Source organism: Alligator mississippiensis, chromosome 5 (genome assembly GCF_030867095.1).
Source record: "Alligator mississippiensis isolate rAllMis1 chromosome 5, rAllMis1, whole genome shotgun sequence".
In the NCBI taxonomy this organism is placed as follows: Eukaryota; Metazoa; Chordata; order Crocodylia; family Alligatoridae; genus Alligator; species Alligator mississippiensis.
In genome coordinates this window covers 161,137,744-161,281,922 of record NC_081828.1, presented here as the reverse complement: position 1 = coordinate 161,281,922, position 144,179 = coordinate 161,137,744, and the positions used below count along the sequence as shown (strand labels likewise).

General features: G+C 42.8%; 1 protein-coding gene and 1 long non-coding RNA gene across 4 annotated transcripts; one reads left to right on the top strand and one right to left on the bottom strand.

Annotated features, from left to right (window-relative positions):
- The first annotated feature begins 52,336 nt into the window (after positions 1 to 52,336).
- Positions 52,337 to 132,985, top strand: LOC109285815 (uncharacterized). Its single transcript, XR_002093674.2, has 3 exons — positions 52,337 to 52,446; positions 99,112 to 99,163; positions 129,664 to 132,985. It is a non-coding gene; the product is annotated as an uncharacterized LOC109285815 (long non-coding RNA).
- On the bottom strand, positions 71,971 to 135,709 carry MACC1 (MET transcriptional regulator MACC1). 3 transcript variants are annotated; one of them, XM_019497955.2, is made up of 6 exons: positions 135,625 to 135,706; positions 107,971 to 108,117; positions 106,667 to 106,789; positions 98,209 to 100,253; positions 92,524 to 92,712; positions 71,971 to 79,043 (listed from the first exon to the last, which is right to left on the bottom strand). In XM_019497955.2, exons 3-6 carry the CDS (start codon positions 106,779 to 106,781, stop codon positions 78,828 to 78,830), a joined length of 2,565 nt encoding a protein of 854 aa, XP_019353500.2. In that variant the 5' UTR covers positions 106,782 to 106,789; positions 107,971 to 108,117; positions 135,625 to 135,706; the 3' UTR covers positions 71,971 to 78,827. The 3 variants fall into 3 exon arrangements, with proteins under 3 accessions (XP_019353500.2, XP_019353501.2, XP_019353502.2); XM_019497956.2 differs by lacking the exon at positions 107,971 to 108,117 and having other exon boundaries at positions 135,625 to 135,709; XM_019497957.2 differs by lacking the exons at positions 106,667 to 106,789; positions 107,971 to 108,117 and having other exon boundaries at positions 135,625 to 135,702.
- Positions 135,710 to 144,179: the final 8,470 nt, after the last annotated feature.

Sequence of the window (144,179 nt, the reverse complement as noted above, 5' to 3'; positions counted from 1 at the left end):
AAAGAGGGATTAATCCCACGTTCAAAAGCAAAGCACTGTGATTGTCTTTGAGTAGGCTGCCTGCATGTCAGTGCACCTAGGGAAGTATGCCTGCACCTTCCCACACTCCATAGCACATACATGAAAGCTAAGTACAATCTGTCCTTAAAATATTCTCTAGAATCTCTCATTTTTTATAGCTGGATTCCCTTGTTTTCATTTTCCTATCTAATACTGCCAGAAATATCACAACTGCTTACAACAGTCTATTAATACCAGTACTGAAGATTTTGGAAATGCCATACATAATAAACCTAAAATTATATTAGAAAAAGAAAACCCAGAAGTTAGACCAGATGGGGTTTTTTTTTTCCTGCTTCAGTTTGCTACACTTTTTAAACCCAGTAGCAACATTTTATAGATGCAATTTACTCATATGGTATTTCTGTGTCTGGCCTCCTGGAGTTCCACAAACCATCAAAAATGTGTTGTCTATTATATTCAGTAATAGATCCTTTAAAATGGAAAGCAATTCACATAAAGCATACAAGGGAGAGAGACCTCAAGTGCTGTTACATACCCATTTTTAATGGACACAAACATTGAAAGTGAATGCACGCAAAATCATTCAGAAAACTAGCTTGCCAGCAAATTAAGCAAAACTTTTAAAAGGCTTCCCTCCCTTATTCATTCAGTGGTTGAAATTGTACAGGGCTAAAGACTTTCAGTATTAGATTTCTAGTACCTGTATTCCTATTTCAGATATTAGCCTACTCGGTGGGTCGGTCTGCATCGCTGTACAGCACACTACAGAGACATTGTGATCATGTGGATCTATGCGTGATCACCAGCAACGTTGCTGAAGCCACAGTCCCCCAATATAGCTCGCTGCTGTGGTGACTTAGCTAGGAAGTTTACCCGTGCGCTGTGTGCATGGTGCAAGAACAGCCCATACTGTGCTGTGCTTTAGTACTTCCAAAAGGAAGTACTGAAGCATGTTGCAGTAGCAACATCACCGTATGGCGATGTGTAGATGTGTCCAGTATGTTGCAATAAGAGATTATGTGTACTGCATATTTGGGCCAGATCCTTATCTGGTGTGAATACATACAACTTCATTGGAGACAAATGGAAGTGCATCCTATACCAGAGGGGTCTTGTAGTGTGTAAACTGGCAGATGTACTAGCATTCAATCAAGCTTAGTCCAGCAGTAGTAACTTTTTATGCAAGTTATCACCACTCGCACAAGTAATTTCCATGAAGCCAGTTCAATATTCCTATAGGTAACAGTTACCGAGTCCCTACCAGCTGGTATGGGATTCACCCCAAGTGTGGAGATTCTGGTTGAGGGGCTCCTGAGGAGCAGCATGGCAAAGTTTAAAAAACAAAACAAAAAAAACGCTGAGTGGATGGGTGTTGGAAAATATCAGCTTGCATAATATTTTGTTCTTCCTTTCAACAGAATTCCATTTATGTCATTACTAATGAAAGGAAGATAAGTGTAATCCCCTGGGGCTTTTTCATTTGTTTTTGTCTCTCGCGAATGTTTCCTTTCATGGGCAGCAAAGGGTTTGTGTTGAGTTCCACCTCAGACAATGACTTCAGGACAGAAACTGCGCTGGAAGCTTTCCAATTGTGACTTTTGTTTTGGATCACATTGCAAAATTTGACCCCAGTTGCCATGAAAAATACCCAATGAAGGCTGGAAAAAGTCAGCACATACTTTTTGAACCAATCAGCCGCATGACTTCCTCAGAGGGGAGTTAAAGGCTGAGAAAATGCTCTCACAGTGCAGCACTGCTTTATCTGTAGTTCTCAGCTAACCTTCTCTAAGCATAGAGAAAATATCAAGGCCAGGGCAAAGATGGGAGAAGAAATTATTTGGAAGGTTTTCCCTTCTGATAAGCTAGGTCCATTCGCCTAGCTAGGGATACAGATATAATTGGACCTGGGTTAGTAGCAGAACTGGAGTGGGTGACTGAAGCACTAGCCCTGGGTGCCAACCTAGAGGTGACACCCCCAGGTTCCATACATTTGCAGTCACCAATTGTTCCTTTGTATACAAAGGTGTAACTAGATATAGCAGGGCACTGTGGTGCCTTGCCAGGGGGTGTGGGGAGCTGTTTGCAGGCTCACCTGACTGCAAGAAGGTCAGGCTGGGGCTAGATAAGTCCAGTGCTTGAGGCAGTCAGGAAGCTTAGCCCTAAGAGCCTGAAGAGAAGAGGTCTCTGCATCAGGGCCTAAGAGGACCTAAGAAAGTAGGGGAAGCAGAAAGACGGCAAGCCTAGGAACTAGAGAATATTACGTGGGGCAGAGAAGAAAAGGTTTTATGCAGGCAAGGGGCCTTTGCTTTATGTTGATAATATTGTTTGAGTTGCAAGCCTTGAGCCCTGCAGGAGATGGGCTCAAAGCCTATAGAGAATTCCCCAAACCAGACAAGGGGATAGTGCCTACCAGCCTGGAGAAGGGAGCTGAGCTTGGCACAGAGTGTTCCCCATCCCAGAGGAGTGTTGGACAAGGGAGCAGAACCCATCAGCCCAAAGAAGGGGCTGAGTGGTGGTAGAGGGCAAGGGGATAGTGCCTACTAGCCCAGAAAAGGAAGATGACCAGGGCACAGAGGGTTCCCCAGCCCTGAGACAGGTTTGAGCAATGAAGCAGAGCCCACCAGTCCAGACAAAGGGCTGAGTTGGGCACAGAGGGTTCCCCAGCCTACAGAGTGACTGCAGGAGGGACTAGGGGTATGAGGACAGTATTAGGAAGAACTTCTTCACAGTTCGAGTGGCCAAGGTCTGGAATGGGCTCCCAAGGGAGGTGGTGCTCTCCCTTACCCTGGGGGTCTTCAAGAGGAGGTTGGATATGCATCTAGGTGGGGTCATCTGAACCCAGCACTCTTTCCTGCCTATGCAGGGGGTCAGACTCGATGATCTATTGAGGTCCCTTCTGACCCTAACATCTATGAATCTATGACCCAGAGATAGAAGGCAGAGAGGGTTCCCAGATGGTCTGAGAGTCCTGAGAGGGGCTAAGGAAAGCAAACAGTGGAAGTGATAACACCTGTGAGGCTTGAGTAGTGGTTTAGGGGAGGAATGGAGGCACACAACTTGCCCTTCAAGCTGTAGGTGCCCTGCAGGGGTACTGCCAGGCTGAGAGGTCCTATTCAGCACATAGACTGATTGAGACTAATGGGGTGCAGGAGGGACCTGTGGAAGAGTTGATTGGACTCAGGCTCTCTCTCTAGGGCTCATTTGCAGGCTCTCTCAACCTCAGTAACAACAAGGCATAGTGGGTGAGCAATTAAGGGAGGGAAACCATAGAGACAGAGCCACAGCCAGGCAGGAGTCATACAGCCACTAGGGAGCATCACAGCTGCCCCTATAGCTCCAACCTGCTACACTGCACAAAGGTGCAACTAGTAAGGTTTGTGCCCCAGCACATCCCCCCACCCTTTTACATTCTCTCCATGTTCCTCTGCCTCTGAGTTCCTCCCTTCACAGCCCTCCCCGCTTGCCCCTTCCTGAAGTTGCCACCTTCATCTGCTGAGGCAGTCCTCTATCTCTGCTTTGGTCTGCTTCTGAACTGCAGCCACTGTAACAGTCCATCCCTTTTCTCTCCATGCTCTTTTGGGGTTGGACAAGAGATGAACATGTCTCCTCACTGTTGAATTTGCCCCTACATCAGTTGATAGGGATCAGAATAGGTGGCTGCAGCACAAAGGGGTGGAGGCATAAGAGCACTGCCTTTGACATGGAACAGGAAGCACAGGGGTGGCAGGAGGTGGCTTGCACACTCCAAAGAAATGGGCAAGGGGAGAAAGGAATGCACAGGGTAGGGCAGGGAAGGTTGGGGGTGGGAGTGCTAGCACAGGCCTCACTAGCATGGATCCTTATATATGGCAGCTGGAACAATCATCCAATGAATAGCTGGTGTAAAAGGGGCTGCAAAGGGAAATGAACAATCATAGGAACATGTCTGAGGAACAGGGAGTGTGGAAGAAGTACTTGTGCTTCAGCTACTTTCAGTTGTTGTGATAGCCTACTGGGGCCCACATTGCAGCTCACCGTAAATTAATTTATAACAGAGACTGCACCAATATTTGGACCCCTGAATCTAGACAGCTTAAAAAGATGTCACCTAATCATTTTAGGCCTCACCAAGCTGAGCTGAACTCACAACTCAGAATTGGGACCCAGTTTCTTGTATATTATCACATAATGGCTTGGTCCTGGCCTATGTTCATCTACCTTCATGTGTTGTGCAAAGAGACCTAAGAGCTGGTGGATCAATACTAATTGGTTGCTAGGGGTCCTTAGCTATTAAGAGCTTCTGCCTCCCTACCCATGCCCAATTGGAAGTCTACATCTGTTCAGGGGGGATGTATTCAATGTGAGTGATTTCTGGGAAGGGTTGCATGTGTGGAGTAAGACTAAGTTAGTACTAATGTAGCAGGCTTACCTTTTTGGAGCTTGGGTTGAGTCCCAGGCTTGGGATTCTGCTGCTTTGATTGATGGAGCCCATCCACCAATCAGGAGGCAGCCAAAGGAGGGAAGCTGCACCCTTTTTCTAAAGGGAGGAGGAGAGGAGCTCCACAAACTTGATTGTAGACTGCAACACTGTCAGGTCCAGAAGACTTCAGCGAGGGAGCCCTGAAGAGTATATAAAGAGCAGTGTGCCCAGCACAAGACGGGATGCAATGGGGGAGCTGAAGATGGAAGATTGGAGTGAGAAAAACTGGGGACAAGCTGGCCCAGGGGGAATAGCCCTGAGCTTCTGAAGATCCCTGGGAGGATGCAAGACCCTCAGGCTCAACATGGTGCACATTTCAGCACACGGAGCTCAGGCTCTGGGAGCCGGGAATGGTGGCTCAAGCCTGCAACCCCAGGGGGCCACACTGTGTGGGGCAGCATGTGGGGCAAGGGCCTTGGGAGCCACCGTGAGGTGGCTCAGGCCCCATCTCCTGGCAAGTGGCTGGGTCTCGCGGTGCGCGCAGGGTGGTGCATGAGGGAGCAGAGCCAGGGAGCAGCAGAGGCTGCTCAGGTTAGCCACCTGGAGTAAGATCAGATGCCCGGAGCCTGAAGGGCCTGGCCTTTGCTTAAAAGAGCCCTCAGTGCCAAGAGCCAGGGCATGGGGAAATAGTAGTACTGTGGCATAAGGCCCACTGCCCAGGAGCCAGCAGTGGCGACACAGCAGCTGAGAGGAACTGAGCCCTCAGTGCCCAGAGCAGGGTACAGGGTGGGGAAGAGCCCAGCAGCATGGGGAAGGCCTGGAGGGGCACTCCAGCAGCAGCACGGAGGAGACCCCAGCGAGCTGTGCCTTGACCACTGCCACCTGAAGAAGCGCGAGTCATTGGGCCCTTGTGTCCCACAGGAGAAAGACATTTGGGATGGGCAGACCCAGAGAAGGGGCTGGGTGAGTGGCCCCTTGCCCAGTCAAGGCCCTAAGGGGAGGGGCCCCTGGTGCTTCCTGGACACACTTCCCCCGGGACCACACTGGAAGGAGGACTATCCCTTGCTATGGGTCATGGACTATATTAAGGAATAGATGTTATTAAGATTGTTTATGATTGTGCCTTATATTGAAATGTTGTATTGTGTGATGCTGTTAAAACTGTTTATTTGTGATGGGTAAATAGTGCTATCCTAGGACACAGTAATTTCTGAAAAATGCCCTGTTGGTTTTTCTTGAATGTTAGGTCCCCTAACTGGGTAGGGGCCCATCTAATGTCTATCGTTCTGCATTAAAGAAAGAGGGAACTATTCCTCTGTAGGGGTAAAATCACATTTCCGCTGTTATATTTACATGAACCCTAACTGAGTACAGGTTCCCTGCTGTGGGGATCATTGTGGATATATATTGGTTTCCCTGGGGGTTGTGGTTGGGAGTGATTCTCCCGCAGTGTTATTTAGGGTCTGACCTTGGTTATTGATTAATATCCTTTATGTCAATAGATGTCTATGATATTTAGTTTTATATTTGTATATATTATGTTAATAAATACTGTAAATAGTTAAGAGCCTGTCTCAAGTCTAATTCTATAGAGGTAGGAGGGAACCATGACTCAGTTGTGGTGACCCCTCCCACAGCACCCTCACCTCTCACCACTCCCTTGTGACTGGGATCAGGGCATATCCTTCAGTGTACCCAAGATACACTAATTTATTTTTATAGTTTCCTATTTTCATTTTCTTGTGCCTATTTAACTTAATATCAGCTGTTTGGGACAGATTTTTTATCATCTGTGTGGAGTGCAGCTCCCTGTTGCCCAAGGAAATGGGGCATAACTAATGCTAAAAGAACTCCAGCTGGTACAAAGCCCAGGAGTCTGTCCAATACATCAGAGCAGGGCTCACTCTACATCAAATGATGCGTCTTTTCCAAGATCTTTCTTGATACTCAGAACCTTCTTGATTTGCTCAAACTGTGTTAAAGACGACTTCTCCCTCCTTAGCTATGATCTTGCACAATGGGTGCAGTCAGCTGAAACTGCCACTATATGAGAATAGGTTAGAGAATGCCTGAAGACAGAACTTCTACTAGAGTAGAATCTAGACAATGGAACTCACTGCCAGGAAAGTGGAGAATAGCTATAGGCTCCACCGTGTTCAGAACTAAATGCAAAACTTGTTTCTTCAAACTAGCTGTCTCTCATTAAGTTTTATGCACAGGCACATCCAAACTAATTAAACTATTTCTTCTACAAAATTGGAAGGGGGGCAGGAATTATGTGGAGAATATCAATTGTGCTTTTAAATATTTGAAATGTTGAGAAACTAGGGACTGCTAACATATCCCCTTGCATGCATTTCTTGAGTACCAGAATTCAATTTCTGAAAAAGACTGCTGTTCTTTATTGGTCTTTGGGCATAGCTACTCTGGCCATAGCATAGGAAGTATGCTCAGTTCTGTGTGCTGTTTGAATAGTTTCTGACTTCAGAGAAAGCTAAGAGCACCTCTCATCTAGTATTTAACAGCTTTCAGTATTGATCATAGAGATCCATGCTCTTATAGACTGCTTCAATGTTCTCTTGGCTTTGTTGTCACCGGTGGCGAGGCTGTAGTTGAAGCTTCAAAGTTAAGAGTGATAAAAGAGGTTTATACTCTTAAAGTAGGAATTCAAACTCTGTATTATACATGAGAAACAGTAGTTTCCCCAAAATTACAGCAGTTACTTTCATGAATAGAAAGCTAATGGACTGGGATATTTGTTTCCCTTAACTTAAACGTACTTTAGGGGAAGATAATACACAACTGAAGAATATAAAAAGGGGAAATCAGTTTCCTAATATACTCCCTGAATCTTACTTTCTCTGACAGAGGGGGCATCAGAGGTTCTACCTTGAACAACTGCCAAGTATGGTGGCCATTTTGGTTGCATTTATTAGTAAAATTGGTTGCATTTTGTTAATAAGATTCTTATTTCCTTTGTTTATGGGTGGGCTTCTTTTGATGGAGACTTGTAATTGATACAATACTGAATGGCATAATAAGCTTTTTAAAGAGAACCACAACTGTTAGAATGACATGTGTGCTAGTCATTTTCCGAATTTTTCTAAATTAATCGTATACTCTGTTCTTCCGCAAAGTGGTAATGCATCAAAAATAAGCAGGAGAGAAACCAATGAAAAAAAAATATTTTCCACTTTTTCTGGGTAAATTATTTAAGTTCACTGTAGTAAAAAGAGAGAAGATTTGCATATTGTCAAGATGAAGGTTGAATGAGAGAATCATTATGTATAAGTTCAGAATTGTACTATTAAATTTGTATTAAAATGCAAATTATGGAGTCATAAAAAATAAGGGTCATCTAGTCCAACCCCCTACTCAAAGCAGGACTATCCCCAGTATATCATCCCAGCTAAGGCTTTGTCTCTCTGGTTCCAAGGATGGAGATTCCACAAGTTCTCCGAGTAGCCTGTTTCAGGGCTTTACTACCCTCCCTATGGGAGAGTTTTTCCTAATACAGTATCTAACCCAAACTTCCCTTGCTGCAACTTGAAACCATTGCTCCTTGTTCCGTCATCTACCACAACTGAGAACAGACTGGCTCCATCTTCTTTCGACCCCCGCCCCTCCTTTCAGGTAGTTGAAGGCTGCTATTAGATCCCCCTTTCAGTCTTCTCCAGACTAAACAAGCCCAGTTCTTTCAGTTTTTCCTCAGAAGTCATGTACCCCAGCCCCTGAACCATTTTCGCTGCCCTTTACTGGGTTCTCTCCAATTTGTCTACATCTTTTCCGTAGTGGGGGACCCAAAACTGGACCCAGGACTCCAGATGTGGTCTCACCAGTGCCAAATCAAGAGGAAGAATCACTTCACTCTGTCTGCTGGCAACACTCCTAATAATACAGCTCTGTATGCCATTGGCTTTGTTCACAATAAAGGCATGGTGTCGGCTCATGTTCAGCTTATTGTCTACTGTAATACCCAGGTCCTTTTTTGCAGAGCTGTTACTAAGCCAGTCAGTCCCTTGCCTATACTGGTGCATGCAATTGTTCCATCCTAAGTACAGGACATATCACTCTTTATTGAACATCATGAGATTTCTTTTGGTTCAATCCACAAATTTATCTAGGTTTTTATGATCCAACCCCTACCCTCCAGCATATCTACTACTCCCCTTGGCTTGGTGCCATCTACAAACTAGCGAAGGGTGCACTCCCTTTCATCTTCCAGGTTGCTGATGAAGCTATTGAATAAAGCCCACCCCAGGACTGACCTCTGGGGCACTCTACTTGATACTGGCTGCCAACTAGACATTGAGCCATTGTTTACTACCCTTTGAGCTGCTGCTTCCCAGGTTGCCACTCATTTCTACATTCCCTACCATTGGTATCTTGTTTGTGAGCAGCAGGTAAAGAAGAACAAAAGCTTCCTGGATTTCCTGTGCACTGCTGTATTGCTTTCCCAGCAGATGTCAGGGTGATTTGAAGTTGCATGAGAACCAGGGCTTGTGATCGGGAAAGTTCCCCTCACTGTTTGAGAAAATCCTCATCCACCTCATCCTCCTGGTTTGGTGGTCTATAGCAGACATCCACCATGACATCATCTTGCTGTCTTCTCTGACCCTAACCCAGAGAGAACCAACAGGCCTGTCTCCAGTTTCATACTGGATCTCTTACTAATCACACAGCTCTTTCACATAAAACACAACTCCTCCTCCTTTTCTCCGCTGCGTGTCCTTCCTGAGCAATTTATATCCATCCTTGACAGTTCTGCAGTCATGCAGGCTATCCCACTAAGTATGTTTGTCCAATCATGTCATAGTTAAGTGACTGTGACGATTTCCAGTTCTTCCTGCTCATTTCCAAGGCACTGTGCATTTGTGTATAGACACTTGGGGTAACTAGCCAATTGCCCTACTTTCTCAGAAAGAATGAGAAGGGCTCCCCTGTTGCTCCTTCCTGCTTGTGCTTCTTCCAGGTCATCTACTTCCACACTTACTTCAGGTCTTTGGTCTCCATTCCATGGCAAATCTAGTTTAAAGCCCTCCTCACTAGGTTAGCGAGTCTGTCTGCAAAGATGCTTTTCCCTCTCTTTGTCAGGTGGATCCTATCTCTTGCTCGTAATCCCTCTTCTTAGAAGAACATCCCATGATTGAAGAAGCCAAAGTCCTGCTGGTAATACCATCTCTGCAGCCATGCATTGATTTACAGGATGCTTCTGCTCCTGCCTGGGCCCTTCCCTTTGACTGGAAGGATCAAGAACACCACCTGAGCCCCTGACCCTTTCACCTTTGTACCCAGAGCCTTGTAGTCGATTTTGATCTGCTCAGGATCATTCCTGGCACCATCATTGGTGCCCGCATGGGACAGTAGTTAGAGGGTCAGATGAATTTTAGTTATCCCTCCATGACATCTTGCATCTGGGCTCCAGCAAGCAGCATAGCTCCCAAGACAACAGGTCAGGCCAGCAGATGGATGCCTCCTTCCCCCATAGAAGGGAGTCTCTAACCCCCACCATCCATCACTTCCTCTTGGTGGCAGTGGTCTCAGTCCTTCCAACTTTGGGGATGCCTGGCCTGGCCTCCTCCATCAATGGAACATGCTCCTTCTACTCTGTTGTTATGGCTCCATGTCTGTTCTCCAAACAAACTGCTGTGAGTGGAAATGAAGACTTCTGCTTGCTGCCAAATTTCACCTTCCTGGAAGTCCACGTCTTCTTCCACCTGTAACAGTGCCTCTCGCAGTCCTTCCTCTGAAGTCCTAGAGGTCTCCTTCAGCATGGAATCAACAAAGTAGTCCTGGCAAAGGATGCTTCGAACCTCTGCACCTCCTCCTGTAGCTCTCTTGCCCACTCCCTGAGGAATACCACCAGGAGGCAGTGCTCACATTGCAGGCACTCCCCCACCTGACTGTCACTGGAAGCAACCTGCAGTCTCCACACCAGGACCTGGGTGGAAGCCTCTACAGTGAGCGGGTCTGCCTGGACAGACACCTCACAGGTACAAGCAGAGCATGAGCTGGTAGTAGCAATAGCTTTGGCATTGTGATATCCTCCAGCTATTTCTATTGGTCTCTTAATCCACTGCCTCTCTCTTCCTGTCCCTCTTTCCAAGCAGACTTGGCAAACTCTACTGTAAGCTTGCCTGTTTACTACTCTTTGTTTCAAAAGGTTCCCTTTTTCCTGTTAACCTGCTTCCTCTTACCAACATTGCAGTGAAGGAAGGTGAGAGAGAGTTTCTGGGTAAAACTTACTCTGGACTCTGTTTAAACAAAGGGGCTAAGTATTGGTCTAACTGCCTAATACCACAGAGTAGCTATTCATTGTACGGGGCATAGGCATCTGTTCTTTTTTTTCTAGCTTTTTGTAGCAAAGAGAATAATGAATCTGACTGTTCTTCACTATATAATGGTATTTGCATAAGCAACTCCACTCTTATAAATTTATCAGATTGTGCAAAAGCAGCTGAAATGGTACAAAAATGTGCATGACAGATTATGTGCCTTATGGTCATCTGCTTCTGGTCTTTTGGCTGAGTCATTTTATCCTGGGATAAATTGAAGTCATTCAACATTCCATGTCCATTGTCCTGGGACAAATCCTAAAAGGGATCATGGGATAAGTGCTGATAGTTTCTCTCAGAATATTGTGAAGTGCATCCGAATGGTTGGCCTGAGGTTGCATCACTGAGTCAGTGGCAGAAAAGCGGCATTCAGAGACTCACTAGACCTTGATTGGAAGGTGTACGCACCCCATGGATGTCACTACAGGGTTTGTACCTTTTAGAGAGGCTTCCCAGTGCCTTACCCTCTGTCCTCTCCTTCCTTTCAGTGTTCTCACCTTCTATGTCTTGATGGAAACTCAATAGGGGAGGCTGTCTGGAGGGTAAGATGCACTTAAAGGAATGGGCCTGTCTGGGCTGGAGGTCCTGTCCCATTTTTACTTTAGTGGAGTCCTCTAGCTTCAGACTCCATATTCAGGACCTTCAACTTTGGTCACACTTCATGATCCCTGGGTTCTAAAATTCATGATATTCACCACATTACATGGTAGTAATTCCAAATCATACCCCAGTCTTTGTGCTCTGCCTACTTGGCTGACCTTCATTTTCAAGGCATCCCCATTAACTTTCTTTCTATGGCATCTGCTTCCCCTTTGGCCACAATCCGGTCCTTTGGGGAACAGAATGAAAATCACCCAAATCCCAACACCTGTCCTTGGGCACAGCAGTATCCCACAGGGTTTCACCTCACCCCTGTGTGGCACATTCCACATAGAAAGCAAATGAAACAGAAAAGTTTGCAGAGTACTCTGCTCACTTTCCATGCAGGTCTGTAGCCTCTCTTCACTTGGTCTTCCTTCTAAGTTCCCCCTGCCACAGTCTGTGCTTCTGTCTTTGTGCCTTCCAGGGCAGCTTCTCTCTTCAGCAGCTACCCCAGCCAGACTGACCCTTTTTGAACTAAGGCTTGGGCTTATGTACCAGGCTCTGGGTCACCTGACCCTTCATTTCCCCCTCTGGGGTCATCAGGCTCTGTCTGCACCTGGACTCAGTAGCCAATCCCACCTGTCTACCAGCCCCCACACTCCTTGTCTGGCCTATGGGGATGGGTGGTTTTTTAATACCTCTTCATTAATTAGTCCAACTAGCAAAGTTCATTTAGGAGTTGGTTTCTGAGATTACTTCTGCTGTCAAGGACTACCTACTCCTCTAAAATGCTGTCAGGAGATGACATGTCCACATGGTCTGGGTGTTCCTTGTCCTGATTATCTCAGCCTAGTGTAGTTGTTGCTGACACCCTGACAAACAAAATGGCAGAGCATACCCCCTTTATCTCTCTCCTGTATGGGATTTATGGGTGTAGATGGGGCCACATGGCATAATAACTTCATGACTCACTGAGACGTGCCCCTTGACATGCTATTGTTACCATTGTTTCCTATCAAAGAGGTGCAAAACATCATCTGTATGAGGCAGTGGTAGCTTCTGAGACCACAGATCATACTGCTGTTTGTTTGTTTGTTTCATTTTGCTTTGCTTTAGTCCTTTTGGACTTCTGCAAATCCCCAGCAACTCTGACATTAACGTCTACAGGCCTTGGTATATATCACACTGGAACTGCACAGATTATGTTAGTGCTAGCTCGAGTTAGGAGTAGTCACACATTCAGGCCAGCAGAGGACTTAAGGACTGAAAGGTAAGAATCCCACCCCCATGCCAAACTTCTCCCCTGCCCTCTGGGGCTTCCCCTTGCCCTTCCTGCTTACTTCTGGCTGCTCATGCTATCTGTCTCAGGGAAGTAGTTTAATCCTTGCCTGCCTGTTTGCCCAACCACCATTGCCACTGTTGCTCTTCTCCAGGCTGAGCCTGCCCAGACAGCAAAAGTGACGATGGTGGTGGCCAGGAAGGCAGGTGAACACTTTCCTTGCCTGTTCCCCTGGGACAGACAGCGTGGGCCAGCATAAGTAAGTGGGGAGGGGCTTAGGTGGGTGGGGAGACAGTGGGCCCAATCCAGGCCAGCAGGGGAGGCAGGGTGGGTGTGGTGTTTACATCAAGGTTTAGCCTACAGTGACTACACTTGAGTTTAACGTGAGCTGGGTGATACAGGTCAGGGACAATCATGCCCTTGAGTGGCATAACTTTAAGCCTTCTAATGAGTGCTTAAAATCAGTTTCAGATGTTAACATTTGGACAGTCCATATGTTGAGCTCCAGGAGGCATACAAAATTATTCTGTAACATGGCCCTTACAGTGTGGATATTCTTGTTTTAGTTTTCTGTTGATCAAAATGTTAGCAAGTGAAAACTCATTCTCCATTGGCACTGTTCCATAATTTAACTGCTAAATACATATCAGAGTTGAGCTCAGTGGTCCTTCTGTCTCATATATCTATTTTCTTTTTATCATTTCAGGTTTTCTATCATGCCTACAAATTCAGAGCACTGTCAGCCCTCCACAAATTCATTTTTGGACCGAGTCAATTCCTTTGCTTGGTAAATTCTAATGTCTTTGGGGATTGACCTTAGGTCTTCTATCAGTTGGTCTCTCCCTCTCCCTCTTGAGTTTTTGTTCCATATTCTAATAAGGATATGGTCTCTCATCAGTTAACTCTCCCCCAAACTGCAAGATTTGTTCTTTAGCCTCTTGTATGGCAAAAATTATTCTCTATGTCTATGCATGAAAGGTGGTACTCCTTAAATGTCTATATCATAGTAAGCCCTCTCTCCCTTAGTTAACTGAACACTTTTTAACACATGAAATATTTAAGAATGAAGTGTTGTCAAAAATAAAGGTAACCTATGACACCTTCCCTTTTACAGCATGTCTGCACTGTGTCCTACCCCTGCAGGGGTGGCTGTTTCAAAATACACCTTAACCTTGCATTTGCCAAACCTGAAAATGCAATAGTGAAGCCACTTTCGGTATGCCCTCTTCTGATGGCCTGTCTGAAGTTTCAAGAGTGACCAGATAGGTAAGGTAGTCATCCTGGGGACAACCTTATGTCCAGGTTTGGTTCACATGAGTGAGAACAGTTGGGCAGGGAACACCTAGGAGTGGGCTTCCTTGGTAGTGCCAAAGATAGATATTGTGTTATCTCTATCCTTAGTTGATACATATCACTTGTAGATAGCATGTGAAATACTAGTTGAAATTCTGTCAGTTGTTTTTCAAGTTTCAGTTCTGATGCTTTTAACTGGTCCAGCTTTCTACTCAGAGTATTTTTACTTCTTGTACCATGTGCTGTTTCATGAGCATTTGATGCTTGCACGATCCTTCAATGACTGACTTCTTCTAAATGAGCACAACTAACAAGTACTTCACAGTACCTTGACTAGAATTTCTGTCTGAAAAGCTCAGTTTTTCAAACCAGTAGTTCCCAACACCACATTTTATGCCCACCTGTCCTTTCAGAAAGGGATGTGGACAATTTTGAAAGATTTACCATTATTTTTGTTATGTTTGTGTTAGATTTAAAAGCCTACAAGAAGGTGGATAGCTGCTTCTTCAACTACTGGATGAAGGCGAAAGTTTAGAAGGGAAAATAAATAACTGTGCAGAGGGCTCTGACAGTCACGTAAAATAAAGTCTAGCAGCTAGGCATAACAAAGTTTCCCTGTTTCTCGGGTTTGGCTTCATTAACAGAGAATGCAAACATATTAGATCAAAGTTGAGATCAAGTCATTTCTTGAGACTTGAAACTTTTTACCCCAGGCTTTCTTGGTCTGTAGCACTCTAGAGAACCATTCCTACCCCCCCTATATCCAGTTGAAGTAATGAGCCACCAGTAATGAATCTAGTTGAAGTAATGAACCACTGCCTCAGTGAATCAGCAGAACACACTTAACCTTCTCCCAGTAGGACCAACAGCTGATGAAAGGGATAGATGTTTTAGGCAAGCCTTGCTGCCCTGTTACATTCATGTTTAAAACATTCGTTTCTAAAATATGCAAAAGTGAGCATTATTTTTAGGAAAGTTTTGATTAGGAAAAGAATAGGGATATAGAGGTTACATTCTGTCTGCAGGTAGCTCTGGAAATGGTACAGACAAACCAAAAGAAGGTTACTAATAGAGCATTAAATGAGGTATAAAAGGTCTTGTATAAGGATCTGGGAAGGTAATGGGATAAGGCCTAGTGTTGGTTAAGGACAGTAGGACATTAGGTTAAATGCGAACTGTCCACTGCTCATATTCTCTCTGTTTTGTGGCTGGGAACTATGCGTTTCTTGCTTTCCTGGTGCCTTGAAGCTGCCCTAAATTCAAAATATTTTCATTCTTTTTTTTTTTTTTTTTAATGGGTAGCAAAGATTTCAGAGAAACCTGGTCATTAATTGAATTTCTGAGCTACACGGATACATTTAATTAAAATATTGTAATTAGGAAAATAAGCCAATAGGAGACATCCTTTTGATTTCCTGGGAAATCTTTTTAAAGGGAGAAGGAATGCAAACTGTCACTCTAGTTCCAGCTGCAGTGAAATATTCTTCACAGCTCAATCATAAAGTCTCCTAGAACAAACATATACAATGATTAAAGCGGCAATAGTGTTTCTTGATTTTTCTGGACCTCTAAAGCTAAATTATATAAATTTCTAAGGTCAAAGAAAACAAGTGAAGAGTTCAGATATGTGCCTGCCTCCTTGAATAGCATCCATAGTTTGAGTTACCCAAAGCTCTCATTGCCCCAGTGAATTTTCTTTTTAAGTGTTCAGCACCTTCTGCCGACTATTTTGTGATTTCACTAACTATGCTAATGCATCATCTACCCTTCTTCTGTGGGATTCTGAACATGACATAACTGTTTTCTAAAGCATTAACTGTGAAGCTGGAAGGTGTTTAAGGATGTTTTTGTTTTTTGTTTAGTAGAACGTGCATCAAGAGCAGGAGTGAGTGAACTGTAGCCAGATAGACCATGATTGCTTAGGATACAAAAACTGAAAATCAGTTGAAATACTACCCCCCCCCCCCCCCCCCCCGCTCCACTGCCAACTAATGGGCTATACCACTAATCTTTTAAATTATGACTGTTTTTCTTTTCTTCTCCTAATTTCTGGTTTGGTTTCCATGGAGTTTGGTGGTACTTTGTTCTTGATTACTCTTGTAATGGTCTCTGTGCAGAGTCTAGAGAACCTTGAGAGTGTGGGGGGAAAAGTGCTTTACAAATAATATTAGTATCATATTAGTCACTAGTCAGTAACATCACATAAACCTGTAGATCCTTTTCATATATTAAGTGAAGTGATTCTAATAAAAATGAGAAAAATATGATTATACAGTTTCTTTGGAATGAACCAGCAGAAGTGGGAGTGGATATTATTTAAATCAGTATCTCACCAGTGCAAGTTATATTTTATTCAACAAAATCTCTTTGGATATCATTGAAGTGTCCTTTGTGTGTTTTCCTTCGATGCTGTTGGCTATTTGATTCCCTGATTCATTTACTATGGTGCAGACAGAAGTGCTCCAAAGCAGAGTGCCTTCATTAACTTCTGTCTTTGTCAATGAAGCGGGGGATAGGGTGGGAGCAGAGGAAGCTTGTTCTGGAGTTTGCTCAGGTGGCACAGGAGGGTGAGGCAGGTGCCCCAAAGTGTGGGAGGACTCTAATCCCCCCAGGGTGGGCAGACTTCAATCCATGCCTCCCCACTCCAGTGTGGCTGGGGAAACCCTAGAACAGACTTCCCTCCCATGCCTTCTCCCCCTCCAACCCTGAGACAGTAGAAGCTGCGGGTGGTGGGGCAGACACGCATCCTCTCACCCTGGATCAGCTCCTAATTAGAACTCAATCTCCTACCCTCCCAACCCAAAAGCTAACTTCCGTTGGGTTGGGAGGATTGGTATAACTCATGGCACTTTCTGTGAAGCTCCATGATTTAGACCCAAGAGCTGCACATCTGTCTGTGCCTTAAAGTCCTGAAAACACATGCTTAAATTGAATCATGTAAACATTGATTTTTGATGGCACTACCCACTTGCATAAAGATAGGCATATACTTAGGTACCTTGTTAAATTAATGTCTTTGTGTGTAAGTCTGACAAATGTTTGTATTTTCTCATATGTCTAGTAAATTTTAAGCTTCTGAAGAATGCAGGATAGACCCCCGCGGGATGCCAGATCTTTCACATGAATAGTGAATGGTACAAGTGACAGTTGAGCAGGCTCTGTGCCACCCTCAGTACGTTCCTGACAATAAAATGGTAGCTCACTGTTCTGTCCCACAAACCCCTTTACCACAACTGAACATTGCAAACAAGAGGTAGTTGTAGCCATAATTATTAATGTTACCAGTAATGTTAATGCTGCTACCTCAAGAATTAGATACTGACTCTCATCTCACTTATGGTGGGGTAAATCTAGGGTAATTCTAATAGGGTTATGCTGGTAGAAAACCACTGTAAACAACAAGAGATTCAGGTCCATAACTTTACTTGTAGAGGATATGTATCTTAAAAGTTAGCTTCAGTGGAACATATGAGGTACTTAGATTTATGAAGTAATTAAATAACTAGTTTTGTTAGGCTCTTGTCCAACTTGCAAATTAAGTTCAATGAGAATCTTATCAACTTCAGAAGGAGTCGGATTGGGCCTTAAGGGAATTTCTTTAAATAATGGCAAATTAAAGTTGAAACCTTGTTTTGTTAGTCTTTGGATTAAAGCAGTACTATATGATTAAGGAAATAATTAGCTTCCTTGGAGCATCATTGGGCTGGTAATCAAAGATTGAGAATACTCTAAAAATAAGAGCTAAACTTAAAATAGAACTAAGATCATTGTGAGGTATAGATAGCTATTGTTTATGTAGTTCTGAACCTGGCCTCTATTCTTAATTTACATGAGTAAGAAACTGGTCTTTAGACATATATATTCCCAGGATCTGTTGTGTTAAAGTGAGCAATAAAATACCCTCCTTAAAATAGCCCTATACAAATCTTCGGCCAAAAGCCATGAACATGTCATGTTAGTATGTATGCAGTATAAATCTAGTCAGAGCTCGCAACATCTCCTGTGTATGGCCAGAAAAACGTTACCCTCTGTTTTCCTTGCAGTGCTAAATAAAATCATCATTCTTTACACTGAGCATTTGAAATGCACTTGAAGAGCAGCAACTAAAATCAGTACAACTTGATCATAAATGCCTTAATAAACATCTCCATTTTACATCATTCAGAACCCATGTGGCATATTTATCCCCAAACAGTTGCCTATCCCTGCCTCTGCAGATCAAAACTGCTGTTTTAATTACCTGATTGAAAAAAATAAATAAACAGAAACTTAACAGAGGAACATAATGAGCACAAATTAATAGCACCACAGCAAAAACAGTGTTAGTTTCAACAGACAGCTGCAAGAGCAAATGAGTCCATTTGTTTTGAAATTCTTCCTGAACATTGTGAGTCATCTTCCTGATCTATTTCAGGTGCTATAGGATGCATGTTTCTGTCTGAGGTCAAGTGAGTAACTAATCCGTGTGAGTGAAGCCATGTGGGTTGTCTAATGTAATAGACCATTCTGTAGATTCATCATGTAAAAGTAGCTCTTCCAGGGCTGTCATAAAATGAGGCAAACAACAATCTTGTTGGACAACAATCAATAGAATGTTTTTATTCCAAACTAAAAACAGTTCCAACCTACTGATCTAGATCACCTTAAATCTCCCCTGCTATATCACTCCATCTCCTGGTGAGGAAGTTGAGGAAGGTGGAAGAAAAAGAGCACAGCAAGCTCAGCAGATAACTACATTTTCTGGCATGAAATAGATTGTAATGAGAATTATAAACAGTTTGAGGTAGGGAAACTTTGAGGTAGCACTTGAGGTATCCCTAAGAGCTTAAATCCATGACTGTGCAGTATCTAAAAATTCAGGTCATGAGTCAGGAGAGTGCCCCTATTGAGAAAAGCAGTTAAGTACATACTAAAGAGTTTTTCCTGAATAGGGACACATTGAATTGGGTGTTTGGGTCATTTTCAGAATGAGGCCACAGTATTGCTGCTGCATGCATGCAAACAAAAGGCAAAGAGGCAAAGTGCTAGTATACATTTTGTCATCTAGGCAGAGAAACTTTTTACATGGGTCATTCAGGGAAGATGCTGAGTCTCTTCTGACAGGTACTCAGTAAAACTTTCAGCTGATCAACCTTTCTGAAATGAGCACCAATACTGAGGTGGAAGATTGAAGTGGATTATTCTAATGTTATAAAAGCCTACGTCTGTCTGTCTGTAATGCTTTATTTGCACTCTGACTGGCTGATGGAAACAGCCAATCAGAGTGCTCCAAGTGTAGGGGAGCGCCACCATGATTCTGAAGCCACTCTGAGGACCGGAGAGAGGGTGGGAGAGCTCGGGTGGGACAGCATGGGGCGTTAGGTGGTGGCACTCCATCCCCTCCCTCCACCCCCATCATTCTTGATGGGCAATTGGCTAGTACATGCATAAAATCCATTTTTAGGATTATCATTTGCTACTCCTGCCAATGAAGGATAGGGGCTTACTTAGACATGTGCACACACCCTAAGTGTATGGGACCCAATCTATGATCACATGGTTTGCTTTACCTCAGGAGAACTAAGAAAGATTGGGCCAGCCATTTTCTACCCCACTTAACCTCACTGAACATATGTACATATTGGTACTTAGATCAACTTAACCCTAGTTAGGTTGATCTAAGTATAACATCTGCACATACTGTGAAAGAAACTGAGGTAGCCATGTTGGCTAGCCACTATCGGAGAATGTGTCCACTGTTCTTAATAAGAGAACAGCATCTCCGGGCAGATGTCCCAGATGTGAAGCCCATTATATAGGTTCAGAGCATCTCCGGGCAGATGTCCCAGAAGTGAAGCCCATTATATAGGTTCAGAGTTCTTTCAGGGTTTAGAATACCCCAAATACACTTATTTATGTAACTGAGGAAACCATGATATTTTGGTCCCAATTGAATGAGATATTCTGAGACAGCCTTTTTTGAACTAGTCTCCCCCTCTAAAAGAAATCTTGTTGCTCTGCAGCTGTTGGGTGTTATGTAGCCAAATGCTACTTCTTTCTAACCTAGTTATTACTAGTGATTGGTGACTTTTAAAGAGTTGAAAATCTGAATAAATACACAGAAGTTTTAGATACTAATTCAAAGCATAACCTAATGATCTTGGGCTCAGCCAGTTCACTTGGAAATCTCATTATTCCAATGCTTCCTTTCTGGCTAGGAATGTTATAAAAAGATTGAAAAGAAAACCTTTTTTGTGTGAAGTCAGTTTAGAGGCTTGTGATTCCAGACAAACAAGGAAAGCAGAGAGGTGCAAAAATAAAACAGTAGTCCAAAGACGAGTAACTTACTTGATTTCTCCCTCTTCCCCCACCCCAAACAAATCAAATGTAAGGAGGTGGGGTTGTTTCAGTTGTCATTGTTGTTGTAACAACAAACTAGGGTGACTGTGATCAGCTAAGTGTCCTTATGAAAGGAAGCGTGTTCTTATGGTTAGTACTGATACCCTGGAGTTGAGAGTTGAGCCTTGTTACAGATTGCCACTTTTTCAACTTACCTTGGTTGCATAATGAGGATGATCATACTTCAAGACTGTAGATATCCCATTTATTGGTACACATGCACAGGAGTTTGGAACAGATGCACTTATAAAAGTGATCAGAGCATCCTTTGACCTGTTTTCCCCTGTGTCTGCATTGGGGGAATCATCTTCAAACCTGACATTGGGTTTTTTTTAGGGCAGTGGTTCTCAACCTTTTTTGTACCAGGACCCATTTGTAAACATACATGGCCAATCCTGACACACTGCCCCTCACTCCCAACCTGCTGGCCCCAGGCTTCAGCCCCCAGTGTACGGGGCATGCAGGTCCCCAGGCAGCCCCTAGCAGGCTGGTACTCTGCAAGCCTGCAAGGGAAAACCCACATTTCCCCTCATTTTTCTCCATTTTTAATGTTTGATCCGTTTTTAAAGTTCGTTTGCAACCCTTTCGTATATTCTTGCAACCTACTTTTGGGTCACCACCCACAGGTTGAGAAACACTGTTTTAGGGTCCCTTTATACCAATCTGGCTCTCTTACTTGCTAGAAAATAGAAAGGTTAGAGCTTTCACCCCAACACAAGTTTTAAAGCTATTTCTTGATATAAGTTTTTTCCTAAGTAGTAGTAAAATGTGAGCTATTTTCCTGCAAAGTGCCTGATCTCTATAGGTTTGACTTAGAAGAAATATTAACTTTTTAAATAGAAGTCTTATGGTATTTGATGTTTAGCTTACTGCCCAGTCTCCTGGAGATGGGCCATTCTGTGGAAAAGTTATATTTTAGATTATAGATTGAGTCTCTAGTGTTCCTGGCTACAGATAAAAGCTTGAAAATGTGACCTGAGTTTACTGGGGGAGGAGGTTTGAGAGAGAGCTCAAACCTGAAGGTAAATAAGGGGTAATGGCATAAGAACATAAGAATTGGCATTCACTGTGTCATACCATAGGTCCGTCTTCCCTAGTATGCTGTGGCAGAGAGTGGATTCTGAAAGAGTGAACTGGGACTGGGTATAGCCAGAGTTGTTTTTTTTTTTCATTGTTCCTGTCTCACTTGCAGCCTCCAACATTTAAAGTCTAGGATGTTCTAATTCAGTGTTTGTGGGCAACTAAACACATGCTCCGGGGTGGTGGTGGCGGGGTGCTCTAATTTTTAAGGGGTTGCTTCACAGGGGGTGCCTCCAGCATCCCATGTATTCAGTATCTCATGCTTCAAAATGACAGCAGTAGGACTTGAACTAAAGCTTATTTGAGCTTTAGTTAATACGTCCTTGTCAGCAATTTGAAGCACAGGGACGCTGAATAGATGTGACACAGAGGCTGCTGGAGCACGTTTATTAACACCCTCCAGCAGACTGAATTAATCAAGTCTGCTCCAACATGAGACGATTAGCACACATCAGAGCAGACATCCAGCACATGTATAGGTGCCCTGTATCCCTAACTCCAGTGCTCAATAGCTATTGCTGCCCCTTTCCTCCAAGAATTTGTCCAATCTGTTTTTTGGCAGTGTTTGTTGAAGTTGAAGTCAAAACTATGTTGAAGTTGGTCTCATGATGTTTGGGGATGAGACACATTTTTAGCTACTTTGCTTCTCTCATACCAGAGGCCTAACAGATGGCAGTGCAGAATGTTTTAGCTAACTGAATGGGGAAACAAATTAGCCGGTAGCTGGCATATTTTGATTACTATTGGTCCAATGATTTTTAGACCAGATAAATCAAATTCCTTGTTCACTGAGTGCAATGGAAATTCTCATGAATTGGCCAGAATGGCCAAAGATACCCTGCCTATACTATTATCAACGGTCTTCTGTAGTTTGCGTGTCTCAAGATAAGCAAAAAGAAATAGAGAAGGATATTAAGACCGACAAAAAAGTTAAGCAAATATCAGCATTTTTTCCTAAATCATTCCACTTGGGATGAGATTTGTCAATATAAAGCCAGTGAGTTCATACCTCGAAACCCAGAGGTCTGGTGTCTTATTCCACTCAGAAAGACTGACTGACAGTTTGTAATAAGGTCACTGTTTTGCTCCAAGGAAAATAGATTTTGTAAGTTACTACTTGGCATTATTGCAATAGTGTGACATGTCTTATGCAGTAGTATATATACTCACAGGATATTTTAACTTTAGGTACATCTGCCCTTTTTTAGGCACTAACTGTGAACACCGTAGATGGCCATCTGCAGCTTTCTTGGGTAGAAACAAGCATGGCCCTGACCTTTTTAGGGTATTGTTACATGTTTCATTTATCATGTGCTAACTGAATTTATAACATTAGTATCTGAGCAAGCATCCCATCCCCACATTCATCTCACTGCACTGGAGCCTTACCAGTTCAAGGGTCCATTGTAGTAAGTAAAGAGGCTGGTAGGCCAACAAGCAGCTTTGTTGGTGCTCCTTCCCCTCTCCCCGCAACACCCAATGGAGCCTTGCCAGTTTAAGTCTCTGGTGCAGTATGGGGGCTAGCAGTGACGCTGGCATAACATGTATTGGCACTGAAGTTATGACCCAGACACCATACTGTCTACATTCTGTCCTGTCAGCATAATCCTTTGTTTCACAAACCCATCACATGCACAAATCCTAATTTGGGCTTTACTGGTTCTCCTCTTAATTTGGTCAGTTCCCCCAAAACTAGAAAGCCCAAGGGCCCTGCACTTGGGCACTGTGACCTGGTGCCACTTGACCTCATGTTATGGAACAGTGTGGTACATGCCTTCAGTTTCCCAGCCTGAGTGTCTGCTCACTGCTTGCCTGTCAGACACAGTGGGCCTTGGAGAAAACTCTCATCACAAACAGGCTTTTTAGAAATCAATTAACACTTGCTGTTTCCCTGGACCATTGTTCTAATGCATACGTAATTTACCTATAAGCCAATTTCGAAAAGCAAACCTCTAAATACCATTTTCTAGACATCAGCATGCAGCTGGTTCCAGCCTCCCTGTACCAGAGCCAGTTCACAGGCTGGAACTGGCTCCTATACCATGCCAGTGTTGGTCCCAGCCCCCATGTCCCATATGAGCCTCAAACTGGATCCCAGGTGGTGTGGGGCTGTGCCTATGTTGCTCCCAATCCCATGCACAAGCACTGGGGCCTTAATTTTTTATGCCCTGAAATTGTACCAGAGCTAGTTCAAGGCTTCAGTGCTGTACTATGATCTACATTTAGATCATAGTAAGCATTAATATATGATTGCTCAGGCAGCTTTCTAAGTCATATTATTGCTTACTGTGATCTGAAGATAACACATGTTAAGTGTAATGTGTAACAATACCCTTAGTGTGAAAAAGGAGCAATCTATTGTACCACCTATAGAATCTTTTATTTATTTTAATGAGATTATCACTTCATTTACAAGGAAGGATTCACATGTCAAAAAGCCTGGTGTTCCTAAACATGACTAGTGCAATAATGTGAACACATATGCTACCCCTCATTTGGTTTTACTGAAGACAAAATCTTTGGTCCTTTGTCTTGGGATAACAAATCAAATATACACCAGAGAAACTAGTCAGTAAATAGCTATTTGCTAGATCAGGAGTGGTGAACTCCCAACACCATGTCATCTGGCCCATGGAGTTCCCCCCTGAGTCCATGGGGAGACCAGCGGACAATGGTCCTGCATGTTAGATTGGGAATGCTGGGGTGGCATGGGGCTCTGAGGCCTGATCATGGTGTGTTGGTGCAACGCAGCCCACAGAATGGCCCTGCACAATTCACCTGGCCCACAGAGCCAAAACGGTCAGCACCTCTGTGCTAGATGAAATACTCTGTTGGCAACTCACCGCCCATGATGGATGATTATAATTAACGACAATTAAGCTCTTCACTAGAAATAATGTATTCTGTTGTTCTGTATTGCATTTAGCACCTCTGATATGGGAAAGGAACTATAGGACTCCATAGGGCTTAATTTGTTAATAAATTGAAAATACTGTAGGCTGCCTACCTAGGAAATTTAGTTATAATTATGTGAATGTAGAGAGACAAAAGAAAACAAATTTGTGGAAGGACAGCTCATTTGGAATCACCTGCTTACTACTCTTACTAAGCTAATCAAAAAGGAGTAAGGGTGATTTAAGACTTAAAAGGGTTATTTGTCAAGTGCTTCAGCAATTGTTGTAGATAGCTGAGAAACTTTGCCTCAGTATTTGCAGCATTCTAGGTATTCTCTGTGGGAAAGCTGAGGTAATAGCGAGGTAACAATATATAATTATCTAAGACAAATAAGTCAATAATTGTGTTACCACTGGATAGCTGACATTTTTGTACGGATTATACTATTTGTCTATGATATGAACAAAACAGGTGACAGTCTATAAGCCAAGAAACTGTAGAGTTCATTTTATTTAAGGCAACATCAACTTTCCCACAATTTGCCTTCCAGCCATAGTGATAGGGTACCATACTGTATAGTGAGATTATATAAATATTACTGCCAATGCTATCATGCTGCCCTAGCACTGAGCAACTGGTCCTTTCCTGGGAGAAACTACTGTCTAAATAAATGAGACAAAGGGTAGGAGGGAAACAGATACCAAAGTGAAGAAGAGACTTGGAAAAGGTCACACAGTAGGTCTATGATGGAGACAAGAGTAGAATCACGGTCTGAAGAGAATTAATCTAATATCCTAGCCATCCACATAATGCAACTTTTCCTGGAGAAACTGTCCAGGATTGGCCTAAGGTCTCAAATTTCAGCTAATCCAAATTTTATTAAACTTCAGGGGGATTTGGTCCAGGATTCTGGTTTAGGCTCATCATCTGTCTATTATATTCAATGCTGTGTGTGAATAAAGACTTGATGCGAAGCCCAATCTTTCCATAGACTTCAGTAGACTTAGATTCACAACTTTACCTTAATTTATAATCCTATACTTTTCTGGTAGTGCAATACATTTATATTTATTTAATTTCTATTTAACTTACTTTGGTGTAACTTGTGCTCTTAATTGCAATTTCTAAAGACCAATGATGAATGCTTTAATCATGCTGGAGAATGAAAGAGTTAAAAAAAAAAAAAAGTGGGACAAGATCTTGAATCCATGGAGTGTTCTGATTTTTAGTATCCTTTCCCCAGCCATTCAGTTCTTGTTCCATAGAACTGGAATGAACCACTTTGGTCATGAGATGCTGCCTCATCTGGTTGCAGATGGCCATGGGTTTGTACGAGTTTTGGCAGCCTGTTGGGGAGGCACTGTAACTCTGGTGCTTTACACAAAGTATCATGAGTTAGAGTACCATTGATCATTCGCCTGTTGGGTGGGGTGGGTGTGAGGGCACTCCAGCAGCCTCCCAGGAGGCTGCCAGCCTGCCCCTCTCCCCAGCACCCCCCCCAACCCCCTTGCTGCTGGCAACTGTCAGCAGAAGCTGGGGGTGGGAGGGAAGGAATGGGGGGATGGAATCCCCCCATCACATCTCCTATGTCAATCAAAAGTTAAATTTGAATGGGATCAGCCATTTTAAAAGTGTTCTTCAGCTGTGAATGTTTGATGTGTTATGGCTACAGAGCACTTTCAGGGTCCTCATCATGCAAAAAGTTTAACTTTTGTACACACTATGTGTCATAGTCAATTAAGTCAAAAGGAATTCATAAGGATATCCATTCTTCCATGCACATATACTCTGATGCAGCACAAGGCTATACCTCCCCCCACAATAGCTTAAAAGTCACCCCACTATTATTTAGTACATACAGATACAAAAGATATTTGGGAAATTATAACCTTAAAAATGGTAGTTGAAGCAGGAAGAAAACAGACAATAGTAATGACTTGGGCATTTCCAAGGGTAGGAAATTTGTTAAATGAAGAATGTCCAGATAAGCCCAGGACATTGAGTTACCATGGAATAACTAAGATTTTCAAAGGGCTTATAGCCCCACATCAAAAAAAGACAAAAGGAACCTAAGAGCTTTTGCCAATTAGTAACAGAATAATAGAAAATGAGGGTTAGAAAAGACCTCAGAAGGTCATCTATTCCAATCCCCTGCTCAAACCAGGACCATCCCCAACTAAATCAATTTGGCTAATCTGGGGAATTACTCCCATGCTCCATGTTTTGTGATTGATTTGACACTAATCATGCAAGTAAGACACAACTGAGTGTACTGGCACACTCTGTTCAATCTCCTATCACTTAGCTGTATCTAGTTTCTGGTGGTTCCACAAAATGGGGTTGGTTTTCAGGGTTTGGAAAAGAGAAGCCAAGTTACGCATACCAGGTGGGAAGAATTTCTTCTTGGCCTCTGCAGCCAATCAGCTGAAGCCCTGAAGCACAAGATCAATTCATTTAAATGCAGCATAACTAAATACTTTATAAAATCCAGTGCAGCAGGTACCACAAGCAGGTCAAAAAAGCTCAGGAGGAAGGAGAATGCCATTATGTACTTTTTCCTACACTGAATCTTTTTTCTTATCTAACATTCTCTCTTTCTTATCTTTCCCCCTTTTTCTTTGCTCACTTCCCTCTCTGTGGTGAATCAAGCTTGGAATCAAGATTGTCTAATAAGAATTATACTTATAATCAGATGCTGTAGCAGAGCTCAGCTTGGGTCTTGGGAAATGTGCTTACTCATTCAAGTAAAGAAACTGGCCAAGAACTAAAAGACCACCTGGAATTAGAAGATAATTACATACTAATAGTCACAACTAGAAGTAATAATGCTTGCTTGAACAGCACCCAGGAGTATGCATGTCTTTTGAAACACTAGCACAGGTACTAACACACCAGTTGAAAAAGAGTCTCTGAAAAAACCAGGTAGGCAGAAGAAAATTGAAATTTTATATCTAGGGATACTGACCTTAGGGGGGAAATATTTTGTAAGTGAGAAAGTACATGGGAAGATTGTGTATCAATGGGAGTGTAATTCAGTGGGCGAGGATGAGCTCATGTGTGTCATCAGAGCTCTATTCCTCCCTAAGGGGAGAGCACAAATGACTGGCCTCAGTTATCACTGTCACTCATGCAAGCTGAAATCATACCCCTAAGGTTTGCCTGTTAGTGGCTATTTCCAAGGCATCCAGCTAGGGAGTCAGGGGTCATCTTCTCTTTTTCTTTTCCATTTTTCTCTTGCCACACCATTAATTTCAATGTAAAGCAACCAACTTATGGAGAGGAAAATCTGAAACATTGCCCTGGACGCTCCAGAGACCATGGAACCAAAAGTAGTCTACATTTCTGTTTCTTGTTTGAGTAGCTGTATTATTGGGCAGCTGTACCTGAGCTAATTAGCTCCATTGTTCAGCAGGTTGCTGCCTAGTGCTGCTGGAATATCAATGGAGATAGACCAATTTGGGACCAGTTTTCCAAATTCAACACAAAACTCCCATTTTGAGCACTTTGAGAGCACTAGGGCACAGCTCTGAAATTTTGGAGAACTCCAGAAGAGTTGAGATGCAAGTTCACTTTATTTTAATGGTGTAGGAAGGAAAATGGAGAGGGCTGAAAATGGGCCTATGCCCATTTCACAATGATTTGGAGTTGGAATTCCAGAGTCATGTAACCTTAGTTTTTCCCTCTAATGAAGTGGTGCTAATTCTAGCCAACCTTGAAGACAGGTATAAGTAGGTTTCTTGGTTGAGAACATTAACATTATGTTTTTGTTATTTGGTAAGGAGAGGTAGGCTGAACCAGAAGAAACATGTTTCCTTTACGTGGCCAGATACACAAATATCACCCTTAACATCCATGCACACATCCATTCACATATACATGAGCACATATACTTTGCTACTGAAAGTGACTTGCAGGGCCTGAGTCACATTTTTACTGTTTCTCCATCATTTGAAATGAGTTAGTAGTAGGTCTGATTATGGAAAAAGTTTTCCAGTAGTTTATAGAGTTCATGCCTATCTGCTAAAGTCAGATCCACCATGACAGGAATAACTGATATCTGTGGTTCACAAAAACATGACAAGCAAAAATGCCTTAGCAGAATGATAGATATCTGTTTATATCTCCATTTATGGAGAAGAGCTTACTCTTCTCAATGCTATCTGTTTATATCTCCATTTATGGAGAAGAGCTTACTCTTCTCAATGCTTCTATCCAAACTGAAAAATTACCATATTCAGCATCTGTAACCAAAATTCTGAATCAGTTACCCCAGTGTTAATTCACTGTATTTCTAATTAGGACAGTGGAAGGGTAGTTGCATAAATTTGCAGGAAGATAATTATGTCCTTGAAGAAGATATCTAACTGTATGATGTATGCATGGGTGCTAAAAAAATATGATCTATGTTTTAACTGTTTTCCTAGAAGACAATAGAATTGATGCCAAAATGTGGCTCTATCACTGCACTTTAAATGTATGCCAAGACATGCTGGTGCCTAGGGCCCAACCATAGTGCACTCTGCAGAGCTTCCTGAGAATGAAGTCCTGACAACTTGCTTCAGCTCTGCACAAGCCAGAGGCTGGCAGTTAGGTAGTATAGATGGCTTAACGCAGCTTTAAGTATGTTCTCTAATGCTGCTCATCTGTCTTCTCTCCTTAGGATTGCTCTAAACCAGCCATACTGCCTAATTGTAGGATTAGGGATATACAGTGTTAGTTGGCATGGCTTGATTTTGGTGACAGATTGAACCTCATCAGTAAATCCTTAGGCAGGTGTTTAAAGGGTTTGAGGTAAGCCTGTATAAAAAACTTCATTCTGAAATAATAAAAACTTCCAGGAAGAACCTTAAAGTGAAGGTGACTAAAATGCAAAAAGTGTCCATGAGGACAGGAAAAGAGAACAGCCCAAGACAGACCCTCAGGCAATGCCACAGCTGCCAACAAAGCTGCCATTAAAACATGTTGAGAGAGAGAGTCACCAGGGAGATAATTATGCAGAGTTTGGAATCCAAAAGCTTTAGATTATTATACAAAGCAGAGGAGGGGAATGGGGCTGAAGGTAACTAGCACCTCAGCATGGCATGCATTATTTTGGAAGTACACCCCTTTTCCCCTTCCTGTTCCTCTTAGAAATTAATTCCAGAACTGTGTAAAATGCAAAAATCAGTGAAAATTCTTAACTGGTACCAATGTTGGACTTTTCAGTAGTCTTACATGAATAAATATACTTTTTAACTTAAAGCAAAGATCATTATACGAGGGCAAAGAGATGTTTATAGCTGTAAACCAGAGTTCTAACTTTGTACTTTGAGATGGTTTGTGTTGTATCTACATAGAATATTTTGTTGCTGTTATCTGCAATATACTGTAAATCCCCATGTTTTCAAATGACTACTTCACAGTATAAACAATCACTCTAAGAGTAAAAACTTGGCATGCAGAGTGTCACTCAGCAGCAGCTGTATCTGGATTCTATTAAGCTGTTGACTCCATTGTTCATGACCTATACTTCCATCAGAGGCTGTCCTTATGCCTCATCCTTTTGTTTGCACAATTTCATTTCAGTTGAGTTCCAGCCATGTAATGTATGCAACCAGGCACTGGAGACCAGATCAAAAATGACACTGAAATAAACTGGGAATAATTCCATGGAGTTATACTGGCTTTTAAACCTCAATGACAGAACACTTGTAGGCTGCCAGAATACCGACTAACATACTAAGTGGAACCTCATTGCCAAGAAGGGGCTTCCTCCTCACTCTCAAACCTCAGGGTGTATCATACCTTTTGGCAATTAAAAATGACAAATAACAGTCGTATCAATATCAATAACAGTCTTATCAAGACCTGTTATTTAAAAAAAATTCTAGAAACTAAAAAGTGTTTGTGACCATGATATTAACTGGTGTAGATTAAATTAGGCTTACAGAAAATTCCAGTGTTAAAGAGCAGCATCCATGAAAGAGTTGCATTAAAAACCAAAATGTCCCAGAAGCAGACAAGGTTCTTTGGGTAAATCCGATATACCCAAAGAACTTTGTCTGCCTACGTCCTTAGATGAGCATAACTACAACCTACACCCCTGAAACAATATCCCAGATTTCCTTTACAAGAGAGTTAAATTGGTATCGTTGGTCAAGCGGGGTACTTACTCAAGCAGAGTGAGTTAATTTAGCAGCCCCGTCATGTGGCATCTGATATCACAAATGAAAGGCCCAGTGGGTGTGTCTACACATTAAATTAATTTGACACAATAAACTCCAGAGCAGTTTGCATCAGAGTTTATTGTGTAAATGTTGTAACTGGGAACATGTGCCTGGGACCACAGCACGTTGAGCCAGGGCAGAGTAGCCCTGGCTGGCAGGGCATGCCAGGGGTCAGCCTGCCAGTCCAGAGCTGCTTCGCCCTGGCTCAACATGCTGTGGAGGGGCTGACTGGGGTAAGAGAATGCTACAGTGTGAGGCTAGCTGGCAGGTAGCCCTGTACTGTAGCACCCTCATGCCCCAGCCAGCTCTGGTCACTGTCTACATATGCATTGTGGTGGAGTAAATAAATCCACCATAGAATTGTACTTGTTTTGGGCAGTACTATCCTACAGTGGAGTTAATCAGTTTACTCTGGCCTAATTGTACTGCACATGTAGATGCTGACATTTTACTGTGGAGCTAGTTGGTCAGCTCCTCACTAAATAATTTGTGTAGATGCTCCCACTAAGCAGCAAGTCTGTTTCTGAAGCATTGCAGCTAAAGCTGATAGTTTTATATTGTCCCATAAATATATCTCCTTTGCTCAGCAACACTTTGGAAAATTCATGTATCAGTAGACGGAAAGTTTGAAAGCTTGGTTAAACCAAAAAAATATGTTTTACCTAAAAACTGTGTTTCCAGGCATTTTTTGGGATGGGGGTGAAGAAGGGTCAGATTTTATTCTCTTTGGATATATGTCTATTAATAAACATTTATATTATGAGAGTGTCAAAGTGCCCCTGTGATGTATGGGGCTCCCTTTTTCTGAGCTCTGAACAAATATGGACATTACAAAGCTATATGTATAATGATGTTACACAAACCATTTAAACTTAACAATGGAGCAAATGGAGATTTTCCCTAATCAGTATAGTCCAAGCTATTGGTTTATGAAGAAGGTATGCTGATTCTTGCAATATGTATAAATGGAAAGAGAGGAAGGAAAATGAGAAACTTTTACTTTCATTGTATTGCAAATTTAGTTCAGAATACCTCAGTCCAAAAGAAATATAGACTTTTAGCAGCTCTAAAGATATAATAGGCATATCAATTTAAACTTTTTATATAGCATCTTTCAAGTCATTTTCATTTTATCTTTCATCACAAAACACTGTGATTCATATATACTCTTTTAAGCCAGACTAGACCATTATGATCCCCTCTTCCTCAATAATGTAAACCTTAGAATTTCAACTTGTGATTCTTGCACTGAGCCAAATAACTCATGGCCACTATCATGAATCTCATAAGACTGCTGTGACACAAGTAATATCAGCTGCATTTTGCAAAGGTACATGGAAGCACAGAATTTTCTGATTTGCTCAAAGCATACACAGCAAGGCAGTGGAAGAGCCAGGAAATATGCTATATGAAGCAGCAGTGTAACGAGCAGTTTCTGTACCCTGGGCGTGTCTATGCAAGACATTAACTGCACAGTAGCCTAATAATACTGTGCAGTAGCACATCACAGCACAAACTGTGCTAATATACCACTGCATAGTATTATTAGGCTATAGCGCAATAGTGTCACTAAAAAGTCATTTGCTAGTGCTACTGCACAGTAACTCCAGTTACTGTGTATTTATTTAGTACTTGATTATACAAGTAATAAATGCATAGTAACCACTGCTCAGTAGCATCTCATCTAGATGTTCCCCCTGGGCAGCAGTGACAGCTGGGGAAGTGACTGTAGCCAGGCTGCCAGGGGCAGTGGTCACTATTCTTTATCCTGTCAAAATCAGCAACCAGGCCATGTGGCTTTGTTGCCCACCCCTAGATATGCTACTGATTGGTTTAACCCAGGGAAATTATTTTGTTTTTTTAACTAGAGTGTAATGACTTATAATTTGCTTTTTTGGGGACTCAAGATGTTTTGGGTCACTGACAATTTGGCAGTGTAAATGGCTTAAAGCATTCCTAAATGTGTGGCGTAGTGCCAGTCACCTGTCTCTTCTCTCCTCGGGACTCATCTAAGCCATCCATACCCCACCTAATTGTGGGGTTAGGGGTGAACAGAGTGAGTAGGCATGGCTTGATTCTTGGTGCCAGTGTGAACATGGCTGATACATTTTGAGGTAAGGAGGAGGAATGCATTTTCTTAAATGTCCTTGGTGTATGTTCATGTACAATGAGGCTACTGGAATCAGAGGCACTCTCTTTCTATTGTGGGTCCACCTTTTATTTTTATGACCATTTTGAAGACTTGTAAGTCAAATTGTCATCTGAATGCAATACTCCTAGACAGCTAAATGTCCTCTGAAAGAAAAAACAGAAGGGTGAATTTGTGTTATGTTTGCCTTTGCAAATTGAGCGTGCTAAGGAATTGTGAAGTGAGAAGAATGGTGAATGATGCAGTTAAACTGAAACATTTAAAGCTCATTGTGGCTTAACCAACAGTTAATATTCTGTTCTTCTGATTTATTAATCCTAATCTGCTCAGAAGTTTCAGTTGTCCAACCTACGTGTGGCTAAAAAGCTATTAATAGAGAATATGAGCCTCTAGGTTAAACATTAGATTTATTTTTTTTTGCAGTGATTGTCTGTTATTGTGATGTGACTCGTGCTGCTCAATGTAAACTGCTTCTAGTATAACTGAAACATGCTCCCACTTCTTCTGCAGGGTAAGGTGAATTCAAGTACTATGTATTAGCTGAGTAACACTAAATATATTTAATTGATTCAAGCTATACTTGCAAGAGTAGGTTTTTGTGGCCATGACTACTGGCTATATAGAACATGCAGGTTCCTGAATTATACCATATTCTTACAGCGAGGATTCATCTGACAAAAATCTGGATATCCTTTTTAGAATTCAGTGTTGGTTTTTTTTCTTTTATAAAATGCTCCCTCTGTCTTTTGCCATTACCACTATGTGCAAACATAAAAAAATCCAACTGCAGAAAAACTTATGAATGAATCAGAAAAGTTACTCTGCTGTAAAGGCTCTAACAAAATTAAAAGAACTATGACATGCTAGGCCATTTAGTTAAGCAGAGTAACATGGGGGAAACAAATTTTGCTCTTTGAGGGCAAGACGGATTCTGGATACTATTTAAGTTGGTAAAAAAAAAAACTCCCATTAACTTTTGGCCCTTGAATCAGGCACAGAATACAGTGATATATCTGCATCCCATTCACAAACTTCTTGCCACACAAAGCTTAGCAGATGACACTATATAAGACTCCACTACTCATTTAGCTACTCAAAAACTGCCACCAGCTATATTGTAGGGGTCAGCAAAGTTGTACTGGTAATGAGATGAATCACAATTCTCTAGAAAAAAAAAACCAAAACCAAATAGAGAAAAACAGAAATTTAAATTCCAGGGACTTGTTTATTTTTTTGCTTTTCATTGCTAGTCAGTTAAGACTGCTGAATCTTTAGCAATACTAGTGTAGAGTTACTGTGTCATCCACCATAATTAAAGCGTTTTGAATTGTTCATGTTTGCTGGCTGGATTTATAAATAATGTTTATTCTACCAAAAGTTCAAGTAGTTATCTGTAAAGAATATTTTATACTATTTTTCAAACTCAAGTATAACTTCACTGAGAGAGAGAGAGAGAGAGAGAGAGATTATAATATACAAAGGTATCCCTGTAACACACTGGTGTCAGGATACAATGGAAGGAATGCAACTTTTTCTGATTTATGTCAGAGGTTAAGTGTTCAAATCTTGCTTAGCTGGAAGGGAATCGATCTCAGCTGCTAAGTGATCTGTAATTATGACCTTTTCTTTAATGACTTGAAGGTGAATGGGGGGAGGGAATATGACCTACCTTGCAATGGTCATTCTTTTTTCCACTAGTGCAGTGGTTTTCAAACTTCCAGAGGTTATGGAATGCTTTCATATCATTATTCTGCCATACTTCCAGTCTTTTTGTGAAGCCCCTGATGACCTATCGCAGAACCTCAGGGTTCCATGGACACAGGTTGAAAACCCCTGTTCTAGTGACATGTAAATGTGCATGATTTGGCTTCTCTCATAGTTTTAGGGGCAAAGTGTTTGCTTCAAGAGTTGGACTTTATCCTCAGGTAAAACACTGCACAGAAAAGTGACCACAAGCCATCCAGGGATTCCTGAGTTACAGACCAACAAACTATCAAGTTTACATTCAGTGCAAACCTAGCTGAAGTCAAGGGGATCAGTTTCTCAGTACCTCTGAAAATCAAGCTCTAAATGATTTATTCAGAAAGCACTTATCCATAGTACAGCCAGGATGAAAGGGAAGGATTGGTTTTATGCATGTTTTTGTGGTTTATTACTGTACTAAAAAGACTATGTTATATTGCAGAAGATGGACAGAATGACAGGATCAACATTTGGTGTAGTTTTAAGAAGGGTTAGAGTAGCAGATCTTTGCTGTTCATTGGAACCCATGATAACAGCAAACTGCTCTGCACACAGGGGTCTTAGACTCAAATCAGTAGTCGGGACATGTTCCCTGACAGTAGCCAAGACGTTGATATCACTGCTCCCCAACTTCCACTGATTTTCATCATTAGCAGTGATTTTTAAATGATAAATTTAACATAATATAAAGAGGAGAGGAGACGCATTAACTCCCAGAGTGCTAGCAAACAATATGGGCTACCAGCTGATTTGAATTCCTGAAAATTTTGGACTTGAGAACTGGCTCTGCTTCTTCTGCTAGCTACTCAAGAGGAGACGCACTTCACTGCAGCTAGCTCAGCCCCGACCATGGCAAGAAGCCCTGTGGGCCAGAAGATATACCTTTGTGGGACACATCCAATTCATGAGTTAGATGTTTGACACCACTGCTCTACAGAGGGCACATCTACATGTGATATTAATGCACCACAATAAACTCCAGAGAGTTCATGCCAGAGTTTATTGCTCCTGGTCACAGTACTTACACATGCACTCAGGACCACAGGAAGTTGAGCCAGGGTGAGGCAGCCCTGGCTGGTAGGGTGCACTGTGTCAGCCTGCTAGCCTGGAGCTGCTCTGTCTTGGCTCAGTGTGCTGCAGAGGGGCTGGCTGGGGCTAGCTGGCAGGCAGCCCTGCCCTGTAGCACCCTCATGCCCTGGCCATCTCATCACCACCTGTATGTGTGTTATAGTGAAGTAAATAATTCCACCGTAGAATAGTACTTGGGTTGGGCAGTACTGTCCTACGGCAGAGTTAATTAGTCTACTCTGGTCTAATAGCACCACTGGTATAGATGGTGACACCTTACTGTGGAGCTAATTAAGCAACTCCACAGTAAATGTCTCATGTAGATGCATCCACAGTAACTTTGGGAGTCTGGCGGAAAACAGGAAAACCTTGAGTAGGTAGAAAGTCTGAAATTGGACTGGAAATGTAGCACTGGCAGACACAAGAGAGCTGCAGTCATAAGGTTTGATTATGTGCTAGAAGCATTTAGTTGTTCTGGAGGGAATGTGCCTTTACTTCATAGCTTAGTCTGGATGAAGAAACAGTCCTATAAAACTTTCAGACTTCAAAAAAAATGTCCTGTTCTGCACTGGGATAAACCCAAAAAAGGTTTTTCTGTTTTTTATAAAAACAAGAGTTGAACCTTCATTATATCCTGGCCAAGGGTGCCTGGGGTGTGGTGGGGCCAGTGTATAATTTGACTTTGGATTGCCACATCTCAGATGAGTCTCCTGACTACACGGCTGTTTGGCATTCTAAAGTACAAGTCTGTTTCCAATATTGGTTGGTTTGTTTGTTTACCAGAAATTCCCCTCCTGGACTTCAAAAGGTTTTCATAATGAAAAAGGAAAATCCCATTAAAAGTTTGTTTTATTGATCTGGCATTCTCAGATGACATATCAAGAAGAAGGATTTTTTTATGTTCCAAGAAGGAGGATTGCTGGGAAGATATGGGATCCACCTGACGAACAAAGGGAAGAGCATCTTTGCAGACAGGCTTGCAAATCTAATGAGAAGGGCTTTAAACTAAGTTAATCAGAGGATGAAGACCAAGCCCAGAGGTAAGTGGGGATGTGGGAGAGCAGGAGGGGGCAACAGGGGAGGTATTCTCATACTTCCTGAGACATCAGGGCAATCCACTAGTTACCTCAGGTGCCTGTACACAAATGCACGGAGCCTGGGAAACAAGCAGGAAGAATTGGAAGTCCTTGCACAGCCACAGAACTGGGACACGATTGAAATAACGGAGACTTGGTGACAGAAAACAGACTTTGACTCGCATAGGGAACTCCTGGGCAGGATCCGCTGGGAAGCCAGTCTGAGGGAAAGAAGAGTCCAGGACACCAGGCTATTGCTTAAAGAAGCCTTACTGAGGGTGCAGGAACAAACCATCCTGATGCGCAGGAAAACTAGCAAGTGTGGCAGAAGACCAGCTTGGCTTAGCAGGGAACTCTTCAGTTAACTAAGTCACCAAAAATAAGCTTATAAGAAGTGGAAACTTGGACAAATAAATAGGGAGGAGAATAAGAGCATTGCTTGGTTATGCTGGGATGAAGCCAGGAAGGCCAAAGCACAACTGATATCTTAAAACAGGCAGTGAGAAAGCTTTGTGTCCTGCTCTGAGCACTGCTCTTTATTGCAGAGAATTCCAGTATCACAAAAAAATATATTATTATGCCTAAGTAGTAGATAATACTTTAGATATTCTTGGTCCAAGCCACTGTGTGCATTGAAGATAAAAGACCAAAATTATGAACTTGATTTGATGTTCTGTGGAGGTAGAAAATAGGTTTAATGTGCTTGAGGTTGTCTGCAGTAGGATGTGGTTCAACTTTCTGCACTGGTTGAAGTTTCCTAGTTGCTGAATGCTTCAATTCCTGGTATATTTTAGTTGAGGAAAGAGGTGATAAATGCATAAATAACCGAGCCTTGGTTGTCCTGCAGCAGAAGAGTCTCTTTGCCAAATGGAGATGATAGAAAGCATTACTCATAGATACAGTTATGTGGGAGCTGAGCATCAGCAAGGAAGCTGAGATTGCTGTAGAAATTCCAGTGTCAGCTGCAATCCAAGCCATAACATTCTTGTGATGTACTCTGACTGAAAAGATGTCACTTTTATTCATAGCGCTATGTAAGGTTGGGGGGGGGGGGGGTCATGGAACAAAAATTAAACCAATTTAAAAGCTGAAATGGATCATCTTGCTTAATCACTGAGTACCTCACTAAGGCCCATGTTTAGCTTTTGCCTGTTATTATTAATTGTACCTTGGAACCTCTTCATAGTTGGTTCGTAGGGTCAGAAGGGACCTGAGCAGATCATCAAGTCCGACCCCCTGCCATGGGCAGGAAAGAATGCTGGGGTCAAACAACCCCAGTGAGGTGTCTATCTAGCCTCCTTTTAAAGATCCCCAGGGTAGGAGCGAGCACCACTGCCCTTGGAAGTTAGTTCTAGATCCTAGCTGCCTGACTGTGAAGCAGTGCCTCCTGATGTCTAGCCTGAATCTACTCTCAGTCAACTTGTGGCCATTATTCCTTGTTACTCCCAGTAGTGCTCGGGGGAACAGGGACTCTCCCATTGCTTGCTGGTCTCCCTTGGCAAGTTTACAGACAGCCACCAGATCCCCTCTCAGCCTTCTCTTGTGGAGGCTGAACAGGTTCAGGCCTCATAGCCTCTCCTTGTAGGGCCTGCCCTGCGGTCCCCAGATCATGCGAGTGGCCCTCCTCTGGACCCTCTTGATGTTGTCCACATCCCTCCTGAAGTGCGGCGCCCAGAACTGGATGCAGTACTCCAACTGTGGCCTGACCAATGTCATATAGAGGGGGAGGATCACCTCCTTGGACCAGCTTGAGATGCATCTGTGGATGCATGACAAAGTGCGGTTGGCCTTCCTGATTGCGTCCCCACATTGGTGGCCCATGTTCATCTTGAAGTCTGCCTCTGTGCTGACTAGAAGGGAGTTCCCCAGCCTGTAAGTATGCTGCTCTGTTGTGAACAAAGACCCCCCATTGTTTTAGGTGCTATAAACAGAACAAAAAGATGGTCCTGTTACTACGAGCTTAGTATAAAATGAGATGATAGATGGACACATAGGCAGATTTACACACAGGTCAGCAGTGCCCAGGCCCAAGGGCCCCTGACAATCAGCCCCCCACCAATGTAAGGGTTGCAGCTTGGCACTGCTGTAAGCTAGATGCAGGGGGCGGGGGGGCACGTGGATTAGCCCTTCCCTGGGGTTGCTCTGCCCAGGCAGGTGCTGATGTGCCTTTACAACTGGGCAGAGCAAAATGAGGAGCCTCAGGGCAGCCCCGGAGACAGCAACTGGGATGCAGAGAAGGTACCACTGCCTCTGGAAACCCCAGTGCAGGGAGCAGAACCGGCCACCACAGGTGTCTAACAGGCACTCACCGGCAGCGGCAGCAAAACCTCCATCCTACTTGCCCAGGGCCCCAATAAATCTTAATTCACCTCTGGATGGATACATGCAGACAGAGGAGTACAAGAAAATGAGACAATAATTCCTATACTGCATTGAGATACAAGACAGCATGCCAGCAGAGAAAGGATGGTATAAAGCAATTTCTAGAAGAATAAGCTCTTGCAAGTTCAAAATAAAAATTGCTTTAAATTATCATTAAAAACCCCAGCAATTTGGGGTGGGCAGGGGGGTGAGGCGGGGGGAGAAAAAACCCTAATGGTCCATCCTTTGGGAAAGTGGTTTGTGTTTTATAAAATTTTCTACAGTCACAGTTTAAACTTTTTAACTGCAGTCTGTGGAAGGAGCCAAAGCAGTTTTTCCAAATTATTTAATCTTGTATGTAATCATGACTGTGGAAAACCAAACCTGATACCTATATATTTTGCTCAAAGTCAGATGGATGCTGGTTGCATTAGCTCGGTTTTAAATTGTGCCTATATTGAGTATACGTTCAGGGATTCAAGAGACAGCCAAAGCAAGTTCCATGTCTTATTCACCAAGTAGATAGAGACAATGCTGTTGATGCTGATGCTCTGCCCTAAGCATTCTGGTCTGATCCTATCATGGTAAAGTAATCAAAGGGTATGTACAGAAGTGTTCTGTGCATGTTTTACAGTGCTGTAATTTGAGCACTTTTTATAGCACTATAAAGTTGCAGAGCTCTTAAACATGACAGAAGTGCAGTGTTTCACAGGGGGAGAGGGTGTTGCTGAGCCTCCCTGAACTTTCTAGGCTAGGAAACATGGGGTGCTGCACAGCTTTCTGGGGCTTCTCCACTGGACAGAAATTTAACCAGCATACAGAAGTTATTTAAAGCACTGTAGGTTACTAAAATACTGTAAAATACAGTGGTTCAAATTTAATACTTCATTTAACAAGGGTTAATTTAAAGCACTGCACCCATTTTTCATGCACTGTAAAGCCATGCACTTCTGTTAAGTCACAGCAATAAAGTACTTTAAATGGTGAAAAAAGCAACTTCTGTACACACCCAAATATACTACATTATAACAATACTACACACTTACTAGTAGGTGCTGTATTAACTTAAATTCTCAGCACTTCCCAGGAAGAAATTTAATATTATCCCTGTTTTAGAGAGAGGGTAATTAAAATAGGAAGATTAAATATCCATTATTACACACATCAATTTGAGATGTTCAATTTGGTGGCTAATCTGAAAATTAAAAAATAAAATTCAAGTCAAACTATTCCCACCCCCCACTCCCCAGCAAAATACTGCTACTATCATCCCCACGCCTACCCCAACAACCACAACTAAAATAATTTCAGATTGATCCAAAAACCTTTAGTTTTCAGATTATTTAACCCCTTTTTGCTTATTTAGGTTAGCTTTGAAATGAAGAATGACATTCCGTTTATTTTCCTGCCAAAACAATTATCTTGACCCATGCTGATGAACCATTTTACTGTCCATCCAGAAACTCTTTCCCGCAGTAAATTTACTAATTGACAATAATTTTTCCCAGCTATAGTTCTGAGAGTACAGGGGAAATTATTGTCAAACCTGAAATTAAAAATCATGAATCTTGGACTCTTGTACTGCACTTGGATCTTTGCCGCCACATGTGTCTATGGCTTCCATCAATATGTTATGGGGAAACTTGAATTTGCCAGTTTTTGCTATAGGATCTTTGTCAAATAGCATCATTATAGAGTTCTGGGTGGGGTTCAGCAGCTTGGATGGGTTTTAGTTAGTTCCAGTATATACAAGTAGGCAGAAAGATTCTCGTGCTTTAAGATCACACTTGATATCTCTATGAGAGGGACAGACAGAATAGGGAGTTCTTAGTTCATTAATCGGCATGTGCGATGGAAGTATGGAATCAAGGATATGCAAAACAAATGTTGGGGTAGAAAGAAAACTCTCTCTTGAAGTAGGTGCCTGACATTGTCAAGATTCAGGATTTCTGCTGAGTTATCTTTAGGTGCCAGAAAGGATTTGAACCCCTGTTCCCCCACATATGCAAACACACACATACTTCCATGAATGCTACTGGTTTTTGTGTTTGACTTTTATTTTCCCCTCTGACCTTACCTTTCTATGAAACATTGGACACTGGCCACAACTGAGGCTGGGAGTCATTGACTGGAATTTGTTGATCCTTCTGCCACTACTTAGAAAACTCATTCCAGCTCAGGTCACACCAATCACTATATTGGGGGGCAGGAAGGAATTTTCACCTTGGGTCATATTGACAAGACATTTTGGCTGTGTCCAGATGTGGGTAGACATTTGGTTCCCTGGGCACCTTGCGCCACAACCACTTGTCCCCAGGGAACACCCATGCCACTCGTGCTTTGGCACACGGCAGGTTGCCCCGGGTGCGATAGGGGAGGCTCGAGCCAGCACTGGGCTGGCCCCAGCAGCTTTATTTGGGGTCCTGGGGGCCTCCTGGGGCTGCAGCCACAGTGATTCTGCCACGTGGAGCCTGGCCAGCATCTGCAGTGCAGCTCCAAGGGGCCTGGCTCCACTTTTCATCAGCATATGCTGGCCTAGTGTGCATTGTACCAGGCTTTTTTTCCATGTTTTGTTTTGTTTTTTGTTACCCCTGGATATCCAGGGGTAAAAAAAACGTGCGGAGAACACCAAACTGTACAATATATGGTGCTGCAGATGTGTTTGCAGCGCCACATACTGCATGACCACACTCGTCTGGATGAGCTCTTTGGGGTTATTTTTGCTTTCTTCTGTAGTAGATGGCATGGTCTCCTAAACCATGTACTAACTGGTTACTTTTCTGTTGTCTTTCTGTCATGTGTTTTCCCCAACATTATATGGTAGGGTGTTCCTAATGTTTTTGGTTTTGTGCCTCTTAGCTGGTTATGACGGTTTGAAGTGGCAACTTGTGAAGTCCTTGTGTAAATGGTAACCTGCAAATGTAGGGGACTGAAGCTGATGACCAAGGACACTCCTTCTAGTCCTATGTTTCTGTGTTAATTTAGTTTCTCTGTAGTCACAGATAATGCACAAGTCTAAACCAGAAGAGCTCTGTGTTTTTAGGTTTCTGCTGCTTTTATTAACAGTGAAATGAGTAACTTTAATTACATTCTTCATGACCTTGCAAGTAAAATTAATGTTTTCATTGTTTGTTCACCAGCCATATGTTCTCCTAAGCAAACTATGTTTGGACAAATAGTTTCTCCGATCTTAAATATCACAGATAACAGGTGATTTTTTTTCAGAAGCTTTGATGCTGATTCCATCTTTTGATATATACGTTGTAATATTTAAAAGCTGACAGCTTAATGGAACATACTATGTTGACAGCTAGTGGTTTTTATTAGCTAAAATTGTTTTTACATAATGTCAAGTGCTTTGTTGAATCCCAGCCTAAATCTTCAGAATTGCTGTTACTTGGTGCAGTATTCTAGCCATTTCTCAGGGGAAGAGAGAGAGCAGAAGAAAGGTGAAGTCACTTATCTAAAACCACAAGCTTTATCAATAGCATACAGAAACTTTTATTTCCCACTTTGGTTTATCTTTTGGCCTTTGCTACCATTCCAGAATGGTGGACTAGAAAGATCTATAGGGAAGAACTGCAAGGGAAATGTCATTTGATGCTGTTTAGAAATGAAAAACTAAATTACAATTGAAAAGCAGACCTCTACTCCATCCAATGACAATCATTGGAATAGCAGGGCAAGATCTGCTCATCTTTTACCAATGGCATAATACTGATAGAAACAGCATGTGGCAGAGCAGGAGTATGAGCCAGTGGTCTAGGTGACTAGGGCAAATCAAGTCATTCAGGTCTCTATCTATAAAGTGGAGATAACAGCACTTCCTATCTCATAAGATATATACATATGCTAAAGATTATAAAGTAATCATATACTGGTCAAAATATTACTTGGGAATCTAAAGTGTCAGCAGTATTTATGGTTTCAATGTGAATAAACTAATCTCTAGAAAGTTTGAATTAAGAACTGACTGTTAAAAAAAGAAACCTGTCAAAGCAACCACGTATGATAGATTTGTACCAGCTGTTTGAGCAAAAATAAATGGCTACCAGTCCAACATTACCTGAGGACCCAAATTCTTGAGGCCAAGAAGAGTGATTTTGTGTGGGCGTGTCCAAAGTTATAGATAACCTAATGAAAAACTATGAAGAGAGTGACTTTTAAAATTCTTGGTGAATGCCTGGTACGCTATGTCTATGCATTGGGTTTTCCTGGTGCCTCTTCCCACAGCACACAATGCTCATAGATTTTTTCTCATTCAAACTGCTACGTAATACCAAAGACCATTCTGGGGACAATTTTCTCTTGAGAGGAAACTGCTGTTACAATGATAAGGTCTGAAAAATGAGTTCATAATAGAAGGATTGGTGGGTGTTATCTTTTCACTGTTAAACAAGATCCAATGACTGAGATGATTCTTGGTCAACAAAATATGCGGCATAATATTTCCTATTACTTTACATAAATGGTTCTCAAATTGCTTGAACCAGTGGAAACCTGTCAGCCTTCAAATTTCTTGCAGACAACATAGTGGTCTTATCCAAATTTTAGTTGAAATGAAAATAAACTTCTGGGGCCCATGAAAAAAAGCGTCACCCTATCTCTAATACAACCCCACCTGTTTCAAAATCCCTCCTTACATGCCTTCCCAAAGGACGGAAAGATGTGCCACACAAACAGCCCACCAGAAAAGGCAGTGTCCCCCAGTCGCATGCAGGAGATGCCTGCCACCTCTAAAGAAAGGGTCTCATTCATCTTTATAGAAATACACTTGGCTCAAGAAAGGAGCCTATTTCAGTACTATACCACTTAAGAGATGCAACTGTGTCAAGATCCCAAGCCTTTGCCAGGTAGATGATTGGGTCCCCCCTGGGTAAAAGATGGGTAATTCACTAATTGGACAGCCTGGCTATCACAATGAGTAATGAATAAGACTTAAAGTTCTATATAGCTCCTGTAGTAACACTTTCATGGATGTATGTGTGTGAAAGAATAAAGATTTGCTAATATGAACTGCCCCCCTTTTAATGATTGTTATTGGAAATACTTCCACTCATCAATTGTACAGTTTTATATGCTGGTAAGATAAGGTACAGGAAACTCATGTGACTAGTGTGGAAGTATGTGTAGGGAGCCGAGTTTTCCGTTTCTCACAGAAAAATGGAGAAAAACGTGGATTTCCCTCTTTACCCTAGGAAAATGTGATTTTTCATTTTAACTCATTTTAACGGAGAAATCCATGGCTTTTGCACTTTTGCAAACAGCTTTCTGCAGGCTGGCAGAGTTCCAGCCTGCAAGGGGCTGGGGGTAGAGGAAGGAGGGTGGTCAGGCAGGGGGCACCGTGTGCATGTATATATGCACATGGCTGCCAGGCAGCCTAGTGAGCAGCTCCTGCAAGTAAGTCTGCAGCAGGGCAGAGTAGGGCCAGGTGGGGAAGTTCATTGCTGCTGAGAGCTCCATGTTGCCCTGGCAAGGTATCCCCTGCTGCTGCGGCAGCAGCGCAGGCAGGGGAAGCCTTGCCAGGGCAGTGCAGAGCTCACAGCAGCAACAAGCTTCCCAGTGCCGTCCTGCTCTGTCTTGCCGTGCCAGGTTGCACCAGGCTGTGGAGGGCCCAGAGGAGGGCAGCAGGGCAGGGAGCCTGAGCCCACATAGCCCACCCCCACCCCATGCACAGATCTGGGGGGCATGGGTCCCCCCTTTCCCACCTGGGAGTGTGCACAGTGGTGGGGAGCCAGCCCTACCCACTACCCAAGCCCACAGCAGGCAGGCAGCAGGGGACGGGGAACCAGGCTCCACTCCACTGCAACAGCTGATGTCTCCTGCGGACAGCAGCTGGGGCTTGGGCACTGCTGCAGGAGACAAGGGGCTGTGGACCTAGGACCCTGGCCCCATAGCCCTGGCAGCTGGGGGCCCCTTCCAGCAGGGCTGGGGGGGGGGTGCAGAGGCCTGTGGGTGGGGGCAAGGGGCACTGGCTGGGCTGGAGGGCTGTGGGAGGAGAGCAAGGGGCACCAGCAAGGCTGGGAGGTGTGGTGGGGGGGGAGTGAAGGGCACCGACAGGGCTGGGGGCTGTGGCCTGGGAGTGAGGGACCACTGTGTTCTGTGAGCTAAGAGAGCAGGGGGCTCTGATTTCCCATAAAAAAAACAAAATCAAATACCAAAATGTATAAGTATTTAGAATGTATTTTATTATAGTGATTGAGACACTGGTAGGCTTCCAAATTGCTTAAAATTTTAATAAATCAAGAAAAGTTTATGTTCAACTGATACCTATAGCTAGATATAGATGAATATAGATATATATGTGTATGTGTGTGTGTGTATAAGTGGCCTTTCATTTTAATCATGGATTTTATGATTTTAATCAGAGAATTTGCATTTTTTTTTTACCAGCGAAAGCTAGGATCCTTGGCTATGTGTATTGCAGCAGGGGTGGGTTGTTCCAGTGAGATCAGATAGGGAACAACAGTGACAGCCAACGTAATTGTACAAACAAAAGGGCTTTGAATTTCTTACAATAACTTCTAGTAACTTCACTTCCAAATATTGCTGTTCATTCAACAAATACAGTATTTTGGTTGGGCACCCTTTTTTAGACAACAGAGAAATGAGTACAACACTTCCAATCTTATCATGAATACTGTAAATTAACACTTTTTTAGTACTTCTAAATAAAATCACAGTTTAGCTTTTAATCTTTGTTTTCTTAAATACTAGGCATCATTTTAGTTACATTAAAGCAGAGTTTTGCTAAAGCTTGATTGAAAATTTGCTGTGATATTCTTCAAAGAAAAAAATACACTGATTCCTAATTAATTTAGCCACTTTTGACAATTCCACTCCAGGTACGTACATATGCATTTAGAAACCTAAGTTAGGCTCCTATTTTTGGACTAGATGTATCATTAGCAATATAATTAATCATTCTCTTTGCAGTCTCTAATCTCTTTAAGCAAAGTACAGATATTATTATCAAGGTTAATTTATTAAAATCTAATCTTTCAGTTAAAACTTTCTCTTCTGCTTCATTAACTGAAATATTCCAGTAATGTTGTACTGCAGGCTAATACATATTTCTGTGTAGCTGTCGTCATAGGTGTTTTGTGAGATCTGTGGTTCTCAACTTTTTTTAGACAAAAGGTGCCCCTTGGAAAATGCCAGCTCTTTTTTCACTTATGTTTTGACTACAGAAAGATAATTGAGCAATTCTTCTGTTGCAAAGAACTCAGAAAGATCACAAATCAGAACGTATTTGACACTGTAGATTCTACTTCGAAATCTCTGGGTTTATTTCATGAATCGTGCACACACCTAACAATGCTAGCATTGGGTGGCACCCTTGAAGAGATCTTAAGGCACTCCAGGTTGCTGTGGCACCCTGGTTAGGAAGTAAATATCAGTTTTTCAAATACCTTCCAATTTATCAGACAATGTTCTTATGCTTTCCAAAGATTCTTTGCATTTTTTTGTGGTTTCTTCTCAGACAGATGCAGTTTTCTGTGATCATCAACATAGGCATTGTCTTTCATCACCAGTTTTTTTTTAAAGTATATAAAATTTTATCTGAACTATTTCAATACAGCACGTTATGGCTTCCTGAACTGCTTTATTGCAGTAACAGAAAACGCATTTTTGAGGTTTTCTGCATTTTTGTAACAGAAATGCGGAATCTGTAGTGCATCCTTCTCATTGGGACAAGCTATTGCCAAACCCAACGTACACACAGCATCATTCTCTTCTAACTAATCATATAATATAATTGCTAGCTACATAATATCTTCAGGTAGAGACTGAGAACTAATAGTCTACTAAGACTGTAGCAACTTTAACTTTGGTAACCAGCAGCTAGTATTTGTTTTGGATTCAGATTTGGCCTATTTGGGGGACAGAGATTTGATTCGGTGATTCGAATCACTGTCCTGAATCGATTTGGCCAAATCTGATTCTGTGCCATGAGAAGCCCCAAGGCCATTGCAGCAGCCAGTGAATGGCGGCATTTTTTTTTGTTTGTTTTTTTTTAAGGAACTGGGAGCTAGGCCTGGTGGGGCAGCCTTTATTGGGGGGGGAGGGGGGGGCTAGACAATGGGCAGGGGTCAGGAGGCTCATGGCAGAGCCTCCCACATGGTGTGGGGCAGTGGGGAGCAGTGGGGATTGCCCTCCCCAATCTGGCAGCAGCCGGTGAATAGGGGCTTTTTTTAAAAGAGCCGGGAGCTTGGGCTGGGACACTGGGCAGGAGTTGGGGGGTACTCAGCGGGACAGGGGGAGCAGGCAGAGGATCGTCCCTTCCCCTCTGCTCCTGCCTCCCCTGCCCCTGCCCCCTACTTACCAGCACGGAGTCCAGGCCTAGCTCCCTGCAGCAGTGAGCAGGGGCTGCCTGAATCTCTCTGAATCTTTTCCAAATCAATTTGGACCTTTTAATTGGTCTCCTGATTTGATTGGGATTCAGAGATTTGGCTGCCAAATTGGACTGAATTGAATCAGCACCCAAAGCTTCACACAGCCCTACCACATATTATCATGCCCATCTTACTCTTTCCTTGGTTGACATACTCCCTGCCCTTCTGTCTTTGCCTCCATCCAGACATCACTGTGTTGAGACATCTCAAATTGCACCCTCCCACCTTTGTCTGGCAGCATAGAAGAGAGAGCAGGAACCCGGTGTAGGAAACGGTAGGATTCTGCATAGAAGAATTCTTTAGGTGGACTCTCCAGCTAGCTTAAGGTCAAAATACAAGGTGTAAAATAAATTTAGTAGAGAATCTAGCCCTACATTCCCATTAACTAGAAATGCATGGCAGCCTTTTGATAAGGCCTCGGTTGGGCCCACAGGCTGGGTGTGGGAATCATTTGGGGAGGTGAGGGACAGGGAATGGGGAAATGTTAAGGATTTTAAAAAAAGAAAGAAAAGGTTTGTTAAAAAATAAAGCCTTGCTGTGCTATTACGTGCTTGGAACACCTATGGTTTGTAGGTTAAAAGCATCTCCTTTTTTCAGTATTGCCTTGGTTTTCATTTGAAATGCTTCCATCACTTTAAGTAACAGTCAGCTGCCATAGAAACACACTTGAGTTCATTCTTTGTTTCTAGCATGGTCCATGTAGGTGGTCCACTGCCCCAGCCTATACTCATATTTTCAGCTACTTCTTATGGATCATAGATTAAGAACAATACTGTTTCTTATTAACTAAAATTTGCATGCATTAAATAAATATCAGCGCATGAATTAATTTAAATGTCATTGGGTATCTACACCTGGGCAGTAAGATTGCAGGATTGCAAGTTGTGTGGTAAATGGTTCGTATTTCCAATGTACAGATTTTTATAGAATGTTTCTCAGTGGTGTAACAAGCAGAATTGGCACCTGGAGCAAAACCTGTAGGAGAGCTGGGGGGAAGGGAAGAGTGTACAGTTCTAAGGGTGGAACAGGAGTGGAGGCCATTAGTTTTACCCATGTTAGCAACTCCTAAACAGTCCCTACCTGTGCTACTTCTGCCAGTACCATATGCTCTGCCTACTCCAGCTGTTGTTTTTAGCTCAGCAGCATCCAGGGTCTGATATGGAGTTCCCAGCATGGGAATGCTGCTGTGGTGCAGACTCTGGCAGTGACGGGATGATTCCAGCATCCCTCCTAACTTGGCACCCAGTGGCAGTGCCCCTCTCACCCACCCCTGTTTAAGCTACTGTTTTTTTCTAAACTGAAGACCTTCCTTATAAAATCAATCAATAAATAAAAGGATAACAAACTGAAGTGAATAGTGGTTCACCATTGGATTGGTATACAGGAGGATTGAGTTCTGTTCTTGCTTGCTTTGCCACCTGCATGTTGGAAAGCCATGGGTGAGATACTTCACATTGTTCTGTTTCACTTTCCCCATTTGTAAGTGGAAAAATGATACATGCTTTGGAAATACATTTGAGATAGATGGATGCAAAGCACTACAGAAAAAGCCAATGTTATTATTAAGTAGAAATGCTGTTCCCTGAAAAGCACTACTGTTCCCTGAAAAGTACTACTGGGGACATTAACTCATAAATAGGGGTCTTCTCAAATTGAGGAAGCAAAAGGCCGATTTTGCAAGCAGAAAATGACAGCTGCCATTTTCATGGTCTGTGAGCCCTGGCCAGCCAACTTGCCCACAGACTGGCCACTTGGATGCTGGTGCCACAGTGAGTGGAGCATGAGGCTGCCACAAGCACGTTCAGCATTCACGGAGTTCATTGGAATGGTGAGTCAACATTTGGCGAGGGTGTATAGATGCTGAAACCAGCCACAGGCAGAGTCCCAAAACAGAGACACAGGCATCTGGCACTCTGACAAAGTTCACATACGCACCACATTCCTTGTCATGATCTTTCTGCCATCCAGGAACTGATTTCAGAAGCTGAGGGTCACAATTCAGAACAGGCACCTGTTGGGATCCCAAATGCTTACAGCACTAAGGAAGGAGGTGGTCAGTTGCTGAACTGTGGTGCCAATGAAGGGTCATACATGTAGCACTGGTTCAGCTTCACAGCTATTGCTTGGAACAGGTCCCTTCTCCTCTAGCTTTCATGAGGACAGCTTGACAGTTCTTCTGATACTATGTCTTTGACCCAACTTATTAAATCCATCAGCTTGTTGTATGCATGGTGGATCACAGCCTGCTGGCCTTCAAACCATGTTAGAAGCTCCATGAACCAGGTGGCATTTTCCACCACAACTTCACTGTATCTTGAATGTTTCCCTGTTCTGGGAAATCATGAAGCTTAAGCATGCACTGTGTGCTGGATGTGATTTCCAGCTCCTCACTCACAGACTGCTAGTAGTACTGGATATGCTTGGTGTAGTAACGAACCACACTGACCCACAAATGCCACCTTGTGAGCACAGGCTCTGGTGGCAGTGACATAGTGGCATGTGAGTCCCCACTTTGACTGATGAGGGACTTCCTATACTGGACCTTACAGTCTGGACAGTGCTTGAAAGCTTTCTTGAAGGGCAACACCAAACTATCGACATCAGGGAACTGCATGCACCAGATATCATTACTAAAGACAGAATGTGTGCATTGCAGGTGACATGAACTGCATTGGGCAGCATTTTTTGGAGCACATCAGAGAAAGCTTTGCACATGTACATGTCATTTTCAGTCAGAAATGCTGAGGACTTGTTAAATTCTAAGCCATAGTTGACAATTGTCTTCCCCATAGCCTGAGACATGGTAGAAAACTTGACAGATGTGAGGTGGACCAGCTCTGTTTGAAAAGTATGCAGGTCCCAGTCTGTCCAGCTCCCAGGTACAAATAAAATGGGCAGCAGATAGTTATCTTGAGGGTTGGTGGCTTCATCAGCCACAATGGAGCAAGATGCATAGTTTGCCAATGTAGACTTTGTGGACTGTACATGTGAAGCAATCGCTGCAGGGAGATAGTTTGGTGAAGCTTGTTGGCACATGGAAAACTACCAGCATTTGGCACATTTTGGTTCAGGTAGTTCCTTAACTTCAGGTGATCAAGTTTCTCCAGCGAGATGTTCACCACTGCAAAAGCCTCTACGAGGGAAAATACCACCTCTTGCTTTGCCAAGTTGTTTTCCATGGTCCTTTCAAAGAGCAAAAAAACAGTTGTTTGTTTCTTGCTCTGAACGTCAGCCTCTGCAACAGTCTTTCACTTCATGTGCACCTTGGACTCGAAGGGTCAATCTGTGCTGGTCTTCCTTAACACATCCAGAGTCACAACGTAGGTAGTACAGAACAATCTGCATCCATCTGCATGCAAGGTCCCTGAAGGATACTACTTTACGTGGTCCAGAGCTGAAACGTATTGGGCTGTCTTACAGGATTTCTTCTCAGTGTTCATCCGTGCTCAATCCTCCTCAGGCTGCATCATTCTGCAGTAGCATGATGGCACCTGCTTAAAAGATGGCACCAAAATCCTCTTGCTTCCCTGACTGGTCCTGGACTGGATCCTCTACTGAGCCTACGTCACAGACTCAGCCTCTGATTTGCTCCCTCTCCCCTACTTCTTCCCTCCTATTCTTTAAGACTGCAGGGCTTCCCACCATTTTCTCTGCTTGCCAGTAAGCTTTTTTTTTTTCCTTCAGTGAGCCCACCAAAATTGCAGAGCCCACCATTTTTCACGGAAAATGTCTGATTTTGCATTTTCCATGAAAAAGATGAAATTGTGATTTGATAGGTCTCTAACCTTAAGTTCTGAAGCCTCATTAGAGCATTGCTCCATGGCATATAGATGAAAATCCTTTCCTATGACTTCCCATTTCACTTTTCTGATAAAGTGGATAGTTTTTTACCTTAGATAGATGCAGTTACACAATATATATTCTGTTGAGTATTCCACATCACTGTACATTGAAATATATCTTCATTTGGGGGTTTCACATTGTATCTGGTTAAGCTAAAGCAACATGAACCTGTATTCATGAGCTCCAAGATTTGACACAACCTCTTTTGGGATGAGAAAAATGTAGCCTTTCGTTTCAAATGATCTTTTCTATTGCCTTTTCCTTAAAGGGGGCTCATAAAGCATTTACAACCCAGAACATTTCTTAGCTCATGACTTTATTTTGAATTTATTCTATATCACAGAAGGATGAAAGATCACTTGGATTTTCTTGGCAAAGGAAGTGGGGTTTACAGTTACATTTGTGCTTTGCTTTCAGATAAAAAATCATGATTGCTAGGCCAAAAACTTGCAATATTACCTACATTACCAGCAAGACCTATTAATTCAGCATGTCTGGCAACATGCCACAAAATATGATTGCAAATCTTGGTGAGGATGGAAAAATGTGGTTTATATTCTGCATTGTCAGATAGACTGGCAGCAAAACAAAAAATTGCGGACAACTCAATTCAGAATTCTGAACAGATAAGCAAGTCCCTGAATAAAGTACCATCTAATGAAATAATATACAAGTCCAGCAGTCCTAAAATGCAATATAAATACACTTCAGAGAGCACTGATTCTCTCACTTCATCTCTCCAGGGAATACTGTGTGTATCATAAAACCATTACACACATTTTCATACACTATTAGTGGTCTCTGCTGAGACTAGACTCTGTTCATGCTGAAGTTTTTTTTTAATGTATCTCCCTGCCAGAGGTGAGAACGAGTGTTCCTGTCAAATTAGAAATTGATAAAAGATTGTTATTTATATCCATGCTTAGCATCAGTGAGGGGAATTTAAAAAGGATCTAAAATAATGAAAACAAATCAGAGGCTAAATTAATCACTCATCAGCCTCAACTGAACTAACAGTGGAATTATCTTCAATGGCATTATGCCAGAGATGGACTGGAATCAGCATATCTAATTTACTTCAATCTTGAAATACAACTAGATGTATATTCTTGTAGCTAAACATTAATCTGGTTATCTTTTTAAAGTAGGTTAATGATGAATATACTATATCCATATTGTCCATCAATATTTATGCTATAATATTATTTTCTGTTCTTCCAATAGTTTTAAATGAGGTCTAAGAGTTCTTGGTAAGACTACATCATTCAATACCATCCATTTTTACTTAGTGTGATCAACTGATGCGTGAAGAAATTATCTACTTAAGTGAAATTTTTAAGTAAGTAACATTTATACTTAACTGTGTCGGGGTGGGGAAAGGGTGGTTATTTCTTTAGGTGGTTGGTTGTGAATAAACATAATGATGTAAAGTATTCTGACTGCTAAAACTAAAACGATTGTAAAATATTTTAAAGTGTTGGGTAAGTTGAGAGGGCACTGTTCACAGAATAATATAGCAAGCATGTGAATCTCATAACTAGGTATTTAAAAAAAATCATTCAGCAGTATTGTGTTTATTTACTGCACTTGTGACTATCTGAATTACTGTTCAAATTTGCATTTTTTTCCCTCTTCTCCATAAACAAATAGACTACAGTTTTAGTTACAATGATCTTCATTTTACTATGTCTATGAGCAGTGAGTTGCTAATATTCAGTTTTGGAGGTTTGGACTGTTTTGACTGGACTCTGTTAATTTGCATTGATTCTGTTCCTTGTTTGGAAATCTTTAAAGCCTAGAATAAGCCTGACAACTAATCCATTCACGATCATGAATTTGAATTAAGAAATATGTTCTGCAATATTTGCTTTAAAATAAGCAAGTTTCGTAGGGCTGTGTGAAAGGGCACCGTTTTGTTTTGACTTCTGCTTTGACGTTTCAATGGGACAGTGTTTTGTTTTGAGTTCCATTTAGTTTCGAAGCACTGTTCCGTTTTGTTTCATCAAAACTGTTTTGCTGTTTCAATGCCGTTTCGGCGTTTCGCCCATAGGCTATAGTGGGGAAGCATGAAACTGCCCATAACTTTGTCATTTCTTGGCAGATCTGGATCAAAATAGTAGTGATGGTAGCCCCTTCTCAGGGCATGAAGCCTGCCAGGTTTCAAGGACATAGGTGCAGGGGTTTCTGGGAAACTGTACCTCAAGCTGCTGACAAGCAAAACTTGTGATGTGTGACTTTGTGTGTATGTGTGTTACAGAGCAGAGGGATGAAAACTGCAGGGATGGTAGCCCCTTCTGAGGCCATGAAGCCTGCCAAGTATCAAGGAGATGGGAGCAGTGGTTTCTGGGAAGCTGCACCTCAAACTGTTCAGAGCAAAATTAATGGGGGGGGTGTGTGTGTGTGTGTGTGTGTGTGTGTGTTAAGGCACAACCGTTTTTCCATCTCTCCCCCAGCCAGGGACTGTGACCTCACGGAAGGATCACAGTCACTGGCCAGCTACACAGTCGATGTCAGAGCAGTCCTTCCCCTCTCTTTTCCCTCCTTCTCCTTAGTTTCTGTTTTCCTGCAAGCAAGCCCAGCTTCGAAACTTGAAACGTTTAAAAACTTTCAAAACATTTCGACTGCCCGCGCTTTGCTTTAAGGCTGTTTCAAAGCCTTTTGTTTCATTTCAATTTTGCTGTTTCGAGCTCGAAATGAGTCAAAACAGCATCAAAATGAAACACCCAGCAAAATTTCGCATAGCCCTAGTGTTTTGGCAAACCTAATTGTCATTAAACCTCTTGCTTTCAGCCAGAATTCTAGCCAAAACAAGCAAGATGCAAACCCAGACAAAATTAATTTGTTTAAAAATTCCACAACACTCAGACTACTTTACTGTAGTATTCAACTTGCCCCAATAATTAATAACATACTTTAATTGACAAGGGAAATATTAGAGACATATCAAGCAGAATAGTTTTTAGATTCAGCACTGAATGTTACTTCATAGGTGGACAGATTGGAAAAAACCCCCATGGTTTAATTTATTATCTTACCCTCAGAAATGGGAAGATTGGGATTCAGAAGGTGAACAAAGGTTAAAGACATCTAAGTCTGATCATAGATTGCACTTAACATAGGGAAGATTGGGAACATCTCAGGGAAGGAGAAGAAAGGGATAGAGTGGATTTTGTGTATGGAGTGTTATGTAACTGTTCATAGGATCATAGAAAATTAGGATTCATAGATTCAAAATGCTAGGGTCAGAAGGGACCTCAACAGATTACCAAGTCCCACCCCCTGCCTAGGCAGGAAAGAGTGCTGGGGTCAGATGCCTATCCAGCCATCTCTTAAAGACCTCAAAGGTAGGGGAGAGCACCACCTCCCTTGGAAGCCCATTCCAAATTTTGGCTACCCTTACTGTGAAGAAATGTTTCCTGATATCTAGCCTAAATCTCCTCTCTGTCATTTTGTGACCATTGTTCCTTGTTACTCCTAGTGAACAGAGCATTGGAAGTGACCAGAGGTTGAAAGGGGCCTCAGGAAGCTATCTAGTCCAACTCCCTGCTCAAAGCAGGACCATCCCCAACTAGATTGTGCCAGCCAAGGCTTTGTCTAGCCAGGTCTTAAAAACATCCAAGGATAGAGATTCCACAACTTCTCTGGGTAACCTGTTCCAGTGTTTTATTACCCTCCCAGTGAGAGAGTTTCTCATCCTATCTAACTTAAACTTTCTTTGCTGCAACTTGATCATAGGAAAGCAGGGTGGAAGGGACATAATCTAATCTAGACCCTGTTCAAGTCAAGATCATCCCAGTCATGTGTCTGTCTAACCTGCTCTTGAGAGTTTCTGGGGACAGAGATCTCATAACCTGTATAGGTAGCCTGTTCCAATGCTTAACCACCCTCATAATAAGAGAGTCCTTCCTAATCCCTAACTTAAATTTCTTCTGATGTAATTTGAGGCCACTGCTCCTCTCCCTTTTGGCCAAAGAGAACAATATATTTCCATCCTCTTTAAACTTGTCCTTGTGAATTTGAAGACTGTTATTGAATTCCCTCTTAGTCTTCTCTTTTCCAGTAAGAACATAAGAAGCATTACATTGGGTCAGAGTAATGGTCCATCCATACTAATATCCTGTCTTTGACAGTGGCAGGAGTGGATACCTGAGAGAGAGCATTGAACCAGGTATATCTAGAGTGATCCATCCCATTCATTATTCTTCCTGGCATCCACTGTCATTGATTTAGAGCTGCCAGAGGAAACATCTTCAACTGTTCTGTTTAATAGGTATTAATAGATCTATCATCCATGAATTTGTCTAGTTGCTTTTTGATTCTGACTATACTGTCTACCTCTATAGTCTCTCCTGGCAATAAGTTCCACAAGGTAACAATGTGCTGCATAAAATAGTTCTTTCTCTTGTTAGTTTTAAACCTGTTTCCTGCTAATTTCAGTGCGTGCCCCCTAGTTCTAGTGGTTCTGGGACTTGGTATACGAGTCTCCTATTCATTTCGTCTCCACCCTTCATGCTTTTATTGATCTCTATCATAAACCCGTTCAGCTGCCTTCTTTCCAAACTGAAGAGTCCTAGCCTTTTTAGTCTCTCCTGATCTGGCAGCTGCTTCTTACCCCCAGTCATTTTGGTTGCAAAACTAGGCACAGTATTCCACATGAGGCCTCACCAGTGGGAATGAGAAGAATTGCTTCCCTTGATTTGCAAGTGAAACTGCTGTCAATACAACCCACTATTATGCCGTTGGCCTTTTTTTTGGATACAAGAGCACACTGGTAACTCGTATTCAGCTTATGATCTACTGTCATTCCCAGGTCCTTCATTGTAGTACTAGTCGATCATTCTTTGGTCTGTATTTGTACATCCAATTATTGCATCCTAAGTGCAGGATTTTGCACTTGTCCTGGTTGAATATTATCTCATTGATTTGGCTATTTCTCTAGTTTATCCAATCATTCTGGATCCTCACTCAACTTACCTATCTGTTAGTTTTTAGCCAGTCACAGAGTCCCTGAGTATAAGTTAAAGCAGTGTCCTAGCTGTTCTAAAAGCATCCCTCAGCTCCCATGGATCCAGTGCAACAATTTAAAAACAGCCACAGTACAGAGACATCCCAGCCACAAGCCATTTCTTCAAACAATGCACCTCATATTAGAAGCCAGGAGCTAGGGGAGGAGGATGGATGCAGAGTCAATATGACAGCTGTCTGTCTCATACACATAGGTTGCCCATTATGGAATTGACGTGTAGATGGCTAGGCTGAATTATTTGCTTCCTTCCCCTGATGGAGCGAGGACTAGGATCTGACCCAATGCAAGAAATCCCCACAAGCACAGAGGTAGTTCCTGTAGAGTTAAGTGTAGCTTCAGTTAAACTAGGTCAAAGAACTTGAAGTCCTTTCTAGAGATACTGGTAGCAGTCAGGTGTGTCTCTTGCTCCTGACTCACTGCCAGAATTGAAGGTAAGCCATTCTTAGTCATGAAACTCAGCTAATTATTTTGGTCCCATTAGGAAGCTTATGGCATTTAGTGGAAAATGTCAATGGTCTCTCTCTTTTTTTTAAATCTGAGATTCCTGCAGTATTGCCTAAAGAAGAAATACATCATTTAAAATGTTCTACTCTAGTTAAAATATGACTAAATCTAGTATGTGAAAATCTATTTGGATATGCTCATTGTTTAATGATATAAGCAGAGAAAGCAACCTTAGATGCTTTGACAGTCTTAGCATCTAACATTAACTGGAGTAGCTGGGAATTTCATAATGTATTCTCATCAAGCTTTGTGAGACTTACACTACACATCTACATGTGCGCTTTATTGTGGAATTGATTAATTAGCTGCACAGTAAAGCTTTACTATCTGCATGTATGCCCATATTAGTGTGTGGTAAATTAATTAACTCCACTATAGGATAGTACTGTCCAGGACAAGTACTATCCTAGGGTGAAGTAATTTAGACCACCACAACAGGTGTAGACAGTAACCAGGGCTGTCAGGATGCTACAGTGCAGGGGCTGCCTGCCAGCTAGCCCTGAACTGGTAACACTCTTGTACCCTGGCCAGCCCCTCCGCTGCCCGATGCTACCAGCCAGAGCTCAGAACTGACCCCCCAGGCCACCTACCAGCTAGAGGATGCTCTACCCTGCCTTAAATTGCTGTGAACCTGAGCACATGTGTAAACTCTACGCTTGGGAGCAGCTGACTGGTGCAAACTGAGCTGAAGTTTATTGTGTCGGGGTACTTGCGCATGTAGATGCACCCACTGAGCATCAGATTTAGCTTCAGAGATCAAAAGCAATTAAAAAGATTTCTTAATCGTCTTTTCACACTTCCTGTCCTGGGGCAAGTGTAGTTCAATTTGGCCAGAGAACCTGATGTGAAGGGAAAATGGGAGCAGATGCTTGTTGGGACTGAGGATTCAGTTGCGTTGGCTAGAATGAGGGCCAGAGCTGGTTGAAGCATGACGTTGATTTTACTGGAAGATGCTGAAGGGGAAGGGATGGTGTGTGTGTGTGTGTGTGTGGAGAGTATAGTTCTCAGGTTAATCATTCTCACAAAACTGGAGCTAATGCCTATCTAGTTGTGTCTCTATTATTGCCTTTTTGTCAAGCTATCTTTCTATTTCACTTATATTTTTAATATCTTTTTGTTTTGTTTGGGATTTTCTCTGTTTTATATCCTAGGTCACATAAACTGTGCATTGATCTAAGATATCTGGGATTTTCTATTAAGTGGTTAGTGACAAAAAGTTCTGTCAAGTAGCCAAGAGAGCGCAAGCTTGATTCCTGTTTCTTAAGGAGACTGGGAGGACCTGAGCCCCAGTCATAAAAAAAAAAAAAAAAAAAAAAAAAAAAAAGTGCAGATCCTTCATCAAAGCACTTTGGGAAATCTGGATGAGGTCAGCATAGACACAACCACACAAAACTGGCAGGGAGGGAAGCGGACTTACTCAGCTGGGAATTTCTAAACAGTCCCAGCTGAGCTGCCCTCTGCTTGCTCTGCCCATTCTGGCTCTATTGCTCTTAGAGTAACAACAATCAGGGCCTGTTTTGGAGTTTGCAGCCTGGCAGTGCTGGAGCACAGACTCCAGGAGGGTCAATTCCTGATCCTCTCTTAACTTGGTGCCCAACCCAGGTGCCTGTCTCACCCACCCTTAGCTAACACTACAGACCTACAACAGGCAGAAACTTCAGCTGTAGCCTCTCTCCTGCCCAGAAGGAGGCAGAGCAGTCTGCCTCCTTGCAGCTGCTCCTGCAGGTAGGGAAGTGTGCTAAAGCTGCATTAGGCAACAGCAGACCTCCATTGCTCCTATTTATTGCCTTCAGCCAGTTGAAAGCTAAGGGGATTGTGGAATCCCCTGATCTTAGTGGATTAGTAATAGGAGAATGGGTATGAGGATTCATGAGTTCTTAGTTCTGCCAATGTAGTGCTGCGAGACCTTAGGCAAGTCACTTAGTTCTTTGAAACCCTTGGAGGAAAGATGCAATGCAATTAAAAAATAGGAGGTGTTAAAAATGAATGAGAAGTATTTTCACACACTTTGACTTGGCATTTTTAACAGTTTAGCCAGTGTTATGCATAGGACCTGATCCTGTTCTCACCTCATCAGGTTTTGACAGCTGTTAAGCCTTTGGCCTTGAACCTTAGAGTTATTTATAACCTTGCAAAGTGGGTATAAAATGCTACTGCTCTCAGCTGGTAGCATATTTCATCCAGGTTGCACAGGTATAAATGCTTACAGAACATGCTGAGCAATGTAGAATGTAGCTCACTGACATCAGTTGATTTGCGTCTGGTTTTTGTGTGTATAAATGAGGGAATAATTGGTCTACCTGGCCAAATTCTCTATAGGCAGAGGAAAATGCCATTGATGTCACTGGGCCCATCCACGTCAGCAGAGAATTTAGCCTGATATGTTTCAACAATTTCTGCTCTCTATCCACGCAGGTTTGAATCCCCACCTAGCACAGACTATGCAATAGATGAACTATGCCTTTCATTTTAATTGTACTGGAGATTTTTACCCAAGGCCATATGGCTGGGTGCACAGTTTGGCATCCTTCAGCTGCCTTTAGACAGAACAACTGTTACTGTAATGGTGTGAAACTAAACTATAATTAAATGACCAAAAAGGTTATGCAACACCCCCTCTAAATTAAGAACATGAAAAGCATTTTTAACACTGCTCTTCATTCCTCATAAGTCAGTGGTAGGCACATTTTCCTAAATACCTGCAAGTCATTCCTACTTTCATCTAATACCTGTTAAATGTTAATGTAGAGTGAGGTAATAAGAGCTTAAACCTAAATATAGTACTAAAGTACATACCAAGGAAGATATACATAGCTGTGACTCCATCCCAGTACAGGCTGTCCGAGCACAGGCATAGGCACTAACTAAGTCCCAAATAGGCTTTAAGTAGTTGCCTATGGGCATGTGTAGATGAAACAAGGGCCCCACATTGAAGCAATAGGTTTTTAAAAACACCACTTCAATTTAGGGCCGATTGAACCTCCGTGTTGTGCACGCACCCTGTTGACTTACCTGCCTCTCCGGTGGGGAGGGGAGGGTGAGCTGCCAGCAGGCAGAGTGGTCCCTGGACTGGGGGGAAGGGGGGGGGTGGGGCTGGTGCTTCCCTCTGCAACAGCGGCATCCTCTCTCCCCTCCCCTCCTTCCCCACCCCCGGCAGCACCCGCCTACAGGCACCCGGCTTGGATGATCCTGGGGGGCACCACAGCTGTGGAGGGAAGCACTGAGCCCCCACGCAGCTCCAGGAGGTAGGCAGGCTCCAAGGAGGGGAAAAAAAAAAAAGATCAGGCTTGCCGCATTTCTTCGGCAGAGCCTGCTTTCCCCGGCTGCTGCCAGGCTCCCTGCAGGGCTTCCTGCAGTGCACAGAGCTGCACATGGCTGTAGGGGCAGCAAACTAAAACTCCTTGAAGGAGTCCCAAGTCATTTAAGGCACATTACGCCATCAAATTTCCTATAGTGCCTGGAATTAATGCGCAATATGCTGCCAAGGCACGCAAACACCAACACCATTAAAGCTGTGCAAAAGCATTTAACCCGCTTTAAAGTATCATGCACACACGCTTCTCATTTCGACACATTAATTAAGCACCTTTACTTTTCATAAATATGGCCTTAAATATGGTCCAAATTAATTTAAACCTATACAAGGTTCCTGGAATCTCTGGAAAGTATTTTAACAATACTTACAGAAGCAGTATGTTGGCCACCGTGGTGCCCCTTTTTCCCCTGAGGCAAGTTAGGCTGTTATGTCTTCTGTTGCGTCAAGCTTGACTGTGTCATTTTGCTAAGAGGTTAGACCAGGGGTAGGCAATCCTTGGCATACGTGCCAGAGCATGGCATGCAAAGGTATTTTGCTTGGCATGCTAGTCCCTGGGGAGGATAGCAGGGGAGCCATGAGGGGCCCAATCCTTGTTGTGGCAGTGAAGCTCCAGCCCCTTTCCTGTCATCTGCTTCAAGCAGCGTGTGCATCTGCCTCTGGCAACGAGCCTGGCTGGGGCTCCAAACCACCTGTATGAGCAGCCCAGACTCCATGGTGGGCACATGTGCCTCAGGGAAGATGGTGATAAAGGGGCCAGGGCTGTGCTGCCACAACAAGGATTGGGTCCCTTGCAGCTCCCCAACTATCTGCTCATGGAATGCTAGTATCTTAGAAGTCGAGGTTGCAGCTTTTTTTGGCACCCTGCCCAAAAATATTGCCCACTCCCAGGTTAGACAATGGATTTGTAAGGGAGATTTTAGATGGGGATGATTCCGACTTGGACAGGTTTGACTAACTTATGGAAGTTTCTTCCAGCCCCGCTTCTCTATGTTTTTATGTTTCTATTAGGGAACTTAAAACAAATAAGAAAGATACAATTTGTCAAAAGACATTCTCTGGGATTATCCTGGGATTTTTTTATTTTTTTTTGGGGGGGGGGGGGGGAGTTGGTGGGAAGGAAGGAAGGAGTTAATAATAAAACAAACAGAATATTACTGAAAAATAATAAATGAAGATGTTGTGAGCGCTGCACTTGGGTGTATTATTTTATATTGTATTTTAAGTTCATTACACTCCTGGCATTCTGCTGCTGACTATCAAATGGACAGGTTACCTAGGTTGTGTCAGAGATATAGGAATCTTAGAGGAATCTAACCTTATAAAATCAGTTTAAGCAAACCAATAAGCCATTTATAATACTTCTCAGAGTACCTGCTGAGCTTTTCAATAAAATTACAATGATAGTCTCCACTTCCTTAACTGTGTGGCAGAATGCACTTCTGATTTAGGAGATGCAGTAGACTGATCATTCTGTTCATAAACTGATTGAAATAGAAGCATGATTTTAAAGTTTTATATATAAATAAAACTTTACATGCACATGCACACACACACTTTTACAGGTTTATATATATAGATAGAGTGCTTTAAAAAAAAAGAAAACTTGGGCCCAATCTTCAGCTGGTGTAAATTAGCCCACCCCATTGACATCCATACAGTGAAAACATTTTACCCTGTCTGTGGATCTGGCCCAAGTATTCAGTCTTCCAAATAGGCTTGTGAATTGTAAATTGTGAATTGTAAATAAACAGTGCAGATGTAGTTAGGGATCTTCTGGATGGGCTAGACATTTTTAAATCTTCAGGTCCAGATGGCCTCCACCCAAAGGTGTTGAGGGAGCTGGCAGGGGTCATTGCGGAGCCCTTGGCTCGACTGTATGAGCATTTGTGGTCATCTGGCCAGGTGCCGGGGGATTGGAAACTGGCTAATGTGGTCCCAATTTTCAAGAAAGGGAGGAAGGAGGACCCAAGTAACTATAGGTCTGTAAACCTCACCTTGGTGCTCAGGAAGATCTTGGAGAGAATCATCAAGGAGCACATCTGTGGGGGGCCTGCAGGGGAGATCATGCTCAGGGGCAATCAGCATGGGTTCACCAAAGGCAGGTCCTACCAGACCAACCTGATTGCCTTTTATGACCAAGTAACTAAATCCTTGGATGATGGTGTTGCCGTGCACATAGTCTTTCTAGACTTTAAGAAGGCCTTTGACACTGTCTCTCACCCCATCCTCATCAATAAATTAAGCGACTGTGGCATTGATGCTTACACAGTTGGATGGGTAAAAAATTGGGTAAAAAATGAGTAGTGGTGGATGGGTTGTACTCAACCTGGCGAGATGTGAGCAGTGGGGTACCCTAGGGCTCAGTCCTTGGGCCCACACTGTTTAACATCTTCATCAGTGACTTGGACGAGGGGGTGGAAAGCACGCTGTCCAAGTTTGCTGATGACACTAATATGTGGGGTGAGGCTGACACACTTGAAGGGAGAGAGAGGCTGCAACTAGATTTAGACAGACTACAAAAGTGGGCAGATGAGAATAGGATGGGGTTCAACGTAGACAAATGCAAGGTGCTGCATCTTGGGAGAAGGAATCCACAGCATACATACAGGCTGGGGAGTTCCCCTCTTGAAAGCACAGAGGTGGAAAGGGATCTCGGATTCATTATTGACTCCAAGATGAACATGAGTCTCTAGTCTCTTTTTATGACCAGGTTACGAAAAACCTGGACACAGGAGGAGGGGTGGATGTCGTATACTTAGACTTCAGGAAGGCCTTCGATATGGTATCCCACCCCAAACTGGTGAACAAGTTAAGAGGCTGTGACTTGGATGACTACACAGTCCGGTGGGTGGTGAATTGGCTGGAAGGTCGCACCCAGAGAGTTGTGGTGGATGGGTTGGTTTCGACCTGGAAGGGTGTGGGCAGTGGGGTCCCGCAGGGCTCGGTCCTTGGACCGATACTTTTTAATGTCTTCATCAGTGACTTGGATGAGGGAGTAAAATGTACTCTGTCCAAGTTTGCAGATGACACAAAGCTATGGGGAGAAGTAGACACGCCGGAGGGCAGGGAACAGCTGCAGGCAGACCTGGACAGGTTGGACAAGTGGGCAGAAAACAACAGAATGCAGTTCAACAAGGAGAAATGCAAAGTGTTGCACCTAGGGAGGAAAAATGTCCAGCACACCTACTGCCTAGGAAATGACCTGCTGGGTGGCACAGAGGTGGAAAGGGATCTTGGAGTCCTAGTGGACTCCAAGATGAACATGAGCCGGCAGTGTGACGAAGCCATCAAAAAAGCCAATGGCACTTTATCGTGCATCAGCAGATGCATGACGAATAGGTCCAGGGAGGTGATACTTCCCCTCTATTGGGCGCTGGTCAGACCGCAATTGCGTGCAATTCTGGGCGCCACACTTCAAGAGGGATGCGGATAACCTGGAGAGGGTCCAGAGAAGGGCCACTCGTATGGTCAAGGGCCTGCAGACCAAGCCCTACGAGGAGATACTAGAGAAACTGGACCTTTTCAGCCTCCACAAGAGAAGGTTGAGAGACGACCTTGTGGCTGCCTATAAGTTCATCACAGGGGCACAGAAGGGAATTGGTGAGTATTTATTCACCAAGGCGCCCCCGGGGGTTACAAGAAACAATGGCCACAAGCTAGCAGAGAGCAGATTTAGATTGGACATTAGGAAGAACTTCTTCACAGTTAGAGTGGCCAAGGTCTGGAACGGGTTCCCAAGGGAGGTGGTGCTCTCCCCTACCCTGGGGGTCTTCAAGAGGAGGATAGATAAGTATCTAGCTGGGGTCATCTAGACCCAGCACTCTTTCCTGCTTATGCAGGGGGTCGGACTTGATGATCTATTGAGGTCCCTTCCGACCCTAACATCTATGAATCTATGAGCCGCCAATGCCAGACCGCAGCCAGCAAGGCCAGCCATACCTTGTCATGAATCCAAAGATGCATCTCAAGCCAGTCCAGAGAGGTGATACTCCCCCTCTATGTGACTTTGGTCAGGCCGCAGTTGGAGTACTGAGTCCAGTACTGGGTGCCGCACTTCAAAAGGGATGTGGCCAGCCTGGAGAGGGTTCAGAGGAGGGCCACCCACTTGGTGAGAGGGCAGCAGGACAGGCCCTATGAGGAGAGACTGAAGGACCTGAACCTGTTCATCCTCAGCAAGAGGAGGCCAAGGGGGGACCTGCCTACAAACTCATCTGGGGAGATCAACAGCAAATATGTAGAGCCTTTTCTCCCCAGCACCACCTGGGGTGACACAGAACAATGGTCATAAGCTGATGGAGAATAGGTTTAGGTTAGAGATCAGAAGGCAATATTTTACAGTTAGGGTGGCCAAAATCTGGAACCAACTTCCCAGGGAAGTGGTCCTCGCCCCTACCTTGGGCAAATTCAAGAGGAGGTTGGAGGATCACCTGTCTGGCATCTTATGAACCCAGCATTCATTCCTGCCTGTGGCAGGGGGTCAGGCTAGATGATCTGTTCGGGTCCCTCCTGACCCTAGCTACTATGAAACTATAATTATTGTCATGGGTGACTGGTGCCACTTTAGCCAGGGGGGGTATGTGCCTGCCCCCCCAATTATCAGTCAGTGACTGGGGGGGAGGGTCCCCCCACGGCCAATCTTGCTCACCAGTGGGGTGGAAGGAGAGAGGGATTGGCAGCTGTTTCTGGAAGTGGCTGTGGCCACTTCCAGGAGCGCTACTCCCCAGCTGGCACTTGCAGGGGCAGGCACCAGCACTCCTGCCTGCCCCCCTGCCCATCACCTAAGAAGCGAGCACAGCCGGTCAGGGGGTGTATGTGCATGCATTGCCACTGATTATTGTTGTTGTACAGGTAGAGACTCTAACTGCAGTTTTAAAGTGTTTTGAATACAGTTGTTGAGTGCCATACTTTAGATACACAGGCCAACAGTTCCCAATTGGATACCTAAAATTAGTTACCTCAGTGCATATATTGACACCTAAACCCAGTCAGGTTTTGGGTTTTTTTCTTATAAGTATTGGGTACCTACAGCCCCTGTTGATTACAGTGGAAGTTGTACAAGCTTGATATCTACATTCTGAGCAACTGGGCCACATTGTTAAGTCTGCTAATATCCAAAATGAGGTAGTGGTGTCAATCTGGCACCTAAAACTAGTGAATATTTTTGTAAAATCTTAGGTTTCTTGCTCTCAGCCAAAGACGAAAGTGACTATGGAACTGGAATTAGAACTAAAAAATTCCAGATTTCTCATCCCTTACCACTAGACTTCTGCTCTGAATCATATTATTTATATACACACACAGGTGCTCCTTCCTAGTCTAAATGAAATTACAATGAGATTACACTGTTGTAGAATCACATGACTAACAGCAATAAAATAATAAAGTAATGTCATAAAGTAATATGACAGCTGTAAATTAATGTACAGCTGTGACCTTTTCCACATAACCAGTCGAACAGAAACTGCAATAATTCCTAATGGCCTTCACTATGAATCCTGAACCATTTGCTTCATAAGGTTCTTTCCAACTGGATTTTATTTTAACCTGAATTTTCAGTATTAAGCACTCTGAGGCCTCAGTTGTGATTGAGGTTTCTGTTGACCACTCAGTACTAATAACAGTTTGTAATAATACAGTCCTTTCAGATTTTGGTTGGAATTATCTTTTGACCTTTCCAGATTCTGGTTCCATCTGCATAGGGCTATCAGAGAGTCTAATGATCCACTGGTGTTTAAAACAGGATCAAAGGGGCACTTACTTTTTCCTTTGATTTCAGTTAGTTTGGTACTGTAGCCTGTATAATTACACTGCCTTGAGATATCTTGGCATAAAGCATTACAAAAGTTGAGAGTAATGCTTGAGTGAGCGCCCCCCACCACTGGTATAATCAATTCCTTTCATGGAATTTGCACTAATGGAATCTAGCCTTTAACATTGGAGCATGATCATTTACGAAAGCCACCATACTCTTGTCTTAAAAATGTATGGGTGAATGACATTTGCAGTATTTAAAGGAATTGTCCCACAATTGCACACAAAAATGGCTATTGCATGTGTCTATACTGATCTTAGAAAAGATGTTGAATTTGTTTTACAGCAGTCCCCACATATTCTAGAACATAGGGTGCCTTTCAGTGTGACAAAAGAGGGGGGAAGGTATCTCCATAATGATGAAGAGCCACTCTGGTTCTTATTAACTTGTGATTTCTAGGAGAGAATGGCTAATATCCTTGTAGGTCTGATAACCCATAACTAAACAGAATGATCTGGGAATTCAGTAACTACCTTCTGTGTATATTTCACTGCTTGTTACCATGTAGTAACAACACTGCACTATACTGGTTTCTTTTAAGCATTTGTGTATTATATCCTCAGTGACGTGCTGCCAGCATTTCAACAATGCGCTTCCACAAAAATATTCCCAATAAGTCTGTAATAAATTCTGTGTCCCACTGGTGCACAACAGAGGAGAGGAAAATGGAGGAGAGGAACTGGGGGATATTAAGTTCCTTAATTTATTTCTCTCTCTCTCTTTTTTTTAGTGTTTTGAATTTTAACCTAGGAGATTTTTACATGTTAGGTTTTTAAAGAATTTAATATTGTGTTAGCAGGCCTGGGATTTTTTTCTTAAAGCACAACTACATACTGTAGTTCCTAAGCTTGATGATCATATTTAAATAACTTGGTGACAGAAAGGAAGTAGACTACAGGACAATGAATTGCTTGAGATATTTTAATAGATACAGTGAAGCCTCTCGTTACGTTGTTCTCTGGGATAATTCAGGGACAGGGCAGCCTTGGCTTGCACACACTTCATCTAATGAGTTCACCCTACACTTGATGAGGGAGTGAGAAGCATTATTCTAAGTTAATGACCATCCCTGAGGACAGAAATAATTGGAGTTGAGGAAAACCTGTTTGAATTGCCAGGACCATGTTTTAAGGCAGGTGGGCTCGTATGCAGTGAGAGTATCACATCTCTTATTCTGTTTAACCACATGGGGAAACAGTATTTAGCATGCCTGATAATGTTCATTTTGGAAGTGACCATCTGTTGGAAACGGCACCTTTTAAATAGGCCTAACAATGCAGGAATGCCTAAATAGAAAGTGAAACATCCCTTAGTCGGGTGCTTAATAAGAAATAACCAAAACTCTGCTTGTCATATGTGCTAGGGATTCCTTTTATTCAGAGATGAAACAACACAGACATGACACACAGGGTAGCAGCAGCAACTATTTTTGCCTTCCTGCCCCTGAAAACTAGCACCGGAGGCTCCTGCCTCAGTTCAGTTACACTACTGCTCTTATCTTTAATTAGGTAGCTATTTGTTTCCCTGTAGACAAACTTGCTGATTGCCTAATTAAATCTTGGGTGCACTTCTCAATATCCCACACTCTATCCGAAGACACTCCCCACTTTCTTTGAGGAAAACTAAATGTCTTATTTCAGGTGACTGTAAAACACAGGTACCTAACAAGTTAGGTTTCTAACTAATGCCCCTCAAGCAGGAAGCTACTGATCACTAGATGTAGTAATAGTAAGCAAGATAACCACAGAGGAAACATTCCTGAGTGGATAGGAACCTAGACTGAGTTTTGCTAGATCTTGGTTTTTATCCTTACTCAGCCATTGATTGTTTGTGTGCCCATGACTAAGTTACTTCTAGGGCTGTACGAAGCTTCGGTCTCTGATTCAATTAAGTGGAGATTTGGCCTGATTCGGTGGCCGAATCTTCGAATCCAAATTCATAGGTATATAGATGTTAGGGTTGGGACCACAGTAGGTCATCAAGTTTGGCCCCCTGCCATGGGCAGGAAAGAGTGCTGGGGTCAAATGACCCCAGCCAGGTGCTTGTCCAATCTCCTCTTGAAGATCCCCAGGGTAGGGGAGTGCACCACTTCCCTTGGAAGTCCATTCCAGATTCTGGCAACCCTTACTGTGAAGAAGTTCTTTCTAATGTCCAACCTAAATCTGCTCTCTATCAATTTGTGGCCATTGTTCCTAGTTCCTCCAGGGGGTGCCCTAGTATAAAGAGCATCTCTTATTCCCTGCTACCCTCCCTTGATGAATTTATAGGCAGCTGCAAGTTCATCTCTCAGCTTTCTCTTGCAGAGGCTGAAGCGATCTAGGTACCTCAGTCTCTCCTTGTAGGGCCTTGACCACAGGCCTCTGATCATATGAGTGGCCATCCTCTGAACCCTCTCAAGATTCTCCACATCCCTCTTGATGTGTGGCATCCAAAACTGGACGCAGTACTCCAACTGTGGCCTGACCAGTGCCACATAGAGGGGAAGCATCACCTCCCTGCACCTGTTTGTCATGCATCTGCTAATGCATGATAAAGTGTGGCTAGCCTTATTGATCACTTCCTCACATTGACAACTCATGTTCATCTTGGAGTCAACTGTGACTCCAAGATCCCTTTCTGCTGCTGTGCTGCTGAGAAGGTCATCCCCCAGCCTGTAAGTGTGTTGGTGGTTCTTTTTGCCCAGGTGCAGCACTTTCCACTTGTCTTTGTTGAACTGCATCCTATTTCATTCTGCCCATTTTTCCACCTGTCCAGATCCACCTGGATCCATTCCCAACCCTCAGGTGTGTTAACTTTGCCCCATAATTTGGTATGATCTGCAAACTAGGACAGGGTGCTCTCCAGGCCCTCGTCCAAGTCACTGATAAAGACATTGAACAGCACCAGTCCAAGGACCAAGCCTTACAGGACTCCACTGCCCACATCTTTCCAGGTCGATATAGACCGATCTACCACCACTCTCTGGGTGCAACTCTTAAGCCAATTTGCCACCCGCCTGACTGTGTAATCATCTACAGCACAGCCTGTCAGTTTATTTACAAGAACAGAATGAGATACCCTGAATTGAATCAGGAAACCCTTTAATCTCTCTGAATCAAATTAGAACCCTCCAAATCGATTTGGAGGGTTTCAGAAAGATTCGATGATTCGGCCATAGACACAGCTTTAAAAGTTTTTTCTACATACCTCAAGGTACCAGGTGGCTTGTGATTGCTAAGATGGTGGGGCAGATAGAGCATCCCACAGGAGTGTGGAGGGGTCCCCAGCATGCTTGGCAGCAGAACTGGAAGTGGACCAAAAGCATTTCCAGTCCACTTCTGGGTCCACTGGAAAGTACGCTGTCCACCCCACCCCACGCCGCTGCAGCTCCCCAGCTTGGCAACTGGTGCCTCCTGGGCCTGGGGAGTCACCCAGGGTCCCTCTGTGGCCAATCACTGAGCCAGAGGGGAGCACTCGGCAGTAGATGTGGAAGTGGACCAGAAGTACTTCCAGTCTACTTCCAGGTTTGCTGCCGAGTAGGCGGGGGGCCTCCCCATGCTCCTATGGGATACTTCATCTGCCCCGCCATCTCAGCATTTATGAGCCACACCTGGTACCTTGAGGTATGTATAAAAAAACATTTAAACCTGTGTCTGTGACTGAACAGCTGATTCTCTGAATCAGCATTGAATCTTCAGATTTGGATTCAGCCAAATCAAATCAGGACAGTGATCCGAATCAACTAATCGAATCACTGTCCCTGATTTGAGCCAAATCTGAATCGAATATATCCTGTTTTGCAAATCCCTCGTTACTTCAGTTTCTTATGCCTTTGTTTCCCCTTCCATCTTTTGACTGTTTTGTCAGTTTTAGATTGCAACTTCTTTGGTAGAGGGACTATCTCTTAGCATGCGTCTGCAACTCACCCAGCACAATGGGGCCCTGAATTTTAAATCAGGTTTCTGTGTGTTAACATAGGACAAATAGTTAATAATAATCATCCAAGATATATTCTTCCTCTACTCATTTTCAGCCAGAGAAAAAGACAGTGAAGATGGCTTGAAGCTTCGTGGTTTTCTGTCATAGGAGAAATGGCACTACAAGACTTTATGTACTTCATTCTACATTTCATTACCAAAGAAAGGAAGCATCACACTATCTGTATGTTTAATAGGAATATGTGGGCATGCCTACACATTGCCCTATGTGACAACAATGCACTATGATGACGTAGTGATCACGTGGATCTACATGTGATCAGCAGTTACATCACTGTAGTGGCACACTCCCCCATTTTATTGCACCACTACAGTGACATAGCAGCAAAATCTAATCATGCACTGCATGCGCAGCACAGCACAGGCTGTTACTGCACCATGCTTTAGTACAACCAAAAGGAAGTCCTAAAGCACAGCACCGTAGCAACATTGCCATACAGCAACTTGTAGATGCACACTGTTAATCTCTGATCATGCTTAGCAACATGATTCCTACACTCTAACATTGTAGGTTTCTGTGCCAACAGTGCTTGCTATGTGCAAGCTAACCCTCAAAATATAATCCAAGCTGTAAAGACCTCTCCCAAAAGAACAAAAACCCTCTTAGCTTAAGTGCACTGTCAAAAATCAAGAGACTGGTCAAAATGAATGTATATTTATAGTCTACAAAGATACTACCCAGCAAATTATTTTAAAAATGAACAAAATAGTATCTGAAAATTGTGAGATAAACAGCTGCCTTTTCCAGTCAACACTACAACAAAGTCCAGTTGAAACTCAGGGGTCCAGAGCCCCACTGAAATTGAAAGAGGTCCAGACAGGTACAGGTTGACTGCATTAGCACATTTCAGGAACAGGTGCATGGGATGCAGAGATCTGCTACACATAGTACAAGGCAGGATCATTTGCTGATGAACACAGACATATAAATAATTTGTTTTTCAGTTGCTGTGAGATGATCCCGTGGTGTCACAACTAAGGCTAGTAATTTATATAGAAAAGCGTCCTAGATCTCTCCTCCTTTGTGACATCATCTTTTTGTAGCGTAGGTCTTTTCATATTTGATAATCCTATTTAACTGTGCTGCAAGTATGGCCCAAGGGAGATCTTTCCAGTTACACATAATTAGTTTTATAGGCAGCATTATTAAACCATCCATTACAAGGTTTATGTTGGGTTTTTTTTTAACTCCTTTATTAACAGCAATATAGGCTTTTGTATGTACAATAGAGGAAAGTATTATAAAATGGCTTTAGACTCTCTAATGAAATAGTCAACTAATGAGTAAAATTGTTTAAGAAATCAGCATTCTCAAGCTGGATTTCTTTTCTGATTTAATCAGAATAGATCCCATAGGCAATACTCAAAACTGCCAAAGTATGGATGTTTCATCTTTGACTTTTCCACTTTAAATTTCTGTAGCAGGACAGGCTCCGAGGGCAGCTGTGATACCTCATGGTGCCCACCATAGTCCTGCCCTGCTCTCACTCTAGCCTCTTGGGATCTCACCCTGCTACCTCACCTCATGGAAAAAGTTAAGAGTGGAGGCTGCCGTCTGAGGCTGGTAAACTCTGGGTGCTCTTCCTGTACTCTGTCCTCCTTGGGTTCCACATGGCCCACTTGATTTGGGGTTCTGACCCCTCCCAACCTCCGCCTCCGCCTTCAACCCCCGCTGCCCAAAGTCTCCTGGCCTGGAGCTCTGACCCCTGCTAACCTTCAGTCACCCCTCTTTGTGGGGCTCAGATCCCTCTGGCCTTAATTGCTCTGAGGGCTGAAATCATGGCCTCTGTCCCTGAGCTGTAGCCACTGCCTTCTCCTTTGCTACTCTTTAACCCTTAACAGATTTCTCTGGCTGCTGCTTTACTCTGCAGCTGACTCTTGCTTGCAACTTTTTGCTGGCTTCCTACCCTTCAAGTAGCAGGGATTAGGCGTCCCTGCTGCTACACTTCCATCCTGAGAAGAGGTGGTCACATGCCACAGATCATTTAAATTTACAGAAAAAAGGTTTAAAATGAATACCTAACTGATTACTGAAATTGGTACAGGAGTGCCTCTCTTGTTAAATTGTTCACCACACTTTGGGACTGGGCTCAGATTACCTTGCTTAATACTTCTATTAAAAGGATTCGTAGCAACTGGTCCACTGATGACTTTGTTTCTTAGTTGAACCATTGAGATGCGGTTGCTTCCTGCTGTTTGCAGACTCAAGAAGACTACAGTATACAGTGTTATTTTCCCTTGTTTATTATGTTTAAAAATATATACTGTAAGGTTTTAAAAAAGTTCAGGTAAAAAATAAACAAATATACTGGTAACAAATAAATTCACAATTTTTCTGTACTAAGTGTAATCTGCAGAGGGCCTTATATTTGTAACTGGTACTTATTTTCAGACCTGTACTGACAGCAACAGAAATAGTACATGAAACAGGTTATCACTTGCATCTGAGTAACGTTTGTTTTAGGTATCTAGAAAGGTTGAGAAAATCCCTGACTTGAATAGCCTGTTTCTGCACTCATACTAGTATAAACTGGCAGGAAATTCACGTAAATTCATGAAGTTAAACTGGTGTGAAAGGAAGAAAAGAGGCCCAGAGTGTGCGTCATACACTCATTGACCTTTCATAGAAATTTGCATTTATGTAAAGTGACTACAAAATGCAAACTAGAATGGCAAAGCTTTATCCACCTACTTGGTTCAGGTGGCAGTGAGAACCTATGCAAGGACAATAAACAATCTGGGATTTGTTCAGAACAGGATACTTACAGGTTATAACTCTCAACAACAATATTTCTAGCATGGATGGTCTTGCCTGACCTGAGAGCCTACTAGAAGAAACTCAGAAATATTTCTTAGTTGCTTAAGCCTTCATATTAGCATAGAAGCTTGCATTGTGCAAAGCCCAAACCCCTTGGTAAATCACCAGAGAGGTATGCACAAAACCCCAACCTCTTTCTTTTTCTCAGTGGAAAGAAAAACAAACATCAGAACACAAGAGGTGCCAGAGTGGGTCTGATCAACCATCCATCTAGCTCTGTATCCTGTCTCTGACAGTTGCACAAGTGGGTGCATTAGACAGAAAGCATATGAGCACAGTATATAGAGTGATTCATTCCCTGTCATAGCTTCCCTGGAATCCACCGTGTCCATGCTTTCCTACAGTGTTTCCAGACAGAAGGAAGGAAGGTGACTATGCCCCTAAATTTCAAAATGTTGCCTCCCCATTCCCCTAGCTGCCATTCTATTACTGCTGATGTCTTCTAAGAAGTTGGTTGTGGACCAGCCCTCCTGCTTATGCTTTCTTCATGGGGCAATCTTTTGTCCATTCCCAAATCTTCTGCTTTCAGAGGAACCATGAAGAAAGCATTTCTTCCCCTTTCAGTTCATGGATAGAGATTTGTAGAAGCAAATAATTTCTCTCTTTACCCCTTTCCTAGATTAGGATTAGAATAAGGATTCTGTCCTGCTGAATTGGCCCACTGAAGTGGACTGAGGGAAATAGATTCCATAATCAAAGGAAAAACCTGCACTCTAGGTGGGCGACTGAGGTGGAGTTGCTCTTTACCCTTTGTCCTTTGGATGTGACTGCTCTATGAAGAGCCATTGCAGGAGTGCAAGAAGTGTTCCCCAACATTATAGGCGTAGGCCGGCTGCACACCTTAATAAGACCCTTCCCACTGGAAGTAGGGGTGGGATATTGAACCTTTTTGCTGGACTCTTCAGAGATGAAAAGGGTTGAATACATCCCTTTTTTCCACAGAAGAATGTGGAGAAGAAGGAATTTTGTCCAATGTTTCCGTCTCCACAAGACAGCAACGAAAATGACAAATGGGGAAACCTGGAAATGTCAAGGAAAAAGATGCATTGTATTGTGGGTGGTTATAAGGTAGATATTTTTCCTTGTCCTCTCCCAAGGGTATGGCTAAAGTCACAGGGGGATTTGCTACTATACCCCTTCTCATGAAGACTAAGGAAGATAAATATGTAAGCTCATGGGACAGTAGGTCTTTGCTCCTACATCCTGTCAAAAGGGGCTAAGAGTAGAGTGTTTACCAAGGCCATGTTCTCCAAGCTCAGTGCTGCTGCAGAGAACAGCTGTATTTGATCTCAGCAGCTGCTCAGAACTGGCATTTTGTGGTTTTAAATATGTAAGCAATCAATAAAATATGGGTTTTAATACCTTTTTTTTTTTTTTACATTCAGTGTAGGCTGCTAAAGTAAACAATATTGCATGAGTGCTTATTTCATTCACATGAGGAGAAATGTAAAACAAAACTTAGTATGGAATTAGCTAATAAAGACCAGAACTCAAGAACCTAGAGCCTTGCATAATTGCATTAGCTATAAATATCCTCCTTAAAACAAATAAACATCAAGGACTGATCACATAATATTGCATATTAAGGAGCTTACTGACTCACTAAGCCAAATATTTTGCTAAATATACTGGGCCAAATTCAGGTTTTGTTCAATAGGATGCAAGATCACTGCCGATTCAGGTCTTAAGTCAGAGGAGATAGTATGATAATAGGCACAACATGAAAGCAACCCCTGCTCCTTTGCGATTCCTTGATTGATATAATTTCTCTCTGGTGCAAGGCTTGTCAAAATCCCCTTTCAAGTATGGGTTGGCCTTTAAATTTGAAAAAAATAAGCATCTGCAAACCTAATGGAGGCATTTTGCAACTGAAAGTTTCTGGCAGCATTCTCTCTCTCTCTCTCTCTCAGCTGGGAAGTGCCCGTTATGTTGTGCTGTTCTGATTGCTTGAGGCAATTACACACCAGCATATATACTAGTAGTAAGCAGTGCAAAAATTGGCACAAAAGGAATAGGGTATGCTGCATCAAAAGTGGTAGTGAATAATAACTGACCTGATGGTTTTTGCAAAGGGTATAAAAGAGGTGGTGAACAGGGCTTGACTTCAAGTAAAGGGATGTGGCCAACTGGGGTACATTCAACCATGAGAGCAAGACTGTATTGTGAAGTGGAAAGCACAATGTAACAGGTCTGCCCGCATTCTTGGGAATGTAAGGAGCAGCAAAATTCCTACTGCAGCTGCCAACGAAGACATTGAGCATAGCCTAGCTGGGTACTGCACTGTAACACTTCCTGCACTATGATATGTCTGGCAGTAGAAAATATTCTGGAAGGCATAACTACAAGTCTTCCCGGTAGTCCCAGGCTGCTTATAATGTAGCATAATTCTTCTCTTTAAGAAGAAACTTTATGCATTTTCACATGCTTTGGCAATACAAGGGAAAGGAAAACTTGTGCAATAATGCTTTCTTCCAGCTCTGTTTGCAAATGGTTCATTGCCATCTCTAGTGTTATCATGACACAATGACTGGCTGCTGCAAAGAAGTTCAAAGCAGTAGGGAAGTTTAGTTGCACCTTCTTTCCCCAGTTCCTTGAAGAATCACCGCAGGGCAGGCATTATGTGCATGTGAATGCCTCGGAACACAGAGGGCCACAACATGTAACTTTTAAACTCAAACTCTGATTTTTTTTATTTCCTTGTCAAAGAAAGAAGATGTTATTTTCATTAGTGCTCTGTAAGACTGATTCTCAGTTCACTAGCATTGGTACAAATCAGGATGTGTGCACTCAAGCCAACTGAATTATGAAATGCCAATTCAATGGAAGTATCAGGCCTTGAATGACGGGTAGAGAACTTTTCATGAGTACATGAGAAGTTCTCTAATAAATCAAGATCTCTTCAGTGCACCTGCCTCCCTTCCCATGTTCTGCGTAACTAGGGAATGTTTAATGAAAGTCAAAATAATGCCGGGGAAAGAAAATGATCTTGTAAATATGCTCTTTTGTTCTGTGCTCATAGAATCATAAAAAATGAAGGTAGAAACGGACCTCAAGAGGTCATCTAGTCCAACTCCCCATCTCTATTATCCTAGCCAAGGCTCTGTTGTGCCTGATCTTAAAAACCTCCAAGGATGGAGATTCCATAGCCTTTCTTGGTAACCTGTTCCAGTGTTTTACCACCCTCCTAGTGATCATCTACCACCACTCAGAAAAATCTAACTCCATCCTCTTTATAACCATCCTTCAGGTAGTTGAAGGCTACTATTAAATCCCCCACCAGTCTTTTCTTCTCCAGATTAATAAAAGTCTCCCTTCTTTGTGTCAGTCACACTGAAATAAAACTGCAGTGCGAGTGTATGAGATTCATGCAAGGTTCAAAGGGTAGAAATTTTTTTTTTGTTCTAAGGCTAGGTACAGACAGTCAAAAAACCTGAGGCAGTCTTTGCAGATTAGTCTAAACTGCCCAGAAAATTGAAACAGAAGTGACCACATTTATCTTTGATACATGAAATGCAGCCACATGCCGGCAGTGGCTCAGGCCAGGGTTGTGTGTTCACTTCCTCTTCCTGCTGCCCCTGAGGTCTTTGGGATTTGCAGTCCTGAATTAAAGCAACAGGACTCTGCCAGGTTGCTCATCATTTCCTCTTCCTGCTTCAGGATGCCTCTGGGATTTGTAATCCACAGTCACAGCCAGCAGCAAATGTGAGCGGGGGAAGGGGTGTTTAATTTCCCTCCCTGGCCCCAAACCCCGGCTGGGGTCCCCCCCTCTCCCCTCCCTTGTAGACTGAGCTTTATCCCCAGGTGGGCTTGACCCCCATCCCCTTGTCAGCCACCCCTCACTGCTCCAGCTAGGGAGCCCTGCTCTCTAGAACAGACAGCACAGCCCAGCCCAGGGATGGAAAGCTTGCTGGAATGCTGTGGAACTCTGATTTAACTTGAACCAGGAAGGGGTCTGGGACAGACATTGAATAAACCGGTTTGACCCAAATCAGTTAAATCTTATACTACATTCAACCAGGTTTATTTTAAATCAGTTTCAACCATTTTGAAACTGCTTTATGTGCACTGAGCTGATTCTGTTCTGTTACAGGTTTAAACCAGGTTCTGATTACTTAAGACAGTTTATGTGCAACTTCTGTCCCTAGCCTAAATGTTGGCCACTGTCTGGTTTCCCTTTACAAGCCGACTTTGCAAATGGACCTTGAGATCTACCTGTGACAGAGCTGTTCTTTCCTGTTTGAGTTCTAAAATGTTTTGCTCTGGTTCCTGGAGCTATCATTTAGCCATCAAAAGTTTGCTTGTTTTTAAAAATTCTCTTGAGTTGAACAGCTAACAATAATAAGGGATTATTTGGTCAGACAGGAGCTATCACCCAAGCCTATGTTATCTGTGTGTGGGCGCTGCATTTATTACAAGCTTCTTCACACTGGTAAGATTTCTATTGAAAAGGATCTATACAGATTTATTTTAGTGCATGCAATCAGTAGGAATCAGGCAAGTGTGAATTGCTGTATAAACAAATCATAAATGGTCCTAAAATATTTTCCTTTCTTTTAGCTGTAGGATTAACACTTGTATCTTTTTGACAATATACTAGCTGACTTGCCTGCAATAATGGCACAAATGAGAATTAGATACAATAAAGGTTCATGCATTCTGGATCTATTTCTGTGCCTGCTAAGCTACTCTCTTTGAAAACAGCAATATGAGAGGTAGTGGATTACCCAGAAGGTCATAGATTGTGACTGGCATTCTGATAACAGCTTTGTATAGATCTCCTTTTTCATCTAACTGTAGTTCGTCAGGGGAACATGCAGATTAAAGTACCACTTAAAGTGAGACAAACTACAGAATTTCTGATGCATATTAAATGTATAGACTTGGTTGTGTAAAAATAGCCCCAAAACAGCAAACTCTTTCTACAAAGCTAAGAACCCTTTTCAGAAGTTCCCACTACTTTTCATTAGCCTCTGTTTTTTTAAGTTCCCAATTGAAAATATGTAAACTGGTTTTTAGAGGTACTGAAACCCCATATAACACTGGTCAGAAAAATTCCAGCAAAATATTTTTGTTAGAATTTGCTGATTCATCCTAACATTTTGCAGAAGTAGTCTGGCTTTGAATTCTCAATGGGACTCCCACTGGTTTTCATGCCGTCTTGCACTCCTAACTGTCTGGCTTCTACTGGGGAGCCTAGTTTTTCAGGGTCTTCATTTCTGAGGTGGCCCATCAAGTAGTGAGCTGAGATGAAAAGAAGCTAATTTCATTTTGTAAGTATGGGCAACCCTCACTTAGCACTCTTAATTGGTTCCCAAAAAACCAAGCATTAAGCAAAACTGAAAGGCTTGATAAACCAAGATGGCGACCATGAGTGTTATAACGAAACTCACTGAGTGCTAAGTGAACCTTGGGTATCAATATAAAAGAGCATTATAGCGAAATAGCGATAAGTGAAACAGCGTTAAATGGTGGTTGTACTGTGTTTTGGTGTTTCTATAATGAACTACTGTGAGATTTTAGTTGCATGGAATTTCTTCTGTTTTTGATTTTCATTCAAAATTGGAATGGAAAAAAATCTGAATTCTGAGAATTTTTGAAGAACTGATATTCTGTTTCCTAACCAGCTCAGATCCTAGTGGTAAAGACTAAGCACATCTGAAAATTAAGCTTGAGGTGTCTTCTTCTGGGCACTCAAATAATTTACAAACTGAAAATTAGTCTCCCAATCCTCCAACTGACTCTATGTGTGATAGGACTCCACTGGTGTGACACTATTGAGTCCACTGGGGCTCCATACAGGTTCAATAGTCTGTCTAAAAATTATAACTTTCAGGATTTCAACATAAAAATCATTTTTGTAAATGTCAAGTGCCTGAAGGCCCTCCGAGAATATGTATGTGCCTGTAGGGAACTGATTTCAAACTAAAACACAGCGATATAAATCACAATGTTTCTCATAATCTATATTTGTAGTCTTCTCGCTTTTTTCTGTTGTGAATTGGTTCATTTAATTAAAATCATTTCAATGACCCATTTCACTTAGTAATCCCAATGTCATTGTGGTTCTCATAATATTTTACAACTTTCAGTAAGGGCCCTTCAGACCTTTCCCTTCTGGCCCTGGGCAGTTGAGGTTTCTGTATAGAAAAAAGTTAAACTAAAAGGACTCGTTCCATTTTCTTTCGTAAAATCAGAGATTTAAAAAAATTAATTAAAGAGTATAAAACCCAGCAGGATAATTCTCCAAAAGATCTTCCTGGAGAGGATTCAGGGTTCCTCTTCTATCTTTGAGAAAGCACTTGCCCTGAGGACTTTTATGCAGTTTACTAGGATCAAAGCTCCAGTTAACGCTCGCCAATCTTTAGTCACAGGGTTTTTCATTTTGTCCAAAGCCAGTTGCAGGTCTTGTAATACATCTCTGTAGCTCTCACCATAGTGGGCACCCCATGTGTATAGAAAATCATATGCAGGTTTCCACATCATCTGCAACGAAAAAAAAAGATTAAGTATTTGGAGAAAACGAAGCAACAAGGGAATAACAATTCATTATAAGGTAATAGCAATGAATGTCCTAGAAGAGGAAACACATTAACTTTTGCTCCTTGAGCACAATGTGTTTTCATATAGAGCATGTCCAGGTAAAACTACAATTTCTGTCCGTTTAGTCAGCTTCCTACAGTCGTTCCATTTTTACTGAAATATGTAGCAGTGAGAAGCTGAATCTTCATTTAATGGGATGCTATTAGATAAAAATCTATATTTCTGCCTAAAAAGTATACCCAGGGTAGTTACAAGTAAAGGCAATGATCAATAAAATGGAAAAGTGGGTGACAGTGAAAAATGTTTAGTTTTTTTCATCCATCTGTTCATCAGCAGTCACATATATTGAAGTTTACAGTTCTGTTGATAGCTGTACTGTCTCATGAATCAGCATTAGCATTCTTTATGCACTGTTCAGATAGGAGTTAACTGATGTGCACATCACCTTCCTTTGCAAGAAGGTATTTATTAGCAACAGTCACAGGAAGGCTGAAACTCCCTAAAAAGCCTTTACAAAGCTCCAGCAAAGCAGCAGAAAATCCTTGATAAAAACATGTTTGTTTGCTTTTTTTTTTAATTATGAATTGGGCTATACCATTTCAAGAGTAGTTGTTGAAATACTTTTATAAATTAATTAAAAAACAATCAAATTGACAGTATCCTTTTTGGAAGTATTCCAAACTGTGCATTCCATGATGGATCTTCAGCTGTGGTCAATTGTTATAACTCCAGTGATAGTAATGAGATTATGACGGTACACAGCAGATGCCGACCTGTACTTAAATCTTTTAAAGTACTGAGGGATTTCCATATCAATTTTGCTTAGTTTACAAATAAAAATTGTGGTTCCTCAGCTGCTGCAGATTTGACTTAAACTGTAAGGGCGCATCTGCACATGTTATTAATGCAACACAATAAACTCCAACGCAATCCACACCAGAGTCTATTGCCCCCGGGACCACAGCATTTTGAGCTGGGTCAGAGCAGCCCTGGCTGGGCCTGCTCCAACCCAGCTCAGCATGCTGCAGAGGGGCTGGCTGGGGCACAAGGATGCTAGAGCTTTCCACACTTTTCTGTTTTGGTAAGTCTTCTCCCTCCCCCCACTCATTGCCAATTTCATGCCTTTTCACAGTCCTCATGCTTTTTTGTGAGGACCAGGCTTTTTCATGGAAACCGAGTGAATTTTCTGTTTGTGCAAAAATGGCAAAACACAAATTTGGTAGATCATAATGTATAGGCACCCAAAATATGTCCATACTTATCAAGTTATATAAATTCCATACAATTACTAGACCAGTCTCGCTCTTCCTATAAAAAATATACTATACCATATGTTGCTATTTTTATAGACACTGTCTCTTTATAGCAGCTAGTATCACTTTGTGGTAAAAAATTGTACAAATAGAAACATTAAAAGAAACAGGTGAGACAGTGCAGCCTGGTTGTTTTTGGGATGGTTTCTTCCTTGATAGACAAGGACAGTGTACTCGGGTACATGGCTTAAGAGTGGGAGCCCAGCCACAGGGGGTTAATGACTTGGGAACAGCTGACAGGGGTGATTGCCTGTCCCCAGAGAGAGTTAAAAGCTCCCAGGGAGGGAGCTGAGGAGAGTGGTATGGTTGCAGTGCTGTGAAGGCACAACAGAGTTGGGGTTGCCCTCTCCAGGTCCTAGGTAGGACCACAGGTTTTGAGTTAACCCTTTGTTGTTTGTATATTTGTTTGTTTTAGTATTGATGTTGATTCCTGTGGGCTCAAGCTTGCCCCAGAGAAAATAAAAGCTGAGTCACAGTCTGCTGCATGTGGTAGAGAATGCAGGTACTTGAAAAAATGTCAGCCATGGAGACCTGAATCCTGCCAGAATAGCTGGAGGGGCTGCAGCAAGAACAGCGTTTTTTAGCATCAATAAAACCAACAACAGCAGTTCCAGAGAGAGCAGCAGCAGCAACTGCAGGTCTTCCTGAAACAGCAGTTGGTTGCGAAATGGGCCCCCACCCACACTGGTGAGTCACTAGGTTCCCTAAGGTTAGAAGGTGGAGTCCTTGCCAAGATGGGACATGCAGATGAACCACAGGCTTTCCTTGAAACTCTTGAGTGGGTGACAGAGACCTATCAGTGGCCATAGGATACACTGGCTGTGACGGTGGCTCCTCTGTTACCTGGAGAAGTACAGGCTGCTTGCCAGGTCCTGGGAGCAGATTCAGCTTGGAATTACAAAACCCTTAAAGTGGCCATGCTGGACTAGTTGGGTCTCAGGCAGGAGGCCTGTTGCCTCAAGTTTTGAGTGGAGATGCAGGACCTAATTCAGAGCCCTATGCCATGGCCCAGAAGCTAAAGGACTTAGATTTGGGGAGATGGGATCCCAGGAAGGGTGGCTGTGCCTTAAGGAAATGATCCTTCAGGCACAGAGGGAGACAATCCTAATGTGGGGGGAAAGGGCCAAGAGGCTTCCCTGGCTGACCAGAGAAATCCTGAGCAACCTAAGGGCAAAAAGGGGGGGGGGGGCATATAAGCAGTGGAAACAGGGAGAGATTACTAAAGAGGGAGTATACCTCCTCAGCTCGCAGTTGTAGGCAGGCAGTTAGAAAAGCCAAAGCTACCGTGGAGCTGAGGATGGCATCCCAAGTTAAGGATCAAAAAAACTTGTTTTTCAGATATATAGGGAGTAAAAGAGAGGCCCAGGGTGGAATAGGACTGCTATTGAATAGGCAAAAGCAATTGGTGACAGACAGGGGGGGACAGGGCTGAACTCCTCAATGAGTTCTTTGCGTCAGTGTTCCTAAATGAGGGGCAAGACAAATCTCACAATAGGATTGTAGAGAGACAACAGCAGGGTGCCAGACTACCAAGCGTTGGCCCCGAGATATTGCAGAGTCACTTGGAAGAACTGGATGTGTTTAAGTTGGCAGGCATCGATGAGCTCCATCTGAGGGTACTGAAGGCACTGGCTGATGTCATTGCACAGCTACTGGCAAGAATATTTGAACACTCGTGGCGCATGGGCCAGGTCCCAGAGGACTGGAAAAGGGCCAATGTGGTCCCTATTTTCAAGAAGGGGAGGAAGGAGGATCCAGGCAACTGTAGGCCAGTCAGTCTCACCTCCATCCTTGGCAAAATCTTTGAAAAGATTATTAAGGCTCATATATGCAAGAGCCCAGCAGGAAAAATTATGCTGAGGGGAAACTAGCACGGGTTCGTAGCAGGTAGATCATGCCTGACTAATCTAGTCTCTTTTTATGACCAGGTTACGAAACAGCTGGACGCAGGAATAGGGGTTGATATCGTCTACTTAGACTTCAGGAAGGCCTTTGATATGGTATCCCACCCCATACTGGTGAACAAGTTAAGAGGCTATGATTTGGATGATTACACAGTCCGGTGGGTGGCAAATTGGCTAGAGGGTCGTACCCAGAGAGTGGTAGTGGATGGGTTGGTATCGACCTGGAAGGACGTGGGCAGTGGGGTCCCGCAGGTCTTGGTCCTTGGACCGATACTCTTCAATGTCCTCATCAGTGACTTGGACGAGGGAGTGAAGTGTACTCTGTCCAAGTTTGTGGATGATACAAAACTGTGGGGAGAAGTGGACACACCGGAGGGCAGGGAACAACTACAGGCAGACCTGGACAGGTTGGACAAATGGGCAGAAAACCATAGAAAGCAATTCAACAAGGAGAAATGTAAAGTGCTGCACCTAGGGAGGAAAAATGTCCAGCACACCTACTGCCTAGGAAATGACCTGCTCGGTAGCACAGAAGCGTAAAGGGATCTTGGAGTCCTAGTGGACTCCAAGATGAACATGAATTGTCAATGTGATGAGGTCATCAGAAAAGCTAACTGCACTTTATCATGCATGAGCAAATGCATGACAAACAGAGCCAAGGAGGTGATACTGCCCCTCTATCGGGCACTGGTCAGACCGCAGTTGGAATACTGCATGCAGTTTTGGGCGCCACACTTCAAGAGGGATGTGGATAACCTGGAGAGGGTCCAGAGAAGGGCCACTTGTATGGTTAGGGGCTTGCAGGCCAAGCCCTACAAGGAGAGACTAGGGCACCTGGACCTCTTCAGCCTCCGCAAGAGAAGGTTGAGAGGTGACCTTGTGGTTGCCTATAAATTCATCATGGGGGTGCAGAGGGGAATTGGTGAGGCTCTACTCACCAAGTTACCCCTGGGGGTAACAAGAAATAATGGCCATAAGCTAGCAGAGAGCAGATTTAGACTGGACATTAGGAGGAACTTCTTCACAGTTAGAGTGGCCAAAATCTGGAATGGGCTCCCAAGGGAGGTGCTGCTCTCCCCTACCCTGGGGGACTTCAAGAGGAGGTTGGATGGGCATCTGGCTGGGGTCATCTGAACCCAGCACTCTTTCCTGCCTATGCAGGGGGTTGGACTCGATGATCTATTGGGGTCCCTTCCGACCCTAACATCTATGAATCTTTTCTGACTGGGTAAATCCAGACTCCTGATTGGCTATGGAGATTGTGGAACTAGTGACTTTAGAACAGTTCTCTGTCATCCTCCCAGTAAAAGCCCAGAGATGGGTGTAGCACCATTGGGTGGCCAGCCTGGAGGAAGCCACATGGAAAGTAGAGGACTTCATGGAGCAGAATTAGACTGCTAGGATCCCTGGGAAAGCCAGCAGCTTCCTTGCCCAAGGAAAGTAGGGCTACAGGCAAGCAGGCCAGGTCTCTAGGGACATCCTGGTAGGGGCATTACCTCCATCTCCTCCTCTTGCCTAGGGCCCTGGAGAGCCCTTGAATAGGCCCCCCAGAGAAGAAAGCCACTTGGGGCATATTTTGAGAGGCTCAAGTGACACGTTTCCAATGTGGGGAGAAAGAGCACCGATATTGGGACTGTCTGTCTGGAGATAGATTCTCATGCCTTTGTCTCAGAAGTGAGGCAGGAGAGCCCAGACCTGAGGGGTTACGTGGCCTTTTTAAAAATCAGGGATATCCGTGTAGTAGGGCTCATAGGTTCAGGCTCTGCCCAGATGTTTCTACATGAGTGGTTTGTGAGTCCAGCAAACATCCTGATAACAAATGTGCATATGTCACCTGCATTCATGGGGATACCCAACCCTACCCCATAATTCACCTGAGCCTGACCATTAGGGGACAGGAAGGACATGTAAGAGCAGCAGTAGCCAGCCATCAAGCCTACCTTTTGGTACTGGGGTGATATTTGAGCTTGATGGCCAAGTTGATATGATTGGCCTGGAGAATGAATAAAATCCAGGCTAACCCTAATCTAACAGAACCAGAACTAGGGGAGATATTTCCCTTTTTGAACCCTTAGCTTTCTGGACTTTGACCCAGGTCATAGCAAGAGCAGTGGCAGGTCAAGTGTGAGGCCCTTACCAGCCAAAGGAAAAGCTCAGGAAAAGGGATCAGGATTCAATGCAATCTGGACCTCCTGTCCAAAGGAACCAGAAGATCAAGGAACCTTAGGTGCTCATCAGGAAGGTGGACTGAATCAAGTGGGGGAAGGCCAAGATTTCATCTATGATCAAAGGGAGGATCCAGTATATTCTCCTTCGTATGGACAGTTAGGATGGGCTATTGGAGCCATAATGGATGCAAGCTTGGAAGTCCAGGATCTCTGTTTTGAGTTGCAGAGTGACCTCCTGGTGAGAGTGATCCAAAGACAAGGTCATAGGGGCATAATTTTTGGACCTGAAATAGTATTGTGGCCAGGTTTTGAATAGTATTGCGGCCATCATTTGGCTCATGATGTATTATGGGGATGGAAAAAACCCAGGATAGAGTAATGGTGAGGGGTTTTTTGGCCTGGAGTATACCAGGAAATCAAAAATTATTGTGCATCCTGCTCCAAGTGCCAGCCTCTTGTACCCTGGCTCACTTGTAAGGCCCCACTGGTGCCTATCCTATTGGCTGGCATACCCTTTTGTAGGTTGGGGTGGACTTGGTGGGACCGCCGGAGCCCAGTTCAAGGGGATCCGAGTTCATTCTGGTCCTGGCTGACAATGCCACTTGCTACTCCAAGGCTGTGGCAATCTACTTGGCTTCACCACAAAAGGTGGCCTCTGAGCTAGTACAGATTTTCTCCCAAGTGGGCATTCCTAGAGAGGTTTATATGGGCCAGGCATAGCCTTCACGTCCTGGTTACTACAGGAGGTATAAGGCTTACTGAAGGTCCATTCAATAAGGAAGTTTGTCTCAGAGGAGCTGCAAAATTGGGATCAGGTATTGCCCTACTTGTTCACCATATGAGAGTTTCCACAGTCTTCCATGGCCTTTTGCCCATTGAGTTACTGTATGGGAGGCAGCCCTGGGGCATGTTAGACCTCCTGCAAGAGTCCTGGCAGGCCCAGGGGACATTGAACTACATTTTGCATGGTTGTGTTTTGAAGGTATGGGAAAGATTAGACCTGGTGGGAGCCCTCACAAAGAAAAAAATCTCAAAGTGGCCCAATAGGAGCAAGATCCACAATACAATACAAATGCTCAGCTCTGGGTCTACCAGTCAGGGGATCAAGTTCTACTATGGCCCCCTTCCTCCTCGAGTAAGTTACTGGTGAAGTGGCTAGGCCCTTTTGAGGTTCTGTAGAGGGTAGGACAGGTAAGTTGTGAAGTTACCCAGTGGGGAAATGGCAGGGTTCACAGATATACAACATTAACCTGCTAAAGCCCTGAAAGGCCTGAGTGGCTTGTCTGGTCTCTGTGTTTTCTGGAAGGTGGCCTGGGGATTCCAAATCCCCTCCCAGATCCAATAGCTGGCCTGGAGGCCTCATGCTAGGGGAAACTTTGGCCCTGACTCAACAGGCTGAAATAAAAAGCCTTCTAGAAGAATTTAAAGAGGTGTTTACAGTGAGTCTGGGCCAGACTACATTAATCAAACACTGAGTTATCCTCAAGCCAGGCTGCACAGTTCAGAAGGAACACTAGAGAATTCTAGCATGACTGATGTAAATGGTAAAACAAGAAGCTAAGAAGATGTTAGACATAGGGGTGATGGAATAATTATCCAGTGTGTGCAGTAGCCCAATTATGTTGGTGCCAAAGCCTGGCCACATTATCCAGTTTTGCATTGACTTCTGTGAAGTCAACACAGTTTCAAAATGTGATGCATATCCCATGCCCAGAAAAGATGAAATAGTGAAGGGAATAGCTACTGCAAAGTACATAAACACCCTGGACTTGACCAAAAGATAATGGCAAATTCCTTTGGATCCAATGTTTGGGGAAATCACAGCCTTTACAACACCCTGTGATCACTACCACTTCAAGACTTCACCTTTCAATCTACATGGAGCCCTGGCAACCTTCCAATGTTTAATGGCAAACTACTCTGCCCACACTGGGCATATGTGGCCGCCTATCTGGACAATATGTCAATATTTACCAACATGTGGGCAGACCACCTCCAGCATGTGAAAGAAGTGTTGCAGTTAATATGAGTGGCTGATATCATGGCTAACCCTGTTAAATGTCACCTGGGGTACATAGAGACTAAATACCTGGATATGTATTGGGCAATGGTAAAATCATGCCCCTAGTCAAAAAAGTAAAGGCTTTGGTAGAAGCACCAGTGCCAACAACCAAAATGCTGGTAAAGTAATTTCTGGGCTTGGCAAGCTACCACTGGCAAGTCATCCCACAATTTACAGCCATCACAGCCCCACTGACTGACCTCCCACAGAAGGGAGGTACCACAAAGGATTCAGTAGTCACCCAAATGTCAGACCCCATTTAGGGCAGTAAAACAGCTGCTATGCATTGCACCAGTCCTGTGCAGCCTGGACTTATCAAACATATATACTGCAAACAGATGCCTCAGAGAAAGGCCTGGGAGCAGTTCTCTTCCAAGTTTGAGGATGGAGAATGCCCCATTCTGTATCTCAGTAAGAAACTACTTCCCCAGGAATAGAAGTATGGTCTCACAGAAAAGGAATGCCAAGCAAGTAAGTGGGCAGTTGAAGCCCTCTGCTACTACCTCCCAGGGGCCTGGTTTTGTTTGGTCACTGGCCAGGCCCCTTTAACATGACTTAATTCCATGTGGGAAGCCAGTCACTGGTTGACAAGCTGGTACCTGTCCCTGAAGCCTTTTGATTTGTTGATACATCACCACCCTGGGTCAGCACACACAAATGCAGACTTATTCTTTGGGTGCGGGGAGGATTGAAAAAAAGGAAGTGTGTATCCAGGGCTTTACTCTTGAGAAGGGGGGTGTATAACTGAGTGCACGGCCAGGGCAAAAGCCCAGCTGCAGGGGTCTAATGAGTGAGCTGGTCTCCTCAGGTGTACAGGCCCAGCTGACAGGGATGATTGCCTGGCTCCACAGGATGTTAAAAGCTCCCAGAAAGGAAGCTGAGGAGAGAAGAAAGGTTACAATGCTGGAGGCAGCACAGATTTGGGATTGCCCTCTCCAGGTTTGAGAAATACCTCAGGTTTTGAGTTAACACTTCGTTGTATGGGGAGGGGTATTATTGATATTGTTTTCTGTGGGGATAAGCTTGCCCCACGGAATATAAAAGCTAAATGACAACCTGCTACAGACAGCTATTTGGTTGCAGCAGCTATTTTATCTGATGTTTCATAGTGACAGTTTAATATTATCTTGTTCACTTTTGAGGGCTCCATATCAAAATGTTTGGCTTCTTTCTTTACAAAAAGTGTCACTATAGCCAAAGTGAGGATAAGAGCATTGTGTAATTTTTTGTATATGGCAGGCTGTGAGCAAAATGTAACTTTCCATGTAAAGTTTGAAATGTGTCTTATCACTGTCCTCCAGTGTATAAGTGCAACAGCAACACAAATGAGAGCAACATCATAAATCTGAAAATCCAAAAGGCATTCTTAAACTTTTGATGGGTACAAGGTAACTATTACATTTTCCCTAAGTGCAAGTTCACTTGTTGAAATTGAATCCTATAAGAATCATTTATTATACCTCACAACAACACTGGCACGGTGGCAGGTTTGCTTGGAAGCAACAACAATATAATCAGTTAAAGTAGAAGGCTAAAAGTCAATTTTGAATTCCACTCAGTACAGTCATTTAATATAAACATGAAATTTGAAGATGTGCTGATTCTTTGGTAATGCTAATGGAGAAGGAAAGTAATGTAACTTAAAAATATATAAATTGGCAATATAGCTCAAAGCAAAAAAAAAAAAAGACCAGTTTGCCTTACACCTGAATAATCTTAAAGCCTAGATTTAGGCAAATTTTGGGCTCAAAAAAGTGATATGTGTTTCCGCAGGGAACTCCAAGAATTACTTCCCCAGAAGAGAGCTTTCAAATTCTACTGCAGCATGGTCTTGCGTTCATGTAATGTGGACCAGCATGCTTACAGTAATGAAGGTCACCTCACCACATATTTGAAATGTGTATAACATCCCAATGGCATGTAGACTGGTTTGGTACAGAGAAAGCATTCAGGTATTGAGCATATTTTTAGGTGTTTTTCATTCAATTCAGCAACTGGAAATTAGGAGGAGAGGCAATACCTTGTGCCCAGCCAGTAGTCTGAGGACCGACCATCATGTTCTGTAGAGAACCCATGTTCTGTAGCCTGCATTTAAAACTTAGTCATATTGAGGCATGTTTTAAAGGACAGCCAACAGTACATTTTCCAATGCTAAATCTGATGGATAGCTACAGAGGGGACTTCATTTTTTGTGGCTGACCATCAAATACCTGCTACAAACAGTAAATTAATTGGCTTTAAAATGTAAACCATAGAAAAGGTGTATTTGTAAACTACTTTGTCTTCCATTTTAGTATACTACACCATGCACTGGTATATGAACTTTAAGAAAATGAACACCTTTTTGTGAAGGGTTTATCTCCATTTATTTTGTATTTGTAGGGAGTAGTAAATATATGATACTGAAGAGAAATTAAATGGGGGAGGCAACCTAATGACAGACCTTGCAGAAAAACTTGAAGTGCTCAATCAATGCCTTTTTCACCTTAGTCTTAACAGGCAGGGTCAGCTCCCTGACTACTGCACCTGGCAGCACAGTTTGCGGAGGAGGTGAGCAACCCACAGTGGTTGGCTGCAGCCCCCCAGCATGGAACAGATGCCTCCTCCGCGCCTCGGGGAAGAATCCCCATCTGGGGCTGGGCAGCCTCGCATAGAGACCCCCTTCCCCCCCACCCCTTGGTGGTGGGAGGAGGAGGAAGGAGAAGAGCCCCCCCCCAGCACCAAACAGAACCCCCTTCCTATGGCAGTGGGGGAGAGGGAGGAGGGGGAAAAGTTCCCCTCTGGGGCTGGGCAGCCCTGTGTGCCGGGATTGCTGCCAGCTGTCAGGGAGCCTTTGCAGTGGGCAGAGCTCTCCCCTCCTCTTCCTCCTCCTCCTCCTCCCCCCCGTACAGCAGACATTCCCTTTCCCCCCACCCTCCAAACCCTTCAGGCCAAGGTGGGGGTTTGAACCCCTCCTCATTCTTACTCAGGCCTGCCGGGGCCTGGCCATGCCTCCCCTTAGCTCAGCTTCCCTGCTGGGAGGAAAGGCTGCTCTAGCACCACTGGGCTTCGGACTTGAACCACTGCAGGCATGTGCTGCACATCTATCCACTTGCAAACCAGTTCACTCTCTGCGGTTTAAACTAACGTGCAAAGATTGAATCAATCCAGGCTCAGGCTTTTTGAATGTCTGTCCCTTGCCATGAGGTTCAATAAGGACATATGCAAAGTCCTGCAATTAAGACAGAAGAATCCCATGCACTGGTACAGACTTGGGACTGACTGGCTAAGCAGCAGCTGTGCAGAAAAGAACCTGGGGGTTGCAGTGAACAATAAGCTGAGCGTGCCCTTGCAAAGAAGGCTACCAGCCTATTGGGCTGCATTAGTAGGAGCACTGTCAGCAGATTGAGAGAAGTGATTATTCCCCTTATTCATCACTGGTGAGGCCACATCTGGAGTACTGTGTCCAGTTTTGCCCCCCTTTTTGAGGGGTGCCTTGAGTCTCACAACAGGTGTCTTGAGTCTAAAACAGTTGGGAACCACTGCACTAGGAATTAACAGTGAGAAAACTAGGTAAAGAGATTGGGTTTTGGAGAAGGGTTTTGAGGGAGAGCTTATATCCAGGAACATAGTGTAGACAACACAAAGTCATAATGCCACAAGGAGGAAAAAAGCAAAAGAGAGAAGCATTGCAAGAAAAGTTGGCAGATGATAAGGTGCAAGCTAGACAGCAGTAGTGTAACTAGGGTAGTGGAGTGAGCAGGGCTCCAGGTTCAAGTACTGACTTAGGGTGCTGGTATGACTCCCTCCTCCCAGGAGTCTTTGCCATGCCAGGCACAGCCCAGCCATAGGAGGCAGGCAGGCACAGCCTGATACCCAACAGGGTATCTGTGGGGAGGGACAGAATGATGCCCCTCAGGAGGCTTTGCCACAGGTGGCACAGCCTATGCTTCTGCGAGAGAAGAGATAAAATTTGGGCTGAGATGTAAGTAACAACAGAGGAGCACAGAGCCTTAAAAAGGAAGGCAAAGAGTTTCAATTTGATACTAATATGGAAAGCAAGCCATTCAAAATATTTAAGAGGCTGGATTTCTGTGCTCAGAAGCAGAAGGTCATTCCAGCGCAGAGAAAATACGATGGAGGGATGGGGGTAAGGGACTCCAGAAAACAAAGTGTGTGGGAGATGGGTAGCAAGACTGATATTGTCCAGGTGAGAAGAGAGAAAAAGAAAGAATTCAAAACTGCCCCAAATTGTGAACGTGACTGTGGAAATAGCTAAGATTTTATTAGTGATGAATAAATTTGAAAAAAGTTATGGTAGGGTGAAAGGCTCCTTCAAATTTGGTCTAAATTTTCAGTTTGTGGAAGTTTGAAGATATTCAGAAAGATATACCAAAAAGTCAGGAAGAGATGGGAGCCTCCGTAAATAGGAAGAGATCAGGACAGAGAGAGAGAGAATTTATCAGGACAGGGGGGTGGAAGCATGCAAAGTTGCTCCAGGGGGAAAAATGGGGCTGGGCATTCAGTCTTGAAGACCATCATTAAATAATGGCTGGAAGGAAAAAAGAGGGAAAAGATAGAGAAAGGAAGGGGTTAGTGGCTTGTTTATGGTTCTTTTCAGTGTAAAGAGCAGCAAGCCAGACTGTGGAAGGGGAGAGAAAGAAAAGGAGATTAGGAAATAGAAGTGAGGGATAACTTAGGAGAGAAAGGAAGAAACATGCTAAAAATTGAGGCTAGGGACAGATGTTACATTTGTGCCAGGAGAAAAGCCTTTCTTCTGGCATGAAAAAAGAACATGCAGCCATTCAAGGGACTTCTTGTGGAAGAGAACTGGCTCTTCTACAAGAAGCTAAATTGCATATTTACAAAGAAAATCTCCCCCCTCCTAATGTAACTTGAACAGCTGTATGCTTCTTTCTGGACAGAGACGCCCATTGTCACACAGCCCTCTGGTTCTCCTCCCTCCCTCCAAAGGCCAGGTTGTCAGGGAGCCCTGTTGGGACACTTCCTAGGAAAATTTCCCCACCACCAATCAGCTGATGAGGAGTTGGGGGAGAGGGCCATTCTTCTGCAGTGGGAGCCCTCTTTGGAGCCCCAGGAGGGCTGCGGCTGGAGAGAAAGCCTTCCCTTCTCCACCCCCTGCACTCCTCTGGTTTAAACTGGAAGAGCTGGGGGGATAGGGGATGGGCAGGAAGCAGTGCGCTGTGGTGGCAAGGCTCCCAGAGCTGGTACGTGAGGTGAAGAATTAAAGCTAGGGGCTTGGAGAAGTGAGATGCGGCAAGCTTCCTGACACCACTTAAATGACGTCCTGTGCTGCCAGCTGAGCAGCACAGATGGCAATTTAAAAGCTGGTGGGGCCAGGAACCAGGTTTGGGGAGGCTCTCTCCACCCTGTTTAGCCATGCTTTTGCTGTAAAACTGCCTTTTGATAGCCTTACCCCTTCCTGGGCAGGCTGTTAATTAATGAGCCCCTTTAAGGGCAGGGTTGGCCTAGGGCCCAGCTTCTATCGCCCTCTGGCTGGAGACCTCTCCCACATAGCTCACAAGCCAGAATGCTAGAACGCACACACACTTTGGCTCCTGGGCTGTTCTTCTAGCAGTGGGAATTTCACGGAAATTCTTATCTCTAGAAATGAACTCCTGTCCATGGCCAAAGAGAAGGAAGATCAATGAGAGGGAGAAAAGAGAGAGAGAGAAACAGATTGCCTTAATAGTGGAGGAAATAAAAGATTTAGGGTGGACAGAAGCTGCAACATCCCAATAAATTCTTTTTATTTGACCACAGTAGTGCCTAGAGACCCTAGATGACATTCCTAGCCAATGTGTACCACAATGGTGAGAGACAGTCCCTGCACTCAGCAATTTGCAATTTAAGTAGGGAGGCAATAACTGGGGAAGGAAGGTATTGGAAAGAAATCTTTTGACCATATTGACACATTTGGAAAAGATGCTATAAACCTCTTAGTCAGGGTGTGATGGAGACAGTTTGAAGGCTTACCTCTGGGGCAACTTCTCCATTTCTGCCCTGGTGTGGGACTTCATAAGCTTCAATTTGTTGCTTTGTGAGTCGTGCTAACCTTTCTGCCAGCTCTCTCCAGTATCTGCCAAGCTTGACAGCTGCGGTCAAAATGACGGTGTCCTGGGTTATACGTGCTACTAATCCTTGGCAATCTAACTTCAGCAGGGCCTGCAGCAACAAGTTTTAAAATGAATGTTTTTGGTCAGTATTTAAGAGCAACTAACTACTGTTTATTTGTAACTCTGTACTAGATCCCTTTACATACTAGATCTCTCCATAGCTTTAAGGAAGGCTATATGTTTTTTAGGATCAAACAAGTAACTGTGTTTTTACGCCTTTTGTACAATAATTGGCTGCCCACAAGCTTAAGCAAAAAAAAAAAAAAAATAGCTTGGCATCCAGTTGCTTCAGCATTCCAGTGTTAGTTGGGGATTGCCAAGTTGAGTATACTGAAGGGAAAAGATCCTTCTCCAACATAAATATTTGGGACATAAAATTTAGCTTCTTAAAATATGACATGAAACTTAAAAATTAAAGTATCGTTATAACAAGGTGCTGTCCCTATTCCACTTCTTTTCCTGAAAGTCACTGATTACATTGGCCAGAGCATTTTCATTTAATCCTTTTGTATACTTAATTTGCTGACTGTCATTATTCAAGTATGTGAGGCTATGAGATGGGGAAAAAAAATATGCTGTTGAAACAAAACAAATTTAAATAGTTCCCCTTGTAAAGTCCAGAAACAAATGCATGCAATATGCCTGCAATCTTATTAGAGTAGAGCTGGTAAGAATGTGTGTGAATACCTGTTTATTGAGCTACCTGTATCCCTGTGGGAAAATATTGACTTTTCAAACAAATATCAAAAAACAGAAATTGAAAAGATTTTGATTTTAAGATGTTCTTGTTTTTGACAAAAATTTTGAAATGTTCTGCAGCAAATCAGATCCTTCATGTGTAAATTTTGTTGAATTAAAAAAAGTTTTCCATGTTATGGAAAATTGCCAAATTATGGCATTTTCTAAATTGGACCCAGGTTAATCTCAAAGGTCCTCATTATCTGTCTGTTACTTAGGCCTCCAATTCTGTGGCAGTAATTTTTTCACTTCTTTAATCAAAGGATTTTTCTGCAGCAGGGGTAGAAAAACAGGGCACTTCCCCCATTCCCATTAATATTATCCTTGTAAAGGCCTTCAACTGCCATATTTTCTTATATACCATGCTTCCAAATAAAACATTTGCCTTGTTTTTTTGTAAGGCAGAATGGAAGGAAAAAAAATATTTTTTTCCAGGTTTATAGCAGGGACAGAGCCTAATTTTCAGGTGACTTCCTCCCTTCCCTGCTCAGTCAAAGGTACAGTTTTAACCTTTTCACAGCTGAATTGTTAGCTCCTGGTTGCTCAGCCAAATGTTGAAACTGTAGCTGCTGCTGAAGACTGGACTCCACAGGAGAAACTAGGATTTTGAAAAGAGCTAAAAACAGTCTACAGGGCTGTGAAATAGAAGGGAGACCAGGCATAGCAAACAGATGGCAACATTGCTGAAGAAAGTGTAGTTTGCTTAGTGGCACATCAAGGCAAAAGGAGAGATGGGCATTATTAACACCTGTAAAGGGAAGAATGATTAGCAGGAATGAGGTATATTATAACATTCCATGAAGTCAAGTGACTCCCTCAGGCTGCCTGAACAGAAGTGCCACTGCTGCTGCCAGGTACTTGGTTTAACCATGGACTGGAGCAAGAATCAAAGTGGGGTGCACCACTCACCTGCACTGACCCTGCTGAACTCTGCTTCTCCCTCCATGTAAATGCTGGAGGTAGGAAAAGGAATTTCTCCATGCTTCTATTCTGGGTAGAAAATCAGCTTTCCTGCTAAAGAGGTGCAACCCAATTTTGGGAAGCTAGTTTTTTTTAGGGAAAGGTGTGTTTGGTATGCAAGTAAATATGGTAGTTAGTTTGTCATTAGCACATATCAGGGCACAGGGAGATAGTGATGGTAGGTCCTCCTTGAATAGGAGAATGGTGGCAGCACCAGATACCAGCAACCACCCCACTGTTGTGAGTAGGACCAATGCAGCCTCCAAAGTGATCAATACTGATCAGATACAGGTTATAGAGACTCCTTGCAACCAGTAAGCACGTTTTAACAGTAGGGCTCTTAAGGAACCCAGACCACAAGCTAAAATTGCCCTTCTTCAAAGGGTGGCCTTTGGAGGAAATTGGAGTCAGCCTCCTCTTGTCTGCTGTGGTGTCATTTGTAGGGCCGTAATTTGTAGAACATGTTTATGTGCTCAATTAATCCATTTAGGGCCAGATTCTATTCCACCTATTAGGAACATAAGTTGATTTTTGTGCCTAAATGCAATCCTATTCCACCTGACTTGTCCCTGTAAAATACTTAATGGAAAAAAGGTTGGTGGGTTCTCCTCTTCCTCTGTACTTTTTTTTTGACACAGTCTTAAGGGCCAGACAATGATGTGATACAAAAGTAGATGCACTGATAGATTTTGCAGGGACTTGAACAGAAATAGAATTGCAGTTAGGCACCTAAGTCCACTTAGATGGCTGATGGATGTAATGAAATCTGGCCTCTAAAGGTTGCTTGTTAATAGTTATAGATTTGATTCAGACCAATGATGCTTCTTGTCTGGATGTCCTTATTTCTACGAAAGTCATTGGGAGTATAGCCTAAGTAAAAATTTCTAGACTGGACTTCCTATTACTAAATAAAACTTGCTTGCTCCACAAGGAACTTAATATTCCTGCCTCTATAAATACATTTTGGTGTTTCATACTGAATGAGATAGAGAAGGGGCCTTCTCAAGTTGCATGTAAATGGCCTGAATACCCAGAAGAAAGACTATAGAAAAAGACTTCTTTTTTGCGTCTAGACACAGAATCCTCCTTTTTTCTCCTACCACCACACCATAACTTTCAGAATCATCATATCTGTTCCATAATAGCTACATTATTCTCAGGCTATAGTAGCATTCCCTCCCACTTTACACAGGGCATTCAGGACAGTGAATCCAAGTATTATTAGAATAAAGGATCATATCAGTGCCCCCTCATGTCTTGCCTATTAAATAATTTTATGTATAGCTGTAGTGACAGCTACTGCAAAATACTATTTCATAAGGAGCTGGTGGTAGACCCACATCTGACTGCTCTCTTTCTGTACATAACAAAACTGATAATTCTGTCATGTTTTTTGGGTTCTCTTTGCCTAATATGACACATTTTGTCTGAAGTTCCTAAGTCCTTCACAATAAATTTAATACAGACTCTAACTGGTGCCATTCCAGAGTAAACACCTTGGAAGTCAATGCAATGGAAAGCTAAGTTTGGCCCAGTGTGCCTGACCAACATACTTTTTGGCTATGCATCCAAGAAATTGTTCAAGCTATAAATGGATTTTTAAAATATGCTTTCTTGGGCAGCACTGAAATATGTCTCTCAAGGCCATGGTGATAATTTAATTTTAAACTTCAGAAAGGCTTTTCTATAAGTAGCACAGAATATATTATATTAGTATCTATGACTTCTATAAAGTCAGTGTAAGTCAGATCTGCATTTCATAGCTGGAAGTTGTACACCCTTTACAGACAGGATGTCTTGTTAATCCTCTAATATATTATCCTGGCACCTCTACATTTTCCCTGTATTGTAATGAGATCTACAGAATCCTGTCTCCACTTGAAAGGTTCTTTAGTTTACCTTTATTGTTTTTAATAAAAAGCAGTATAACTGAATTCAAGACTCACTCATTTTATGCAACTCTAAAACAGTTTGCAAGTAGACTATTGTAGTTGATATGTCTGGGTGTTGTCAGCATGTGTATGATTTGCTTTTAAACACCGGCATTTAAAAGGGAATGGGCTATAGTAAGACTAAATGTAGGCATGTCTGCAACAAGGGAGTGGATAAAAGGCCTTGTAAAAAAAAAAAAAGACAACTCTCTGCAGCAGGGCTTTCTAACTGGTAGCTAGGGTGCCTATCATAGAAGACAGTCCAGTTGTCCTCTGTCCTCTATTCATACTAAACCAGAGGCCTTTATGTCCTCTATATTTCTCTTGAAGGACATAAAGGCATTGAGTTTCATATCAATAGAGGACAGAGTAGCAGAAAACCAGAATGTCCTCTATGATGGCCACCCTACTGGCAGCCCATGGCATAAGTGGTGGGAGAAAATATTATTTGGGAAGGTTAGGCAGTGTGGGGCGTGCCTGCCTGACCCCTGCTCCTCCCTCCCACAGGGACATTGCGGGGGCCTGGCGGTGGAGCGCACAGCAGGGGCACTGGGCATGGCGCTGCAGTGTTGGGGCGTGGCAGTGGCACTGTTGCTGGCGGCTGTGAAATTAGTTTGCGGGCGACTAAGCCCCATTACTCCTGGCCTTCCACTGCCTATGGCCATGGGCTGCAAACAGACCCAGACACAGGCACATACATTTATAGCAGTAAGTTACATGAGGATCGCAGAGACTTAATAATTCAAGCTTCTCACATGACGACAAGTTTAAGGACAGCACTTCCTGAACTGAAGACATTTTGATTGGATAAAGTTGTTTGGCACTTGTTCATCAACTTGGAAATACCGCCCATGAAAATTTCAACTTCTAAGAAAACTTGGAATGATTTATTTGCATTTCCTTAGGAAGGAACATCATGTATTATAAAGACGATGGGCATGTGCAGCTTTACATAGAAAATCTTGCCTTCAATGGATAGTTTAGGCTTTCCTATCTTTAAAAATATAAACTCATGTTAAGCACCTAGATTGTGGTAAAGGAAGTTTGTAAGGAGTTTATAAAGTTTGAAATTGTAAAATTGTCACTGCTAGGTAGCTAGTTTACATCTATGATAGAGATTGGTAATAAAAAGTTGCAAGTTCAGCAGTTTTTATCCTCAGTAATGTCAATAGCTTGTTCCTTGAAAATTACTTTTATATGTATGCCATCTCCTCTGTGGCAAAAAACTCTGGCTGCTTACAGACGTTAAAAAAAAAAACAAAAACAAAAAAACAACAAATAATGGCGCTTTACTTTAAACTCCATGCACTCCAATGCTGAGCCCCATACATGCCCAGAAGAGGCAATACATTACTTGGACCTAGCTTGCCTGACATCTGTATAGAGTGGGTGCTTTAACGGGGCTTTTTTGGTGCTTTTATCTAATAGCTGATTGGCTCAGCTTTAGATAAAAACACCAAAAAGCCCCTCTGAAGCCCCCAATCTATACAGATGCTGCAGAGTGAGGTTGAAGTAACTCACTGCTTCTTCCAGTAAAGCACTTTTTCTTTTAACGTCTGGAAGCAGCTTCTGTTACTTTTTTTTTTTTTTTTTGGGGGGGGGGGGGGGGTTGCCATAAAAAACCTGGCCTAGGAGCAAAACTCCTGAATTTTTCCAAATTTGAATTTCTGTGGGCTGAATCAAGTAACATAAGTTTCTTTGGTTCAAATAAAAAAAAACATTATTTTAATTTATGTGCAGTATCTGTTTACATTTTTTCAGATGAATACTATTTTAGTAAGTATGAATATTTAAAAATACAAATATAAAATTCTTATGAGGGTCATTTAAGTACTTTTAAAATAATGTTCTTGAACAGTGCTAATTTATCTTTGATACAAAATACCAGTAACTGAGTTTGATTGAACAGTACTTACAATAACAAGCTCATAAAGGAATTGTCTTTTGCTTCTGCTTGAATGGCAGTCTTCCTTCAATTTCTTCACCACGTAAGCAACTCTTTCTGACTCTTTGTCTGCTTGTACCTCATTGAAATCATCCAGTGACATATATGAATATCCTAGTACATCAGCCAAGGCTCTCCAGTTATAAACTCTTTCTGATACTGTAGATAGGACTAATGAATAGATGTAGGTCAGTTTCTTAAAAGGCAGTGCAATTTGCTCAAGAAGATTCCTGGTTGCCAGAACACTTTCAGTAATGTCAATAGCTTGTTCCTTCAGAATTACCTTGATGTTTTTGCAATGCACAAGACCAATCTTCTTTCTAAGAACACCCACATACCATTCTTTTATTTTAGTCTGCCCCATGGCTTTTACTCTGTCTTCACCAAGAAGTGCAATTGTGTCCCCTTTAAAATACTCTAGTAAGTAGTCAACCTTATTTTGACGTAAAACAGTTTTTAAGGCCACTCCATAGCTGGTAATATTCAGAGTCTTATCTTGAAACTTTGGATATTTAACTGTTGACATGAATAGGAAAGGAGCAGATTTGATCTCTTTGCGTTTCTGTATGCGCTTTGGCTTACTGGTCACCCCAGGTAACTTTGGAGCTGGATCAGGAGTGCTAACATGGAACTCAGTCACTAGTGTATTGTCTGGAATTTTAATCTGAACAAGGAAAACAAATGCATATATTTCCTTCATTTCCAGAACAGAAAACAGAAATTGTTTGTGGACCATTGTACCTGCTTTCAACTGTTCTTCCTTAATTCCTTTGCTTTGATTTTGCACCTTCACTTCAAAATCAGGATTATAGGATGTCAAAGAAATATTCAGATCTTGTGGCTTATCAAGTAAAAATGTATTTTTTCCCCACAGCTGAAACACAACTGGAGGCATGGTTTTCCCACCCTTTTGAATGTCAAAAATGGTGAGTTTTTCTGGAATATAGTTATGACCAAAAACTGTAAAAACAGTAGTGAAAGAAGGATGAATATGTTTGGGCCCATAAAGTCCAACCGAGACAGTTCTGTGGATATAATTCCAAATGGTTATGGCCGAAGACTGAATTTTGTTTGTTTGTACTGCAATCACCATGTACATCACATGATTTAGATTTCTCAGCTTCACTTGTATTGTGTCTTCATAAATGTAGCAGTTGTCTATTTTTTCAAAAGGTCCTTCTTTATTGTGACTGTAAAAACACACAATTTCAGTCATCACTTGACTGAAAGGATCATTCTTCACTTTGGCTGCAATTTTCATTTCAAGTAAAATGGCTTCCATTGTGTTGAGGTTACTTAATGTAAGTTCTAACAGTGGGCTCACAGTGTTTGAAAGTTCATGATTCAGTGATGCAGGAGGACTAAGAATAGCCCTTAAACCAATCTCTTGGAAGTCCCCAGATAATACATGACCCTTTGGGATGTGAATAGTGATATCAGAGTTTGGCAGTTGCACTGAACCCCCTTCATGATTCATCTTACAGACTATATGAGTATCTGTAGCTTGTGTTTGTGCCCATCCTGGACTATGACTCATCACATCTAAATTAACACATGACCGGGCCAGCTGTCGGTGACTTAACCAAGCCATCTTGTAGGCATCACGATTATTCTGAAGCCATTGCTTATCCAAAGCTAAAATCTGGCCCGAGGGTTCTGTTTTAGGAGGATCAAATTTTTTGGCATCAACAATGTCCAAAAAGTCTGAAATACTCTTAGATTTCCCCGATCTCCTTGCTGAAGTTCTTTGTAGAAGAAAATCTATATTTAACTCGTCACCTGATGAAGCAAAAGAATCCCGGTTGCTTGAATCTCGAGAGAACAAATAAGGGTCTTCCTTTAAGATAGAAATGTGTTTATTTTTCTTCTCACTGCTATTTGACTCGGCTAAGTCAGATACAAATGGGTTGGAATCTGAAAGTTCATTCCAGAAAGGATTCATTTTTGAAACAGCATGGGTATGCTGTTTGAATATATCAGACCAGTCCATATCCACATCCAGTTTATTTTTGTCATCTGTTTAAAAAAATGGAAATAATTATTCCTATCTATAAAAAGCCTCTTTTCTAATTGAATACCACAGTCCAAATTCATTTCTGATGTAAATCTACTGAAGTCAGTTAATGGACTTCAATAGAAGTCAGGCTAAATTTATCAGTTAAAACATGAATAATCATTTAGAACTTTACACCTAAATTATAAATTAAGGTATAGACAACTATGTCAATAATATATAAGTATTTTAAATTAGGATTAAACAACCAATATTAATAATGAGAACTAACAAATGAATCCCTAGAATAAACTTATTTATGGCCTGAGGCTGCAAGGGCATCCTTGTTTCACATGAGTGTTGAAGACATTGACATCTATCACGGTCAGCCATTTAGACTGTGGGTTCTTATAATTATCATTCATTAAGAAAGGCTGTTGACATTTTTGCCTGGGAACTAACATGTGAACACTATAAAGAGATCATTCATAATCTCCTTTCATTCAAGTGCCTATACCTTAGTTATTATTTTATTAACTTCTTTTTTTTTTCCCCTCACTTGGAGGACTTATTGCTTTTAAAGGTAACAATGTATAGTTCTTGTTGGTAGCGCCTGAGCAATTCATTTTTTATTTGGAATCAACCAAAAAGAATGTTTCTTTGTTGTGACCCTCATTTTTTTTAAAATTTAAAATAAAAAACAGAGAAGGGGGACCCTTCTTTATGCAAACAATGTTTATAGATTGAGCACTTTTAGATTAAAAATTTATTGCTCACAAGCAATTTTTAATGTACCCATTTGTTATGGATAGACTCTACCAAGGGGTATCCTATATATAAAATCCACATCTAAAATGTATTTGAGTGATGATTAAAGACTTGGTAACTGTCACAGCGAGGTCCTACAGGAGGGCCGTGATCTCCTTAAGGCCCTCTCTCCGTGCCAATTCGGCCCAAGGGCACCCTCTATTCTCGCCCGCCATGTCTTTGATGTTCAGTATATATGTTGGGAGGCTGCCTTACGTCTCCTCAGCACGGCTAGCGGGGACCTCTGCCCCCGTGGTCTCCCGGACCCACCGGGGGTCTCCCTGTACTCTGGGTGCTCCTCAGGCACCCTAGCCTTATGAGCTACGCGTGGCTCCTACCAAACCCTAATACCATGCCCCAAGCCTCGCAGATGTACTGGACATTGGTCTGTCAACACGCCCACTTCCCCAGGCCTCCTCTGTAGTCTAGCCCACTCCCAGGCCTTCTCTAATATACAGCCCCTCACGGGGACCCTCGTAGAGCCCACTCTGGGCCTTCTCTAAAATAATCTGGTCTGCTACAGGACTTTCTAGCAGGTCTCCGGTCCTTTAGGCCAACCCTCTCTGATCCCGGCTCACTGCACTGCTATCCCCTTTTGCCAGGGACCACTGCAGCACCTTGCCTTTCTCCTGGGGCATTGTACTACTAACCCCTTCCGTCGGGGTCCATCGCAGCATCCTGCCCCTATCTGAGGGCTGTTGCCGCACTAGCCTACAGCCGGGCTCACTACACCCGTCTCAGGCTCCTCCATAGCCTCCCTTCTCAGGGACCTTACATGCCCGTGCCAGGTTTCTCAATAATATCGCCCCCTCTCTGGGGCTCACTGTGCCCATGCTAGGCTCCTTAATAATGACACCCCCTCTCTGGGGCTCGCTATGCCCCGCTGGGCTCCCTAATAGTGCCACCCCCTCTCTGGGGCTCGCTGTGCCCACACTGGGCTTCTCTAGAGGGCGCTCCCCCTTCCTGGGACTCGCTGTGCCCACACTGGGCTTCTCTAGAGGGCGCTCCCCCTTCCTGGGGCTCTCCACGCCCATGCTCGGGCTTCCTGGTAGTGCCCCCTCCTGGGGCTCATCGTGCCCCCGCTGGGGCTTCTCAAAACGCCCTTCTCCAGGGCTGGGGTCTACGCACCCCGTAAGTTGCGCCCTTACTGGTGCCGGGGTCCTCACACTCCCTTGTGAGTCCCCAACGAGTACGCTGTGCCGTCCTCAGGCACTGGGGTCCCCCACCCCTCTGGGGGTCCCTATGAGGCCTCCTCCAACCCCTTATAGCCTCACCCTAGCCACCAGCATAATAAACAACATCAACAAAACCACAAGCCTCCTGGCTACAACTTAACTTAAGGCCATCTGGCTGTAACAACACAGCTCCTGCGTCCCAGAGCCACCATCCTTCAGTCTGCTTGAGCGGTACTCGCATCCTAGCTACATGAGCTCCTGCCCCTCTGGCTGCTGGCAGGGAACTGCCAGCCTAGCTTCAGCCCTGGGCTTTATAAGGGCCAGGCCCTGCCTCCTACAGGCAGCTGACTCTCATTAGTTGTGACTCAATCTATCTGGAGTTGCCCTGGCAACTCACAGCTGCGCTCATTATCCCTGCTAGGGCTTTTCCCCAGCAGTTTTCCCCTCTCTAGGAGCGGGGCAGTGAGGTGCCCTGTGACAGTAACTAAACAAGGAACTGAGACTATGTCTGTATTGTGGAAGCACTATATCTAGCTATACTCAACTGCTCCTACTTGCGCTCTGAGCGCAGAAATTCATATGTGAAGCCACTCAGATAGTTCTTCAGTAACTGCTCACAGGACCCTGGCCCTTGGCAAGTTTCAGAGCAGCCACCAGGGATGACTGTAGAGTGAGCTCACCAATGCTGGATTTACAGTGTGAGCAGGAGCAGATGGGTGAGGCATCTGTGCTGGAACATACAGCTGTTATGACATAAACCAGGGGTGGGCAATTATTTTGGGCGGAGGGCCGCTTACTGAATTTTGGCAAGCTGTTGAGGGCCACATGGGTATCCCTGCCCCTTGACAGGTGCCCTGCCCCTGGTTGCCATCTTGTGACTGGAAGTCTGGCTCCCTAATCCCTGACCTTTGCAACCAAAAGTCCCTCCCATTGACCCCAGAAGTACTCCTTTCAGCAAGGGGTTTTGCCATCTCAGAACCAGAACAATACCAATTTATATTCTAAAAAGCAAACCCCTAAAACATTCATTAATTTGATTTCAAAAAAATATTTTTGTCCTGGTTTGCATGCGTTTGTGTAGTGTACAAAGAGGTGATTATATATAATAGCTTAAAATGAAGTCTTACTCTTGTATATTGTGGGGGGGGGTTCAGGTTTGTGGGGGGTTATGGATGTGTGGGTATGTGGGGTGAAGGAGCATGTGGGTGTGTGTCTGGATATGTGGGGTGTGGGTGGAAATGGGGTTTGTGGGGAGAAATGTGTAGGGGGAGGGTGGTGGGGGTGTGTGAGGGGAGTTTGGGGGCCTGCGTGTATGGCAGTGCGAAGGGTGGTGTGGGTGCATGTGTATGGTGGGGTGTGCATATGGGACTTGTCCTAAGAAGAACACACACATATATGATATATATACACATGCACACACACTCTGCCCCTGCCTGCATGCACACACTGCCCCTATGCACAAACACCCACACACATATACACACACTGCCCCTGCCTGAACACACACCCTGCTGTACCGCCAGGGCCCCATGCTCCCCATCTAGTCATGCAACCAGGAGCCATGTGGTGCTGTAGCAAAGTAGGTGAAGGAAGCAGGGAAATGGCTGGGGATGGGTGGGGAAGGGCTTCTGCCTCCTGCTGACAGCTCCCCCTGGGTCCTACTGCCCCTGGCTCCTATCGTCTTTGACAGGCAGCCAGGAGCAGATAAATATTTTTTAGGGGTCCCACGGGCCGGATAAAATTGCCTGGTGGGCTGGATCCGTCTGGCCTGTGGGCTGTATATTGCCCGCCCCTAGTGTAAACATACCGTGAGTACCTTCAACTTGGATTATTACATACATGATTTTTGCATGCCTAGAATAACAGCAGAGACAGGAGAAGGGGAGGTTCCACCTCCTCTACTTCCTCCATACCCTGTAAAAAAGTATCCGTTTTAGCTAGGTTTAATAAAAAGATCAAAACCCCCAAACTGAGCTGGCTCTTTAGAGGGAGGGGGTAATCTGTTTTCTTTCCCCATATGCCCATGGCTCTTTATTATTATCCCTTCACCATTTGGACCTCTGTACCTACAATTCAAGTAATTCTTGAAATCTGAAATTGGAAACCCTTTACTATAAACGTGATTTTTATTTTTTATTTCACTTTTGTCACTAATCAGGACAAGAAATAAAATGTGTTAATAGGAAAAGAGTTGCAGAAAAAAATACTTATTGGGATATTTTCAGCTTCCCAGCTGCCTAGCAAGAAGATTCTTAACTTGTCTTGATAACAGTCTTTCAGCCTGGCTCCTGGAAGAGACAGAAAAATAGTCTCTCTGTGCTTTTTTTTTTTTTTTTTGGCAGATAGTGCTGTGCTTAGTCTTCAAAGTTGTTACAAGTTATGCTGTATCTATGCACATATTAGCCATGCTCATGTAATGGCTGCACCTCCTGATAGAGCCTCAATATTTTGAAAAATAACTTAATTATGTAATGACTGCACCCACATTTCTAAAGGAACAGACTGAAAACATATTTCTCTTCAAAGTTGTGATTAGTTGAAGAATAGAGCACACCTGAGTGGGGAACCCATATCTATACTATATGGGTATAGACAGTCCACATTCAGTCTCATCTATAAGACAGTGCAAGATGGGGAAGCACAGAACAATGTTACAACACAGAACTACAGCTGTCATTTAGTGCTTATGGGGTGTGTCTACACGAGACATTTACTGCACAGTTGACTAAACTGCTCAGTAAACATCTCAGTGTGTACATGTGCACCCCTATTAGGGCATACAAAACTAATAAACTCTACAGCAAGGTAGGACCTGTAAATATAAGCCCTACCATCCTGCAAAGTTGTTCTTTGTGTCTGCAGCAGTGGACATGTAGATGCTGACAGGCTGGCTGGGGCACAAGGGTGCTTCAATGCTGGAGTTGCCAGCTGGTTAGCCCCGCATTGAAACACCCTTATGCCCCAGCTCACCCCTCTGCAGCACACTGAGCCCAATGAGAGCAGCACCAGGCTGGCAGGCTGACCCTCAGCATCCCCTGCCAGCCAGGACTGCTCTGACTGGGCTCCAGGAGCTGTGCATGAATAAACTCTGGAGCTACTTGCTCTGGAGTTATTTGCTCCTGGGTACATGTCCAAACAGCAATCCCAGGAGCAAAAAACTGGAGCAATAAAGTCCAGAGTTTACTCACATGCACTAATTTCACATGTAGACATGCCCATGCTTTGTCAGGTGTTCAGGTAATGGCTTCACTCTAGTTTCTGGTGGCAAAATGTTGGAAAAGATTTGCAGTTCTCATGCAAATAAATAAGGGGCCTTCTGCCTTATTTATTTGCATGACAGTGGAGATTTACTTTTGGTTTTTTAGCAAAACTGAACATTTCCCATGAAAAAAATAGATTTTTGCATAAATGGAATGTTCGAACAGAAACATACTGCAGATGGAAAATTCCCTAAATCTCTGCTCTAGTAGTAGAGCAAATTCTTTCCTATGTCAGCTTCTTTCAGCACAGGAGAGGGATAGGTTTAGATAGATCAGTAGAGAGCCAATTACTACTTCCTGATTCTGTCAGAAAACTCTAACTCCAGTGGTACCTACCACTGATAGTAGATATTTATTGCTTACAAGCAATTGTAATACATCTATTTGTTATGGATTGAGGATGCCCCTTGCTAGAGTCCATAAACAAATTTAAGGATCTAAAATGAAGGGAATGTCTACACTGCAGAAGAGGATGGAATTTTTAACTATGATTAAAATAGCAACAAATTTAAGTTAACATGGGTTAGCAACTTGAGTTCAAGCCTATATGGCAGCCTTAAGATAAACCCAAGCAATAGCTCGATTTATCTGGCCTTTACTGCTATTTTAACCCTAAGTTAGCTAACTTCAACTAGTCAGCCCAAGCTAAAACATATGGCACCTTTGCCAAAGAATTTCTAATGGTTCCTTCTCTCTCTCTTCCTGACATTCTGCTAAGAGCAGTTATATGGACCAGGATCTGCTACAATAATACCCAGAAGAGTTTTCCTGTGACATGGCATTTTGTAGGGTAACTGAAACTGAAATCTTGCACCTCTTTGCTGTCCATGTAGTACAAAGGAAATGTAATACAAAAACCAATCCAGTCCACAATATTTAAACCAGGGGTGGGCAATTATTTTGGGCAGAGGGCCGCTTACTGAGTTTTGCCAAGCCATCGTGGGCCGCATGACAGGAAACCAGGGGCAGATAAATATTAATTTTCTAAATTTTTTAGGGGCCATGCAGGCCGGATAGAATGGCCTGGTGGGCCACATCTGGCCTGCAGGCCACATATTTCCCACCCATGGTTTAAAGGCATATATTTCTGGACAGAGTTGTCCTTGCTTGTAGGTTGAGGTCAATGGGAGCTTTGCCTGAATAAAGACTGTACCAGTAAGCTTTAATTAAAACACACACACAAAAACAACACACCTGGCAAATTGGTTCTTGCTGAAGGTTTTCCATCACCAAAGTCAATCAAATCTCCTTCTGACCTACTGCGTATAACCTGTCCAGCATGAAAGGAAGGTGTCCTACTAGCAGACATCTTTTCTTCTAGGAAACAGTAGCATATGTTAGGAAGTATGCATTTGCAGAGAGAATCATGAGCCTTTACCTTACAACGTGGGCCTATACTAATGGCTCCTCCTGAGTCTGCCTACATACATCACACTGCAGGGTTTGGCCCCAATATTAAAAGAAAAAATGTTTCAATGTAAAGCACTTAAGTCCCTGTTTAAGTACTGTAAGTCTTATGTTTAAGTGCTGTGCTGAATTGGATCCAATTGCTACAAAATTCCAACAACTTTCACTTACTATGTCTCCAGTGAAAACATTTATTTTAAAAATGAACCTTTTATTCTCTGAATAGGCATCCAACTTCTGTTTGAAATAGGATTTAATGGAAATGTATTAAAAATTTAAATCCATATTTTTCCATGTCCATCAGCTTCAGATCAATATCTTCCTCCCTCTTTTGCCCTACTCTTCTTCTACCATTTTTTACTGAACAGACATAAAATCAGATTCTCTTACCTTCAGCCAGCAGATGTGTAAATCAGGACTTGGCCCCATTACAGTCATTAGACTTATACTGGTGAAATACTACCCTGAGTGCGAACAGATTCTGGCCCTTCCTTCTCCTGTTCCCTTTCTATGTAGAATGAATGATGTATCCCAAATGTTTGTTTTATTAACTTTTCCAAAGTCTTCAGGCTGGTCCTCTGTATAAAATACTGCTGCTGCTGGTCAGTTATAAGAAAGTAGTAAAAACTGTTTCCAGGCCCATGCCAAAATACTAAAACCAGCTTTGCTTTGGGGACTGAAGTGTTACAGGTTGCCATCTACTCAAAGTAGATCTTTGTTCCCACATCTTTTTCCCTAGTCTGTGGCTAGAGAAAAATAGGAGCCTTGAATGTGTAGGTGTTTGATTATGGAAAGGGAAACATCACATTATACTAAAGTAATGCTAATGGGGACACTGGCACTACCGTGACTCAGTTTCCATACATTTCAGAATCCAACATATTATCATAAAAGACAGCTTGTTTCATAGCAATTTAAAATAATCAGTTTTTATTTGATTTGTTTATTATTAATGTATATCATTAGCTGCAGGAAAGAATCATCATCATCACCCAAATGCATGTCTACTAAGGCAATGGAGCATTAACATTTTTCTGTCTACTGAAAAGCCACCCCACTTTATTCCCCACTTTATTGCTCCATGGCCTTACCTTAAAAACAGAAGATGGGTTCTGACTCCCTTTCATTTTTCATTGCTTTTGTGTGACATGGGAGTCAGGCTTATGTTTTTAAGTATTTTCTGAAGTTAGGTCTGGCGTTAGGTCTCCTGGATTTCTTTAGTTCATTGCAGTCTTTGGCTAGGGACAGAAATTACACACAAACTGGTATAAGTAATTGGAAACTGATTCAAATTTGTAACACAACAGAAGTTCAGTACACGCCTTTCAAAATGGCTAAAATCAGTTTAGGATAAACCTGGATGGAGGTAGTATCACACTTAACTTACTTAAGTTAAATTAGTTTATTGAACTTCTATCTGAGATTCAAGTTAATGCCCTTCCAGATTCAAGTTAACTCACAGTCCTCTAGCATCCCCGGATGCTTTGCACCTCCCCTTCAAACTTCCCCTTGCATGGTGGGTGAGATAGCCTTGGCCCAAGCTATCTGCTCCCAGGGAGGTGTGCTCTAGCACACCCTGGCTTCTGGGCTGGGTCACTGCAGGCATGTGGCTGCATTTCCAGAATCAAAAGTGAATGTCTGTTCACTTGCTTATTGGTTCACTCTACACACTTTAGACTAACTTGTGAAAATTGAATCATTTCAGCCTTGGGCTTTTTGACTGTCTGTACTTAGCCTTTGAAGGCACTTTTACATCTGCTCCAGAGGTTGGGGGGGGGGGGGGGGGGGGAGGGCAGACCTTTAAATAGAATGACTCTCAGAGCTGCTCTGATTAAAGCACTGCTGCATCTCCTGTATCAGCATCCATACACTTCAAAATGGTGGCTGGGACACTTGAACTAAAATAAAATACTCCACCACCATGTTTAAGCATGGGGACACTGATGCACGAGATGCAGGAGGCTGCTGGAGTGTGGCAAGTGCCATGCTCCAGCAGACTCAATTAATCAAGTCTGCTCTGATGTGCTGGAATTCCAGCCCATCGGAGCAGCCTCCGCACTTGTGCATAGGCACCCTGAGATTGGGGCACTGAACAGAATAATTTACTGATCATGTACTACCTGATTGTATTTAATATGTTTTCAATGGTGTTACAGGACAGGGACAGAAAAGCTGGACAAGTTTGAGGTCTGTCATAAGTTCTTTCCTAGACTTCGGGCCCACTTACATTGTGAAATTCCTAACTTGCAAATCAAAAAAGCTAGAAAAATAATTTGTAATGATTTACAAACATTATACACATATTGTCTAGCCCTGAGGGGTGATGAGATATTGAACCTTAAATTGAAATAATTCTCATTACTCTAATCTAGCTGGCATTCCTTTTCCACGTGAGTTCTAACATGATTTTGGTCACTTCTATATCAAGAACTGTTTGCACCAGAAATCAGTGACCTTGTCTTTGGAACCCTGAATTTTAAACAACCTCAAACATCAGTCTCCAGCTCTATCAGTTCATAAAATAGACTACTAAACTCCTACCGGAAGTGAAGTGGAAACTAAAACTCAGTCTGTAATCTCAGTGCTGTGGTTTTGAAATCAGCTATACTATATTCTGCCTGTGCTAGAAGGACTGTGGCTGGTTAATACAAGTGCTTCCAGTGATGGCTGGGAGAGGTGTTGTGTCAAAATATTCTAAGCTTTTACAAATATGTAACTATCAATCTAAGAGCTTATTCACAAAGGACCAGACTGTGAAGGCAATTACATAAGTAATCTCTCACCTATATTGATGAGCTAACCTTAAATAAGCAACTTAATAAAAACCTGTAAGCAACCCACACTTGGCACAGGAAGTGCCACCTTTGCAATATTAGCATAATAAGCATTCATTTGCATGTGTAAATATAAATTAATCTAAAAGTAGTACTTTACTTAAGTTATTTAATATAAATCATTAAATGTTTTAGCCCTAATGGTTCCTTGCTTAGCTTTAACAGCTGTATACAAGCCAGATGTAAGTTTAAAGGCAACAATAATGAGCAAGGTACAACGATGAAAAACAGACAGATGCCCAGTGGCTAATTGCTGTACATTCTATACCCCTTTCAAATAAAAGGCCCTGGGGAGAGAGATGAGAGAGAGCTTCATTGCACAGTGGGAGTATTTTGACAAGATAGATGCAATGGGATCACATATGGGATGTTTATAAGGCAAATAAAAACAGCAAACAAAACAGGCTATCTTCCAAAGATTCACCTCTAAAATGACATGAAGGTTGTAAAAGGAGATACTCAGAAGGAAAAGCACTTCTCTCAAAAGAGCTGCTTAAGATGATAAGACACTGAGATTTTTGTCTGCAGGGGAAAGACAGAGAGAGAGAAATTCTAGGGCGGCTGTGAGTGACAGGTGAGGGAGTCAATGCAAAGAAAAGCATACTGTGCAGGAGTACAGGAAGCATGAAGGAAAGGGCAGATGCCCCTCTGTGGACCGAATAAGAATCGTGTAGAAGGAAGTAGGAACTACACAATTCATTCACCACAAATACAAGAAAAGATGTAAAGTGACAAACATGTAATGGTTCAAAGGATTATTTGACTAATATAATGTCAGCATGAGCTGAGCAGGAAATGAAGTGTGGAGGTTGAAATGAGATCACTCATGGAGGTGACCAGTGCGTGAACCTAAGTAATAGCTAAGACACATATGAAGGCAAAAGACCTGCTGTTAGGGCGTGAGTGCATCACTTGACCAATAAAAATGGAGTGAAGAGCTGACTTTGCTTCCAGCAGTCTTGCTGCATTGACACCAAAAAAAAAAAAAAAACCAAACAAAAAACCACAAAAAACCTGCATTGGGGATGATGAGAAAGTTCATGAAATTCTAGAAAGGTGGGAAGTTAATTAGATTCTAGAGAACTCAGAAGGAAACAGCCATTTCTGCAAATGGTGTTTTGCAAGAAGTTGTAACCCTCAGCTTCCTTTTGAACTCAACTGCAAGTTCTTCAAAATTAGTTACCAATGAAAATTGTGGTTAAAATAATGGTGATGAAGAAAAAAACAGTATACCCTTCCCCCATTGCAATCACTGCACCTAAACCTGACAGCAAATACTTGGGTTTTGATATGTGGTGGCTAATTTAAATGTCAGCATCCTAAACCAGCAAGATTCTAGTGCCTTGCCTCTCATTCAACCTTAGCCTTGCTTGGCCTTCTTTCAAAAGCAGATTGTGTTACAGCAGCGCTTTCCTGTAGTAGCTCTTTTCAGCGCATTACAGAATGTATTACACACAGATCACGTTACTTTTCCTTGGCACCATCCAATATGATTCATGGACTTTTTAACAAAGGGGTAGAGCTGGAAGATCTGACACAGAAGAGAAGATGGAAATGACTCACTCTAGTCACCTTTAAAGCTGCTGGGAAATGCAGACCTGGTGGTGCCATGGCTATCAAACAACTCTATAGATTTCTAATTATATATAGGAATGATAGGGCTGATGGACAGCCATATACATTAGGCCCACCCAATGAGAAGCAAATTTAATAATCTCAGTCTGACTTTATATGCTCTGCTCTGATTCAGAGGTGTAACGATATGGCCAGGCACCCAGGTCAGCTATCACACAAGGGCAGTGGTGACTTCTGGTTGCTTCCGAACCTATGTCATGATTGTGTAGCTGCAATGGCAGATTTTTTTCCTAAAGTCAGCGACCCTGTTGCCTCACCCAAGTTACATGACTGCTCTGATTATCCTTAATGCTTAATTTCTATTGAATAATTGTCATAGACACATAGAATAATTGTCAACACAGGTCACCAACAACCCTCAGCCTGTTTTACAGCAAAACTCATTCTCATGGAAAACTGATCTACATTAAACATGATTTACAAGGTTTAGTGTCATCCTTTATTGTTCCTTGGTGTCCCTCTCCTAGAATTCAGCAATTTGCATGGACTCTAGTTTATAGTGTGTGAATAGGTGCCTTTGGTTTAGTAACCATTAAGTTACTGGACTGAATTATAGTACTATATTCAAAAGCACTATATATTTAATAGGAAACAATGTTTTTGGAGTTAGAGAGGTGAAGATTGATATTTTTCTAAGGCTGGCGCCCAGTAGAAAGTTAAGACTTTTGTTCTTTACTTTTGTCGACTATTTTGAGCAAGGGGAAATGTGATACTGCATCAGAAGGCTATCAGGATTTGAATTCTACATTTTTCATCCTACCATTACTTTGCAGCAGCTACTATCGCTGTTTGCTACTACATTACCTGCTCTATATCCAGCAATGATGGAGAAGCACAGTGGCTTGACATTTCTATCAAAATAACCAGCAGTTAAATTGTTAACAAAATTGAACCTATCTTTAGAGGTTCTAATTAATAAAATTAATAACATGGCCCATTGAGAATAATGGAGCAATTCACATTTCTTGTGAGCCAGAAGTTTCTGCAGATTCAACGTTTGTCCACACTATAGCTCATAGCTAGTATGATTATTGTACAGAGAGAGTTAACTACAAGAGTATCTATCAAACTTCTCCAGTACATTTTCAGCCTATGCTGAACTCTGCTGCCACTGCTACATGCTAACAGTAATTGATCTAGCTAGTTTAATGCTAGTTAAGGTAAGTCTACATAAGCTGAATTTATTGCAGTACAGATATGCCCTCAGGCAAACTTCACTCCATCAGCTTCACTGGTTCACATTTTCAGGATGAGCTTCAGAAATAGAAGACCTAGAGACTTCAATTAAAGTTTAGATTCTGGAACATAATTGTGTAATAACCTAAAATCTACAGTTAATGGTCAGTGTTGCATCTGGAGCCCTGGATAAAATGTTGAGGTGTTCTGTTTCTGGCAGGTGTTTACAAAAAAGAAAAGAGCATGACTTGCTTTGAGTGAAGAATTGTATCAGTTCCATCTACTTCACATTAATTGACATGAAGAGTAATTTTCTTTATTGGCAGACTAACCAATACCACAAGTCCGTCCCTTGGTTTCACTCTTTTACTGGACATTGCCAAAATCTCCTGAAAATATAGAAACCCAGAATAGAACTCTCCTTAGTTTGTATATTTTGATCCTCATAATGTTGACCAGGAAGCAGAACAAGCCTCTATTTCTAGGTAGGCCTGTGAAACCAATTTTAGCCTCCTTCACTTACCAAGAATTGGCCTTCGTTACGTGACAAAATGCATAACAAACTCCCATCTGTTTTGATCCCAGCAGACAACTACTCCTTCAGATTTTGGAAAGGCTTGAAAAGCTGATTTTATATGACGCTTCCACATTTAACACATTCATTTTATAAGAGATGAAAGGGAGAGGCGCGTCTTTGCATTGCAATATTCTACAATGCTTTTGTGAGGGTGTAACATGCTGTGCTGTACAAAATCCCTGTTCCCCAAACTGCAAGAGCAGTGGAACCTTCAGGACTGGGTTCATTCTCTGGTCCCTTAACATCTGCTAAAATTAAAATCAAAAGTATCAATGGCATAATTCTCCAAACAAGTTGGAGGAGTGGCAGCTGCTAGGATTTCAGCCAATGGGGAATTTTGTGTGCATTCTTGTGTTTTTTGGCTTTAGTGAGGAAGTATTTATAAGCAGTAACTATTTGTCAGAGTACCCCTCTGATGTGCAAAAGTAACATTTTCTTAAAGATGTGGAAATACAGGTAGAAAGGTTATGTGAGCTAACAATTGGCCCTTGAAGGAATGCAGGCTAGAGATCAGGCATTCCTGTCATACCTTACTCACTCGAAATATTAAACCACAGGAGTTCTCTCACTTTTAACATCTACCCAAGTCAGTTCACTTGCCAGTAACTATTGGTGAGAACTTGAGGCATCCCAACACCATCCATATAGCTTGGATAGTCTTATCTCAATTGAATTGTTTTGCATTCTTCACAGAAATAGACCTTTGCCTTAATTTTTGCTGGTGCTTGAGCCTTGGTGGTTATTGGTAGATACCATAGGTTATTTATGAGCTTCTGAGAAAAAAACAGTGACAGCATTATCGAGCAGTGACTGATTGATATTCTCAGGGCTGATTTGCAAGGACATGCCACATGAAAGATTTTTTTATATGAAAGATAAAGTTAACATGTGTAGGTATTCAGGATCATTGGGAAACGATGATGAGCTTTTACTTTATTAAAGATAGGATTCTGGCAAGAGCACTTATACTGCTCAACAGTTTTTTGGTTGTGATGAGAAAAAAAAAAAACCCCTCTCCTAGCCCCTTCCTCCCTCTTGAGTAAAAGGGTGCCATTTTCTAGAAATCACAAACTTGAGCTGAGAAGTAAGTTAGTGCCTCATAGGGAGCTGACGGTCATTCATTTCACTGAACTGCATGCTTCATAAAAGTAATTACTTTTTTAATTTAAGTGCTCAAAGAATACAAAAAATCCTCTTGGCGTTCAACATTCCTCCGGGTTCAGTGATGCAGGAACAGCAAAAATCTACAAGAATTATACCTGCTATGTGGCATTTCAGGACAGCACTTTGGTTAATGGAGAAAATGCAGAAATTCATCCATAAAGGTGGCATCCTTTCAATTACTCACTGCCCTTTTGAGGAAATGTTAGTTTTAAAATGTTCTAAAGGTAGTGCAAATTAGTGTATTTTTAATGGAGTTTACTAAGGATTTAATCCCTGAATTACTGCTACTGGATGTTGCATCCATCTTTTTAAGAGTCGGGCACACTGCGCCTTTTCATAAGAAAAGACTTGTCCTTATGGGCCTGGCTTGGTAGGGTACAAAGGCATCTCTTGCAGAAGGGCAGTTGTCTTAGATATGGAACTGTAGTTCAATCTTTAGGCACAAGGGGTGTCTTTACATGTGCTCTGGGGGGTGGAGAGGTGCTTTATTTGGAGCAGCTCTTGGGAGCCTCTCTAATTAGACCGCCCACAGCATTTTGTGTTCTCTGCACCCTACACTTCAAAATGGTGGTGGTGGGGATGCTTTAACTAAAGCTCATTTGATGATCTGTAGTTAAAGCTCCCCCACCATCGTTTTGAAGGGATTTGGCCCTCACTGGATATAATCTTAAATAGTTTATAACCCTAACTTAAAGGAACAACATATTCTTATTCCTTGATGCTTGCATGTGATATGTATTACTGTAATACTATTTTGACCACTTGACAGGCACAAGGGAGAAGACATTGCAGACAAATACTGTGGGTGACAGACAGTGATAGTCTTTTCAGGGAAAGAGTGATGCCTGTCTTTTTATATTGATCTGTTTCAGGTGAAGAGCTTGTTTAATCCTATGTTTTATAAATGACGTTTCAGAAATGCACATAATGAATGCAGTATCACAATGGGAACTCCATTCATAGTTACACCCTGAGAGGTAAAGCTGTAACATTTTGTTTGTTGCTCTTTATGGCAGTGCTAATGATCAGGATACTCAGTTGTCACTTTTTCTTTGATAAGAAGACCTGGATTCATTTGGAGGACTTGTCTGCACACTGTTAATAACAGACTGCTCTGTGGACAGCTGTCCATTAGTTTTGCTATCACAAAATTGAGCCTGACAACTGACAAAGATAGTGTTGATATTTTGTTGATACTTTTGACATTGTTTGCAGAGAATGCAATTCTTTCTTGGGGGGAAATCACAAAAATGAAATTATTACTGCTAAACCTGGTGATATGGAAAAGCATATAAAAATATCTGTAGTCTTTTTCTAGAAGCCAAAAATTGAGACCTGCATTAAGTAGAAGCTTCTCATTTGTGTAACAATTATACAAGCTTTTGACAAGTGAAGGGCCCCTATTTCTGTCAAAAGCAATTTATGTGAAGTAGACAATTTCTCTCTGAGTGAAGAACATACTAATCTCTGAATTCCATTTTTAACTACTTAGTGCCAAAAGCATTGCTTACAGCTTTGGTATATTTTTTCATTGCCCAGCGCTCTTTTTGCTATCAGACCTTTGGTATTTGGTTTACTGTACCTTGTTTTGCTTGTTGTACCTCTGGGTACAATATTCTCTCTCTGGTCACAGCCTGACCAGATACTTAAGGAGGAAAGGGCAAGAAAACCCTACTTTAGATATGAAAAATGTGTCCAAAAGGAAAGATATTTTATAAGCCTCTCCTTGTAATGGTTTTATGCCTGAAGGCTGAGGGTGTATATCATTTACTAATTTTTAAAAAATATATCCTCTGTAATGTGACTGAACATGTTATCACTGTCCATATGAAAATCTCCATTTCTTTTTTTTTAGAATCCTACTAAGTTCTGGGCCACATGATATCACTGAGGCCATTCATTCCATAAAAGGATTGTTTGGGTTTTAAAACAACCTGTGTTAAATTTGTAAATGTTGTTGACTTCCCATTTCACTGGTTGACCCCCTCATTCTTGTATAAAAGTAGGGAGGAATTAAATGGATCACATGCAGAAGTCTCATTCCCCCCCCCCCCCCCCCCCCCCCATTGCTCTGTACCAACCCTCCTTCCCCCATTATCCCTAAAACACAATATCTAAGCATCTCCTAAGGCAGGGGGGTTAACCATGTCCCCTGATTGAATAGCAGTGTATTATGTCAACTGGATTGCCATATGCCAGTATGACAATTTTCCTGTGGTTCCTGCCAGCAGGCTCACTTGCAGGGGAAGCTATCTGAATGGCTAGAGCAGCATGATAACTTTAAGGACACGTCTTCTTCCTCTTCCTACCCTCTGCTTTTGCTGAGAGATAGAATTTCTTCCTAGCAACCCTGGCTCCTGGTATACTGATATCCAAAACATCTTTGCTGATCTGTCCATCCCCTGCTTCTTCACTGTCTTCTTTCCCTTCCTGACTCATCAGAGTTCATTGGGCCCTTTTGAGAAGATCAGGAGGCAGCTGGAAAAGAGAAGTAGCTAACAGCCATTCATGTGTGACACCTATTGACAGGCCCTGCAGATGCACAGCAGCATGGCTATGCATTCCAGAAAGCTCCCTTTTCTTTCTCTATCTCCTTTGTCACCTATAGTGACCACCTTTTCCAAAATAGAAAGCAGGACACATGCCCACTTCGTGCATGGCTGGAGCCGGGCAGAGCAGAGCCGGTGGGAGGAGGGGGAAGGATGCAGGCTACCCACTGTGGGCTCAGGGTTTCCCACTCTGCTGCCTTCTCCCCAGAAGCCCTGCACCACCATGGCTAGGTGCTCCCTGTCCACCCAGCAGCAGTGCAGGGCACAACTCTGCGCTGCTGCCACCGCTGCTGCTGGATGGGCAGGGAGCACCTCACCATGGTGATGCTGCGGTACAGGACTCCCAGGGGCATGACAGCAGGGCGGGGAGCCCCAAGCCCACATCCTCTTCTACCCTGTGTCCATATCTTGGGGCAGGGGGCATATGCCCCCTCTATGCTCCTTTTCCTACGAGTGTGCACAGTTTTGGGGAGCTGCCCCTGGACAAGCTATCTGTGGCTCTGTCTGACTCCCCGGCTGGGCCTTGCAGCTGCACATTCTTACCTCAGGCTGCATGCACCGCCCCAGCTGGGCAGTACCCTGAGCCCCAGCCACCAACCTTTCCCTATTTCCTCACTACAAGGGCCTCAATATGGTCCTTACATAGTACCTGGTACTACATAGTACCTCGTATCTGGTACCTGCAGGCAGCTGGAGGAGCTGCTCTCCACAACTGCCCAACTATATTCCTGGCCACATACATGTATGTGCATGCATACATGCACATGGCATCCCCTGCCTCCCACTGCCCTCAGCCCCAAGCAGCCCCTTGCAGACTGGAACTCTGCCAGCCTGCAAGGGGAAACTTGCCATTTCCTATATTTTCCTGTGGTGAACAAAAAAAACCTGTTTACGTGCATGATACTGGGAATTCAGGAGAAATATTATGCAGGAGCCACACAGCCCAGGATTGGTACTTGATGTTCCCATTTCAGGGCTGTCCTGCCCAATTAGGGACAGGTGGTCACCCTACTGTCATGTGCCAGGAAGAAAGTGCTGGCTGCCAGCTTTGGGGAAAGCAGAAGATGGATGGAACCTACAAAGTTATTGCAGCCCCTTCTTTCTTTCTCCCTTTTTTCCTTCCCAGTACAGATAAATTGGGATGGGAGAAGACTAAATGAGCAAGCAAGGGAGTGATCTTAGGGAATGAGTTTGAGGCAGCAGACAGACAGAGAAAGAGACACTACATACATTGGTTTAATAGTAATAATAAAAAAGAAATAGTCCAGAGGCAGTAAAAGATTATTATTTTCCATGTGAAGAGAGACAGTTACATTTGGAAAATCTTCATCCTTGCAAGAATTACCTGGTTGACCATCCCCACATATTGTAAATGTGATTATACTGGACAGGAGTTAGATGTTAGGCCTACATTTCTGTGTGAATCAGCATTTCAGGTAACTGCAATGAATCTCCAGGAGTCAGATCCAGAATGCTATGGCTTATAACTATTGATTCAAAATGTGTGCCTAGTTTTCCATTTCATTCATTCTGCTTCAGCAAGTTTTACTATTTGTCATCATGACTGAAATTATTACTTCTCAAAGAGAAGCTGAGAGCTTCAGATCAGTAATTCTTAGACTTGGGTACTACTTTTTAGTATGTCTCTAACTTTCTATCAACTGCAGTCAGCCCTGCACTCTATCAAGATATTTGTGCATGGTAAATCTGTCTTCACAGATATGGTTGGCTCTCTGCAACTTTCAGCACTTCACCAATCTCCTGAAAACTTGGAGCCAATCCTTTTCCCTTTGTCTCATCCTTCCATGCCTTTTGCTAGATGCTTATCAAGTTCAGCTTCCATTTCGGTACAAGTGGTAGGTGCTGAGCACTTTACAGGATTTGGTTCTGGAAGAGGATGCAAGACCTTGGCTCAACTAGCCATAAACCTTAAAAGTATCTAGTGCAACATACTTCAACCTGAAGCATCTCAAAGCACTTTGCATGTAGTGCAAACATAGTCAGTATGGCCATGTCCAGATGAGCATGGACGTTTGTTTCCCTGGGGACAAGTAGCAGCAGCACACCTTGTCTCCGGGGAATGCCCATGCCATGCATACTCTGGTGCATGGCAGGTAACCTCAGGTGGGGTAGCAGAGCCTCACCTGGAGTCCTGAGGGTGTCCAGGAGCTGCAACTACAGCTGCAGTGCTACTGCGGCAGGGACCCTGGTCAGGAGCAGGAGTATGGCTGCTGCTGTCCAGGCTTGGTTTTGAGTGGTGTGCACTGCTGCCACATATCCTGGCCCATTTTCTTTTGGCATGGGGTTTTTTTTTGACCCTGGGATATCCAAGGGTCAACCTCCTCTCCTCCCCCCCCCCCCCCCCAGCCACACACACACACTGTAGTGCACGCAATACCGCATACCCATGCTCATCTAGACATGGCCTATGGTATATAATGCAGCAGCTATGCACATTTATAGAATAGCTGACACCATGGATGTTAGGTAGGACTGGTCAGAAACTGAAATCCCAATCCTATGGGAAATTCTAACTCTTGGAAAGAATTACCTACTCTGGCTCCAAATGCAAAGCCAACATGTTAAAGTTTCTTGCACAATGAACATTCTGAGAAGCTGATTCCAATTTAACAATGTCAAAACATTTCATTTAATTCTCCTTTTATGTTGAATGTATTCTTATTTAATATTACATAAATATTAACACCAGTGTTTTTCTATAAAAGTCAAAAAATATTAATATCTTCGCCGTTAAGATTTAACTGCTGTTTTCGACAGAAAGCAGTTCCACTGAAAATATTTTCATCAGCTCTCATGCCAGGAAATCTGCATTATATCTCTGACTTTGCCACTAACTTAGTGTTTTCACACAAGTCACTTAGCAGGAGAAAGTTTCCATAGCCCTTAAATGGGAATGAGTTCACTACCTTGCAAGGGTGCAGAGAAGCTAAAGTAATGTTTGTAAAATGTAAGATCTTTTAAGATAGGTGGCTATAGATGAATTAGGTATAACTAAATAACAGCACACAACAGTTTAAAATGAGTAATGAAGAATACCATCAAAATGAAACCTTAGGAGGAATTTAAGTAGGCAGAATATAATTATTCAGACTTGGGTAATACATCCAAGGGTATTAGATGTGCTAAATACTGGCCAAAATCCTTGGAGCTCTCTCATACAAGTATTGACCAGAACTGACCAAGCTTAACGTGTGAGATCTAACAACATCACAGCCCAAGGGTTATACGTTTACAGGCCACTTAAGTCTTTAATAATTTGGGAATAAAAACAACTTTTCCCATAAATGTTTAGGACATAACAATCTGTGTTTTAACTTGATAGAATATTTTATGCTATGTCTTAGGTCCCTGGCTTTGGAAGTGAGATATTTCAGTAAGTAGGCTATCAATGGCACCATGTAAAACGTTTGGTACCTATTTAGTACAGACATAGGCAATGTAATGTTTTTAGTGAATCCAGACTAGAATTCAGTGTGCAAAACAAATTTATATTGCCATTACTTCTACTTATATACAGAGGAGCTTGTTAAAAAGATTAACTATTTAATTTGTTTTAACATAAAATGCAGAATTAGATTTGGTCAGACCCTTTCATCCTGTGAATATTTACATAACTCAGTTGACTATAGTGGTTATACACTTAGGGTAAGTGTGTGTAGAATCTGTTCTTACCTTTCAGTATACTAAATCTGTATTATCCATGTGAAAATATTACATTTTTATCTTAAGGGTATTTAAGTTAGTACAAAATCATTAAGGCTCAAATTTTATCCTGTGCCTGAATTGGCTGCAAGGGAGAAAGCAATGAAATTCATTTTCTTTCTCCAAATTGCAGGAGGAATATGGTTTCTCTTCTAAGGCATGTGCAAGAAGTTCTGTGTTCTAAGCCTCCAGATGTCCTACAATGTGTATGAACTGAGGAACTCTGACAATGTCCAGGGCCATTTGCATGGAGACTCGGTACCTCTTAATTTCCTTAGCTGTTTGGCTCTTTCATGAGCTCATGAAATAGCTGCCAGCTGTGAAACACCCATTCATAAGGAAAGCTCATATATTAGACTGAAATCTAGTCTGGGGTGTAATAGGCAAAGGAGAGATTTTATAGAGAGGACACTTGTATCCTCAGCCCAGACTTGCCTACAGTTGGCTTACAATGTCAGTCAGCAGTGGATCTACAGGGGTACTCCTCAGAGATCATGGAAAGTGGTTAGAGTCAATGTGAAACTTGTGGGGTTTTTTTCTCTCCCCAATTTCATCTTCTTCAAATCCATCCAATTTTGCCCTTTCTACTCTGGGAAGTGGAGAGTTGCTAGGCCTTAAAGTAGAAACCTAGAATATGTCTACACAATGTTCCCAAGTACTGCAAGGGGCATCTACTCATGTTTACCATACCTGGAAATGCAATGATAAAGTTGCTCTGCAGGTTGTCCCCATGGCTGCTCTCCAGGTTATCCCTGGTGTGCTTGAGAGTGACTATGAAGAACCCCACTAGAGCAACTTCACCACTGCTCTTCTGAGTTTGGCTTATGCAAGCAGGAGTGGATGGGCAGAATATGATTTAATGGAGATGCCTCTGGAAGCACTGGGCATGCAGTGTAGACATGACCAGTGCTAAGTCCTACAACATTTGGATTGGGATACACAATATCCAACCTTCCTCATCCCAGATTTTCAAGTTCAAGGTTCAAATTCAGGTGCTTTTCCAATGCCTTATCCCATAATAAGTTACTCCTTTCATTAGTTTATGAACTCATATTTATGTCCCCAAATTCATATTACTGGAAAACAACCATTGCTTAGAGAACAAATGGGTTAAATGCTAATTTGCGGTGACAGCAATCACATGAGCTGGGCTGAATGCTAAACTTGACATAAAATTTCATAGATTTTACAGCCAAAGGATGCTGTACAAATGTAGTAAAATAGTCCTGGCCCTAAAGAGCTTATAGTTAGAGGTCTATTTAATTCTCACTTTCGCGGTTTTTATGGAAACCACAAAAAAACTGTTGTCTGCACTCACCTGGAAATATTACTTTGGCCATGATTTCCTGTGAAAAACTTCTTTAAAAAGTGCATTATTCATATAATACACTGTTTTAGAATGTCCCAATGTTAACTGCGATACAAAGGCAATGCGACAATCACTGCAGCCATAGATTATGTGACTGAGAGTTACTGTCTGCTAGTGACGTAGACTAAGTGAAGGCACCGGCTAGTGAAGTGAAAATGTTTTGGTGCCGTCTTTTAAGAAGTCAAATACAATGCTGCAGTCTGAAGATGAGTGAAAAGAAATAAAAAACTAGTTATGATAACATTTACTTTCTGCAGAATTTCCTATTAAATTATATGGTATATGCTGCTCCACCAATCAGTGGTGAGGAGCTGGGCCACGAAGAAATGCCCACAAAATTGGCTCTTTATGCTGTGACCAAGCCACAAAAATTGCTTTGTCTTGCCATAAGTTGAATAGACCCCTACTTATAGGCTAAACGGGAAAGACAGGAAAACAGCAAGAAAAGGATAAAAATGTCTGTTTTACAGTTGGGAAACTGAAGCAGGGAAAGGCTAATGTCAACAGGGCTCTGTTTTAGGTATTTAAATTATGAAAAGGACGAGTTACAGGGGCACTTGGAAAATCTGGCCTTAAATGACTTGTCCAAAACTGTATAGGAAACCTGTGTTAGAACTGGGAAGTGCGCACAAATCTGGGTTTATAGTCCAGTATCTTGATCACAAGGGCAATTTTCCTCCCAGGATCTGGGCTTTACTAAGTTATTCACATATATATGCCAAGAGGCTGTCCTGGACTCAGTGAGTCTGCACTCTAAGAGGATGAATTTCTTTCTGTAGCCTATTGACAGCAATCAGGGGTAATGGGATGAAATATGGGACAGGAAAGTGATTTCATTTTCCTATAGCAATGACAGGGAACCATCTGTCAGGATCAGAGAAGTGTATATGCATAACTAGGTACAGTATTAGTGTATCTCAGTTAGTAGTGTAACAAAGGTGAGCGAGAGGGGCACCTGCCCCAGGCACCAGGTTTGGAGGGGCATTGGAATTTTTCCCTTCCCCTTCAGTCTGCACTGCTGCAGTATTCCCATGCCAGGAATTCCTAAACAGTCCTCAGCAGCTGCTGCTACTTTAAGATCAACAGCTTAGACAGGCAGATAACACAGCGGTAGTAGCAGCATTTCAGCCAGGGACTGTTTCGGAGTTCCCTGTATGGGTAAGACTGCTGCCATCCTCTTCTCAGAGCCATGCACAATCCTCCACCCTTTCCAACAGGGTTTGCCCCAGGCACCAACTCTGCTTGTTATGGCACTGACACCTTTGCTTTCTCTCTCCTAGATATTTGTCTGTCTAAGAAGAATAACATGCTGACAGCCAATCATAGAACACTAAATTCAAACTATTTTTCACAACAATGGGAAATGAGAGTTCAGTTAATTTGTTGAGCCTGTTTTAATTAGAGGAATATTACTGAAAGCATACTGAATATATTAGCTCTCACTCAAATTTTGCAGCATATAGCAAGACAGATATAGATGGGCAGTTTGCCTGCAGCCTAAAATAAGTTTATTACTTGATTTTGAGACTCAGAGTATTATTGTTTAATAACAGAACTAGCCTTTTGCTGTGCAAGCAGCCCCTGCCTTAGTACAAACATCAATTTCCTCAAAAATACACAAATGTACAGATAAGTACATACCTGGATGAGTCAATGGAGAAGCCATTTCTCATGTGGGAATTAACAGAAAAATCTTTTTTGTTTTTAAATCTGTAAGTGCTGTTTATAGTTTCACCTGATTCACATCAGTGTGAGATGTTGTATCCAATGGAAAACAATCTAGTTTGTATGTGCTACCACTTATAACATTACTAATCAATAGTAACAAGCCAACTTAAAAATTCATAATATTTTCAATGCAAGCCAGTGAGCAATCTCAAAATCAGACATCACAGGAGATAAGTATTATTAGCTTTGATTAAAAATAAAAAAGATGAGTCGTTTTTAAGAGAAAAATCAATCATTGCACTACTTTGCATCATACAGCTGTATTGTATTGACATTAATGCAACTAGATTCTATAGTGACTGGCACTTTGCATCCAAGAGAAATAATAGCATTTGAATCAATGAGAGACTGGAGCAAGATTCATAAAATGGCTTCATTACCCACTTTCTGCCTAACTAGAAGATCCTCAGTATTTTGGGCTCAGATTGTTTCCTAACTCTGGAAGTGCTGAAGTCTTTGAAGTGTCTGTCTGATAAAGTTGCTTGGGTACCTCTATGTCAGCTTCTGGACATTCTTCAAACTGCTTATGCCTTGGTATTGCTGAGCAGCTAACACCTATTTTACACCTAAATTCTGGTGGGACTCACAGTATAAGAGCTCTTCCACCTATCTCCCCTTTAGGGCCTCATCTGGAAGATGTTTTGGGGCACACTTAACAGATCAAACCATGATGATGTAGCTGGAGGAGCTGGTGCTTCTCTTAAGTTTCCCAATAGCACAGGGCAGGGGCAGATCCAGGATTTATCAAAAGAGGGTGTAGGAGCAGCCATGTGCACTGCAGGGGTGGCTGCATCCCCTTTTCCACACTCCTGCCGCCTCTAACCAGGCTGCGCAGAGGCTGGACTCAGCTGTGAACAGCAGCAGTAGCAAAGGGCAGGCGATTCCTTCACCCTGTGCCTGTTATCAAGGGAGTGGGCCAGGTGGGGGAACCCATCCGCACCCATCTCTGCTGCCGTTGCTCTTGCTGTTTCCAGTCCTTACACAGATTGGCTGGAGAGTTCAGGAGTGGCTTTGATGTTTCCCCCAACCCTGGGATAGCAAGGAAAACAGCAGCAGAAGAAGAGGGGTGTCAGTGGGCCTGACTGGCAATGTACAGGGGAAAGGGATTCCTATGTACTTTAGGAACTTCAGGGATCCAGAGGCTATCATAGTGCAGTCCAGTACATAGTGGGATGCAGCTGCACCCCCTCTGGATCTGCCGCTGGCTCAGAGTTACAGCAGTCATATAGGATATGAGACTTTGGTTCTCTTTTTTTGCATGATTCAGAGATCATACCTCTGTAGTAGGAGACAGGGGACCGACATTCCAAAGGAGCTTGGGGGAAAGGGCTGGAGTGGAAAGAACGGCAAGAAGGCAGATCTATAAATGTATGTGCTCGCTTGAATAAAGAATCTAATCTAAAATAAGCTGTAACAGGGAGGTTACAGTTAAACTGTAACGGAGGTTAGAGATCCTGTTACTTTACCTGCTGCTGCAGTTTCTTTAAGGGGAGAAACTGTAACAGCTAGAGCCCAGGCAGCTAAACAGTGGCAAGTTGTAAGATGGAAGGCAGCGAAGAGATGCTTCTGCCTAGGCAGTGAGTAGCCCGTTAAGGTAAAGGACACACATGTAGCTAGTCTGGGGGAAAGGACACACATGCAGCCAGTCTCACCTGGCCAGAAAGTAGCAAGGCTTATGGAGCATATGAGCCCAAGCCTGAGTCTAGGCAGGTAGTCTGGTGCTGCAGAGGAAAGATCTCTGCAGGGAGAGAGTTATATCTGAACAACTGGCTGGGATCCTGTTATATGTGGGAGCTGCAAGCAAGGGGCTGAGGGCTTGCAGGGAGATACGACCCAGGATGAGGAGGATTTTGTTATAGAGCCAGTAGGTTTAGAGATGTGTTACAGTCAGCAGGCTCAGAGTTTGGTTATAGCCAGTGTGTTTGTGTTTCCATTTAAGTTCAAACTGGTGGATTGGATGTGGCTAGTAAAGGGGTGATGAAAAGCTGCGGTGAGGTGCCTGAGGGGTGCGCTGCTGTTTAGTGCCTGAGAAGCATGTGACGTCTGGAAACTGGCCAGGACAGGGTATAGGACCTAAGGGGACAATAGCTGGCATGAGGCCAAGAGGGCCAGAACACAAGCCCAAGGGGGCAATATGAGGCCTGAGGCTGAAATACCTGGAGCACAAGTCTGATTGGGGCAATAGCTGACATGAGACTGAGAGGGTTGGAGCCCAAGCCTGACAGTGGCAGACACCAGGCCCATAGGTGTGAGAGGGTTGAAACCAGGGCCAGAGGACCCAGAGCCCAGAGGAGGGCAGAGACAGGGCCCAGGGGGTCCAGCATAGGGCAGGGTGGGAGCTGAAGCTCAGAAGCCAAGACCAGCACAGTGGACTAGATGGCCCAGAGAAAGAAAAGAGGTGGAAGCTGAGAAGGCTGAGACCCCCCCAACAAGGGAGATTGATTGGATGGCAGCTGTGAGGCATAGATGTTGCTACAGGGAGCTCATAATCCACAAAATTACCCCTTAAGGTGATTAGCATGCTAAATCATTGCCTGAGGCCTTACTTTGGGCAGCCTCCCTTTGCCAAATTAAATAATTCCATCAAGGCATGGAAGGTGGGAGGAAGGGGAGGATGTTACTTTGAATTCCAATTTACCATATCAAAAGCAAGACCTTATAAAGGGGGATAAGGCAAAATGTTGCATTTATTGATTACATGAATTAGACATAAATGTCAGAGTGAAGCAAGAACAGTGTGCCTACAAGGGGGTATCACAGCTACATAAGTCTATTGACTGTTTGCATGCTTTTAACAAAATAAAAACATAAGAAGTGCCAAACTGGGCCATAAAAATGGTCCATCTAGAATAATATCCTGTCTCCAATAGTAGCAGGAGTGGATACTTCAGAAGAAGAGCATTGAACCAGGTATATCTAGACTCCCCTACTCATTACCTTCCCTGCCATTCACTGCTATTGGTTTAGAGCTGCCAGAAGTAAATGCTTCGTACAGGTAGACATGTTCATTCAGGAAAATATTTTGCTGCTTGTAAACAATGTATTTAAAAACCAGGTCTAATAATTTTCTAGAAATAATATGTATTTAACTATAAATCGGCTCAGAAGCTGACAGGACATAGAGGTTCTGTGGGTCTCCTTTGCTTTGTAGTGTTGCTACTGACTCTCATGCCAAGCACCCTTTGAAACAAGCAATTGATTTCACTGTGTGGCCAGTGGAGTTGTTACACCTTATGCTGTAAATCACACAAGTGTTAATCAGCTTAGTGGAGTAGTTGCACCTTAAAGCGAAAAACCATCTTGGACTTTTCTTCACCCACACAGCTGTGACTTGCCATTTGAGGCTTGGGGAGCAGGAGCAGAACTAGGAGCTATGCATAGACCCAGGAGGAGGCAGCACCCCATGATGTTCTGCGTGTTTTTTCTGTGATTAAAAACACTTTGAGCCCTGTAAATCTGAGCCTGTTTCAATCTGGGAGTGTAAAAGGTGGTTGAAGCATCCCTGGCAACCCAAGATGATACCAGGCCCCAATGCATGCAGGGGCTGGGGCACCTGTGGCTGGGGGAGGGGGTTGCTGGCCATGGTTGAGGGACTGCATAGGAGGCACCACGGTCCCCGGGTGTTCAAGGGGTGCAGTGATTACTCTGCCTCGTGGGAGCAGTGAGCAAGTCTGAGCAGCAGCAGGAGACACCACTGCTCCTGCCAGACAGAGCAACTCTGCAGCCCTGGAGCATCCTGGGATACTGGAAGACTTCAACTTGGGTGGAATAGCTGTAGAGAGTGGCCACACCTTAATGGAACAGGAGCAAGGCTATGCGGATTAGAGATAATCCTGCCCTGAAGTAGTATACCTTTGAGCCGAATAATGAGTGCTTTAAGCCACATAACGGTGTTAACATGCAGTCAATTCAGGAGATAAGAACTCGAGAAGCTGCCTGCAATTACCATATAACAAGGCAACTTTGTTGAGTTCAAAAGTTCACATTTTAAGAAACAACTGATGTTATAGGATGCAAGTTAATTCCGTGTTTGACATTTCAAGCTGTCTTGTCTTAATTACAGGTTTAGGGCTTCACTGCAAGTGGCAAAAACCTCACTACAGTGTCAAAAATGCTTTAAAACTGCAAGGAGTAGATTATCAGAGGAATTTTCTTGTATATATATATTTTCCTAGTTAATGGAGCACTTCTGCCTGAATTCAGGCAGCACCCATATTAGAAACTATTTAAAGGTATAGGTAGTTCAAAGCTCAGTAAAAGAACTGGCAAACACTCTCCAATTAAAATATAACCGTCCCCTCTTAGGAGACCATTTAAATTTTTTTTTTTTTAACGTGCTGTAGATTCTATTCTAGTCTACTGTGTTTATCCTTATTTATATGGCTGCAAACCTCTTCAGCTAGAGTAATTCTTTGAGTGGACTAAAGAGTTTGGGAAATTAGTAATGAGCCTTTCACACCTGTATTTCTACTTTCAGTCCAGTTTCAGCCTGATGGCTGTTGGGTGAAAAGAGAGGTGCTAATAACCTTGATTCTGGTTGTGTAGACAGGAATCCACATTCAACCGTATTAGTTGGGAGGATGAGGAGCGACTAAGCCTAAAAAGGAAACCTGCTCATCTTCACATTGCTGAACTTTCAACCTGAATGATGTACAGCAATTTGTGCTCTGTGAACTGCACTAGTTCCATGAATATATTGAGAATTTTATTATTGATGGCTTGTCAAACAGCTGCCTTTAGAGCAATCCTATTACTTTGGGACTAGTAAATCATGGGTGTGGTTGAGAACATTTTGATGAGTCCATCATGTCCTAGGTTTGGTTTTGCATTAAATCATATGCAAGTAAATAAATTAATTTTAAAAAATTGCTAATTTATTTTCTAAATCATTATCGGTGAAGACATTTCCCCTTAACTACACAGCCTGATGCTAGGAAATGTATAATTTATTTTTCTTTAAAAAAATCAAAAGTTTTTGGTACTGGATGTGCCAGAGAACTGGCCCTAGGACATAGAGTTTGTCACTTCTGAGTCACAGGTTTGGTTGTAGGCCAGTTTGACAGTAAACTAAAATGTCAATAATATGGTAATGTTAATAAGCTGTATCTATATAGTGCTTTGCCTTTACAAATTCCTATCTGAAATAAAATGGTTACCTCGGTTCACTTACTAGTGAATCTGTACAACAACAACAGTTTGAAATCACAGGTAAAAGAAAAATTAAAATGTCATTTCTTAACCTAAATTCCTTGCAACCTGTGCCAATGGTGAAAGCATGTCTAAGTATTAACTGAACTCCCACCCCCTTAATCCATGAGCTCATACCAACATTAATGAATTTTCCATTAACTCTCTTGTGAGGTAGGGTATCATTCTATACTGCTATACTCTCAGAAACAGACACAGAGAGATCAAATGACCTCCCCAAAGACACATAGGTACTTGGTGAGGTGCACCAATACTATGGGCAATAGTGTCTTAAAACTAAAAAATTACATTCAGTATTTTCAAGACTATCATGCACCTGAAGAACAGATAAAGTGAAGGGGCTGGTGAGTAAATGGGGATTGAAAAAATGAGAGGAATTCTAGATTTAAAATAATCTAATAACAGTGAAGAGTCCATTTTTAAGTGCGTCACTTACAGCAAGCCCAAAAGCAATTGATTGGGGCGTGTCTAGATTGCTTATTAGCTATGTCAGAGGTGAAAAGATGCTAAAAAACCACCATGCTTCTTCATGGATACTACCATCCCCTACCAGAGATATGCATCACTGCCTCTCTCTCTCAGCAGAGCAAGTAAACCCATTCTCAGAACCACACTAAGATGACTACAGTACTTATGTAGTCATGTGATGTTTTAGCTTGGAGCCATTGCCATGATATGTTAGAAAGACACATGTGCCTGAGGCTGAGGAACATTCAGTGAAGCTAGAAAGAATCTAAACTTGCAAATGCTGGGTAGCCTTAATTTGGTTTCCATGTGTATGTGCTTAATTACATAATTGCATTCTGGGTTTTTTTCTGCAGGAGCTCATTCAGTGCAGAGGACGGATCTGTTCTCACCGTGGAACACGGCTATATGCTGAAAGGCTTTCGTCTGTGGGCTCCTGTTGTAGAAGCTGTGTGTGTGTGCTGACTGAAAAACTGCAAGATGTTGTGACAGGGTGCTTGGAGCCCCTGTCATGGGAAGAGCCCAGGCTGCCCAAAAAGCAGCCTGCAGGTGTGACAGGGCTAATTAGGGAGTCAGCCGATCAGAAGGGAGCTGGGTTTGAGGCACATAAGCCTAGGGCCTGAACTGGTCAAGGAGTCTACCCTAGAGTGCCATTGTGTGAGAGGAGCTCCTGGCAGCAGGGCTCCTGATAACCGCTGAGCTGGGTGGGGTAAGCAGCACTGAACTCAGGAACAGACCAGGACTGGGGACAGGAGCAGGTGAGCCCATTGCCTAGAGGGCCAGGCCTTGGAACAGACAGGCTTGGGGCCCCGAGAGAGAGGGAGAGAGCTAGAGCTCAGAAAGAACTAGGTAACTGGGGACAAAATCCAGTTCCTGTCCAGGGGGACCAGGCAGGTCCGGTGCCCAGAGAGGACTAGAGCAAGAACATCTGGGGCTTGGGGGGACTAGCAAGATCCGGTACCCAGGGGAGGGACTAGGGTACATTGAGGGAAGCTCCAGTGTCAAGGGCCTACCAAAGGGCACAGAGTTGTATTAGCAGATCACGTGTGAGGCTTGGGAGTGGGTACTGGGGGGGATGGAGCCCACGATACTAGTCCTTAAGGCAATGACCACAAGCACCTATGGTCCTAAGAATAAGACCAGGCTTGGGAAACCCTAGGACAGATTCTCTTCTATCTGAAATGTATAACATCAGAGCATGACAGGTGAGTAAAAGGGAGAGGGCCCCAAGGGGAGCCAGATTGGCAAGGGTGGAGCAGGTACCAGGGGGCATTGTGATTATCTCTGGGATGGGCATTTGCTACAGATGTACAGATGCCAACCCAAACGTAAAGCCCTAACCTCCTCATACTGAGAAGAGGGAAGGGAAGGGTGGCCACAAAATCAAAACAAAAATAGCTATCATGGGGAATTTAAACTTCCTTTTTGCTGATCTTCTACACAGAGGATGACTGAAGGCATGGCAATGCTGCCTCTGTTCTTGAACCCAAGACTGCCTCCACTCAATCCTGCTGAGCAACCATTAAGTTTCATAAATAAGGTAGTGAAGTCACCTTAAAGCAGTGGTCTCCAACCTTTTCTAAGTAAGAGATCACCTTTGGCATTTAAAAGCAATCCAAGATCTACTGTGCACCGCCACTGCTACCCTGCCCCCTACCTCACCCAGCAGGTAAGTCTGTGAGGAGGGAAGGGGGGGCAGATCAAGACAGAGGGAGAAAAAATTATTTGGGGGCACACCATCCCAGCAGGTAAGTCCCACCTGGCCAGGGCCCCACCCAACTTATCCCTGCTCCTGCCTTTGCAGCACTGTCCCTCACCATAGGGGCCTTGATCAAGTTCCCATCCCTTCCCTCTCCCATCCGAGATCTACTGGTTGGTGACCACTGCCTTAAAGCAACCTTGAGCCCATTCTAATAAACATATTCCAGAGAGAAAGCCCAGGATCAGTCTTGGACACATGGTCAGTTCCTCTCTAGGGCAGCTTTCTTGCTTTGTTTCTTGGATTTGTCTAATACAGATCAGAAAGAAGTGTGCAGGGTATGCTTCACTACAGCAGTCCCATGCTTACCACAGCAGCAGAGTAGACAAGCCCAGAGAAAGTGTTAGTGAACAGAAGAGTTAGAATTGCCCTACAGTGTTATCTGAAGATGTCCCCAGGCCTTTTAGTGGTGAATCTTTGGCTGCCATGCACCTGGCATAACCAACTTAGTCTCCTAACCCAAGATACATGGCAGAGGGAGCCAAGGCTAAATGTGCTGTGCTCAGGTAATCTCTGCCAATAAACAGACCCTTTAGGGGAATTACAAACTGTTATAGTTTGAAGGATCTATGAACTTGCTTCAGCTTGAACCAGGGGTGTGAACAGTTTTTCCTAAATTCAAGGTGGAAGGGGAAGTGCTGGAGTGGGTATTGAAGTGGTAAACCTTCTGCAGTGCACCTGAGAATTGAGCCCCTAATGTTTTAAGAGAATGTGATAGTAGGGCTATATTTTTTCAGAGGATATGGGGATAGCCTTCCTTTATTGGTTCCAGGCCCTGTTTAAAAGAGTGCCTCATGAGCTGAGCTTGGTTTTCATCTAACCATAATATACCATAGACCTTTAAACTCTGGGGGAAGGGGCGTGAAAGATAAGGCTGAAATTTTTTGACAAGAAAATTACTTACCGGTATTAAAATGAGGGGAAACTGAGTAGCTACAGAAAAGCTTAACAAAGCTAGGTAACTGAGCACCACAGAAGATTAAATTCACTGCAGGTAAGTACATGGAAAGGCACTGTTGGAAGGAGCAATTTACATTACTCATCCACACTGATGAGTTCTGAATTAGCTGTAACTGCTCAGGAAGAGTCTCAGCATCATCTTGGACATTTTAATAAGAATGCTTGCTCAATGTGCAGTACAGCCAAAAGAGCAAATACAATATTAGGCTGTATTAAGGAGTGGAAAAAATAATAAGCAAGATATTACAAAGTGATTGCTCCATAAGATTGATTGAATGGCTCCACCTTCACCCTGGAGTTCAGCTTCTGGAAAATGTGTTCCAGAAAATACTTAGCAAAAGGTAGAGAGAAATGCAATAAAAAGGGTAGTAAGTAGGCAAGGAGGCATCTATTGGAGAATTTTTTTGAAAACAAAGGAACAAAATATACAAAGGTATACATGCCGTTATAGCTCCACACACCTCAGGAAAGAGGCACTTTTGAGATCACATTTTGCCTTTCAGTCTCTCTGAATTTTCCACTGTGGAGGTAGAAAGAGATGCCTGCTTCTGGGCGATAGGAACTCTGATGGTGAAAAATTTTCTGGGGAGCTGATGACTAGATGGTCTGACTGCTTGGGTCTGGTTCTTTTTAGGCAACCTCATCTATCTTGTTGCAATGTATAAATTACTTATTATTCCCCACACTGTGCATCCTTGCAACTCAAGGGCAGAGGTTTTGTTGTAGTAAATTCTTAGGCCTGTGCAAAGTGGCTAGTACTTGCTTGGGATTTGGATTCAACTGATTCAGGGGACAGTGTTTCAATTTGGTGATTTGAATCACTGTCCCGAATTGATTTGGGCAAATCTGATTTGGAGATCGGCCACTGCCAAATCAGCCGAATCTTCAAATCGAACAGACCCCATCCACTGCCTGACCCCAGGGTCCTGGCACTTTAAAAAGATCCTCCCTCCCCCCCCCCCCCCACCAGCTCCTGCCAGGTGGGGCAGGGGGGCAATCCCTGCTGCCCCCATTGCCCCACACTGTGTGGAGGGGCTCTGCCATGAGCCCCCAGAGGCCCCAACGGTCGCTGCAGAAGCTGGTGAGTGCAGGGTGCTTTTTTTCTTTTTTCTGTTTTTTTTTTTTTTTTTTTTAAGTGCCAGGATGCTAGGGCCAGGTGGGGTAGCCATTGATGGGACTGAGAGAGTGGGGAGGGGTTGGGGGGTGCTCAGAGGGGCTAAGGGAGCAGGCAGGGGATGGAGCCTGGCAGGGGTTCCCCCATTGTCCCCTTCTGAAGTCTCCCTACCCCCAACCCCTTATTTACCAGCATGGGGCCTGGATCCAGGAATCTGAGGCACTATTTAGCATGGAAAAAAGAAATAAGAAAATAAAAGGTAGAAGATTGTACTCAAAAGTGAAAAACAAACAAAAAAAAGTTCAATCTGATCCTCCAATAATCCTTCCCCATAATAAAAAGGAAACAAGGACATTACATTTTCAAGTGCAACATATTTAAATATATACTGGGTGCATTTACATGTGCATTAAGGCACTTTCCCTAATGCGCATTAAATTTAGTATCTCCAACGTGAAGTAATAAGGAAAGGTGCATTAGGCTGCCTTAATGCATAGTAATGAATGTGCACAGTTTTTAAGTGATAATTAATGCACAGTAGCCTATTTTACTGTGCATTAACATAATCACACCATTTTTTAAATGTTACTTTAATGCATGGTAAAATAGGCTACTGCGTATTAATGCGCAAATTTAGGCATGCCCACTGACTTCTTATTAGCTTGGCAAACAATCAGTGATACAAGATATCATTGTGTTATTACTAGTGTAACTCCAGATGTCGATCCATTTTTTAATATTTCTAAGGTAAAAATGTTATGCCCTGAAGCATCACCTGTCATTATGTCCACTTATAATACCCTTTGGTAGTAGACTGTGCAATTTAATATACCTAGAGCCTTATACCTTCCTCAACAGTGTCTGGCATTGGCCACTGTCAGCGATGCTTCTGATCCAGAACAGCAATTCCTATAACCCTAAATCCACTCAGTGGGAAGCTATTTCAATCTTGAAAATTTTGAGAGATGGGGACAATAGTATGCCATAATAGTTCACAATCAAAGCCAGTCTAAAATCAAAGAAAAGTCTCAGTTGTTTTCAGATTTTCATCAATATTCAATGTTTCAAATTGTAGAAGTTCTAAGTAGAATTGTAATGGGCTCTTTGACTGGAAGAAATAGGGGGAAATTTAGGAACATTTTTCACTGAAATATGAAAAAAATGGCCAGCTCAGCTCATTATATTTTATAGTCATGAAGGAAGTTATGACAGTGGCTCTCAATCTTTTTCGATTCCAGACACCCCTTGGAAAATGCCAGCTCTTAGTTTTCACTCATTTTTTTTACTATGAAAAAATAACAGAACAACAATTCTTCTGTTGCAAAGAACTCAGAACAACCACAACAGGTCAGAAAGTTTTTAAGACTTAGATTCCTATTTGGAATCGGTGGGTTTATCTTGTGAATTATGTTTGCATACCTGATTGTGTTAACACAGTGTAGCACCCTATTGCACCCTTGAAAAGTTTTCAGTGATCTCCAGGGTGCCATGGCAACCTGGTTGAGAATCACTAAGGCCATGTACAGAGAGTCAAAAAGCCCAAGGCTGAATTGATTCGATCTTTGTAGGTTAGTCTAATCTGCACAGATAAATAGATACGCAGTGAGCAGACATTCCCTTTTGATTCTGGAAATGCAGCCACATGCCTGCAGTAGCTCCAGCCAGAAGCCGTGGGGTGCTAGAGCAAGCCTCCCTGCTTGGCTGAAGCAAATAGTCTGTGAGGTGGCATTTGCAGGGGAGGTGCAAAGCATCTTGGGATGTGGGGGGGCTGTGAGTTAACTTGAATCTGGAGAGGATATGGGTCAGAAGTTCAATAAACTAATTTAACAGAAATCAGTTAATTCTGATACTACATCCATCCAAGTTTATCTTAAACAGTTTTTGGAAAATTTAAAAGCAGTTTATGCGCACTGAACTTCTGTTGTGTTATGGACTTGAACTGGTTTCTGATTGCTTGTACCTATTTATGTGTAGTTTGTGTCCCTAGCCTAAGTTATGACTTCCTTATCTTGCCATTTCCCATCTTTTGCTTTTGAGAATATTCAGCTTTTAGCTTTTAACCTTTCCTTCCTTTAATGAAGGATAAGGATTTTGAAGTTCAAATTTACTCATTTCCTTTAAAGCTGCCCTTCTAGGGTGCCTCTTCCTAAAATCATACAGATTAGTAGCGTGCTTGGTATCTCTCAATGGGTACTCCAAACCTCTGGCTTGCTAAACTTTCAGCTGGTCTAAACCATGAATCTTTTCATTGATTCCCATGGGGTCTGCATATGACCACTAGAAAGCTAACAAGGGAGTGAAAGCATCACTAGACAGGATTCATGATAGAAGGAAAACCCCTTATGATTTACTGGTTCTATAACATTTCACAACTTTTCCCAATATTTAATCCAGCTGTCTCAATATTCAAACAGTCCCTTATCACCCTATCATGCAACCACTTCCCAAGTATAAATAATAATAAAATTAATTTAAAAAACTTACTGGCAGTAACTGGTTTCCTTCAGGTCCAGATTACGACATTGTATGGGAGATCCGTGATGTATTTAGTTCCTCTTTCCGTGCTGGCTTTGAGGAAAGTTACTGCAACAGGTAAGATTCACTGCTTAGTACACACCTTGTGTAGCTCAAGGTTTGTGAGCAATGCCTTCTGGGACTTGCAGTCTCTCTGGTGCTTAGCACAACCTGTTTGAACTGACTGTAGGGAAAGAAGAAACTACATTTCCCATAATTGCTCTCAGCCTGCTCGTGATTACACCTGAAACTAGGAGAGCTTGCGTGGTATCTGGAGTTTCGCCTTCTAGAAAGAGAGGACGCCTGTGCTCAGTGTAGAAAATATTCTTGATTTTTAGTTTTTGTGCAGCATGCTGCAGAACTATACCGAAGAGTAAAAAAGGGTGGGTTTTGGTAAAACTTTAGCTTTAAAATGATAGGAGTGAAAGGCAATAGTTGCTATGTCCAAAATAGAACAAACCTGTATAACTGGTTTTTGAATCTCTCATTCCTCTGTGAGGCAGAAAGAGGCTATTAATTGTGAGCTGTGGGCGGCTCCAAAATTTTTAGTCAACTGAGAAGGAAGTTCACAGATACTAAAGGAATGAGAACAGAGCTTTTCTAACTCCATGTGCTTCTGGAACCAACAGTTATGTTATCCAGGCATAACATATTTTATAGCTAGTTAGTTTAACACCTCAGCTACATACCTATTCTGTTGGAGCAAATCCTTATTTCCATGCAGAGCCCAATTACACAGTCTCTGCATAGGGGTTTTCGTTATGAATCATGGAGGACATAATTCACCTACCTTTTTTGTAATGTATGTGTGTTATATTGGCATGTGGGATCCCTGTCTGAGAGCAAAGCCTCCTGTACTAGGAGGCTATAGTTCTTGCCTCAAATAACTAAAATAGAAAAGATGTGTAATAGGGCGAGAAAGACGGACACTGTCTGAGATATTGAATATACCTCCCCACAGAGGGAGGAGATGGTAGATGTGGGTTTGACAGGTAGAAGACGACTGGTCTCCTACCTCCTGAATGAGTGCAGTCACTGCTGTATTATTGGGAAGAAGTGGTAGTGGAAGCACCTCATCTTGCTTCTTGTTCTTGTGAACAGTGTTTCAGTCCTTCATTATTTTGCTTTAATGATAAATTCCTAAAATGGAAATAAGTTTGTTTTGTTTTGACAAGAAAAAAACTAAAAATATATATTTTGGTTATGGGCTTCTTTTTCCAATTTTTGGTTCAGTGACCACACAGAAACATCAATTACCCTTGCAACCCTCTGTCCCAAGCCAGGCAACACAGGAAGTCTCTGGCATAATCTGTTATGTGTTGAGCTTAGCCTTTCCTTTATTTGACCACTCTGAATCAGTAGAATGGAATTTCTGTTGCCACCAGGCCTCTTCCTTTTACCTGATCAAGGATTTTAGCTGGTAGCAGAGATCCATTAGCCATGTCCCCTCCATCAATTGTCCTCCATCAACTGTTACAGAGTCACAATGCACAGAAGCCATGGGTATTCTGCCCATGTTCACTCAGCAGAACTTCATTAATTCCACTATATTCAGAGATTACTGAAATGGTTTTAAAAGTTTGGCAAACTCCCTCATTTAAGATTAAAGTATCTCCCTTCACCAGTGAGCAATTTTCCTGCGTCTCAGTGAGACAATTTAAAGTTTAATTTCTTTTTTTAATCAGATTCTCTCTGATTGTTACTTTGAGACATAGCCATAAAAAGAAAAGGAATCTGTCTTTACTACACATATCACAATAAAGGTATCTTTGTCCTAAAACAGTGGGGGCCAACCTGGTGTGCCACAAATTAACCCCACAACTTTCCTGAGTACCACTCCCTCCCTTTCCCATATCTGCTCAGCTTTCTGCTTCCTGCCCTGTGCCCCCTGCCTGATCTGATGCTATGCTTTCTGCTCCCTGCCCAGTCTGCCACTCTGCTACTTATCCCTTCCCCAGTCTGCTGCATAACACACAGAAGCTTCCTGTGTCAAATGTGACACCCTTGCACAGATTGGCCATCTCTGTCCTAAAGAATCTTTCAGTTCTTCCATACATTAAAAAAAAATCCTACTAAATCCAAGATAGTTTTTTTTCTGTATAAGAAAGGATGTTAGGTTTAAACCCTAAATTGTCTTTCCAGAAAAACAAATCAAATTATTTAATCAAACTAGTATATCTATTTTTTCAGTGAGTTAATAAATCCATCAAAATATATGAGAGCTGTAAATATCCAAACATACTCTACCCTATGGTGTTAGGATTGATCTTAAATCTTGAAATTAAGCTGCAAAGAGAGAACGGAGGAAAAAAAGCATGCACATCACTTCAGTTCTACTTACAGCCTCAAAACAGGATGTAAGTACTGTATAGGCTTTGTCTGGGCCCTCTGCACAGCAGTGAATGATTATTAGGTATGTACATATTTTTATCAATCCATTACAATGTCTGAATGGGCTCGTGTTTTTATATTATTGTGTGATGGATGTTTACATTGCAGATGTCTCCGGTAGGTGTTTCAGAAGATTCCATATTCTTTGTACCTTTCTAAAAATAGATGTGACCAGTCAGCTCTTGTTTCCAGACATCACTGAAATCTTTGCTCTCCCCAAACTATTTTTTTATTTTGAAAACCAGTCAATGAGACTCTTGTAGTTTTCCACGGTTTGACTCATTTTCTAAACAAAATCTTCCGTAAAGATGATTTCAGTTGTTAGCCCTAAGGAATGCTAAGTATTATGTAGGTAGCTAATAAGCTATTTTCTGTGTTTAATTAACCACAGGGTTTGTGTACATGGGGAAACCCACATGTACATGCAGACAAAAGCAATAGCAGATGTTCACCGATTCATTTGGCAGTGTATTTTTTCATAGTTTTGTTTGCTTCACTGCAGCTCAATTCAGTTCTCAGATAAGCTTATATAGTGCAATCACAGAGTTGCAGGGTGGATGTTTCAGGACAAAGCTGGAATCTGTGGGCTTAATTCCAGCTCGTATAGCCTGAAAGTTGGGACCAAGCACATTTAACACCTAAGTGACAAGAACTGAACACTCAGCTCCCAGTTAGTTTTCTCCCCTTTATTTGGGAAAGCTGACAGCCGTAGAAAAAGTAGAATGCAGTATTCTGCAATACCTATTCAGCAAGAGCTGTCTATGGGGACACTAGCTTCCAGAATAAAAGTAGCTGTATTCTGGAATAATTGTGCCACTTTGGAAGCTCATCAATGCCACAAAGCCACATCCTCTGCCTTGCGTGGCCATGCCAGCCCCCAGAAGCTACCCCTGCCTTCTGCCAATCACACATGTGCAGTGGCAGCCGTGTTTTTAATTACGGTATAGGCAATTTGTTTTTTTTTTTCTTTAGACTACTTTAGAGCTAACAATAGAAGGCCAAAGAGATGCTTGGTTATGTCTGGAAACCTACCCCACCAACTTCAAGTGGTTTGTAACTAAAGGGAGAATACATTTTAGACAAGAGCTCATCTTTGTTATGATTCCCATCAGATGAGCACTAAAGAGTGGGAACTACTGTAGATTTTAGTTTTCTAACTTACTCAGCTGTTCCTAGCATTTATCTTTAGCTGTAAAATAAACAAATAAAAACATGTTCCCTCCAGCCAAGCATGACTTTAACAAAGTGGCTCAGCAAGCTCAAAGTCAGATAATGGTTAGCTATGCAGCAATTTCCATGAAAAATATTTGTGACCATTATGCCACTGCTTATTCATGCATATATAGGCAAAAACAGTAAGCACTGTAACTGCAGATATTTACCATGGATAAAATATGTTTCTCTCATACAGTCCAAAACAGATTTCTTCTCTCCCCAACTTGCCAAAAAATCCCTAAAAAAAAGCCTATGGCAGAAAATGTTTTGTGCACAGCCATGTTTTATTCATATATACTGAAGATGACTGCCAGTAAAATAATATTTAGTAACCAAAACAGGTGAAGTGTTGAAAATCAGCCTTATGCCAGGTCTGTGCTAGAACATCTTTGCCAATATAGCTTTTTTGGCAAAAGAGTACTTTTGCCAGTATTACTTATTGTAAATACCCAAGCTAAATCTGCACCAACAAAAACACTTTTTTGCCAGTACTCTTTCTACTCTAGGAGCTTTTGCCAGTTTCAAAACTTTGCCAAAAATCACATTCTTAAATGATATTATTATACTGGTAAAAGCTTCCATATTGACTTAGCGATAGATAAACTCTACCCAGCCAGGCAAAACTACCTTTCCTGATGAACAGTATGTATAACCTATAAGAAACCACTTTACTTCATGGGTAGAAATGTCTCAGAAAAAATAGGCTGCAGGATGAGCTGTTAAACTTCAGAAAGGCAGCTGTCAAAAATTGTTATACTTGTATTTTACATACATGTCCCTGAATATAATATACACCTTGTTTGTGAAAGGCAAAATGAAGACAAAAAAAAATATTTTTCCAGAGTTATGATTATATATAGAGCATGAGCAGAACTGTCCATAAAAACATGCCCGTAATGTAACATAAGAAGTACCATACTAGATCAGAATAACGGCGCATCTTGTCTCTGACTGCGAGAGAAGTGGACACTATACAGGTAGAGCATCGAACTGGTTATCTTTAGAGTGATCTATCCCCTATTCATTACTCTCCCTGGTATCCACCATTTAGTGGGTTAGAGTGCCAGAGAAACCATTTCCAACTGTTCTGTTCAATAGCCATTAATAGATCCATCATCCATGAATTTATCCAGTCCTTTTTTGAACCTGGCTATAGTATCTGCCTCCACCACTTCCTGTGGCAATAAATTCCACAAGTTAACTACATGTTGTGTAAAAAATAAATAAATAAATAGAATAAAAATCTCTCTTGTTAGTGTTAAACTAATTTTTGACTAATTTCAGTGCATGCCTCCCTAGTTCTCAGTTCACATGATCCATGCCCGTCATGATTTTATAGGCCTCTGTCATATCCTCCCTCAACCTTCTCCTTTCCAAACTCAAGAGTTCTAGCCTTTTTAATCTTTCCTGCTATGACAGCTGCTTCAGGCCTCTAATCATTGTGGTTGCTCTATTCTGTACCTTATCTAATTCTACTATATCCTTTTTGAAATGTGGGAACCAGAACTGCACACACAATTTTCCCGGGTATCTTCTGCAGTAAACACCAATGCAAAGAATTTGTTTAGCATCTCTGCTATGGCCTTAGCATCCCTTTTACACCTTGGTCATCTAATGGTCCCACTGATTCTGTAGCTGGCTTCCTGCTTCTGATGTATTTTTTAAAGTTTTTAAATTTACCTTTATCATCTTTTGCTAGATACTCCTCAAATTCTTTTCTGACTTGCCTTATTTCACTTCTACACTTTTCCTACCAGAGTGTGTGAACTTTCCTGTTTTCCTCATTTGGGCACACCTTCCACTTTTTTGAAGAATGCCTTTTTGCTGCCTCAACTCAGTCCACACATGCCTGGTGCTGTGTCAAGTCCCCAGCCTGTAACACTGCAAGGACGCAAGTAGGCAGAGGTGAGCAGCCCTGGGCAGGAGAGGGAGGGGGTATACAGGTAAGACAGAGCTACGTAGAGATGGGTGAAAGTCTGGGCCAAGATGGGGAAAGAAGGGCTGGCAGCATAGTAGAGGGTGCAGTTGGGGTATCAGGGTGAGTAGGGGAACTGCTGGTGTAGGGACAGTGTGGCAGAGCACAGGGTGTCTCTGCCACTTTAAGGGCCTGGAGCTGGCAGCCTCCAGGTGCCTGATTAGGGCAGCCATTTTGAGGCCTATATAAACAAGGCAGTTTGGCTGCAGGAGGTCAGGCAGTAACATCGCCTGGCCATAGGGCTGCTGTGAATGACCCGGAGGTAAGGGGGAGCTGCAAGGGGTTGGCAGGAGGCTCCTGGTCCTGGGCATGACCTGAAACTGCACCCTGCCGGGAGTGGGTGGTCTGGTGGGGCTCCCAGTGGCGCAGGAGCCCCCAGGAAATGCCAGGCCAGTTATCACCCCGGTGAAAGGCGGGTCGGGGCACCTTAACCCCTAGCTCCCACCACCACTGGGTGGGTTGCCCATGTGTTTGACGGAGGGCCTAGAGGGCCAGTGCTGTGAGGGGCCCAGAGAGGGCGGACCCCGAGAGTAGGAGTGATGTGGGCGTGGTGCTGCGGTTGCCCCCGAGAGGACGGGGAGTAGTGGCACGGTGAGGCCCAGTGACAGAGTGAGCGGCTAGAGAGACCCAGCCCGAAGGGGAGAGTACCCTCGACTGGCCCAAGCTGGGGCCAAGACTACGGTAGTCAAAAGGGCCGGGGGCCCACCGTGAGGGACGCCCAAGAGCCGGGGGCCTGGGGTCTCGACTGGCCTTGAGGTGGGCCAGGGCCAGGTAGCCAAAGGTTCTGGGGGAACCACACCCGAGAGGGGAAGATAGCTTCGGGGGGGTGAGGTAGCCCGGATGAAGGTGGAGTGGTCGCCTGATAGGAAGAATCAGAGTGGGGTCCTGTTAGGACGATTCTGGGGCCCAGTATGGGGCCGGTGATTATAGTAACACCATGATGCCATCTGCAAGGCTTGGGCTGTGGTATTAGGGGAGGTCGGAGCCGCAGAGCGCCCCCTGGCATCGGGGCACTACAATGGGCAGCCTCCCGCTTAATTGACATCAATATATGAATCAATTATTATCAAAGGCATGGTGGGCGAGATAAGCGGGCGGTTGCCCAGAGACAGGTGGGCGGGCCACGAAGAGCTCGGCCCTGATTAAGCCTGCTGTCACGGTGACAGGCGGGCGGGCCACAGAGTTCCGGCCCAGGAGGCCCCCTGTCACACACAGTAAGGTGTAAAATCTAAAGTCTTCAAACTTTTTACTAACAACCAAACTTCTTTACTATGGTTGGCATTAAACCCCTAAATTTGAACCTAGTCCTTGTTCAGGGCCTAGCAGAAGGGTTACATTTACATTATATAAAACACATCAAGTAAAAAGTTTGGTTGTCAGTAAAAAGTTTGCAGATTGTCAGGAATAAAAATGCAAGGGGAGTTGTTACCCAACCTTGGGTGAACATCAACAATCCTGTCCTGCCTCAGATTATTTTCATTTTGTATTTATAGAAAGCAAGTGATTAGCACATAGGCTCTGTAGCAGGGAGTAGAGACAGATTTAAGAGCAGCATTGGTGTGTGAGCTCAATCACTCTGAATCATCTACACTGTCTAAATGTTGGCTATGGATAAAGCATATCCATATACCCAACTGCTGGGTATGGATAAAGCAGGAGCAAGTGGCAGGGTGTTTCTTGGCAGGAGTTCTGGGATTGTCAGAGCCAGTATTGATATGACTTCTCCAAAAGCAAGCAAATGGAGAAGCTGTAAATGGAATTTGAGTGCTCATTCCCAGTCTCTTTCTGTAATGACTTGACACATTTAATCAGATAATGCTGTCAATTACACTGATGCAAATTTGTAATTTACTTAATTAGAATGAATAAACCTCAGATTTCCGCCTGTGGAATGAGAGATTATTTTTTACTTACTCTGTTGTGTACAGCTAAGTACCTAATACCTTAACTGTTCATTAGTCATATTTATCATGTAGGTGTTTTAGTTAAGACACTGTAAGGATTGTCTTTGAAATTTAGTTTCAACTAATAATAATAAAGGTTATAATAATTTCTAAATTTCTTAGAATAACGGTTTTAATAATTTCTATAGCATCAAGAGGATGTATAAAATTATACGCAAAATTAGCACTAAATGAAGAACAGAGACAGGATTAATTGGTTTGATATACACATCAATTTAATAAATTAATTACTCGGAGTACTCATTTACTTTCCTTAGATAATTAAATCATATTTATAATAACAGTGGTTCCAAAAAATTGAATGTTACTACATTAAATTATGCTGTGTCTATAACAGAGGCATAAAATGCAGGATTATGATTTTTTTTTTAAACTGCACTAATTACATAAAAGGGTATATTAAGTAGGTGCTGTGGCTGCAGCACAAAAAGTAAACCTCTACTATCAATGTAAAGAGAAAAAAAAGCCCTGAGTTCCTTTGATGCAAACAGGGTTGAACTGCATAAGTATTCAGAAATTGATATTACGATTCAGCAAAATTCTTGATCACATGCTTTATCCCACTGAAGTCAATGCAACTTTAGTATGCATTTAAAGTTAATCCTGTGTTGTAGTTTAGGAATAGGAATATCCTAATTAATTTTAATTATGTACTGCAGTGTTTTTCTGAACTGGAATCTAATCTATGGAATGCATCTATCAATTCCACCAGTATTTTGCCCTAAAAAAATACTGTTGGAGTCCTGCAAATATCAGTTGGGCCATTTATTAATTTAATTTGAAAAGTGTCTAGAAATCTAAATATCCCAGTATGATCTGAATTGGTCTGTATGAATCTGCAATATATAACTTCTAAATATGATTTTTTTTATTTTTTTTTTCGTAGTGAGAACCTCATGGCACTGTTGGTCCCTGAAATTAAGGTAATTTTCCTTTGATTTCAAATGAAGCAGCTTTGGATCTTTGTACTGTACTGCTTA

Bases quoted from the DNA above. Each gene is read 5' to 3' on its own strand.
- MACC1 (XM_019497956.2), bottom strand. From the start codon at position 106,781: ATGTCTGCTAGTAGGACACCTTCCTTTCATGCTGGACAGGTTATACGC. The intron at 100,254-106,666 runs GTGTGTTGTTTT...TTTTTTAAACAG, and splicing joins AGCAAGAACCAATTTGCCAG to ATGACAAAAATAAACTGGAT. The intron at 79,044-92,523 runs GTAAGCCTTCAA...TTTTCGTTGCAG, and splicing joins ATGGAGAAGTTGCCCCAGAG to ATGATGTGGAAACCTGCATA.